Source organism: Somniosus microcephalus, chromosome 13 (genome assembly GCF_052327205.1).
Source record: "Somniosus microcephalus isolate GS21.2 chromosome 13, FLI_Smic_1.0, whole genome shotgun sequence".
NCBI lineage: Eukaryota > Metazoa > Chordata > Chondrichthyes > Squaliformes > Somniosidae > Somniosus > Somniosus microcephalus.
The window spans coordinates 166,848,471-166,992,649 of NC_140999.1; the positions used below are offsets into that span (position 1 = coordinate 166,848,471).

A 144,179-nucleotide genomic window follows, 5' to 3' on the forward strand; every position below is an offset into this window, starting at 1 on the left:
AATTCTTGTCCATCGGTTTGGCTGGAGTGATTAAGTTTCGTAACAGCCCGTATCACAGAATCACAGAAACCCCACAGTGCAGATAGAGGCCATTTTGGCCCATCGAGCCTGCACCGACACATATCCCACCCGATCCCCGTAACCCCTACACCAACACATATCCCACCCTATCCCCGTAACCCCACGTATTTAATCCCCCTAACACTAAGGGTCAATTTATCATAGCCAATCAACCTTGCGCCTATCAGATTTAGAAGTACCGATGCCTTTTTATCATCCTCTACTTCATTCGCTGTGCAATATACCTCCACTCTTTCCACATATGTGGTCCAATTCTCTATATCACTATCGAAAGCAGTAATATTGCCAGTCTTAGGCATCCTGAAAATCAAAAATGGCGCCTCCCGCGCTTTCCTTTCTTCCCTGCCGAGAAAAAATGGCGCCTCCCGCGCTTTCCCGCCGCTGCCGCTGCTGACAACGCTGTTCTCCGCGGTTTTTATTTACACAGATATTTTTAATAGTTGGAGACTCGTTGCCGGACTCTCTGGGACTTTTCCCTCCCTCTGCTTGGTCCGAACGCCGACCTGCTTTGCAGCGCTGGCTGTCTCCCGAGTGCTCCACCCTCCGTCTCTGTTTGCCTCTGCCTTCCGACTCGCTGCTCGGCCCCGCTGCAGAGCCACCCGATCGAGCCCCAGCCCGATGCCCAGGAAGGATTAGTGCAGTACCTGCCACCAGCCCGGCTAGCTGGTGAACTCACAGTTTGTTTTTTCTTCGACCTTCGTCTGAGGAATCGATCTCCTTGAGGTGCTGCCGAATTGCAGGTAAGTCTGTTTCCAATTCGTCGCCACTGTTGTATCCGTGTGTTAATGGAGACACGGAATGCAGGAGTTGGTTTAACAGGTGTTTACTGAACAAAGTCTGGAGGTGAACTAAAAGATACAAGACGCTATACAGGCTTATATACCCGAGTGGTCACTACCGGTATTACAGTATACAGGGGTTCTTAAAGGTACATACACTACACTTGCAACAATCCCCACTCTAATTAATTAATAGATCAGACTTAATGTAATTATTCTATTAAGAAATCAGGCCAACATATTGCTTAACTATGGAATACAAAGAAGAACAGTGGAATACTCGGTCTGTTCGACTTGTGGCAAGGGTCTTCATAATCTTAAGTGTCACTTGTGAATTATCAGGGTTTTCTCACTTGTTGAATAATCTGTGTATTTAACTATTCCCAACTATATGTTAGTGCATGTATTTATTTTCACCCTGTGCATTTGTGAATAACATGGATGTAATACTTATTTTTGAAATGTTTATAACATGTTTTATGCCACTGTAATCTCTATATGTTATCATTAAGTGTTATAGAATTGGATCAAAATTATACCCCTTGTTTCACAATGTGATGCAAGACCTCCTATTGCGCCACCAAGTGCAGTGTTCTGTTATAATAGTATTTGAAATATAAATTGCTATGTTTTGAAGATAATTGTTGTAAATTAGGTACAGTGTATCACCATTATTGAAAATAGCATGGATTTTGCAATGGGTTGTATTGTGTAGAATTATACAAGATTTTAAATATAAGTTGGCATGAGATGGTTGAGCAGCATAAGATACGTCTCAAGATTTCAGTCATGTTGATGTTTGTTGAGAGGCAGGTTTGAATCCCACCGCTACCAGATGGTGTAATGATTCACATAACTCGGGTTTGGGCGGTTCTCAAAATAAAAAGAAATGTAGAAATCCTTTTTATAGTCAAAAAAAAAGGTAACCAGAATGGTATTGAATATCCAAAAGGTTATGTGGTTGACACAAGGAGCAACATCTTTTTCGTAACAACACAAGAATCAGCATAGGGACTGCACAAACTGATCTTCCATTAAGCTTTTGTTGTCTACTGGCCAAAAACAGGAACAGCTGGCTTGAGTACAATGTTTCTGCTTGATCTGGATTACCAGGCAGTGAATTGCCCCACATTGCATTTCATTTGACCCCAGAGCAATAAAAAGGAGGTTGACTGGTACATATATATTAATAATATACAGTATGAGCTTTAAAAAAAACCTTTAAATATCCCCAAATCAATACATCAACAGATGTTAAACTGAGGGTGAGTCAAGGTGATTCAGATGGATTTATAAGCTCCCATGTTGCTATTCAAAGATCAGGGAGTTTTCTAGTGTCCTGGACAACATTCCTCTTTTAACCACTGCCACCAAAAAAGGTTAACTGTAGTCTTCATCTCAGCGAAGTTCGTGGAATGTTGCTGCCACATTTGCTGATGTAATAACAGTCACTGCACTTTGTAAGAATTAATTGTGTGAGGCACATTGGGATAGTTTGACATCATTCGGTGCTGTTTAAATGCAAGCAATAGAGTATTATTCAGAATGAAGAACAGGGCGAAGAAATTTTGCTCCATTCCGCTTTGTTATCTGCAGTGATTTTCTACTGGAATTAGATCGTGTTATCACCCTCTAATCAACAGCATTTCAGATGGAGAATCAGTGCTTTCCTATTGGCAATACAGAATGACCCTTTCTCCAAAAGAAAAAAAGATCACCTCTGTAAGGTAACTGATTAATATCTAGATTATCAGTACAGTACATCACCTTTCCTCAAATTTAGACCGTTCTTGTTACACCTTGCTGAAATAAACAAGGTGTAGGTGGATCATTAAACACAGCACATGCTGCTTCTAGTCAATGGAGAGCAGTAGATTGGAGAAGCAACGTGGGATTGATTTTTATGTGGGTAGTAAAAGCAGCATATTATTTGCATTTTTTATTATCTCAAGTATTAAACTTGATGCATGTTGTTAAAAGATGTTTCCATTCTGCATCTTGTAGATAAGACACCAACGTTGCTATAAATGGGCTTGAAGTGCCAGTGAAAAAATGATTGGGTTGTAATATATTCATTAGTTTAGAACTGAAAAGATAACAAAGAAGTGTTTTCCAGTCAAGCTGAACACTGGAATCATCGGGGAACAAACACTACAGACAATTGTATGACATTCCTGCTATTTTAATAATGTTGTTTATCCATCTATTTTAGATAGGTTGATCCCACTGTTAAAATAGCTGATAGCGAATGGTATACAACCATATTAAGCAATCTCCATTATTATAACCATATTTTTCTATTAACAGAAGCTCCTCAGCTTGTATTCTTAAACAGAAGTTAAGATTTTAAAACACATTGACCACACTTTAAAAAGGCCAGTAGCAGTATGCTGTTATCTCAGGCCCATGGATAAATAAAGGAAGTGGTGAATTATAGAGAATATAAGCCATTTAAGTGGTGCGCTACTGCAGAAACCACCAGGACCATTGGCACAAGTAAGTTACATCAGCTCCATCACAAGTTAGATTTTTACCAGTTTAGTGCTTTTTAAGTATCCTCCTTACATCTCATCTCCATTTTGAGTAATTGATTTACTAATATAATCCTGCACTTTCATTTTCTAGAACTGAAAAATTGCAGTTGTCGGTATTAGCAGATGAACATTTAATGTATAGTTTATTTTTATAGTGGCGTCAGCCATTTAAGATAAATAGGTTAACATCTGTGTTCCAATAGTGGACAGAGGAATGACATAGGAAAGCACAGTAATGGAAAATACTCTGTCGTCCATCTGGCTGGTCCCACAAAGTAATACCCTCAGTGACTCCCTCCCTCAAATATCCATCCAATTCTCCTGTAACTTTTTCCACACTATCAGTTTTCACTGCCTCATTGCGCAGCCTGTTCCACAGATTCATCTTCCTCTGCATAAAGTAGTGATACTGCCAGTACACTTAGCTTGAGCCTGTGTCTCCTAGTTCTAGAGTTTGTGGCAATCTCAAACATAGTTCCTGGGTTCAATTTATGTACTGTATTCCCTTAAGGATCTTGAAAACTTCCCCGAGCCTACTCTGCTCCAGAGTAATGTCAGGTTTCAGCGTTTGTTTGCCAATATTGCCAACAGTAATATTAGGCTGATAATGTTAAGACCGTAGCAAATCAAAGAGTGACCCAGAGAAAACGGCCTCCTAGTAAGCATGCTGTGGAGAAAGGGTATTAATGATAACAACAGCTGGCACTCATATAGCACCTTTAACATCGTAAAACATCCCAAGATGCTTAAAGGAGGTACTGTTGAGATACCGCGGCAAACGTGGGAGTTGAGACCAGAGTTGGTGAAACACAACTGCTTTAATCTACATCATGGCAAAGAGGAAGCTTGAAAAGCCCGCACAACCACTTAAATACTCCCCAGACAGGAAGTGCTCCCGGCAGCCTGTCCCTGTGGGAAACAAGTTGCCGGAGGAAAGGGCCCCCGGCTGGGGGCGGCTGCTGCCGGCAGTGCGCCTGCGTAAACTGTCCGTGCCGCCGTGAGCGGATTATGTCCAATGGTGGCGTGTCGCCACAGAGCTCCCCCCAGAATCCGCTTAGGAGGAGTGGACGAGTCGTGACGGTGGTCTAATGGTTCTGCCGGAGCGGCTCTGAGTGGTCGCCGGTCTAGTTGGTGGGGCCGGGCGGTTCGCTGCCGGCTGTGCTGGCTTGCTGGCGGGACGGCCTCTAGTTGGAGGCCGGGCCATGGGGACCTGTTCCCCTGGTTCTGTGTGTGCTGGTTTGAGCTGGTCGATGGAGACTGTTTCGACCCTGTCGCCGAGTCGCAGCTTGAAGACCTTGTCCCCGGTTTGTAGTACCTCGTACGGTCCATCGTACGGAGGTCGCAGGGGTCCGCGGTGCGCATCGTGTCGCACGAAGACGAAGCGTGCCTGCTGTAAGTTTGGCGGGACGTGAGGTGCGAGTTCGCCGTGTCGGTTGACCGGAAGTGGGGCGAACTGTTGAGCGGAAGAGAAAGAGTTGAGCCGCTGCTGTTCGGCTGACCAAGGCGTGGTAGCCTCCGGGAGGAATTCGCCTGGTACGCGCAGCGGTTGTCCGTAGACTAACTCCGCTGCTGAGGACTGGAGGTCTTCCTTGACCGCGGTGCGTAGGCCTAGTAGCACCCATGGTAGGCGGTCAGTCCAGGTGCTGTCCTGCAGGCCGGTGCGGAGTGAGGCCTTGAGTGACCTGTGGAAACGTTCACAAAGCCCGTTGGCCTACGGGTGGTACGCCGTGGTTCGGTGGAGCGTCACCCCGAGGTTGCGTGCTGTGGCCGTCCAGAGTTCGGAGATGAACTGGGCGCCTCTGTCGGAGGTTATGTCGGCCGGTACGCCGAACCTCGCGACCCAGGTGTTAACGAACGCCCTGGCGATGTCGGCTATGGTGGTGGAGGTCAGCGGCACTGCCTCAGGCCAGCGTGTGTAGCGGTCGACCATTGTGAGGAGATAAGTTTGGCCTTGCGATGGCGGCAGAGGACCGACGATGTCGACGTGTACATGGTCGAAGCGGCGGCTGGGTACCTCGAAGTCTCCCAGGGGTGCTTTTGTGTGCAGCTGTACCTTAGCCCGTTGGCAGGCGAGGCAGGAGGTGGCCCAAGTCCGAACACCTTTGCTGAGGCCGCGCCAGACGAAGCGCTGGGAGAGGAGTTTGACGGATGCGCGGGAACCCGGATGGGAGAGCCCGTGGAGTGCGTCGAAGATGCGGCGGCGACAGGTTGCAGGGACAACCGGCCTGGGTTGGCCGAGTGAGACGTCGCAAGTGACTGCCGTGGCTTCGGGCCCGTGCGCGACCTTGTCTAGGCGTAGCCCTGGCAGGCTGGTAGCCGCCGAGAGAAGGTCTGGGTCCGTGAGCTGGGCCGCTGCTAGCTGCGCGTAGTCGACCGCGAGGTGATTCGCGCAGATGGCGGGACGGGAAAGGCAGTCGGCGACAACGTTGTCTCTACCGGAGACGTGCTGGACGTCCGTGGTAAACTCGGACACGGCCGCGAGCTGGCGTTGCTGCCTAGCGGACCAGGGTTCGGTGTGCTTGGCCATCGCATATGTGAGCGGCTTGTGGTCCACGTACGCGGTAAAGGGACGGCCCTCCAGGAGGAACCTGAAATGGCGGACCGACAGGTGGAGCGCGAGGAGTTCGCGGTCGAAAGTAGAGTATTTGACCTCAAGGGGGTGCAGTTGGCGGCTGTAGAAGGCAAGTGGCTGCCACGCGCCATTGACCCACTGCTCGAACACGGCTCCGACCGCGTGGTCGGAGGCATCGGTGGTGAGCACGACCTGGGCATCGGCCCTCGGGTGCGCGAGCAGGGTGGCATCGGCGAGCGTGTTTTTGGTGGCGTCGAAGGCGGCTGACGTGTCAGTGGTCCAGGCTACGGCCATCTTGCCGGATTTACCTCAGAGGGAGTCGTATAGGGGCTTCATGAGGGCTGCTGCTCTGGGGATGAACCTGTTGTAGAAGTTCACCAGCCCGAGGAACTCCTGGAGGCCCTTGATGGTTTTGGGGCGGGGGAATTGCTGGACGGCCTGCACCTTGTTGGGCAGGGGGACGGCCCCAGCAGGGGTGATGTGGTGGCCGAGAAAATCGATCTCGGCTAGGCCGAATTGGCACTTCGCCAGGCTGAGGATGAGCCCGTGTTGGGCTAGGCGCCCGAACAGGATGCGAAGGTGTTCGAGGTGTTCCTGTTGGGAGGAGCTGGCCATGAGAATGTTGCCTAGATAGACGAATAGGAAGTTCAGGTCCCGGAGGACTGAGTCCATAAGGCGCTGGAAAGCCTGGGCTGCATTCTTGAGGCCGAAGGGCATTCTCAGGAACTCGAACAGGCCGAATGGGGTGATGACGGCCGTTTTGGGGATGTCCGCGGGGTGTACGGGGGCTTGGTGGTAACCGCGCACCAGGTCGACCTTGGAAAAGACGGTTCGTCCGGCCAGTCGGGCCGGGAAGTCCTGGATGTGCAGCACCGGGTATCGGTCGGGGGTGGTGGCGTCATTCAGGCGGCGGTAGTCCCCGCAGGGGTGCCAGCCTCCGCCGGGCTTGGGGGCGATGTGGAGGGGCGAGGCCCAAGGGCTGCTGGAGCGGCGGATGATGCCGAGTTGCTCCATGGTGGTGAACTCGGCCCGCGCGATTTCCAGCTTGGCCGGATTGAGTCTGCGGGCGTGGGCAGAGACCGGGGGGCCGGTGGTGGGGATATAGTGCTCCACACCGTGTTTGGCGGCTTTGGCCGAAAAGGTCGGGTTGGTGAGGGCGGGAAACTCAGCTAAAAGTGCCGAGTAGTCGTCTGTGGCTCTGGCGAGGCAGTAGGTCGTCAGGCCAGCCGAATGGGCCAGGGTGAATGCGCCAGGCATGGGGGCCATAGTGTTGATGTCGACGAGGCGGTGCCTCGGAATGTCGACAAGGAGGCCGTGGGCGCGTAGGAAGTCGGCGTCGAGGAGTGGGCAGAGGACCTTGGCTGTGAGGAACTCCCAGCGGTAGCGGCGGCCTGCGAGGTCAAGCGTGACCATGCGGGTGTCGTATGTGCGGATGTCAGAGCCATTGGCTGCGGCCAGCGTGATGCCTCGTGCGCCGCGTTGGGTTTCGAGGGCGGAGGCGGGGGTGATGCTGTGCTGGGCTCCTGTGTCGCACAGAAATCGGCGGTTGGTGCTGTCGTCGGTGACGTACAGTAGGGGCCCCTTTTGCCCCGCGGCCATCGTGGGGGCCGGTGCGGGGGGGGGGGGGGGGTTTGAATGTGCACGGTGGCATGCAGCGTTGGGCCCTAGTGCCAAAACGGGTGTGGTAGTAGCAGTGACCCGGAGTGGAAGGGCGGTCGGGCCTAGTGGGCCGGGGAGACCACGTGGTCGTTGCCGTGAGGTCAGGCGCGACGTCGCGGGCGGTCTGCGCGGAGAGCAGCCGGTCGGCCTTTTCGGCTATCTCATTCAGGTCCGTGGAGCCAGACTCCACAATGAGCGGGCGGATGCTGGCGGGGAGCTGCCGAATGAAAAGCGTGCGAAAGAGGGCGCCGGGGTTTTTGTCGTCCGAGAGGGACAGCATGTGGGAAAGCAGGTCCGACGGTGAAGCGTCACCAAGGCCTGGGAGGTCGAGGAGTTGGCAGTTGCGCTGGTAAGAGGGCGCCTGAAATTTTTTAAGAAGCGCGGCCTTCAGATGTTCGTACTTGCCTTCCACTGGTGGATCCTGCAGCGCTGCCCAAACCTTGGGAACTGTGGCGTAGGTGAGAGAGGCGACGAGGTAGTCTTACTTCGTGGCGTAGACTGTAATGCTACTCAGCTTGAACGAATCAGGCCTCGGCCAGGTTCTCCCAAAAGTCCGGTAGTTTAACCGTGACTGCGTTTGTATCCGCCATGCTAGCTTAGGATTCGTCCTGAGCGTCGGGGTCACCAGTGTTGAGATACCGCGGCAAACGTGGGAGTCGAGACCAGAGTTGGTGAAACACAACTGCTTTAATCTACATCGTGGCAAAGAGGAAGCTTGAAAAGCCCGCGCAACCACTTAAATACTCCCCAGACAGGAAGTGCTCCCGGCAGCCTGTCCCTGTGGGAAACAAGTTGCCGGAGGAAAGGGCCCCCGGCTGGGGGCGGCTGCTGCCGGCAGTGCACCTGCGTAAACTGTCTGTGCCGCCGTGAGCGGATTATGTCCAATGGTGGCGTGTCGCCACAGTATGAACAAATCTCCTGAAATAGCTGAGACTCATAGACCATTGCTTATAAACCACATGAATGGGAACATTGCTGATTATTTCCTTTTGCTGAACACAGGTGTTTCACCGATAATGGAATGTTCCAGTCATGAAACAAATCAGAATTTCAAATGAAAGCTGCTCCATAAATTTGTGTGTGAAAATGTGATCCATTAACCACTTTGATCTCTTATTTCAGCACCGTTATAAATCACTGTCAGAATGACAGCTATTTTTCTTACATGTGGACATTCCAATAACCTGACCGGCCAGCTTGCTGTCTTTTCTTAAAATGATCCCATTAGCACAGATGGGAAGCTGCAGGATATTAATGCTTTCTGAGATTGTAAAATAAGAACATAACTTTGAATCTTTAGAGTTTTGTCATCAGAGATCCTACCCAACAGAAGGCAACAGATGACAGAATTATAATTCACAAAACCAGAATTAAAAAAAAATTAGTTAGATACAAGACCACACATAACTGATTCATGGTCACAGGCTTGAGGTCATGTGACTTCTTTCAGTGTCTGTACACTTCCTATATGTTTCATGCAGTCCTTTTTTCTCCCAATCTCCCCAAGAGCTTTCTCAGTGCTGCTCTGCTCCAGAATATAGCTCATTAATGGGAGCTGATTCCACAGGGGCTGCTACCTCTCTCTAGAGAGCATCAGAGAACTCATGCGTGACAAAGTCACAAGTGAGCTTTGTCAGTTCCCTTCACAGTTTGCTAAAGGTTGTCAGTTGAATTTTGTCAAAAAGCAAATGGATATTGTTCTCGTTTTCCTTTGACTACTAGCAGTTTTGTGGCAGATGATCAGCTGTGCCAGAAATTCCGATCAGAGAATTTTATGTGTGAGCATTTGTGTCAGCTGTGGCTCAGTGGGTAGCACTCTCGCCTCTGAGTCAGAAGGTTGTGGGTTCAAGTCCCACTTCAGCACAAAAATCTAGGCTGACACTCCAGTGCACTACTGAGGGAGTGCTGCACTGTCAGAGGTGCCATCTTTCGGATGAGAAGTTAAACCGAGGCCCTGTTTACTCTCTCAGGTAGACATAAAAGATCCCATGACTATTTTTTGAAGAAGTGCAGGGGAGTTATCCCCGGTGTCCTGGCCAATATTTATTCCTCAATCAACATCACTAAAAAACAGATTAGCTGGTCATTATCACATTGCTGTTTGTGGGAGCTTGTTGTGTGCAAATTGGCTGCCACATTTCCTACATTACAACAATGATTACACTTCAAAAAGTGCTTAATTGGCTGTAAAGCGCTTTGGGACGTCCGGTGGTCATGAATATATAAATGCAAGTCTTTTTTAATGTGCCTGTACTATGTTCTTGTGTGTGCTCATTTTGTGCAGGTGTTAACAGGGATGTAAGACAAACACATTAATGGTCATACATGAACTTTTGTCAATTAGAATTTCTACTCGGATACCAATTAGGATGCAATATGCTAATGATAAATTGTGGCATACTTTACTATTCATCAGATTAAAAAAAAAAATTCATACGCAATATAAAACTTTTTTGTTTGTTTTCAAGTACAAGTATATGAAGGTAATGCTAGGAATTTGCACACTCGTGTAGAGCTTTGACTGCTGGAAACACATGTTGCGAATTCATGCAAGTAAGTACACCCCACAATCTTCCATCAATTAAAATTAATAGACAAAAATAGTTTATGTCCGCATGTGTAGTGTGCATACATATTTACAGATATGCATTACTGCACTGGAGTGTCGGCTTAGATTTTATGCTCAAGTCTCTGGAGTAGGACTATGAACCCACGACCTTCTGACTCCGAGGCGAGAGTGCTACCACTGAGCTAACACCCTATTTACAATTCATTTTACCAAATGATTTTCTAATTGCAGCAGTTGACTATAACTCCCATTTCCTTTCCTGTATTTTACTTCTGTTTTTGACCATATACACGTGTTCACCTTGACGGTGAATTTTGATATGCTATATGCCATTGGGTCAACACTGTCAAGCCTGACCCAGTTCTCACTCCACATCCACACATAGCAGTTCAAGTGATCAGGAGCAGAAAATGCTGGCTCAATTTTCCCTTCCATAGCCCAGGGCCACTGAGCCTAATTGTACTGCATTAATGGAAGAGGGAAAATTAAACTAGATTACAGGCAGTATCTCAGAACACATGCAAAGGAAGTCACACAATGCCTTTAGCTTCTCAATTAAATAAGACTCAGATTTTGTCAGTGAATCTGTGTGACGTGGTGCTCGTTATTATATTCTAAATAATAACTATAAATGTTTATTAGATAATAAATGATCACACACACAGCAACTGGGAGGTATGATGAATTAACACTTTGATTTCTGGGACCTGGCTTTGAACCAGCCCGGATCGAGTGGACAATAGTTCTTTCTCTTGGCTGGGGGACATGTTGGCCTAGAAACGAGTCTGTGCAGCGCACGTTTATAAGGCAGGCAGGAAGTATATGCACAATTCTTTCTGGAAGTACGCCGCCCGCCTTAGTGGGCAAGGATAAAAAAATATGAAAATGCCTGAAATGGGTGTTAAGCTTTTTATTTGCATACACAACGATCCCAGCTCCCATTTGAGGCCCCTTAAAGATTGCACTCAGGGACACCAGGCCTAGGGATTGCCTGCTAGACCCAACCAAGAAGGTAAGTAATTTAGCTCCTCCTAACCGCACATTAGAACCATTTGCTACAGCTCCCAGCCCTGAACCCCAATCTTAACCACGCCAGCTATGATCTACCCACGATCCCCAGCCCCCACATTTCCCGGAACCTTGATCCTGGGCCCCATTAACTTGAGGGCTGCTGTGACACTTGCAGCACCCCCCATCTTGTACTCTTCACTGGCGAGCTCTCATTAACATGCTGGCTCCATTATAATGAGGTCTGAGGCCCAATATCTGGGGAGCTGTGGGCCTTACCATTCAGACGCACCCAAAGTTCTGGGCCCTTGAGAATTAAGGAACTATGTAAATGCAAGTTTTTTCTCCTGTACTGGACCAGCAACTGCTATCGCTACCCCTCGGCTTTAAGCTCACTAATAAAACTACTTTTCCATCAATCTGTGCTGCCAATTTCCAATGCTTGGGTCTTACACATTTGAGGGCAACTCCAAAGTAAACTCTCAGATTCACTAAGGCCAGTTGCTGGTAAAAACATGTCTTCCTGGCTGCCAGCCTTAAAAAATCTGGTTGGTTTATTTGGATGTGACCGCTGGGTGCATCCAGGAGCCAGTCATGGAAGACCCAACATAAAGGCAGCTTATATATATTGAGATGTCTTTTTCCCAGCAGACACAGTATCTTGTTCTTCTCTAGCGTGTGTTTATAGCAGCTTAACTGAATTACAAATGAAAAGAATTTCAATGTCTATTTCTATATTGAGGCACAAGTTTAAGATACTATTTAACTAAAATGGTCTAAATGGATGGGTTTCACCCTGCTGTATTTATAATTACATTACTTTGATTAAACAATTCAGTTGATAAAACACAACTGTTTATTTCTTAATTTAGTGCTTATACTACAAGGCATTGTCAAATGGGTATCTTTACAGCTGACATTAAAAAATGCACGTAAAATGTCAGCAAAATAAAAATGTATTTTAGGAAACTTTGCTACGCTGCCTGCTGATTAACAGGCCTCTGTGCCAGAGACAGGCTTAACACAAACAATTTATTCGAACTCCTTAAAAGAAATGATTCTCTGTTATTAAGAGGTTAATGTGTTTTAAAAACACTACTTGGAGTCCCAACCGTTACCAAAATAACAGGAACACCAAACTATTTAGAAGAGGCAGCTTGCGGGTTGCTATGGCGACATCATCTGGATGAGTTCATTTCCTAAGGAAAGACTCAGCTGTATCTTTGTGCCTTTATTTCTGTTTTTTCAGTTGAACAACACTTTGGATCGTGTTCAGAAATGTGCTGAAGCCCTGCGCTTGTTGATTGAGGCACATGAAACAATCCCTTTGTTGTGAAGCCCCATTTCTAACGGCAGCAGTAATTGCATCATACACAACACACAAGCTGCCTTCATTAAAAAAATAAGTGCTTTATTCGGAGATTTCTGAAAGCATTTCAGTTTACGTGGCAATTTCCATTTCAAATCACAAGATCCATTTCCAGGGCCACCATTTTAGTGAAGCCCGAGTAAAATTCTGTTTTTATTACACAGAATTGCCTGGTTTTCACTGGTTACATGTAGGCCCATTGGTTTGTGTTGACAAAACAAGTCATCACGTTTTTATTACTTAGAATTAGGGGATTGTTTTTATGAGCGATTTGCCTAACTGGTATATAAATAGCAAGCAAATAAAAGAATCTGGGGGCTGGGTAGTAGTGGCTTACCATCCAAATGGGTGAAAAGGCACTTCTGGGGGACTCTCCATTAGTTTTGGTGTAACAGAGGGAAGCGCAAAGAGCAATCTTGTGTTATAAAACAAGCCAGTGCTCAATCAGTTAAATTTCCTGGCTCTACTTTTAGCCTGCTGACTAAGTGAGCTGTGGTGACAGAGAACCATTTGGTGTTAGACAGGGCATTGCTCAGACCCCAGTTGATTTTTGACTTCCAAGAGCCACAATTCATTTAGATCAGAAAATAATGGTGACTAAAAATCAGCCTGCCACTGCACTGAGAAACATCTAAATATATATTTTAGGAGGGGAATGGTAAATGATGCAATAGTAATTAAAATGAGTACAGCATATTTACAGTATCCAAGATTTTAAAAGGATAGTAACACATTAGGGGTGAGCAAAAGGTTTGTATTTTGGAAATCCCCCTTTAAAAAGGACATTTCCTGTCTACAGATTCACTGAGACCATTCATTTCTGGAAGAGAAACTGCAGCAAGAAACATCCGAATCCCGCTGACAGAACACAGGCTTCATAAATGTGTGGAGAAAAAATTCCAGCATTCCTAATAATAAAATCATTTAATAAAAACAAAATACTTGATTTTCAACAGGAATATTTTATTAAGAAAACACATTACATCGGTATAAGTTCTTGCACTGTGAACTCCTTGAACTGAGCAACTTTTTCTTTATGTAACCAGAAATATCTATGGTTATAAAGCAGCTGCCTTCAAATTCTGCTCCAAAATACCCGGATTTAAAGGTTTCTATCCTTTTTAAAGAATGCGTCTTCGATGTTTTCCCAAGACATCAAAATAACATTAACCACAAATTTCACAGAGAACACAACAATTAATACATAATAAACAAATTGTAAACACTTCATTGTTATGTTGCACGGTTTTCTTGAAATTACAGCAAAATGTTAAATTAATTTTAACTTGTTTCTGCAAACAAGCCTCATTCTGTTTGAAATTTACAGGCAGTTTAAATAATTTACCACAAATTGACATGTCTTGGAAATCACTTTTAACAACAGCTTCGAATTAACCATATTGCTTGGTTCAATGTTGTTTCAAGGAGATGACAGGGTTCAAGTACTGTGGACATGGCGCAAGCAAAAACATGCAGGTGAAGTATTATGCCATCGTACAAAGACTGTTAAACTCTGGCATAGCCAGAATGACCTTTGGGTGGGCCTTTAAATCATTTTCAGGTACAGTTCATTGTAATTGGTTCTAAAGAAATGCCAAAAAGAATTCAATGACTCCTCCACAATTATAACATATTAATTCGTTATCCTTTTGGGGTAAACGCTGCTACAAACAAGAGGTCCATACAAACCTTTACTCCGTTTTTTTCTTTCAACATATACAGAAATATTAAGCTCTGGAAACGGTTCCTACTGCAGATTAAAAGTCAGTTTGTACTATACAGTTTCAAAAAATACAGAATTTTGTGCATAGAATGTAAACTCAGAAAAAGGTATAGAAAAGAGCATTTCATATTCCCCAGCAAATGCTAAATAAAACAAAAATAATCAGTACATATTTCTATAATGATTTCCAATAATTTAGAGTTTGAAAACCGTCCACCCAAAAGCCAGTGTGTCTATGCCAACACTCGGTCCTTTATCTCCCCTGCATTCTCGAACGCATAAACTAAGTACAAAGACCTAGATATAGGTTTTTCTTCAGTTATTATACACAATTTATTTTTCTATGAACAGTATAAATAATTAAAAGGCATTTTTACAAACATATGCTGAACTTTTTATATTAAAAGGTCACCTAAAAACAAACATTTAAAAATCTAGTCTTACATTACAAAAATTAAAAAATACTAATGTTAAAAAACTTAAATATATCAAGGATTGAAAATGACCATCAGATATTTGGGAGTTTAAATAGTTTTCATATATACACACGACAAAGACATAGAAAACGATGAAGCTTATAAAACTGATATACATTAATAACTTTTTATCAAGTAAAGCATGGAAAGAGCAGGTAACTCAATGTTGTCTCACTGCTTTGAGAAGAGCATTTGTAACTACACCCTTCTCACCTTAGTCACTTAAATCACAGCTCTATAAATCCAACAATATTCTTGACTACGTGCAGTCACGGGACAATTAAAGTATAATCTAAAACAGATACATAGTATATGCAAAATGCGTCCGATTGATTGGTAAAGGCTGATTTAATCGGGTGAAATTGTCTTAAAATGCAGTGGTTGTCAGAATTAACTGCCCTTTTATTTCCCTAAACTTTGAACTAAAACTCTTAAAATAAAGTTTGAACATAATGAGAGCCTTCCCTGTGTGACTGTGTAGAAATACAATTTTACATGGATGCAGCATCCAACTGAAACGATGGCCTTTGATTTATTAGCGAACATCTGGTGAACAGTGGTAAAGTCCATGTTCTACTCCTGTTTGATATTTTTAATATCTAATGTATCGACTGTAACTAGACTAGACAATGCCGAGTCTCTCAAATTATATGACATTACACATAATTAAATCACTTCTCTCAGAAGATGGTGCAGAAAGCAAACCGTGAAGAGTATGTTCACCACCAGTTGCATTAAAAAAGATATCAAAAGGAAAAAGTAAAGTGACTAACCTTAACCATAACACTATCTGGGCATTAATTACTTACACTGGCAGCTAGAAAGTAGACAATGGACACAGATATATTGGGGTGGGTGAATGACCGAGAAGGAGACAGATTAGGGTAGGAAGCGTAATAGGAGCCAGACAGATTGAGTTGGAAAAGGGAAGAGAAGCCAGATAAGGGGAGTAATGAAAAAAGGAATCAGATTGACATGGATAAGGGAAAGTGCAGCCAAACTGAAGGACAAAGGGAATAAAGAGAAGAAATGGAAAGGGAACCAAGAAAGGGCCAGATGGGGAGGGATAGTGTTGAGGATAGTCAAATTAGAAGGGAGAGTGGGGAGCAGTGTTTGAATAGGAGGGGTAATGGGAAGATGGGGAAGGGGGAGACAGAAGCCCCAATAGTAACTCGGGGCAGGAATCGAGCAGGAAGGGGCCGAGGCAGGTGGCAAACCGTCCTACCTCGGCAGCGTGAGGCCTGGGAGATTTTACCTCCCGGGTCTCATCTACATAGCCTCAGTCAATCACCTGCCTACAACTGGCAGGAGGCGGTAGCACAATGTTGGGTGGCAGGAGGCCACCGCTGGAGACCAAAGAACAGTCCCCGGCACTCCGGTAAGTCACGGGGAGGCTGTTTGGGAGGGCCTCGCATTCGGGGTGGGGTGGGGGAGGGGGGAGAAGCTTGGGGCAGGGGAGGCTTAAACTTTCCATGTTGGGCCTGAAGAAGCAATCCTGCTCCTCTGGCCCCACAAGGAATCATAAAAAGCAAAATGACTTACTTTTTTGGGCCTCTCTGGCCCCGACTGGTCCTCCCGCTAGGTTATCCTGGTGGGAAAGCCATAATGACTTCCTCCCACAGGCGTCTGGTTAAAATAGCAGTCGGCCCCGATGATGTCATTAGAGCCCAAGCAGCATATTTAAAGAAGGACCCTCTGCCTGCGCAGAAGAGCGGGTTAAAATCAGAACCTGCGGGATCAGTGTGGGATGTCAGTGGGCGAGTCCCATAGGCAATTTTAACTACCTGCTCGGTTTCATCTAAGTGGGTAAAGTTAAAATCGCCCCTAGATTGGGAGAGGTAAGCATCTAAGGAAGCCAGTTTGAGAATGTTAAAGGAAAGGGGAGAAGACAAACTGGGAGAAGAAAGCAGAAAGGGAGCCTCTGAAGTGTAGTCATTGTTGCAATGTATGGAAAGATGGCAGCCAACTTACACACAGCAAGGTCCCACAAACAGCAATGAGATAAATGACTGTTGTTAGTGGTTTTGGTTGAGGGACAGATGTTGGCAAGAACAGCGAGAGAACTCCCTTGCTCTGCTTCAAAAATGTGCTACGAGATCTTTTACGTCCACCCAAGAGGGAAGTTGGGGCCTCAGTTTAACACCTTATCTGAAAGATGGCACGTCACGTAGTGCAGTACTCCTTTGATACTGTACTGAACTGTCAGCCAAGCTCATGTATTGAAGTCTCTGGAATGGAGCTTGAACACATGGCCTTCTGACTCAGAGGTGCGAGTGCTACTACTGTGCCAAGTCTGAAGAAAATAGATTGGAAAGGGAAATAAAGCAGAGCAAGACAGACTGGTAGAAGCATCGTGGAAAGCTAGGGGAAAGCCAGATTGGGAAGGAAACCAATTGAGGAGGTGTAATGGCAAGGGAAGCCAAAAATCGGAATGAGAACCTGGAAAAACAGCCAGATTGAGAGGGGTGAGCATAATGGAAAACCCGACAATGGCAAGGTAGAGTGGGAGGGGTGACAGCAAGGGAAGACAGGATTAGAGGGGTAATGCAAAGGGAAGCCAGAGGAAGGTGGATTGGTGGGAGTAAGCATCATGGAAAGCCAAGGGAAATAGACTGGTAGGGATGAACATCATGGAAAGCCAGAAAAGGTCACACTGAAAGGGGTAATGGTAAAGGGAGCCAGATTAAAAGAGAAGGATCACGAGAAGCCAGACTGAGTGGAGTAAGCATCATGGAAAGGCAGAGGGAGAGAGGCAACGACAAGGAGTGCCAGAGGGAGTTAGAATGGGAGGGCAGATTGGGTGGGGCAACAGGAAGGACAGCCAGTAGAAAACAGATTGGGAAGGGCAACGGCAAAGGAAACCAGCAGAAATCAGATAGGGAGGGGAAAGAGTCAGGAAAACCAGATTTGATGGGTTAATAGGAAGGAAGCCAGTGGAAGTAGTAGTGGAAAGGGAACACGAAAAAGAGAAATGGTTAGCATCATCAGAATCAGAGTGTGTCAGACTGGAAGGGGCAATGACAAGGGGAGCTAAAATGGGAGAGGTAATAGGGATGGGAACAGAGCTGATTGGTAGGGATTAACATGATGGGAAGCCAGAAACAATCAAATGGGTAGAGGTAATAGAAAGGGGAGCCAGATTGGTAGAGTAAGCATTATTGGAAGCCAGAGGGAGTCAGATTACAATGGGGACTAGTAAGGGAAGTCAGAGGTAAATAGAGTGGGAGGGCAAGTATCAATGGGAGCCAGGGCAAGAGAGATTGGCAGGGTAATCATTATGGGAAGCCACACAGAGTCAGACACAGAGGGGAAATAACAAGGGAAGCTAGAAACAGTTTGAGGGAGAATGGGAAGGAGGCCAGACTACAAGGGGGAATGGCCACCAGAGGAAGACAGACTGTTCTGTTAAGTATCAAAGGAACACTGGGTAGAGTAATGATGAGGGGAGCCAGATGGGGAGGTGTAATGAGAAGGAAAGTCATATTGGGATGGGCACTAAATTGAAGTGGCCAAGGGATGGAGAAAGAGAGTGAATAGAGGCAACAGACTAGGAACCAGAGCTCCATTGCAAGAGTTAAGGGGAAGGAGTGCTAGGTTGAAAAGGGACATGGGAAAGATAGCTAGACTGGGAGGGTAATAACAAGGAGAAACATATTGGAGGGATGCACGAGCATAAAACTCCCGCTGTTAGGAACTCTAGTTGGGGGGGCGGGGTTGCAATTTGGTTCCATCAGGTTTCCACCACTCTTAGGTTTCCTCCTGATGTAGAAAGGGTGGGTATTTCGGCCTGCCCCAGTTACATCAGTTTAGGAACGTTTCTGGAGGTGTTCCAGGGCTACCCCAGGAATTCTGCCTGAAGTGCCTCCGATAGGCCCAGCAGAACCTATGTCTGCTGAGAGCAGGTGTAGGTCCCATTCTGGGCCTACAGTGGAGAAGGTAAATGGCAATCAATCCCAGCAGGAAGCCACTCCTAGTTTCCTGTGGCAAAGTGGAGCAGACACCTCTGCTGGTGCAGAGTAAACATCCCAAATACTTCAATGATCCAATTCCTGGTATTTGGGATGGGATCATGAGGAAGCCTAAGTGGTGGGTGGAAGTGCTGCTCTGCTGCATTGTCGCCAGGGTCCACGGAAGTTTTAGGCTGAGATGTGGTGCCAGATTGGGATGAACAATAGGAATGAAGCCAATGGAAAGAGTATGTAATGAGGACTGTGGAAGGAGAGACAAAGTAATAGGAGAAATGGGCAGCCAGATTGGGATGGAGAATGGAAAATATGCCAGATTGGGAGTAGCGAGAAGGGAGGCCAAATAGGGCAAGGATAACAGAAGCTAGATTGGGTGGGGAAGTGGGAAAAGGCGCCAACTCAGTACATGAACCACATTGGGAGAAGTAAGTGAAGAAAGACAAGTGAGAGACAGATTGAGAAGGAACATTGGCAGGGGAACCAAAACAGAAGGAACATTGGCAGGGGAACCAAAACAGAAGGGCCATGATAGGGGAAACAAACAGAAGGGCCATGATAGGGGAACCAAAACAGAAGGGCCATGATAGGGGAACCAAAACAGAAGGGCCATGATAGGGGAACCAAAACAGAAGGGCCATGATAGGGGAACCAAAACAGAAGGGCCATGATAGGGGAACCAAAACAGAAGGGCCATGATAGGGGAACCAAAACAGAAGGGCCATGATAGGGGAAACAAACAGAAGGGCCATGATAGGGGAAACAAACAGAAGGGCAATGTGATGGAGCCAGAGGATGACGATGTGGGGAGGGGGAGGGAATGGGGCAGACAATTTGGTAAGGGCAATAACAAAGGGTGTAAGAGGGATAGGGGGATGAGACATACACATTCAAACAAGGATTACGAAGGGAACCAGACTGGGGAGGGTAAATGGGAATGGAAGGGGAAGACATATTGGGAGGGGCAGCCAGAACACAGGATAGACTGAAAATGGGAAATAGACTGGGGAGGGAACGACAACAAAGCAGAGCTAGACTAGGAAAAATTTAAAGGAAAGCCAAAAGCGCTATATTGAAAGGGACAATGGATATGCAAACCAGTCTGGGAAGGGTAATGGGGGGCGAGGGGGGGGGGGGGCAAGATTGAAAGGGGTGATGAGAAAGAAAGCCAGGAAAAGACAGAGGTAGAGGGAAGACAGACAGGAAATGGGAGACAGATCAAAAGGGGCAATGGAAAAGGGAACCAGGGAGAAACAGACTGGCAGGGAAAGTAGGTAGAAAGATTGATCAGGATAATGGGAAAGGGAGGTTGGAAGGCAAAATGGCAACTGGAAATAGGAAGGAAAGCCAGTTTGGGAAGGAAGCCAGACAGAAAAGGAAGAGCAATTGAAAAGTGAACTAGAATGGGAGAGGTAATGACAAGATGAGCCAGATTGGGAGGGCCAATGCGAAAGTCAGACATGGGTAGCTAGATATGGAAGGGGCTAGATTGGGAAGGGTAGTGGGAATGGGAGCCAGATTAGGAGGCATTATGGGAAGGAAGGACAAATCAGGAAAAGGTGTTGAAAAGGGGAAACAAACTGGGAAAGATGAGAAGGAAACTTAAACTGCGCCAATCAGAAGGGGAACCAGCTGGGAGGGGTAATAGGAAAGGGAGCCAGATTGGGGCAGGTAATGTGAAGAGGAGCCAAAGGATGCAGAGGAGGTGGAGTAATAAGCAAGGCTGGCAGATTGGAAGGGGAAATGTTAAGGAAAGTCACATTGGAAGGGCAAATGAGAAGAAAATACAGATTGGGAGGTAAATGGAAAAGGAATACCAGAGGGGCACAGGTTGGGAAGAAAAGTGAGAGGTACACAAAGTGGGATGAAGAATGAAAGGAAAATAGATTGGGAGAGGATGGAAGGCAGACAGTTTGGGAGAGGAGAATGGAACAGGCAGCCTGAGGAAGCTAGGAGTGGATGGGATTATGAAAGGCAGACAGGTTGAGATGAGCAACAGGAACAGGGAATACAGAAGACAGAAAGGAATGGGGTCAGAAGGGAGACTAAGAGGCAGACACAGTGATGTGACAGGAAAGGCAAGGCAAGGCAAACTGGGGGAAGTGAAGGACAGACAAGACTATGAGAGGGAACAGGAGAAGAAATACAGAGGAAGATAGGCAGATAAATTAGGAAAGGAAATTGGAAGCAGAGATGTTGGGAAAGGGAATGAGAGGCTGTTAGAATGAGAAACAGATACACACGTGGAAGGGGCTCGGCCTCATTCTCAGTTGGTGATACTGTGAATCAAGTAGATACCAAGCAGGGGAGGAGCAAGGAGAAATATAATCAACAAAATAGAATGGGGGCAACTTTCAACTTCGTTGTTTGGGCAGTAATCTGGTGGGGCAGATCTGCAACCGATCATAGAACTTGAACAAATTTCATTCCATTGAAATCAAAAGGGACAAAAAAATTGTGCGGGTTCTATGACAGGTGTGCGATTCGCTCCCCCAGGCTACTGTTCAAAATGACGCCCGATATAGTACTTTTATAAAGATAGACAGTAGGATTGGGCCTCTTCTAACAGTTGGTACAAAACCAGTGGTCGGGGGTATGGGGGGGGGGGGGGGGGGGGAGGGGAGGGGACCAGAGTGCATCTGCTGGCAGCCCGTTGTTGCTGCTGTGAGGCCAGAGCCATTTTGCGTCCGGGGGCTCATGTGCATGGACCGGCGAGCTGCATGCACCAAATCGGGAGTCCAATGGAGCTCGCTGGTTGTGGAGTTAGCCAGCAGTCCAATCTGGGGGGAGGGGGGGGGGGCCACACATGGCCTGGCGGCAGGCTGGAGTATTTTTAATGAGGACAAGAGGAGCATTCCTGATTCTCCTGACCCCACAAAAAGAAGCGATATAAAGGGCTTTGGGCTGTTTTATGAATGAACACCAGTGGCCCCTATAAAGCCCACTGGTTAGGCCGCTCACTGCATCAGGTGAGTGCTGGACATCTAACGGGAGGTAAAGATGACACCCCCACCCCCACCCAGATATTCAAATGCCGACAGCTGGTTTTTCAGGTGAGAAACTAGCTGGCAGCAGATGAAAATCGCCTGCCTGGTTTCTCTGGGCATCCCTGTGCTGTGGCACCCAACGGTTGGACAATCAGGAAAATGAAGGCCCCTCCTGCCTCACTCGGATGGTTATGCTGGGCCTAGGCCTACTTCAGGCACAGGCCCATCTGGGATGCTGAGGGAATCCTGGTGTTGCGTAGTGTGGGAGGTCATCATCTGATGTAACAGGTCCCTACTCCTTTTCTTTCGTTCTGAGCATTCCTCAGGTACAGGGAAAAGTAACATTTCCCTCCTAATTCAACAATGCTGAAATGCAGCATTCTGTACAATCTATTTATAAGCATTGTGCAATAATCTCCCTTAGAATTTGTTTTTTTAAGACTACATCCAGGGTAATACAAAACTAGAGGAAAAAAACAGCAACAATGGCCTAGAAATTCTAGCGTGCCCATAAACGGGGCGGGGACAATACCTGCTCCTTAACAGAGCGGCCTGAGGCGCAGGCGATAGTGGGCCGCAGACCTCAAGATCATTGAGCTGTGGACAGCTAATGAGGGTTCTCAGGCAGCTCACCAGCGGAAAGAACTCAGAGCGGTGGCCAACAGGCGCCCGCGTGGTTTTAATGTGGGCTATGGGGGAGCACTCCTGCTTATATCTAAATATGTAGAGTCCAGCACCCGTTTCAGGCGTGGGCCCTTGATGTCAATTTCTTTTGTCTACACCAATATGATGGGTGGCGCGGTTCCGGCTGACAATGAGCGTTCGCTTCCTGCCTGCTATATTGTAGGCTTAGGAGGTGGTTTAGCGCCTGAAAAGCGGACGCTGTGCGGTCGAATTTCTAGGCCATAGTCTTCACTGGTCATTTTTCCTCCCCAAGTACCTTTATGCCAGTAATCTCGGATTATTGCACAGCCTACAATGCAATTCATTTGGAACATATACAGAATACACAGCATGCAGTGTGTCACAAAGCAATAACATGTGAAATAGCTCTGACGTGTAAATTATGAAAGTGAAGCTCAAGTGGATTCTTTACACTATTTCAACTACAAGAGGCGTTCCTGCTTTGTAACACACAGCTGACTGTTTCATTCTTTATAATATAGAAAATATTGATTTATTCTTTTCCAGTTTAATCATTTCCATTTAAAAATATTTTTTACTGATGGAGTGCATCATCAGGGACAGCAATGAACGACTGGTCCTACTTGTGTACCAAGCTCTTAGGCCAGAAGTAATGTGGGGATTTATTTAAGTACTGCAATCAATTTATCACCCACCAGACAAAATACTTTGTTACAGATGCAAAATAATTCTGAAAATGAGAGAGAAAGCTAATCAATGACCTGGAGCCTGCAAGTACTTTCCCATCTGCCAAGCTCCCTATTGAACTAAGATTGCACCCATGTTTAGTTAACACTTACAAGTCTGTTTCCTTAAAGTCAGTATTTATTCCTTCTTAGTTAAATATATTTGTGGAGCGGGGCAATATAGCGATTGAAGTCCTAACCAGCTCTCTTGCCCCAGACACATCTATAGCTTATAAAACAGAATGGGGTAGAAATTTGCCTTGAGCAATAGTGCAAAACAGGCGATATCGACTCGGCCGCCTGTTATACTGACTTCACTAGAACTGACCATCAAGTGGGGCGTATAACCCTCTATCACTCTCTCCTAACCTACTCAGAGGACATATATTCCCTGCCCAAGTCAAATTTCTTCCTCCATATTCTCTGACTCACTGACAGCAATGCCACAGGAGATCTGCTAGTTTATATTAATCTTTATACATATTAACATGTTGCACCTAAATTGAAGATGATCAGTGAATGGAATCTCTCCAGGTTTCCAAATGTACAATTTGAAACGTGTGTTGTCAGTATTTATTCCTTCTTAGTTAAATATATTTGTGGAGCGGGGCAATATAGCGATTGAAGTCCTAACCAGCTCTCTTGCCCCAGACACATCTATAGATCACAAATGAGAGTTGGAAGAAAGCAGCACAGAGATGGGAGGATATGTTTGCCAAAAGAAGTAGAGACTGTCATTTGTCATAATCTAGCTAAACAGTCTTGCTGTTGTATGAATATCTATGCACTGCCATTACAGCAATGACTCAACCGCCTAAGCATTGTAACCTAGAACTCTCAGATTTTCTTGATAAAAATCAATCACTAGGTTGCTTTCCCTCTACAGTTTGTATTTTTGCAATCTACAGTGACCACGACAATAAAACCTGAATACCTTTTCTAAACATCTCCTAGAATTTCACTTATGCTGTCAGATAAAGCGAAAGTTGCAGAGATTATTTTAGCACATAGAGCTGTCTCCTTGCCCTGGAACGTGGCACAGTTCACTATTCAGCCTGATTTTTCATCCGACACGTTGGGATCTGAAGGCAAAGAGCGTGATTTACACTGTGATAATGAATGGCGAGCTGACGATCTGGACGGAAAGCAGGAGGTGAGTGACTGAGATGTACAATCACATGATGCTTCCTGCACAAGAACATGAATGAAATTCAACGTCAGTATTTACATGCTGAGCAAAAGGTAAATCTTGCCTAATAAACATTTTTGCAATCAGGGTAGAAATTTCTTAAATGTTAATTCAAAATCTATGCCTAGAAACGATTGTTAGTGATAGCAGACTAAGTGCTTTAACAAGCTGACATGATGTTTCTACAGCTGCTATTTTTGCAGAGGTATTAACCCATTTAAAATAAATGTGTTCATGCTTGTATTAAACTAGCAGACAGAGAAACACCGTACAAGTAATGCTAATATCACCAACAGCAATTTCATTAGCAGACAAAAATGTAGTGCTCATTAAGATGAGGGATGTTTGTGCTGGGGAAAGGAATGCCCCCCATTTCAGGCACTCATTGGCAGCATCATAGATCCCTAGGTGAGAAACAGCACCGCCAGGGGCAGAATAAAGGTCCCTCCACTCTACTCCATAACATGCCTCAACCTCGGAAGAATACGCCCCCAAAAATGAAACTTTCTTCATTTCCCACACTAGCCATCCCATGTCCTCTCAGTGATATTGCCAATTAGTGCTGAAGTAGGGACAGTTTCTGTGTTATAGGCTCATATCCATTTGGAATGGGATTGAGACTGCCTAAACTCATTGCCCATAGGACTCTTACGATCACCAGACAGAGGAGTCTTTCATCGCATCAGTCTGGGCTTAATTTCTACCCAAGTTCCAGAGAGGAAAGGCCACCAACCTACAGCAATTTAAAAGTAAATTCTGTGAGACGAGGCTCCCAGTGCGGAGCACCACTTGCTGGGAGCACAGAGGTCAGCGTGTCCGAATCACAGAGCTCCTGATTTTCCCCACCAAATCTATGCTCATGAGCAAGGTTCCACATCGGGAGCCTTGACTCACTCTTCAATATTTTTACACCCAATTGATTTTCATTAATTCAATTTAATCTGTATAGTAACAAACAACATGCAGTTTGTTTACAACAAGCAAGTATGAAAAGGTATATTCTGCTAGCTTATTTTATTTGTAGGCAATAGTACATTAATAGATGACTTTTGACTTTTATAAATCTATAAAAAGTACTAATTGGAAAGCTCTTTCAAAGAGCCGGCACAGACACAGTGGGCCGAATGGCCGCCTTCTGTGCTAGTCCAGAAATCTCATATTAATTTAGAAAAACAGGAAGACTCCTGTTTAATATTAGCGTTTGTAGAGTAGAGAGTTTTAAAAATAATTTAAGGACATATTTTAATGAGATGGAACTCCTACTAAAGCGGTTACCTCAAACAGACCAGAAGCTCCACAAGCATCCCGTGTGTCTGGATCTTTGGCTCCCTGGGCTGGAGAGGGTGTTGGTGGTTTTTGGTCCTCCTTGTTCGGCTGCTTGGGAAGCCTTTTGTTTACAATTCGGGAAACACCGTCTACCTGTGCATGGCCCAGTGGAGCAGACAAATCTGTCTTTTTGACACTTTCTTCAGAGACTGGATCTTTTGATGGTTTGTCAGCTCCATTTGTTGGACTCTGGGATCTGCCACACACATTCCTGAAAAACTCCTGAACAATCCCATATCTTGATGTATCGCTTTTTGCTTTTGTTTCATGTTGGCTTGATTTCCAAACTGAGTCGACACTTCCAGATGTGTGCTCAACAACATTAAACAAACTGGACAGTCCATCATTGATTGAACTAAGCACTGGACTATCCCTCGTAGTAGTTGACCTAGCCCAAGCGGACTCATTCTGTCCTCTATGAGACATGGCCCATGGACTTCGCTCCCTTGTATGATCTATTTTTGATGAGCTTCTTCTCTGCAGCTTTGGCGAGCCATATTTGGGTGAACAGCAAGGACGCTCAAACTTAGTCGGCACCTTTTCCAAAGATGAAGAGAGTTGTTTGCTACGGGAACTCTGGGTTGGCATCAGCAAGGAGCCTCTTGATGCCCACGACCGGTGCAGACTACTGGAGATCGATCTCGGACTGTCAGTCTGCAGCCCAACACTAATACTCCGGGTGGTCTGGGTACCCACACTGATAACTCCAATAGTCTGGCTTGCAGTATCATTAACCTTCCTTTCCAATGAGCTTGTACAAATAACATTTCTGACACAATTGGCTACCTCCTTCATGTCGTCACTCATGTTACCTGATATTTGCAGATCACGCAGAGCAGATGGAAACCCAGTACCAGCAGCAGTAGCAGAAACGGAAACAGGATGTTCTCCAGTGCCACTTTCCAGCAGATCCCGGTGCTTGGAAAAGTTATTAAACCACCCATTGCACATGTTCTCTGAATGGAGCTCTGAATCCTCAGTTTGTTTGGGTTTTGCCATGGTGAACAGGAAACCTGGTTCAATCATAATCTTTCCTTCATTGTTTTGAACCAAAGAACCATCCATCCTACGCACTACTGGTGGACTGTAGTAAATCCGAATGCCGGTCCTGTCTGGTGCTGTGTAACTCCTCTGCATTTGTTTTGTGTTGAGATGTGGGTTAACCAGATTTGCTGCCATGGTGAAGTCCCAAGATGAAATTACAGGCATTTCCACATTTGACTGCTCGATTAATGATCTTTCTGATTTCTCGTGTAAGAATTCACCATCGTTATTCATGTGCTTCCAATTTTTGTTGTTCAGCTCCTCAAGATCCTTTAAACTTTTTGGCAAGGGTGCAGTGGTGGGAGGTAAATATGGAGATGCGTCCAACAAGCTCTCAAACTCGGACATGGAAGAAACGGATTTGGCCCTAAAAATAATGCATTTGAAAATATGAGTTATTTTTCCCTTTGTGAAATAAAGGGCTAAGGCCACATCACCCACTGGAACAAGCCAGAGTACCAACCCTACTTATTTTCTAGTTAGGGTGGTAAAGCTTTCGCTGTAATATTTTAATATACCACGAGAGTGCAGACATTTACAGCTTTGGAAAATGCAAATTCACTGGCTCAATCATGGAGGGGCTTCTCTTGGCCAATGATCAATAATGGATGACAAATTGTTCCGTTCTTATAAAAGGGAACGAGTCATAAAAAGTCCCATCAACTGCGAATCCCAAACAAGGCTAAACTCCTGTGCCAGTGAAAACCAGGTGTAAATTAACTGAGGCGGGTGCAGTACGTATGAGGGGAATAGAGAACAAATTCATCTATAAGTGTGTGGGGTTGGTGGTGATGGAGGGAATGAACTACAGGGAAATGTATTGTGTTTGGGTCAATGTTAAGGGTTGCTTCAACCTCGTTAGCATCACTCCTCAATCCAGGGCAATTAATACCTCATTGCCTTTAATTAACACAAAGGGGACCACTATTGTTCCTGTAAAAGGTTGAGGGGTGATCTAATTGAGCTGGTTAAAATGATAAAAGGATTTGATAAGGTAGATACAGAGAAACAAATTCCTCTGATGGAATCCAGAACAAGGGGGCATAATCTTAAAATGAGAACTAGGCCATTTAGGAGTGAAATCAGGAACCTCTTTTTCCTCACAAAAAGTAGTAGAAATCTAGAACTTTCTCCCCCAAAAGGCTGTGGATGCTGTGTGAACTGAATTTTTCAAGACAAAGATTAATAGATTTTGGTTAGGTAAAGGTATTAAGGAATATGGAGCAAAGATGGGTAAATGACCTACTCCTGATCCCATGCACCAGAAATGTAAATTTTTTGTCCAAGAACCAGTTCAACGGAAACAAAATGTGGCTATAAAGTAGCTAACTTGTACTGTGATCAAACTTCAAAACTTATTATATAGGAAAACTGGAAAAGTAGTAAAGAAACTGCCAACTGGAGCTTATTTTAGGCTAAATTTTACTGCAATTACAATTTAATTCCTTGCTTGGCAACAGATACTTCAGAAAAATACAGATAAGCCCATTTTTACCGTTGCAAATTAGTTCCCTTAGCCTCTAATTCATCAGAAGTTTCCTTTTCATTTTTCCTGTGTTGCAGCAGCTGAAAAATACAAAGAATGTGACTTGTAAACAATTATGTGGGAATTTGCAGGGTCTGCTGAATCCATTTTAATTTCCTCAAATACACGGACTGTCTCTGCAAGTCACTCTAGCTTAATGTCCGAGAAAAACCACCTCCTCCCTGTGCTAGCTTGACAATAGCACCCTTCTTTGTACCAACGTCCCCAGGACACTGCAGGTCTTTGATCTTCTGCTTGATGTAGTTGCTGCGACAATTACATGCAGCAGAGGGGGGTTGGGGGGGGTGTAAGACTTCCCTCATATGCTATGTGTAACTAAATTGTGAACCCATTTAGAAAGTGCACAGAGGACATTTTCCACCATGGTTTCATTATTTAAAAAAAATCCGGTTTAAGAAGGAAAAAAGATGCAAATCATGGTACGAACTGAAAACACACCAAGCTTCTGCGAGAATTCAATTTATCCAAAATCATGTGACTTGGGGGAATTTAATGTCTCTGTTAATGATAAACAAGACAATGTCTATTTTTCTCCATAATTAACGAGCTACTAACAAAACTGCATCCTCAGAAATCTCAGTTCAAAACAAGTCGTTAATGAGAAAAAGTCTCATTTTTTATTACAAGAAAAAAATTCTCAAATATGTGCTGAATCTAGCAGAAACACATTTACATTCTCGCCATCTACATTGTAAGCTTGTGTGTCTTAAATTCAAAATTTCCATTCTCCAAATCAACTTGCATTTACATGACGCCTTTAATGTAGTAAAAGGCGTGTCACAATTTTACTCCTTTTCCCACACACAATTTCAACATATCCTTCAGGTAGGAGAGGAGATTTTCCTTTTTGCAGCACCGAGGTAAAGCTCAGTTCCCAGGCACAGTGATGAGGAAAAAAGAGAGGCAGGGGCCCATTATACCAGGTCTCTGCCCCCACTAATCTACGTTGGGATTCCCTTTGCATTCCCAGAGATACGACAAGTGAGTATGTGTCAGCATAATCATGGATACGAGGCGGGAGGGATATGCCCAGCTTCCCGTCTGACTGCTGGGTGCCCCAAGAAGAAAGGCCGGCCCCAAAAGAAACAAGGCATTGGGGCAGCTCGATTGAAAATCAGACTCGGTTTATTTGATAGTTAAGAGTTTCTACCCTTGCCTTCATGACAATCTTTAGATTTCAGGGCCTTCTAATTGCTACTTTCTGACTGGAAGGACCCGATTCTAATGGCCAGGAGCACAGCCGCATTCCTGCTTTTAGTCTCAACTCCACTGCAGGTCTGTCTGTAGTCTATCTAGCAAGTATTTCCTGTTCAGGGCAGGAAAGTTGTTGCCCAGGCTGTCAGGTGGCACGCAAAGTATACCATCAGGCCTCACTGCTACACTATAGGTCTACTGTACCATGCACAGCTATCTGGGAAGGACAGTAGAATGTGCCTAAGGAGGCTGCGACACCTATGCCATCTCTTTCAGGAAGATCTCCAGACAACAGCCAAATGACCGTGAGATTCACCTTGGCCCTTATTATTCAAAATAATTATAAATAAATATGCTGCACAATGTTCAAATTAAGTGCAATGCAATTAGTTCATCCATTATGTGGCGTGTGAATGCTGTCAGTTTGATATAACACGGTGCTGCCCCTTTGTGATTTATTTCCGACATGTGAAATCTAACCCATCACTTGTAATTAATTCCTTGCGGAAGGGTAAGTGTGCTGCTTGGCTGCTGGATCTCGCTGAGTCTTTTGGGATTTTGGTGGCCCTAGACCACCTTGGGCTGTGCAATGTGAAAGCTCTGCATCTGAATCAGCTACATCTGCTGCTGTGGTGGCTGAGTGGTCCCTCCTTGCATCTCCACCTCCTCCCACACCTGCTGTGCCAGGCACTTCTAGGGAGGTGGCAATCAGTCTCAGTGTGTCCTCCAGCAACCAGACTTAGTGCCTGGACAGTAAACCTGCCTTTTCTTAAGCTAGAACACTCCATTCTTCAGTAAATTTGCTCAACCAGCATTTGGCCCGGCCTTCACAGTGCTAGTTCAGCTATTGAAGTGCCTCCTAATTGCAGTTAAATATTAGGACTATTGCCAAAAAACTGTGCCCGATGTGGTGCGACTCACAGTTTAGCAGTTCTCATCCTATCCAAACTGCCATCTCTCCACAAAATAGTGAGCATGGCGAACAGAGGGAGTTTTCAATGATGCTAAAAGTGTGGAGCATGCTGAATAAGTTTATGGACAGACTTTATAAACTAAGTGCTCTCCACACAGAGCTTCACACAATGGCAGTGCCTTTCAGAAGCAAGTGCATCCCACATGATTTTCGATCCATTAATTGTAATGGACAGAAAATTGCACGGCCCACACTGACCTTCACACTGATTTCGGATACGTGCTCAGCGTCGGGAGCACTCATTTGGAAAGTCTACACCCATAATAATTGTTATAATGAATTAGAAACTGATTTGCTTCAAAAAAAATATTTTCTTACAAGCAATGCAACTAAATCTACAAAGAATTGGCAGACTCAGAAACGTCAATTACTGGTCCATCACACCAGAAGAGCAGTGAATACTCAATTAATTAGCTCTTGCTTGAGATGGAATTAAGATTATATGAGGATAACTATATGCATAGCAGAGCAAGTGACATATGGAACACAACATAAATGAATTCTGTGGATATAGCTGGCCACGGTCACATTAATATCCCAGCTATTTCACCACGGGGGACATTTCACAAAGCTTTATTTTCTTGGCAGTCTCATCTCTCTCAGGAGAGTAAACAATTAAGGACAGGTCCGTGATACACTATACATGGTGGTTGAAGAAATTAGCTTGGGGGACTGAATGGCCTTTTATTCAGTCCAATTTAAAAATGTTCCTTCAATAAATGTGGATAATGCTGAATATATTCCATTTGTGACAAAGTAAGGGAAACCACCAATGTTTCTGTTTATACAATTAAAAACTAGGCGTTGGAGTAGGTCGGCACGACAGGCATTTTTCCCCACAGAAGAGACAGATTTTACTTTCAGCCAACAGATTTCTTATTTCGGTAGTTTGATGCTGTGAAAAAGATGCACTCTGGTAAGTGCCTGGTGCTGGATTGTGATGATGTTCTCACAAACTGTATTATGAAGTTGTAGGGCACAGCTTTACACTCACAATTGCACAGCAGTTAGCCCATGCAGCCGGGGAGCAGAGAAAAGGCATTCCTCCATGGGAGGCAAAACTTGGGAGTTAAGGGATGCTCTTGGCCAAAACTTTTTTTTTCCTTTATCACTGCCTCATGAATAGCCCTGGCATAGGCATGGCAACCGGTCATCTGCCTGCCCCCTCAGCAAAGAAGAAATAAAGGGGATCAAAATAAAACACTAGATTTTTTTTGGAAGAAGTTAGGGAGACATAAACAAAATTTAAAAATTGCAGAATTCCATGTAATTAAAAGCAGGTTAAAAAAGTGGGGTTCTTTGAATAGTGACAATAAAAAGCGCTGAGCATATCTGATATTATTGTCATCATCAGTTATCTCCATATAGTAATACTGGGACAAATAGGATAGGTGGCTGAATACATAGACGCAAGAATCCTTGGGCCGTGATCCTGCTGGAGTTCGCGGGGCCAGCGAAAGGGCACCTAATGTATATGGGGCAGGAGGGCACATCACCATTACTCATCTGCTCCATGCAGCCAGGAAATCTGACACCTGTCCTCCATTGAGGTCCTGGCCAATTGCCCCGTGGCCACCTGTGTAAGGGGGATGATCAAGATTTAAAATAAAAAATCTCCTTTCATTGAAGATCCTGGCTGCTGGCTCAGTGGGTAGCACTCTCGCCTCTAGTCAGAAGGTTGTGGGTTCAAGTCCCACTCCAGAGACTTGAGCACAAAATCCAGGCTGACACTCCAGTGCAGTGTTGAGGGAACGCTGCACTGTCGGAGGTGCTGTCTTTCGGATGAGACGTTAAACTGGGGCCCTGTCTGCTCTCTCAGGTGGATGTAAAAGATCCCATGGCACTATTTCGAAGAAGAGCAGAGGAGTTCTCCCCAGTGTCCTGGCCAATATTTATCCCTCAATCAACATAACAAAAGCAGATTATCTGGTCATTATCACATTGCTGTTTGTGGAAGCTTGTTGTGCGCAAATTGGCTGCCTCGTTTCCTACATTATAACAGTGACTACACTTCAAAAGTACTTCATTGGCTGTAAAGCACTTTGGGACATCCGGTGGTCGTGAAAGGCGCTATATAAATGCACATGCAAGTCTTTCTTTAAATGCCCTACACCCACCCTGCCGTCCTGAGGTGGGTGCATCTTATCGCACTCGGTATACCGGCCACCAGCCCTACACTAGAAGTGGAACTCCTGGTGTAGAGAATTCCTGTCCCTTGCTCCGCCCTCCCCCACAACAACATTTGTCTTTTAAGGGGTGGGTAGAGGTTCTTGCTAGGCACACGTGCCAGAAAATCCCAGAAACATGGTGCAATCGGGTACCTTCTGGTTTCTGGCGAGTTCTGCTGTCAAAGCTAGCGAACCCCCTTATATTTTTTTGGGGCCTAACATTTGCACAGGATTAGAAGCTCCTTAAAAACGTTAAGATTTTTAGGGCACATTAAGAAGCAGTGCTGCACGTACCTGATTGATCTTGTGCTGCATTTCCTTCAGACGCTGCTCGCTGCGGCTCTGCTCATTGTTAAATCGGTCCAGTAACTCTAACTTCTCTTGACTCCAGTTCTTTTCACTGATTTGAAGCTGCTGTGTTAGATCCATAACTGCGCTGTAGGACTCTGCCAGGAGCTGCTGATGTTCTTCCCTCTCCCATTTCAAGGCAGTCTTGAGATCACCGGGAGCTTTCTCAGAGGCCAGTTTGCCAGCCCTACCTTCCAGCTGTTGTGGGGCAGTTACACATTCAGAATCATAGACTGAATTTCCAGCAATTTTCACAACAGTTTTCTAGCCCCTGATTTTGAGGCTTAATAATACAATGACATTTGAAAAGCTAGGTCTATGTAATTTGACGGAAAATAGTTCATCTCCAGCTCAAGTTCCAGCGCTTCTTTTCCTGTATTTCTTGCATTTATGGAAAATGTATAATAAAAACATTCTTCACTGTTTACATTTCTGAAATGACTTCAACCCAACCTCTTTTTTTAAACATTTAACTGCAGCTCCTATAAAAATATACTTCAAGTTGTCTACTTCAAAAATCTTCTAGAATGTTGTCGATTTCCACAAGTCCGATTTGCACATGCTAGATAAGAACGGGGGTTAATTCTGGGATTCCGTGCTCCCAGTCAGGAAGCGGCAACATAGCGGAGATAGCACTATGACAATGTAGCTCCGATTCTCTGTCCTAGGCTCCCCAAAGGGAATAAATTGCTTTCACAATGATGCAGTCAAATATCACTTGGTTGTCAAGGTAGCTGAAACTGAGAAATCCGAGAATATTTTACCCTCTGATAATTGTATTCCACCTCCAGCTGCCAGTAAAGCGCACTGCGGATAATGGGGCCAGATTTTGCTGTCAAAATAACGGGGAGGCTAATAGCACTCAACGTTATTTATGTGCAAATGGGACAGGAATTTCAGGCGAAGGCAGATGCGCGGTTAAATGTGGATATCCAAATGTAGCAGTCCGAGATGCGCCGCTCCACTATTAGCTTCGCAAAAACAACATCTTGCTGTCTGCCTCACCATTGAATGGCGTGAAGTTGCTGTATTGGTGCGGTATATACGAACTAAACGCGCCACAGAACGTTAAGCCTTGTCCATTCCAGTCTAAGGGATCAGGGATGGGCAATAAATGCTGGCCTTATCGGCGACGCTCACATCCCAGGAACAAAAAAAAAAAATCTCCCTGGCACTAAAAATTAACTATTGCATGTGCGGAGTCCCATTCCTTAAGGTTTTAATTGTTGGTGGAGATTTTTTAAATGTCAAATTTAAAATATAAACATTGTCTCTTTTTTCCTCTCTCTTAATGCAATCTTTCTTTCCCTATTTTTATTTCTCTCCCTGTACTTGATTTGACTTTGAATTCACTCATTCTAACTTACACTTCCTTCTCAGTCCTCACGCTGTTAATTTCACAATCCTTCAATCTGATTGGTTATGGTGATACACCGTTGCTTGCCCTGATCACTCCGGTCCCAGATGTCCGTTTCCCTTGCTCCGCCGTTATCAACTCTCACTTTCAGCAACTTGCTACACAAAAAATGCCATGAAGATGCCCTGCTACAGCAAATTATGGCCCATTGTGGAGTAGATTTTTTGTATTAGCACTCCCAGCACAGAGCTTTGCTGGATGGGCATAGCTATTGGAAAGAGAGGTGATAAGGCACTATATAAATGCAAGGTTTTTTTCTATTTTTATTTCTACCCAATACTAGCTGAAAATTCCAAAATAGTAATGCATTTCTGTAAAATGAACGCAATCTGTCTCGAGGGGTTCATTTCTCACAAGAAGGTTCACCAGACAGTACACAGCGTACAAATTTCCATCTGAATCACATTCCCAGGGTTGATACATGCAGCTGTGTCTATAGGTCAGCCTAATGAAGGAAGCTGTGGTCTGCTGAGCTGAACACTTGTAATACTACGGTTTAGTTACATCAGCCAACATCTGTATGCCACTTTGTAAATCAGTACAGCTGTTAGTATGGTAATTTGATAAAATCAAATTGCTACATAGAAGGCTGCAGCAAAATTGTGACTGTCTGAGAAACATGGGGCCAGATTTTGCTCTCAAAATAATGAGGCTAATGGCACTCGCCGTTATTTATGCGTAAACAGTACAGCAACTTCAGGCAAGGGGCAGACCCCGCGGTTAAATGCCAATATTCAAACGTTGCTGTCCAAGTGGCGCTGTTCCGTCGTTAGCTTCACGAAAATGGCAGCTCGCCGCCTGCCTCACCATTGAATTGCAAGGAATGGCGGGAAGTTGCTGCATTTGCGTGGTAGATACAAACTAAACTTGCCACAGAAAGTTAAGTCTTAGCATTTCAAGTCTAAGCACCCTTTTAACAACATAAGAAGTGTTAATTACAGCCAAACCTTGGCCTCTAGCCAAGCTGTTCCAGTACAGCTACAATGCTGGCATCTACCTGACAATGTGGAAAACTGCCCGGGTATGTCCTGGCCACAAAAAGCAGGACAAATTCAATCCAGCCGACTACCGCCCCATCAGTCTACTCTCAATCATTAGCAAAGTGATGGAAGGTGTCATCGACAGTGCTATCAAGCGACACTTAATCACCAATAACCTGCTCACTGATGCCCAGTTTGGGTTCCGCCAAGACCACTCGGCTCCCGACCTCATTACAGCCTTGGTCCAAACGTGGACAAAAGAGCTGAATTCCACAGGTGAGGTGAGAGTGACTGCCCTTGAAATCAAGGCAGCATTTGATCGAGTGTGTCATCCATGAGCCCAAGTAAAATTGAAGCCAATGGGAATCAGGGGAAAAACTCTCCATTGGCTGGAGTCATACCTAGCACAAAGGAAGATGGTTGTGATTGTTGGAGACAAATCATCTCAGCCCCAGGACATCTCTGCAGGAGTTCCTCAGGACAGTGTCCTTGGCCCAACCGTCTTCAGCTGTTTCATCAATGACCTTCCCTCCATCATAAGGTTAGAAGTGGGGATGTTCGCTGATGATTGCACAGTGTTCCGTTCCATTCGTAACTCCTCATATAATGAATCAGTCTATGCCCGCATGCAGCAAGACCTGGACGACATTCAGGCTTGGGCTGATAAGTGGCAAGCAACATTCGGGCCACACAAGTGCCAGGCAATGACTATCTCCAACAAGAAAGCGTCTAACCATCGCCCCTTGACATTCAATGCATTACCATCGCCAAATCCCGCAACATCAACATCCTGCGGGTCACCTTTGACCAGAAACTTAACTGAATCAGCCACATAACTACTGTGGCTACAAGAGCAGGTCAGAGGCTGGGTACGCTGCAGCGAGTGTCTCACCTCCTGACTCCCCAAAGCCTTTCTGTAGTGTATGTACCTTTAAGAGAGAACTACTTTTACAGCTCCTGTATACTGTAGTACCGGCAGTGACCACACCTGTATATAAGCCTTGAGCATGCCTCTGTACCCCAGTCTTGAGATTACCCTACTCCAGTAAATAGCTGTTGATTGTTCAGTTACAGCATTCGTGTGGTTATTGAAAAACATCATACTCTCAGAATCACGGATCTAACAGTGGCGACGAGTGTCGATTCAAATCTACCTGCAACTCTGCATTTCCCTTCGAGGATTCGCTACGGGAGGGCGGTGGAAGAAAGTCGAGGCAAGAAGCACGGGCGTCGACCACGAGCAACCGCCCAGCAGAGAGTGAACATCGCAGGGGAGGCTGTGGAGAGCCGGGCTTGGTTCCCCAGCCACGACGATCAGCAATAGACTGACAGGTGCAACGCAGACCCTTCCCGGACAGCGGCGGCTGGAGCCGACCGATGGCGGAGAGGAAGCCGAGCAACGTCGACGGGGTAAGACAGAGGGTGAAGCGCACAGGGCGCAGCCGGGGGTTGAAAACCGAGCGGCGTCGAGGAAAACCAAAACGGAGAGAGGGTAAAGCAACAGCCGGGTTCAGGACCGAGCGGCGGAAACGGGAAAGGCACACACAAAACAAAAACGCGCAGAGCACAGCCAGGGCTCAAGGGCTGAACAGTGTCCGCGGGGAGAAGAAGGGAGAGCGCGGGAGACGCCATTGAGCCGCGGAGAAGAAGGAAGAGCACGGGAGACGCCATTTTTAGAAGCCGCAGCGGAGAAGAAGGGCGAGCGCGGGAAGGAAGGAAAGCGCGGGAGATGCCATTTTGTGCCAGCGGAGAAGAAGGGGAAGCGCGGGAGACGCCATTTTTGACAGTTAAATCACACCCAGGGATGCCGAAGAGTGGCAGTATCTCTACGTTCGACAATGAAGTCGAAGATTGGGCGACATATGTGGAACGTATTGAGGTGTACTGCAGGGCGAATGAAGTGCCAGATGCTAGGAAAGCACTGGTTTTGTTAAATTCCATGGGTGCAAAAACTTATGGGTTACTGCGAAACCTAATAAACCCAGAGAAGCCTGTGAACAAGAATTTCGAAAGCATAGTAGAAATCCTACAGGACCACTTAAACCCCACACCGCTGCTGATAGCAGAACGATTTAAGTTCCATAAAAGGAACCAACACAAAGACGAAAACAATGCTGAGTACCTAACGGAACTGCGCAAGCTATCGAAACACTGCCAGTTTGGAGCGGGACTAGCAGATACGTTAAGGGACAAGTTTGTGTGTGGGCTGCAAAGCGAAGGAACCCAGAAACGGCTTCTATCAGAAAAGGATCTTACGCTGGACAAGGCTTTCAGTATGGCAGTATCACACAAGCAGCCGCAAGGGGCGCTGCAGAGATACAACGGAGACCGCAAGAATATGGCACCAATGAAATGTCCTATGGAACAGGGAAGTGCTATCGCTGTGGCAGAACAACACATGACCAGAAGGATTGTTGTTCAATGACCAAGTGTGCAGACAGTGTGGAAAAGCAGGACACATAGCAAGAGTCTGCAGGTCTGGGAAGAAAACCAACAGTAAGAAATCTCCACAGGAGAAGTACAAAAAGGTATACAAGGTGATGGACAGTAGTTCAGATGAACAGAAAAGTGACACAGACTCCGGAAGCAAGGAGCTGGGTTGTCTGAAACTACATAAGGTAACGAAAATGGAGGATCACCAGACTATCTGGGTTACACTCAAGATAGACGGAGACCAAGTGATAATGGAATTGGACACAGGATCAGCCCTAACAGTCATAAACCAAAGGGACTACAAGCGGCTATTTTCACATATACCCTTGAAAGCTACAGAAATTGTCTTGAAGACGTACACGGGGCAATAAGTCTACCCCAAAGGAAAAATAAGGGTGAAAGTGATATATAAAGGCCAGGAAATACCTAAAATGGATATATATGTATTGTCAGATGGAGGACCACCACTGCTAGGACGTGAATGGATCTGGAAGATACAATTAGATTGGCATTCCATACAGGCACTGAAGGTTGAGGCCAAAAAGGATGACGACGTCACACCTGGACGACTGTCAAAAATGCTAACTGACACAAAAGAAGTGTTCCAGGAGGGACTCGGAACACTAAAAGGCATAACAGCAACGATTAAAATAGAGGAAAATGCAAGCCCAAAGTTTCTTAAGGCTAGACCAGTGCCTTATGCGATCAGACCAGCTGTCGAAGCAGAGCTGGAAGGGTTGGAACGTTCAGGAGTACTGTCCAAAGTAGACTGGAGCGAGTGGGATACACACATCGTTCCTGTAATGAAGAGGTCGTTGAGTAATACGCCTGGGGAACCAAAGAAGGTCCGCATCTGTGGGGATTTTAAGGTGACAGTGAACCCAGTCCTTCGGATGGTACAATATCCGCTTCCACGAATTGAGGATATTTTCGCCTCGTTATCTGGAGGTAAACGCTTCACCAAAATTGATCTAGCCCAGGCGTACTTGCAAATGGAGATAGAAGAAGCCTCGAAACAATACCTTACGATTAACACTCAAAGGTCTTTATCAATACAACCGGCTGGTGTTCGGGGTAGCATCGGCTCCGGCTATTTGGCAAAGGGCGATGGATCAAGTCCTGCAAGGGATTCCAGGGACCCAGTGTTACTTGGACGACATCCTGGTCATGGGCGAAAATGACAGTGATCACCTCGCCAACTTGGAGAAGGTGCTCACCAGATTAAAGGAATATGGGCTACAAGCTAATTGCCACAAGTGCGAGTTTTTCCAGAAGCAGATCTCGTATTGTGGCCACGTCATCGATGAAGAGGGGTTACATAAGTCCCCTGAAAAGATTGAGGCAGTAGTCAAGGCTCCAGTACCGGAAAATGTGTCACAACTGAGGTCGTTTCTCGGGCTGGTAAACTACTACCATAAGTTCTTACCAAATTTGTCCATGGTATTACACCCACTGAACACCCTACTGCAAACAGGGGTACCGTGGAAGTGGATGACGAACGTAGACGAGCTTTCCAGAAGTGTAAAGAATTGATCACATCAAAAGAGGTGTTGGCCCATTTCAACCCAGCACTACCAATTCGTTTGGCATGTGATGCATCACCCTATGGTATTGGAGCGGTGCTGTCGCACAAATTCCCAGACGGGTTGGAGAGGCCAGTAGCCTTTGCGTCTCGGTCACTAACCTCAGCCGAGCGCAACTACGCCCAGATTGACAGGGAGGCCCTCAGCCTAGTATGGGGAGTAAAAAAATTCAACCACTATCTGCATGGGCAGAAGTTCACCTTGCTGACTGACCACCAACCACTTGTCTCCATCTTTAATCCTAAGAAGGGCGTTCCAGTGATGACGGCACAACGGTTACAAAGATGGTCCCTGTTTCTAGGGGCGAATCAGTATGAAATAGAATATAAAGGCACGAAACAGCATGGAAACGCTGATGGGCTATCGCGCCTGCCACTGCCTACTGTGGAGGAAGCACCAGCAGTGGACCCTATCGAGATATTTTATTCGTCAATAATTGAACGATTGCCAGTGACAAACGCGGATATAGAGAAGGAGACCCGCAATGATCCGACGCTGTCTCGGGTATATGATTTGACGGTGAGGGGATGGCCAACACATGGCGACTCACTGTTGCCAGCATTCTCATCCAGAAGAGAACAGCTGTCAGTATGCCAGGGGACAGTGATGTGTGGATCCCGAGTGGTGATTCCACCCAAGTTAAGGGAGAGAGTGCTCAATGAGCTACATGAAGATCATCTGGGGGGAGTGAAAATGAAAAGCCTTGCTAGGGCTTATGTGTGGTGGCCGGGAATCGATCAACAAATCGAAGACCTAACCAAGAGCTGCTGAGGATGCCAGAAGGTCCAAAATGCACCACCACATGCCCCTCTACACCCATGGGAGTGGCCCTCCTCTCCATGGCAACAGGTGCATATTGATTTTGCTGGTCCATTCATGGACTCAATGTTCTTAATAGCAGTGGATGCTCATTCGAAGTGGCCTGAGATGATAAAAATGTCCTCAACCACTACAGAGAAAACGATTGCAGTCCTACGGACCATATTTGCCAGAAACGGCTTGCCAGAGCAGATTTGCTTTGATAATGGACCACAGTTTATGTCCGAAGAGTTTCGAAAATTTATGAGAAGGAATGGGGTAAGGCATTACACATCCGCCCCGTATCATCCAGCCACAAATGGATTGGTTGAGAGGTTCGTACAAACCTTTAAGAAGGCGATAAAGGCCATGTGCGACGATGAAATTCCACTACAGCATAAGGTGGACAATTTCTTATTAGCCTACCGAAACGCGACACATGCAGTTACCAACCAGACCCCGGCCATGATGTTCTTTAACCGAAGGTTGCGATCTCGTCTGGACTTGCTTAGACCAAATGTGCGAAGAAATGTTGAGGATAAACAATTCCAGCACATCAATGAGAAGCCGACAAAGAGCTTCAATGTAGGACAACCAGTCTTGGCCCGTGACTACCGAACAGAGAAATGGCAACCCGGAACGATATGCACACGGCAGGGGCCATTAATGTACACAGTGGATGTCGGGGAGAACATTGTGAGACGCCACGTTGATCAGATCTTAGCGTCACAGGAACGAGTCAACCCCATGTCTTGCATACCTGGGGATGAACCCGACACACCGGTAGCATCTACCTCCGAACCAGTAGCAGTGGAACCCGATGAAATAACCGATGAAAAGGGGCCAGAATCGCCTCCGCACCAAGAACAAGAACCTCAGGAAAGGCGCTATCCCGAAAGGATCAGGAAGCCGCCCCAAAGGCTGAATCTATAAATGGACTATTGTTGTTTAATGTACATGTTAAAGTGTTAATTGTTATTTGAATATTATGGGTACTACTAATCTAAAAGGGGAGGAATTGTAGTGTATGTACCTTTAGCTCCTGTATACTGTAGTACCGGCAGTGACCACACCTGTATACAAGCCTTGAGCATGCCTCTGTACCCCAGTCTTGGGACTACCCTACTCCAGTAAATACCTGTTGATTGTTAAGTTACAGCATCCGTGTAGTTATTGAAAAACATCATACTCTCAGAATCACGGATCTAACAGTTACCAACCTCACAGCATTTTGATCTATGTTATAAAATGGGATGTGTCAAAAGGATACAATTGCCTCTATATCTCTAGAGAACTATCCTCTACATTGAAGCCTCAAGATTCAAACATCCATCATCAGTAATAGTCTCTGCCAGGGCTGTGTAGTGTTATTCCCAAGTTTGAGTTTAATGTCTTTTCCAATTATAATTACAACTGTCCAAATGTGAATACTGCATAGGAATGACTATTTCAACTTCTAGGGGGTAATTTTCCAAATTCACACTAAAGCCGGGTAGCCTCGCCTGTTGGCTACGAAGCAAGTTTACTGCTTCTTCTGTGTTGAAGGGCACAGAAAGAAGCACTTTAATCACCAACAAAGCTGAGATCCGACACAGGTGCCACAAACCTTGTGACAATCGATTAAACTGACAATCCAGCATCACAAATGAAGCTGTGAATCAACAATCGATGCATGAAAATGTGGCTAGGCCACCCATGTTAAGACACTAACAAGCTATTCAAGATGAAGAAACTTTCTGGTCCTGACACCACACCAGCTCAGAAAAATGGGTAATGTGTTCTACCTAAGCAGCTTCATTCACTCTCTGTTAATCTGGCAAGAATCTATCATACAGTTGTGATCGACTCACCTTTACATGAAACCCGGCTTTGCCAAGTTTCACCTGCACCAACTCAGATCCATCAAACGTGTAAATGGAAGGACCATGTTACTAATTACTAGGTGCTTAAATATGTGGAAAGTCAAACAATGTTGTGACAATGCTAATGAAAGCATAGCTCTGCTGAACAGGAGATGATGCTTGGATGGGTAATGGCACACTTCCCAAGTGCATTCGGGGCACTCACATCAATGAAGCTGTAATTTTTATTTTTCTTTAAGTTAAGCTCGATTCACTTGTTAGCATCCATAACAACTCATTTGATTTTAAAGGTCTCCTTTAGAAATAGTTGCGGCAACCATCAATAGTATGTATACTTGATATTCAAAATTATGTTCAGAAATATGGGGGGGAAAATTGGGTCACGCCCCCTCTGGGGCGCTAACTTTGCCGGGGCGCTACTTTTAGCGCCCCGAAAAAATTAGCAACCTCGCGTCAGAAATTCACTGGTAGCGCCCCAAGAGGGAGGCGGGGCGCTACTGGAAGCGTCGCGCCGCGGTACTGCAGGCCTTCCTCCCCTTATTAAAGGGGAGGGGCCTTGCGCAGCGCAGCTCGGGGCCCAGTTGGGCCACCAGAGATCGGAGTGCCGGCAAAAGAGCCCGGCAATCAAGAGAAGCGCCGGGCTCACGGAGTGCAGCCGGCACCCCATGGCGGGGGGGGGTGCACAGGCCGGGGACAGCAACGGGTGCTGGCAGGCGGCCAGCAACCAAAATGGCCGCCCAGCACCTCCCCTTTAATTTGCGCCGCCTCAGCTGATGGTAGCCCCCCCGACCCTGTCGGACATGGCGCCCGGCGGTAAGTCAGGGGGTGCTACCGAGATCGCAGCCGGGGTGCTGCGCACGGCGATGAAGTCATCACCGGAGGCGCAGCGCCATGGGGCACTAACGGTTATCGCCGCCGCTAACCTCCCACTGAATTTCATGGGAGGCTTTGGCGGCGCCACGCCCAGGCGCTAGTTGCTTTGTGCCCCGTTAGCACCCTCTTAGGGAGGCACAAATCAACCGAATTTTTCCCCCATGAACCCTTTGAATGAGCTCTTGCTCATAGTGAAACAAGGAACATGTTATATTTCTGTGTTCAACCTTGCTCATTTCCTATTATCATAGTAAAGCCTCTAATGGGCCAAGCAAGAGACTGACGTGCTTAAATAAAAGCAAATAGAAGAGCAAATGTACTTTAATGCCCCTTCCATAGTAAAAAAAAAAAAAAAGTACACTAGCCTTGGGACTGTTGGCATTGAATGCAATAAGAGTGACCGTGGATTACTGCCAACAGCATAACTATCTCAAATGTTGTTGTCGACTTCTGCTTACCTGTGCAGTATGACTTTTGAGTTCCACCTTTTCTATCTCCCAGGCTGATTTGGCATTTGCAAACTGTAGTTGAAGCTCATTTGTTCGCCTCCTTTCCTCTTTTAACTCTGTGCAAAGGTCCTTTAAAATCATTTTAATGTCTCCCACAACTCTACTGTATTCATTTGACTGGAAAATATAAAACAAGCTTAAAATATTATTTCTGTTAAAAATCACAATAAACATCTTTGTTATAATGGACATGATCTTGACAAAACTGACAATCGATTCTGTGCCCTACATACACCAACTGACTGAATAAAACAGAAATATCAGTAATATAGCTACATTTTAGTTTAACAAATGTTAACAGATTGGTTGCCTTTATCAAGCTTAATGGTGCTAAGATTGCTGTAAATTGGCCTGTTTCACAGATACTCGACATTACAATAACTTAATAAGCAACAGTCAGCATGGGTTCATGAGTGGCTCCTTCCTGCTTCTTTTGAAAATCTTACAGATAAATTAGTGACAGTCCCTAGTTTATTTGGATTTCTGGAAAGCTGTTGACAAAGTTCCACATACAAGACTTCCAATTTGCCTAAAAAACAGGAATCCAGGGTAGAACAGGGGACAGGATAAAGAAGTCTGCTAAAAAAAATAGAAAAAAACTTCCTACAAGTCTATTGCTACAGAAACTGAATTTAACAGCATAAATGTCAGAGAATGGTCATAGAATCCAAATGAAAATAGTAATGTAAAAATGGCCACTGTGTACTTGTGAAAGGTGCAACATCAGACTGGGCGAATGGACTGACTCCCCCCCAGGAATCAGTGACTAGATCCCGCAGTTTCTAATCTGTATAAGTAATCTGGATTCTAAAATTAAATGCAATTTTGTCAAATTTGCTGATAACATTAAAAGAGAAAGAGGAAGCAGCAAAAGACATGCACAACAATTCAGACTGATTAAGCGAATGATAAATGAAATTTATCATCCCACCAGATCAGTAATCCACCACACAGATGATGCAATGATCCAGTGCTCTGTAGCTAAGAATGTTAGAGCTCCGGTGTGCCCTTGCAGAACTTTCTTCAACACAGCTATAACGCTCTTAAAAATGAGCCTATTATCACAATGATAGACTATGCTTTACTACACTGTATAAAAATTGGATTGGTAATAATGAACTATTGTTACTTAATTCACAAAACCCATGGGTCAAACCCTCTCGAGCAGAGGCTATAATTGAAATGAGCCCTGTAGTTTTAATAGAAAGAAGCTCTAGTATTTAATTTTGGAAAGTGTGGCACAGATAGTGAACATCCCTTTGCATTGCTGTAATTGGTTATTTAAACATCGGTGTACCTGCTTTGGGCGTGATGAAAGAACTGATTTCTCCACTGGAAGAGTCAAAGCCTCCTCTAAGGTTTTCTGAGATTGATCATCTGTTGTCACGGTCTTATTGTCCACTTGGCGAGGGGTCAGCTCCTCTTCTTCAATCAGCAAATATAAATCTTTCACACTGTTAACCTGCCAAGTGCATCGGAGCACAGGGATTGTTTGACTGAACGGCATCAATGGACATGAACCATATAGCATAGTGCATTGTGACACACTGACAATAGCAGTTAATCTTTTGTTATGGTACACAAATATGTTAATAATCGATTTTAAACGAATGGAGGACACAGCTTAAAAAAGGGGTAACTTTCTGACTTTATGCTCCTCGGTGGCTAGACTCTCTTGCCAAAAGTGCACATCAGAAATTTCAATGCACATAATTATTCACCCATTTTGGTCAGAACATTGTGCACACAGGACTTTCCGCAGCGTGCTCTCGGTGAGCAAGACTTCCCACTGGGAGCATGATTAGAAAAGTATCACAGAAGCACCTTGGTTTTTGCTTGTTCAATTTGCTATATGTAGACTATAAGCCCAATAGACACGTTCTACACATTGTTCCTCTAATTTACTCTAAGATTTACTTAGTATACACATATCCTTACTAATTGGATGAATTGATCCGAAGTTATATTAATATATAAAATTACATCTGTGTTTATTGCATGTATTTTATAGGTTTAACATTGCACTGTTGTAATGGCATGAGACTTTACAAAAATATAGGCCTAGAAATTCGGTGGGCTGCGCCACCAGTTAGCGCCTAAAGAGGGCGCTCAGTGGCTTTAGCGCCACTGGCCACGCCTCCCGCGATATTTAGCAGGGCGCTAATGGCGGCGTTAGCCTGTAGCGCTGCACCGCCACCGATGACATCATCGCCCCGCTCCTGCCCCGATTGCGATATTTGGTTGCGCCCCCCCCCCGGTCGCAAATCGCGACCGGTTTACGGGGCCTACCTATGGCAGTAGTGGCGCAAATTAAGGTGGAGGTGCGGGGCGGCCATTTTTTTCGGTGGCCGCCTGCCAGCACCTCCTCACGCCACCGTCCCTGGCCTCCTGATCCGCCCCCCCCGGGCAGTACCGGTTGTGTCCCGAGAGCCCGGCACTTCTCCTCGGTGGCGGGTTCTTTTGCCGGCACTCGCGATTGGTCATCGTGCTGGTGCAGGCCCCTCCCCCTTAAGAAGGGGAGGAAGGCCTGCAGTACCGCAGCGTGCCGTGCCACAGTGTGTGGCGCTGCGGCACGTTGCGCTGCGATATTCAGTTTCAGCGCCCCAAGTCCCTCTTGGGGCGCGCCAACTGAATTTCCGGCGGGCGCAAGCGGCTCCGTTCGCAGCGTTAATTCCGGCGCCCAGGTGAGGGGCGCCACCAAATTTCTAGGCCATAATCTCTGGAAGAGGAGCAGATTATTCGTTTTTTAAATTTCAAATACTGCACCTCTAGTAAATCATCCCCATCATTATCCATCTTCTTGCCACATTTCCAGTGTTTCAGGAACCATTTCAGCTTCATGTAGAGCAGGAAGAGGTTTTGTTTGAACTGATCAGCTTCCTTCACAAACAGGTTTTTCTCCTGGCTCCAGAATTTCTGCTCAAGTCTGGTCTGCAAATTCAGGCTCTGCAGCTCAAAATCTCTTCGTACAAGTGCCTTTTGTTGCTCCTCTTTAAGCTATGGAAAGCAATTAAAGAACCAGTGAAAGCATAAAGACTTCAACAGTGAACCAGACCGTGTACGTCTCCTATCAGCAACCCTTATGTTTATGTCACGGTTCATTGTGCACTCACCCACAGCATACAAAACAGCTGTTAAAGCTGATGTGCCCCATTAGTCTTATTAAATTCCCTTTAAGTAGCTCAAAAAAACAAAGAATTTTTTTAAAACACAAGCCTTTCCAACTCCTCCTTTTGATGCCCAGATACGGTGTTGAATTTGCCGGTTTCGAGCTGTGAATGTGACATGTGCCCCAAGGCTCTGTCAATGGCTCTGCGTAACTGGCGATTCGGAAAGTCAGCAAGACTGGTCCAAGGTGACTCATCCTCTAATTTCCCTAGCTTCTCCCTGAAGACCTGACTGCATAAAACCTACACACCGTGCAGCTGCATAAATATGGTAATTTTTCTATGATTTTCTTTCTCACTCTCCTAACTCATTGTTCAATGGGTGCTACCAGCTCTGTGGTACCCGAACCAAATGTCCATTCTTCTTAGGTGATCTTCGACTGCGGGTGACGGACATTCAAGCGGGGTCACTGGATAACAATTGGGAGTGGTATCCCTAGTCTAGGCTTGCTTTATTCAACTACAGCGCCCTTACTGCTATCTTAACAGAGACTTGTTAATTCAGCAGAGGCCAGATATTGAACTTTCCTGTTCTGTACCATACCAGTCAGCGCAAAATTGTTTCTATCTCTTTTGTATGCAGTAGAATCATAGAAAGATACAGCACAGGAGGCCTTTTGGCCCATCGTGCCTGTGCCGGCTCTTTGAAAGAGCTATCCAATTAGCCTCACACCCCTGCCATTTCCCCACAGACCTGCAAATGTTCCCCCTTCAAAGGTTTATCCAATTCCCTTTATGAAAAGGGGTTAGAAAAGCTCAGGTTCTTTAGCCTTAAAAGGCAAATGTGAGGGGATCTTATAAGAGGTATACAAGATACTAAGTGGAATAGAAATGACTAGGCACTGTTTTAAAGCATGATGGCAGGAGAAAGGTAAATAGGTACAAACTGGTAGACTGATTTCTAAGGAAATATGAGCTAAATGGCATTACTTATCCTTATTTATATCTGCGATCTTTGCTTCTAAATAGTGCTGGATGGTCCAAACTACGATTGCTGAATTCCAGATCCTACAGGAACTACAGTCCATCAATAAAAAAAGTCAAGATTTCTTGTATTGAAGTCCAATTCACCAAGCAAAAAGTTTCATATAAACAGAATTGAATTCAAGCAGAAGACCCCTGAATCGTCCAATATTTTGTTCCAAACCCTTGAGGGTTCTCAGCATTCCTCAGCTGACCATCTGTGTCTCTGCTCCATTTGCTGGAAAATATTGTTGCCGGCGACAGGGTTCAGTAATGCTCCTTCCCCTCACTATCTAGCAAAAGAAACCAAGTTGCTTGGAACTGGCAGTTTCCCTGCCTTCATCAAATTTTAATCTGCCTCTATAGTGACAAGGTTCCAGTGACACCCTAGTAGTAAGTGAACCGTTTCGCTCTGACACTGGAGGCTAGGACAGCATTTCCTCCTACCAGCATTCTCCAGCTTTCTCTCACAGGAGGAAGAGAAAGAGACAGAGACAGGCAGATAGAGACCGGAGACACACAAACAGTGGCAACTGATATTGGTAGCCAGTAGTGTAAGGGAATGACGTAGAGGCAGAAATAATTGCGTATCCTGAATACAAAATGGGAGGCAAATGCACTTTACCTGCGTATGATTATAGGTCTTATCAGTGCATTTATTTAGCCCACAGCTGGCAACAGACATTTAACATGGACAATCAAAGTGGTTGATATGTATGTTTTTAATGTAGAACTGTCCAACAAAATTCCCTGCAGTGTGGGGTTTTGAACTGGGAAATGAGGAAAACAGGAAAGTGTTCAATTTGTGACGGTGCACATTCCACAAGTGAATACCTTTGAAAATAGCACTGTGTTGAATATTGTGTTACAATAATTAACAACTGTGTGATGAGAATTTCTCTGAACGTGACCGTTCCTCTTGGTTGCATGTTGTATATACGAGAAAATTAATTAAATGAATTACTAAGCAACTCTAGAATTTTCAAATGGTGACATTTTATTTCCTTCCGCACTTTTTCTAATTTCACTTTAAAGCTCATAAATTCCATTGTGTGAAATTCATAATTGTTCTTTTTAAACTGACCTGTGACATTTTCTGCTGGAATCTCTCCGCATCTTCATTCCGAAGCTCCCTCTCCTGAACAAGCTGCTCCTGCAGTCCTCGGATAGTCTCCTTGGCTTCAGATAAATCAAGCTGGAGCTCCTTGACCTGCTTAACCAAAGAATCATAGAACTGAGTTACAGTAGGGCTAAGAGGAAATTTTTAGAATGTCTTTCCCTTCTCCCCCCCCCCCCTCCACCCCCAGTTTTCTCACACCACCACATAACCTCCCTCAGCAAAGAGGACACGGGAGCGTCGGCTACAAGAATCGCCACAGCCGCTGCAACGAGGTTCTAGGGTTATACAAATGAGTGATGATGCATGTGCTGAGACAAACCTTCCCCACTTAATGACCAGCTGAGAACTAATGACAGCTCCCCCAGCAGAGATAGAGATGGGAGTTGGAATGAGAACCTGTGAACATCTGGTGCAATACACGGAGGTATAGAGAACAAAATACAGCCAAACTATTGCCTCCAATATCATGGAAATAGAATTTGGATCCTTTTGAACGATGCAAGTCTCGACACAAAGGATAGAAGCTAAAATCAGCAAGATTATCATTCAAACGCCGAGGGGACGACTTGCTGAGTATGCACGGAGAACCTCATCCACCAGCTGCGCACATCAGACAAGCGCACATGATTTTTCAATCTAAGCTGCCAGATAGTACTTCCCTCTTTATATGCTCATATTGAGTTCTTCCCTCCATTATTTTAACGGAGACATTTACCCATTTATATTAAATGTGTTAGCGCCTCTGTTGAAATAGAGGGGAGCAATTTGAACAACTGCATTAAGTGTTTGTACACGAACAACAAAGGCAGTGAATTGTATCCTTTTAATGTTTCCATAATAAACCTGAATACACACCATGGATCCCTGCAATAATGTGAGTTCCCCCCCGCCCCCTGATATTTTAAACTCTTTTACAAATGTGCTTGGACACATTTTTGTTTCTCCAGAAATTAGACCATTTCCCTAAAATCATTGCTCTAGTCTCAACAAATTCAGGAATATTCAAAACAATGGAAAATATGCATTATTTTATTTTAAAATTTGATGGAAAGGTTTTAGATAGCAAAATTTAAAATTAATTTTACCGTGCAAAACAGAATGAAATCTACATGCTGCCCCTTGGTGACATTATCCGAAAACACAGCGTCAGTTTCCACATTTACGCTGATGACACCCTGCTGTAACTCACCACTACTTCTCTCAACCCCTCCACGGTCTCTAAATTGTCAGACTGCTTGTCCAACATCCAGTTCTGGATGAGCAGAAATTTCCTCCAACTAAATATTGGGAAGACCGAAGTCATTGTCTTCGGTCCGGACCCGCCACAAACTCCGTTCCTCAGCCACTGACTCCATCCCTCTCCCAGGCAACTGTCTGAGGCTGAACCAGACTGTTCACAACCTTGGGGTCATATTTGACCCCGAAATGAGCTTCCGACCACATAGCCGTTCCATTACTAAGACCACCTATTTCCATCTCCAGAACATCGCTCAACTCCTCCTCTGCTGCAGCTCATCTGCTGCTGAAACCCCCATCCATGCCTTTACCTCTAGACTTGACCATTCCAACGCACTCCTGGCTGGCCTCCCACATTCTACCATCCGTAAACTTGGGGTCATCCAAAACTCTGCTGCCTGTATACTAACTCGCACAAGGTCCCCTTCACCCATCACCCCTGTGCTCGCTGACCTACATTGGCTCCCGGTTAAGCAATGCCTGGATTTAAAAATTCTCATCCTTGTTTTCAAATCCCTCCATGGCCTTGCCCCATCCCAACTCTGTAATCTCCTCCAGCCCCACAACCCTCCGAGCTATCTGTGCTCCTCTAATTCTGGCTAATGAGAATCCCCGATTTTAATCGCTCCACCATTGGTTGCCGTGCCTTCAGCTGCCCAGGCCCTAAGTTCTGGAATTCCCTCCCTAAACCTCTCCGCCTCTCTATCTCTTTTTAAGATGCTCCTTAAAACCAAGCTTTTGGTCATCTGCCCTAATATCTCCTTATGTGGCTTCTGTTTCAATTTTTTTTTATAATGCTCTTGTAAAGTGCCGTCAGACGTTTTACTAAATTAAAGGCGCTATATAAATACAAGTTATTGTTGTTGAAATATAAATATAAAAAACTATAGGCCTAATTTTCTGCTCTGCAACACTGCTGATAACAGCACGGAATGGGCAAGTGGGAGCCTGCAAATTGGTTAAGGAGGCCTTCTGTCCATTCCTTGACGTGGTGTGGCAAGTGCAATTTCCTGACTGGACCATATCTCATCGCAGCAATACTCTGGCACAAAATAGGCAAGGTCTTCAATAAGAACCTCAAAGTTATTATAATGTATTCAAACTACCTTAACGTGTGATTTTCTGGGTTTTCCATTGTGAAAGTAGAGTGCAATGACCGAGCCCATGTAAAATGGCTAATGCTGGGAAGGCTTGTTCTTGGACTTCAAAAACTTGTGATCTTAAAGACGGGTTAGACTATTTCTTGCTGTACTTTCAATTCTTAGATTTGTGCTTTCTGCATTAATCTTCGTGCAATTTTTGATTCTGCCTTTGCTTCTTGGTTTTTTTTGCTAATATTTTTCATTTCTGGGAGTTGCAATTTTACCTGCTCACTACCCAAATTCAGACCATGTGAATTCCTCTGGGTTTTCCTCTCTCTCAGCTTGTTCTGAAGGAGGGAGGGGAGGATTTGAGGACAGACGAGAGGCAGGTCTGGTTACATCAGAAGTGTAGTGGAGGAATACTCACCACCTGCCTGGAGCGCAGTGGCAACAACGCTCAGAAGCTTGACACCATCCAGGACATAGCAGTCCACTTGACCAGTGCCCCTGCTCCTGGACTCGACTCCCTGCACCACCAGTGTAATGTGGCTGCGGCACGTACTATCTACAGGTGAAGTGCAGCATCTTGCCAAGCTTACTTTGACAGCACATCTCTTCCAAGAGCTCTACTACCGAGAAAAGACGAGAGCAGCAATGTCATGGGAAAACCATTACATCCAAATTGCCCTCCAAGTCACAGACAATCCTGGCTGGACTTATACCACCATTCCTTCATTGTTAATGGGTCAATATCCAGGAATTTCCTTCCCAACACCATTGTGGGAGCGCCAACACCACAAAGACTGCAACAGTTCAAGGAGAAGGCTCACCACCACCACCTCAGGAGAATTAGGACTAGACAATAAACCTGGGTACACCCGAGAAGATCGTGTTTTGGTTGCTCCACTTCAGCAGGGAGGCAGTCATTGAGTTATGCCATATCCTCCAGCCTGACATTCAGAAAGGGACATCTCTGCTGGCAGCCGTGAAGACCCCAAAGGCCTGGATCGATCCAAGCCATCTCAGATATATGCCAAAAATCGTTCAATCAATATTGCATCAATGCACATAATGGGTAACAGATGTCATAGAGTCAGCAGAGAAAGAAGCCCTTCGGCCCATCGTGTCCGCGCTGGCCATCAAGCCCTGTCTATTCTAATCCCATTTTCCAGCACTTGGTCCGTAGCCTTGTATGCTATGGCGTGTCAAGTGCTCATCCAAATGCTTCTTGAATGTTGTGAGGGTTCCTGCCTCTACCACCCTTTCAGGCAGTGAGTTCCAGATTCCAACCACCCTCTGGGTGAAAAAGTTTTCCTCAAATCCCCTCTAAACCTCCTGCCCCTTACCTTGAAACTATGCCCCCTGGTTATTGACCCCTCTACTAAGGGGAAAAGTTCCTTTCTATCTACCCTATCTATGCCCCTCATAATTTTGTACACTTCAATCAGGTCCCCCCTCAGCCTTCTCTGCTCTAAGAAAAACAACCCCAGCCTGTCCAGTCTCTCTTCATAGCTGTGTTGTCACTCACAAATTTCTCCATGGAAAGATAGAGTCCTGCACTTTATCCATATGGCAGATTTCTCCAAAGTGCAGGATATTATAGATAGCATGCATTTGGCTATCCAGGGTCCCAATGGCTTTCATGAACAGAAAGGGGAACCATGGCATTAATGTGCAGGTGATCTGCGGAACCTATACACAAAATTAAACAGTGAATATCTGTTACCCTGGTAGCAGTCACAATGCCTTAATTTTAAGACAATCTACTGTGTTACCATTATTTGAAGGGGACTCCTGGGTGATCATGGACACCCAGGAGTAGTGAATTTATTGAGATGGTCATAAACCTGAGTTGAACAGTAATACAGTAATATAATGAAATACATGCAGCCACCAGAATCATTATGGAACAAATGCTTGATCAGGGAATGTTTGTACTACAGGGTCGCCAAGGTGTCAAAAATCATGTTGTACAACTTCATTATATAGAGAGGAGATCCCGTGGAACAAGTAGACAAGCGCCTCGGCTGCAACCAGTGGCAAAACAGGCCACCTAGCCCAAGTCCAAAGATCAGCTGCAGCCAGGAAGAATCATAAGAGAGGCGCCATCAGACGGCATATTCGATAAGTGAATGATCCCAGTGGGAGGAGTAAATGAGCTGGCTTGCTGCTGGGTTTCAGCCCATTTGCAAAATTAGTTGATGTGCTAAACGGATGGAATTCTGGTCTAATGTATCTCCACCCAGTTTTCCAACACTTGCATCCACTTCACATCTGTTAATTGGGCATAACCAACAAGAATGACTACCTTGTGTGTTGTGTTGCGGAATGTGACTGCGTGGCAGCGGGTAACTAAGGGGAGAAAGAACAGGAACAGGAATATGCCAGCTCTGAGCTTGGGGGAGGCCACCCTCATATTGTCTATGGCTTCTGGTCCCGGGATTTGTAGAATGGCCTTCGCAAATCTGTTCAAGGGTGTGAAGTTGTGGGCCTTCCTCCTGTATAAATTTATTCCCTCTCGTTAATGTGAAGCCTTGTCCTGTAAGTAGATAAATAGTGTTGAGATTTAGAGGTTTGAAGAAGACAGACATTGAATACCCGCCACCCAATCTTCCATTCCCACTCGTATGCGAGTCAACAAATATGCATTAAGCACCTAATTTTTGATGGAAGCTTGCTTTGGGCTAGAACTTTACAGATACAAGATTAACAATACTGTAGTTCCAGTTTTCACAATAGTGGTTACAAAATTTGCCTTACAGCATTATGAGCATGCATATGAATCTGTGAAAGAACTTTAGGATTGTTGGAATGGTTTGCGTGCAGTCTTAGTCAAGCGGGGACACGCTGAGAGGAAGCTCTTGGTAGCATACATACTTTGCCTGTTTACTTTGTCTAAATATATGCTGGGTAGTCTTACCTTGGTGCTTTTCCCCGAGGCTGCCAAACTTATTCCTCATCTGTTCCCCGCTCTTGTGGATGTTTGAAGACCACATTCACCCTTTCGGCCAGCTCCTCTCATGCAATGGACGATGGGCAAACATGGCAAAACTCCTTTCCTTCCCTTGCTCCAGCAGCACCTCCAGTGCCGCATCCAAGAACGGGACAGTCCTTTTCCTTTCTTTCCTCCGTGAAACTGAATAAAATACCAAGATTTGCTGCAACAGATTTTGTGGCTGCCCAGAAGAAAATAATCTGCCCTTTAAACAGCAGCAGCAGCCCTTTAAGAACTACTGTTGGGCAGGAAATCCTGCTGCCTGAGCTTCCAACACCAGGCTCAATCCGCACTGGGTACTCATTATAAGTATTTAATTAGGACAGCCTCAGAAGATTGCGTGAGGTCCGCCTTTGCACAAACTGGTGAGTGCAAGCTTGCTGCAATCTGGTCCTGCTGCCTCAGGACCAGCACTGGGAAATCTCCCCTCAGCCATGACATGCAATCACCATACATCACATATATGATTTAATCCTAATTTTCACTTCTCTTCTGAAGGTGACTCATGATGGGTATAGTTCAATAGTCACTGACAGCCCTCCAGATCCTTGCCCAAGTGGCTATTTTTCATACAAGAGACTATTCAACTATGAGTGGCATCACGTTAGCACGATCCTACCATGCCCACTGTGAGTCACTGTATAGTAATCCTTTAACTCCACTCATTTCCTCCAAATCAAAGGTGTTGCTATGGGTGCCCGCATGGGTCCTAGCTATGCCTGCCTTTTCGTGGGATATGTGGAACACTCCAGTCCTACTCAGGTCCCCTCCCTCACCTCTTTTTCCGATACATTGATGACTGTATCGGTGCCGTTTTCTGCTCTCGCCTCGAACTAGACAATTTCATTCACTTTGCCTCCAATTTCCACCCTTCCCTCACCTTCACATGGTCCATCTCTGACTCTTCCCTTCCTCGACTTCTCCGTCTCCATCTCTGGGGATAGGTTATTGACCAATATTCACTACAAGCCCACTGACTCCCACAGCTACCTGGACTACACTTCCTCCCACCCCACCTCCTGTAAGGATTCTATTCCATTCTCCCAGTTTCTCCGTCTCCGCCGCATCTGCTCCAACGATGCCACCTTCCACACCAGTGCTTCCGACATGTCTTCCTTTTTCCTCAACCGAGGATTCCCCTCTACCGTGGTTGACACGGCCCTCGACCGTGTCCGTTCTATCTCCCGCACTTCTGCCCTCACCCCTGCCCCTCCCTCCCGGAACCACGATAGGGTTCCCCTTGTCCTCACCTTTCACCCCACCAGCCTCCACATTCAACGGATCATGCTCCGCCATTTCCGCTACCTCCAAAGTGATCCCACCACCAAACGCATCTTCCCCATCCCTTTCAGCATTCCGTAGGGACCACTCCCTCCGAGACACCCTAGTCCACTCCTCTATCACCCCCAGCACCCCTTCCCCTGGCACCTTCCTGTGCAAGCACAGGAGATGTAACACCTGCCCCTATACCTCCCCCCTTCCCACTGTCCAGGGCCCCAAACACCCCTTCCAGGTGAAACAGCGATTTACTTGTACTTCTTGCAATCTAGTGTACTGTATTCGCTGCTCACGATGCGGTCTCCTCTACATTGGTGAGACCAAACGCAGATTGGGTGACCGCTTTGCGGAACACCTCCGTTCAGTCCGTAAGGGTGACCCCGAGCTTCCGGTCGCCTGTCATTTTAATTCACCGCTCCATTCCCACTCGGACCTCACCGTCCTTGGCCTCTTGCATTGTTCCACGGAAGCTCAACGTAAACTCGAGGAACAGCACCTCATCTTCCGATTAGGCACTTTGCAGCCTTCCGGACTCAATATCGAGTTCAACAATTTCAGATCATAACCTCGGCCCCCATTACATTTTACTTATATATTTTTTTTCCCCCACCCCTTTGTTTTGGGTTTTCCCCCCCCCCCCCACTTTCCTCTTTTTTTTTTACATGGCAGCTGTCTCTCATTCTGCCCGTACATTTCACACCTAATCTGAGCCGTCTTTTGTCTCTTTACTAGTCCTATTACCATCTCATCTCGTTTTGAATACCTCTTAATGTCTATTCACTTCTTTTGTTCCCTCCCCAGCCCTCCTTTCGATCTATTTCATTTCCTTTCCAGTTTTGAAGAAGGGTTTCCACCCGAAACGTCGACTCTAATTTCTCTCCACGGATGTTGCCTGGCCTGCTGAGTTTTTCCAGCATTTTCTGTTGTTATTTCAGATTTCCAGCATCTGCAGTATTTTGCTATCGTATAATAATCAGGACTGGCTAGTTTTATTTCTTCCCTTTTCCTGGGACAGTGAGGCTAACTGTAACATTGCCAGTGCTTTTCTACATGAGATTCAGCACAACCAGAGCATGAAACTGAGATCTAACAAGTCTGAATGGCGCAGGCACTGTGACATTCCTAAAAGGTGAGGATCCTTCTATACACTTCCAGTTTAACAAAAAGTTTTATTCAACAGCATAGGAAACTGATAATTGCTGAATGTTACAGCAATCACCTGAAATTTCAAAACTCTGCAATGCTTACAATTCCCTATTCCAGGAATATAATATACTAGCTGATCTCCCATGACAGTGCTCGTGAATGGTGTGGAAACTGGTGGATGATTGTGACATTTAGTGCTAACCTAACCGGTCCCTTTAAGACCATCTTCTTAAGTGAATTAGAGGGTAATTCTGCTTACATGGTCAACCAGAGGATGATTATTTCTCTGGAAATTGACAGCTGATTATAAATTCTTGGTTCATGCTCAGTGTCAGAAAGAACAGCAAAAATAACTGGCTTTACTTCTCTTATAAAAACAGATTGCTTTGCATCTGTAACAAAGTGTGGACTCTTCAAACCTTACATCCATGTCTATGTAATACATTAAAAGTCTTGCCTATAATGCACGCTATTGCATATAGTCACTTTTAATCACAGGAAAATGTATTCTAACCTTGGCAAATTTACTGTACCACAACTGTTTTGCGTCACGGTGATTGACCCCCCCAACCCTCACTCCCAGTTTCCCAGAGAACAGCAGTCGACCTTGGGAGAAGTTAAGTTAAAACATGTTCAAAACCACAAGCTCCCCCAAATTAGGTGTAAATGCAGGAAAGTTTAAACTTATTTTAAAACAACGGTTCTTGCAATTAGGATCATTTACAGTTTCTGCCTCTTGAACTTTGCTTTCTTTCTCACTGTTGCAAAGCAATGTGAAAATGCTATTTGTGTCAGCTTCCTTTCATTACAGAACATACTATTTCCACACTGTCTCAATTTATTAATTAACCCGTCAATCAAGCAAACCTCGGTTTCTCATCTGTAACCAGAGCTCGAATGTGAACCTACCATTCATTTCAAGAGCAATGACACCTTTTAGTCTTAAAATGACACGCACCTTAATTCTATTTTACATGGTAAATTACTCTGTCCTCATAAAACAGTAAATCTCCGACTTACTTTGAGATGTGCCACAATAGATTTACTCGTACTATTACAAAAGTGATCCATTACGCTTCCGTCACATTTCAATTGTTACTCAAATTTCTGTGCTTCGCTTCAATATAACTTATCAGGAACGAAAAATGCCAGAACCAGAATGTCTGCAGTCTCGCAATCTCGCAATTAATCACTGTAGAAATTCACCTAGTTTTACTTACCAGCAATTACACTTTTTAACCTTAAAACACACACACTTACACTTTGAGAAGAATATATTGTGTGTTGTATGGTATACTATTCCTTATAAAATAATGCATCCTCTCACTTACCATGAGTAGCTCCATGGGAGGTTTTCTTCTCATATATTTGCACTACTGATGATGGATGCTGAGAAAAGTTATTCCATATTTTCCATTATTAATTAGCAATGTTATTACAGACATAAATGATGTTATAAATTTACCTCTGTAGCATAGGAGTTACTTTCCTCACGGCTGTAGACGTTATACTCCTTGGCGTTTTCCCGGTACTCCTCGGTGTCAGCAGTGGTTGCACAGATCTCCGGCGTATGGCGCCCATCTTGCTGCCAGTCCACTTGATCCCTAAATTCAGGCTGCTGCATGCATGGGCAAGTTAATGAAAACAAAACAAAGGATAGGGAAGGAACAAAGAAACAAAAACTGGGTATAGTAAACATTGAAAAAACTACAAGACAAAGAAAAGTATGAAAAGGAAAAACATCTTTATTACAGTGGCATATGAGAGTGTTGTAAACAAAATTAAAAAGACAATGAGCAAAATTATGGGCTGATTTGTTTGAAAAAAAAGAGAAGAGAAGAAAAAAAGTGTGCAAACACCAGTTACGGTGCACATGCAGTGAATGATGCAGGGATTAAACTAGCAACATGCAGGCAATAGAGCTCTGATTCAATCAAGGGTGTGCATGCACTTCTAGGAAACATTCTCGGAAGCAATAAAAAGTCGCGAACCCAAATCGACTAAACTACAAAAGCATCAGACAGTAATAAGCAAATAGCCAATATCCAGCTTACACTACTTGTGTGACAGTCAAATCATGAGATAACAAACCCAATTAACACAAATATCCCATTGCAAGAAGTGTTCCATTTGCTCTTAATGAAGTCTCATTGTAGAGTACAGAAATCTTGGTAAGATGCAGTCAAGCGTTTTGTGCTAAAAATTTGAATTATCCAAACATTTGAATTAAGCAACATAAATAACAGCGGGAATTTAATGTTAAAAAACTGAATGATCAGATTTGAATAAAGTGACTTTGAATTAAAAGAAGTTGACTGCAAATCCCATTAAAAGCATGTTTTTTAATTTTTAATGGTTAAAATCTAAATGACCATAAAAGAGAGCTGTAATGATTAAAACAGCTGTAACCTCAGCTCTTTTGATTGACTGATTTTTGGAAGCCAATGTACATTTTGGTCACGCAATGATTGCAGGAGGAATACATTGATGCATTAAGATATTTTGTGCCCAAGTTTTGTACATTAGTTGATTTTAGCATGTCTTCAATAAAATCAAAAATGTTATTTAAAACTCCCTGTATCTTGTATTCTTCTGTGCTCCCCTGAAGGTGCTGACTCTTTGCTGTGATACAATTACATGGGTGCCATTCACCCTCAACTACCTTGTTCAAATGACTATTATTCAAGTGTGGGTCTTGACCGTCAATGTTAAGTCAGGCTATTTGAGCATGGGGGTAACCACAGCCCAGCCCGATTTTGTCCTCACCCAACATCTGTACGTGTGGACTTCCAGCACAGGCCACTAGATAGTGATCAAGAGCACAAACCATAGGTGATTTACCATCCTTAACCAATCATGGTGCCTCACCATAGTGCTAGCTAAATTCAGCTAACTCACACAGACCATGGACTGAAACTTGGACCTTTCTACTCTGTCTCACTCAGAGTAAACCTGCTGCTACACTGTGGAGCCACTAAACTTTTCTGTAATGTTCCTAAATTTCACTTTAGGACACTTCCAAAATTTGAGGTTTTGAAGAGAAAGGAGGTCTTTGTTAGATATATTTCTTAAGGCTAAAGGGATCAAGGGATATGGGGAGAAGGCAGGGACAGGGTACTGAGTTTAGATGATCAGCCATGATCTCACTGAATGGCGGAGCAGGCTCGAGGGGCCGAATGGCCTACTCCTGCTCCTATCTTCTATGTTTCAAAGAGCAAGGTTGAGCCAGAATAAGTGTACAATATGTGTACAGAGGTAATTTTAATGCCATTAATGTGCAGTTTAGGTTTTGAGTACCATGGCTCTTAGGAAAACACATCAAATAAAGTGCATCTTTAAAAAAAAGTAGGACCCCTGGTCTGTGCGGAGTTAATGAATCTCAATGGTGGAGATTACTACACTTCCACGTGAGCTGGATACTGCCTTTTTATGTATAGTGACATATGCATGTCTTAACTGGTTATTCTGTACAACTTAACCATTTCATTTCTATGGAGTACAATTTAAAATGTTGCCTAGTTTCCCTTACTGTCCTAGTTTGTCAATTATGAAATATGAGTAATGTTCTGGGACTTTCCATTCCACTCTACTGACCAGTGCAAAAGAATCAGATCAGGGGTCCCCAAAATTAATTCTCTGCTTCCATTGGGTCTGTTTATATTTCAGCTAATTGTAACTAATATGCTTTTTATTGTGCCAGGACTTGGCTGGGTAGAACCTGAGAATTCTAGTTCCAGCCTTTGATAGGGCAAGAAAGAAAAAAAACACAAAGAATGCGTGTACTTATTTTCAATAACCAAGAATGTCTTGGTTCGTTAAACAAAAATTACATTATCAATTTGGCCAAAAAATTTAAATGTTAAGAAAAATCATCTTTATTTGCACAAGAAACACATGATTTTCTAAAAAATACATTTAAAGAGTCAAATTTGGCCTCTGAGCTTAAAAAAAATCAAGTGCTGACTGAAACACAATTCCTAATCCCATGTCAGGTATTATGCACTGGTCAGCGCTCCCACTTCCTATTTTCATGGTTGACAGGGAAGCTTCAGGACCCAATTTATGAAAACACAAACTTAAATGCAGGATGTGCATAGGTATGAAATAAACGTGATGTACATCAAGGGAATTCAGGTTCTGATGTACAAACACAGGCGGTCATTTACAAGTCTGCAGTCCTGTTTCCAAGCTTTGCCTGGTGGGAGCGTGCATCAGGAATTTGGACACGGAGGACAATGCGCCCAAATTCCTGATCTGCACTCCCGTTGTGCGGAACTCTGCAACATGAGCAGAAACTTGTAAAACGACCCTAGCACATTCTACAAGCAAGAAACTTGCATTGAACTTTACAGCAACAAGGTTCAGAGCACCGAGAACAATCCATTTGATATCAAGCTGCTGGTAACTCAAAGAAATAACCATCTAAAGCAATAGCTCTAATCCTTAAAACAATCTTTAATTCAACAACAGTAACATTAGACCTCAAATTTAATTTTACTAACTACAATTATTACATCTGTCAAAATGTTACTGACAATTCCTGGCAGGCCACTAGAAATGTATGTCTTTCCCGTTCGTACACATGCATCATTTTCTTGTACCATGCACACTTCATTGGTACAAAGCTCTATGCTGATATAAGGTGTTTGTTGCATGCAATGAGTTGTTAGCTTTTCTGTTGTTAATGTTACTAAAATTTAAATTGAGGATTTAGTTTTAGAAGACTTTTATGATTATTTTGTTACTACAACTGTGTAGCATGACAAACCAGGATGTTGTCACAGGGAGTAAGAAGGATAACGGCAAGGAAAAAAGATTCTCTTACCTTTAAATCAGCTGCAAATTCTTTTCCTACAGAATCCATGGGCAAGTCCTGAGACATTGATGTCATAGTGGACAAGAAGCTCGCTGACTCTGTTAGGTGGGGTAAAGGGGACAAGCTCCTGCTTTCTTCTCTGATGCTTTCACCTAGGAGATCAATTTTCTCAGTAACAGAAGCTAGCTCGGTCTTTAAGCTAAGAAGCTTTGAATTAATGGCGCTCATTAAATTAGGATCATTGACATTTGCAGCTTCATCATTACTTTCACTGAGGGACTGCTTTGGCAAATCGATGGTTGAACAAAGCTTGGCATCAGAAATTAAGCCACTTGTGTCTGAAATTAAGAGGTCAATGACTTCACTAACAAGTTCGGCTTGATCTTTAATGCTGAGCAGAATTTCAAGGTCTTTTGTTCCCAACAACCTAGCAGTATCATCGTTATCAGCGGTTCTGCTGCTCCCACTTCCAGAGGTTCTCTCTTGGCTTTCCTTCGCATCATTTTCACCTCCAACTGGTACTTCTCTCCTGGGCTGTGGTGAAGAGATATCTGCAGAGTCGTTAACCTCAGTATCAAGCTCTCTGCAGCATTTTTGGCACTGGTAGGATGCCAAGTCATAACGCTGAAGGTTTGAAACGAGCACACGGTTCTCATATTCCAGCTTCTTGACTTTCCCATTGAGGTCACTGATTTGGAGTCTTGCTGCCATGAGCTCTTCCTGGGAAGGCTCGTTTAATGATGGACAACTGTCTGACCATGTTGACTCCTGATTGGACTCCGATTTGTATCGATTTAGTTCATTCATGAGGTGCTTATTTTGGTCCTCTAACTCAATTAAGGATCGCCTTAGAAGCTCTGCCTCCTCTTCCACAAACTGAAGGTGACGCCGGAGTTCCCCAACATTCTCCCCAAACTCGCCATAGCTTGTGCTGGTAATTCCCAGTCTAATATCCTGGCTTGAGGGTTCTTTCTCACAGTGACCTTTTAGATCATCCATTTCAGCTTTTAGGCCACGGTTTTCAACCTCCAGTTCCACTGTCCTTCTGCTTAGAATGTTGGCTTCCTCCTCTACCAGCTTTAGGTGCAATTTTAGCTCAGCTTCTCTTACATGAGGAGACTCTCCAATTTCACCAATAGACACTGCATTGTCCAAATCACCATAGAGAGAGCTGTATTTCACCAGCTCCTCTCTCATGGTTTCATTCTCCTTTACTAACTTGGTCAGCTTTTTGCACATCACAGCGGCTTCCTCTTTAGCAAAATGGAGCTGGCATTTCAGATCGGCACTATCCTCCTATTTTGAATTAAAAAGAATGAATATAAATGTACATATCCACGAAGGACGCTAAAGAACAGTAGTTCAGAATATGTTGTCACACTCTACTATTTAAATTGCAAAACAAGTTTGATGGCACATAAGAGCAGCAACATGCTACGTCGAGCAAGGTTGCAACACAAACTGCACCGCGGCCATTCTTATTTTGCAGTTTCCTGCTATTATCAAAGAAGTGCAGGCCAGGTGCTTTCTGGTCAACTGGCAGGGAGGAGGGGAATGAATCAGAGGGTGAATCATTCCCTGGACACTGTCCTGCACGTTCTACTGGCTGGTTTCAAACCAGCAATGGCAGGAGAAATAGAACTGGGGAAAGGAGGAAAATAACAGAGGGAGTGTCACCCTCATAAATGAAAACACAAAAGGAGCATTGTGCAAAACATTAGCTGCAGTATTCTTAAAAGGATAAAAAATGAATCTGTGTAATCATGTATCCAAGGAACGCTGAGCTGTAATCCAAGGATCATGGGCTTGTTTTAACATGCTAAATCTAACGGAGGAGGCTGCAAACACTGCCAGCTAGTATAAGGTCTGACGTTCTAATGCGAGAAATTACTCCTTTTTAAATTTGAAGGCATGATTTCTTTTCCAAAAGACCCCTGGCACTTTCTTGGGTCTCCCTACAGCAATCATCATCTCCCACTAATAGGATGGACAGTTTACCTACAGTTGCCACCAATGCGGTTCTGTAACTAGATGATTTGGAAATCTTAATGAGGTGCAGACTGTTGTCAAAGGGCCATGGTTGTATTTGAAGGACGTTTTCAAGCAGCTTGCTAGTCCAGAAACCGCTCCTTTGGAGCTGTCTGACTGGCCACCAGCAAGCTTTGAACTGCAGCAACAGCTGCAATACTTGTAGTGAAAATCTTTGTAATGCAGTATTCATAAGAAGAATATTTCCAAATATGGACAAGACTGCTACGCCTAATCATGTCCGTGCATTTCAGTTTGAAAACAGTCACTTTACCAGGATGACAATGACACTTAAAGCTCCATGAAATAGCAACCTGCCACTGAAGAAAATACCTCAGATAACCGTTCCAATTACACTTCTATTACATTGGCCTGAATTTCAACAGGGAGGCAGGTTGGGAGCAGGGGGGCTCGGAAGTGGTCGGGAAACCCGGGAGAATGGGTTTCCCGCAGGCCGTGCCGAATTTAAATGGCAGAGTCTGATTTGTATGGGAAACCTCGATTTCCCACCCACAGTCAGCCAGATTGAGAGGCCGCAGAGAGGAAGGAGGGAGGAATCGCATGGGGGCCCCGGGGGCTGGCCAGAGAAGTGAGGGGGGCGGGGGCGCGTCGGGAACAATTGTGGGGCTGATGCGGGACAACCAGGGGCCGGAGCAGTGGGGGGTGGAGGGGGGGTGTTCTGGAACGATCAGGGGCCAGAGCAGAATGATTGGAGGGGCTGGAGGAGTAGGGGCAGCAACAATCGGGGACCGGAGCGGAACGATCAGGGTTTCCACGAGGCCTGCAAAACCCGGCTAGCCAGAGTCAAATTTAAAATGGAGGTTAAATTTGAGGTATGCCAGCCTAATTATAATATTTAAATGGCAGACCCGCCTCCTGGGAGTGGGTAGGCTGCCCGCCCCTTGTCCTGCCTCCGTTAAAACTGGAGATGGGCGGGTTGGAGGCAGGTTCTGGTCGGGATTCAGACTTTTAACACTTTAACTTCCCACCCGACCCAAAGCCACCTGTTTTTTGGGGTTAAAATTCCCCCCATTACTTTATTCCGCAGGGGTTTTCGCTGCTGTTTTACTTCCATTTGAATTTAAAACAGATAAACTTACTAGCTATCCTAATGAGCTTGTACACATCCACAAACAAAAACGAGGACACTCAAAGCATTGTTGATGTCTCTTGTCTACTGAGCGGTTAAACATTTCCACATTGATTTTATATAACTGCAACAACTTGTAAAAAGCCACGGATATCAAAACACAGAACTCCCTCTGTACCTGTGGCATGGGCTTCTTTTCTGGTTTTGTAGCAACACGACTAGTTCTCTTCTTCAGGGAGCTCTGAAACAACAATAAAGGAGGTGTTTTTAATATATTTGTAACCATTTGGGTGTAGGTTCATTTCACAATATGCAATCTGTTCCAACACCATAGAACCAGTGGGCCATGCTGGCTTTCCACAGCACCCATTTTAGAAAATAGCTGGCAACCACATGCTGAGTAATTAATTGAGTCACCCATCCTATTCCCTTCTTTCATTAAATCCTAACTTTTTAATATCATGTGCATGCAATTACCTGCGACACACAAAACCACTTAGAGAATACCAGCCAGTTGTAAACTACACTGTTTATGCTTATTGAACACAGAGGAGATGGAAAGACTGATGGGCTGAGAACTTTATTTATAAAGCATTCATTCACTCATCACACTCCTGAAAGAAAGAAAAAATCAACTTTTGTAACTGTTGTTTATTTGGTTTTCTGGTTTAAGGAACCCCTACTATGGTGCGTTAGTCATGTTGGATACAAGGGCACAAGTGTGCATGGGAGCTGGCAATCCAGACCCATTTAACCCTAGAAAAACCACACTCGTCTGTCTTGGCCTCCAAACTGGTCTGAATTGCTAGCTCCCACTGAAATCCATAGAGCCGTGCTGGGAAGCACCAGGTTGCTCCTGTCAGAGTACTTCAGAAAAGAGTCAGTGACTAAAACATAAGTCTCCTAGAACCTAAAAATATATTACAATACAGCTACATATCCAAAAAGGTAAGATAGTGTGGTTATTTAAAAAAATGGAGGAGTACTTTGCGCTGATAGCATACCCCAGCCTTCCCCTTCCAGTTTATTGATTAATATTTCACCTACTGGGGATTTTACTGATTTATAATAGAAGGAAAAGTCATTTCAAATGTGTTGCAGACAGCATCTGTTCATGCATTTGATGCCTGACTGTAAAGTGATTCATTATCTATATAGTACTGAATAGATTTATGCCCAGTACTGCAACAAGACCATCAATCATAGTTTTCTGATCAATGGATCAAGGTGTTTATGAAGAATGCTCTTTTCAGTTATCAGTGGGCAAATTAAAGTCTTTTATTGTTATTCAAAAAAAAATGTTCCACATATAACTGCAAGTTTTCTCACGACCACCAATCACCCCTGTGCTTGATGACCTACAGTGGCTCTTGGTCCACCAACGCCTCAATTTTAAAATCCTCATCTTCATGTTCAAATCCCTCCATGGCCTCACCCCTCTGCATCGGTGTAACCTCCTCCAGCCCTACAACCCTCCAAGAACTCTGCGTGCCTTCAATTCTGGCCTCTTGTGCCTCTCCCACTACATTCACCACACCATTGATGTCCGTGCCTTCAGCCATATAGACCCTAAGCTCCGGAATTCCCTTCCCAATCCTCTCCACCTCTCTCTCTCCTCTAAGATGCTGCTTCAAACCTACCTATTACCTGTCCTAATGTCTTCTTCTTTGGCTCAGTGTCAAACTTTCTCTGATTACACTCCTGCGAAGCACCTTGGGATGCTTTACTACGTTAAACGTGCTATATAAATGCGAGTCGTTGTTAAGTCAGAGGATTGTTAATAGGCAACGTACTGTTAACTAAAGTAGTTTGGAAATAGTAATACTAACCAAGAAAGGAAACCATAGCCATTCATCTGTTTTATTTTGAAGCTTCACTGACAACTAAAAGAAGCAAATTAACCAATAGAACATATGGTATTACAAAAGCCATAAAAATCGCCACACCCTGAGAAATACATGATGAAAATCTAGGTCAATTCACAATGGACACAATGTTGATGCATTTTGCCATATGAGTATCTCATCTCTCTGGTTACATGGCAACATTTTTAAGATGTCAGCCTGGCTCAGGTCCCAGTAAATTGCTCGGCTTTCCCCACGCATTTTTATGCAATGATGTTAAAGTGATGCAGGCAAAAATTTAAATCTGAAATCTATTTGCTTGGTCTCTGTTTAACATCGAGTTGCACTCATAGGAACTAGTCATGCAGCAGCAAATATGATACAACCAGATTAGGACGTCTAATTCAGCAAATAGAAAAATTGTACCGCACGTCATTTTACATTATACTTCCAGAATTTTTAAGGTGCACAACCTAAATTTTTTAGTGGCTTTAAAACATTAAAGATTTGAAAGAATAATGCTCCTTGACTTCACTTGAGGATGTTACAGATAAATTAGGTAGTGGCACCCCCTATAATTTATTTAGATATTCTGAACGTTTGTGACAAAGTTCCTTATGAAAGACTTCCAATTTAAACTAAAAGCTACAAAACTCCTCCCTACTGCCTTCCCCCTAGGGTTGCTAACCCATCGGATTACTAAGAGTCTGCTGGAAAGCAGCATGGATATCCTGGGTGCTTTTGCTAGCAGTTTGGGCGATCTTTGCACTTTAAATTCCCTGCTGCAACAGCGCCCCCATCCCGCTCTGTGACATCACTGGCTGCCACCGCAGAGACAGCTCCAGCTCGGTGATGTCACCGCACCCCCCCCCCCCCCCCCCCCCACAGAGTTGGCACCAGTTGGCGTGCCGGGAACAATCGGGAGTCAGGCGGTGGGGGAGCAGGGAGTGCTCGGGAGTCAGTGGTCTGGAATTAAGGGTAAAGAGAGAGAGATGGGGGATTGGAAGAGAGGGGGAGACGGGGGATAGGGGTGGGGAAGAGAGGGAGACTGGGGAATAAGGGTCAGAGGATGGAGAAGAAAGGCAGAATGGAGGCTGGGGAGAGAGGGAGAATGGGGATGGGGGCTGGGGAGAAGGATATTGACACCCATATCAGGCACGAGCCAATTTCTAGACCAGTGTCAAAGAAAAGATCTGAAGCAATACGTGTTGCAAAGAGGCAGGTGTGGGGATTGAGGGGGGGGGGGGGGGGAAATTGCAGCTAAACATATACAGCATGGAATGGTGGGCTTATTCTCAAAACATCAACTATTGCCAACCACTGATGTAACACATAATACAAAATAAAAACATTTTTGCACAGCTTAATTGCCATGACAAAGATGAATGAAATGAGTAATCCAGTTACAGATGTTTCCACTGCTAAACAGTTAGTTGTAGTCCTCCCAGCATGTTCTATTCTCTCAGAAGATAGTAATGTAACATGCTCCATCATTCAAAGATCCATTTATTTTGTGGTCTCCAATACTAGAGAATTTTATCTAACTAATTAAGGGCAAGTCCACTGGCCCACAACAATCAAATGTGTCATTTATAGATGCAGATTTGAGAAGAAGCAACAATACTTGTGCTTCACATTAACCATCTGGCTCTTGCAGTGCAGGCAACTCAGCTTCATCGGAACATAATCAAATTTCAATCATTAAAATACTACAAGATTACCAGACCCCAGAGAGACAGATATGAAAGATCTCTGCACAGTCACCAGTACTAATGGACAGATCAGCTGCATATCCTAATAAGGAGGATGCTGAAATTTTGCTGGAACATATGCCCTATTAGTATAACATTAATACCCAGAGCTGAACAACAAAATGGCACAGTATCAGTTCCCAGCTGTAAGGCCTAGTTGAAGTCTACAAAATCTGTATGAGTCAACTTGAAGTTCAGTCTGCAATTTCTACGTAAATTCGTCATCAAGTCTTTCTGGCTGAATTTATCTTGCCACTTTTGCACTGATGCAAAGTGGTTTTGGGGTCCATTGCGACATGAATGTGGCAGTGTAACTCAATAGTCTGTCAAATGTCCTTAAACTGTGGGGTGATTTTAAACCAGGTGGGTAGACTGTTAAAAATCACCCAATGGGGTCCCTTTTTTTTTTTTAAAACATACGATGTCATCGGGACCTGACTGCAATTTTAACTCTGCGGCCTAAATGGGAAGCAACAGCGAGTTTCCTACCAGACCCACTCAGATTATGGCAAGAGGCCCAAAAAGGCAAAAAAAAGTTTAAAATTTTTTCCTTGTGAGCCCAGGAGGAGCAGAAGTGCTTAGCTGGTCTCGGTGGGCAGCCTCCGGGCCACACGACTTTCTGCAGCTTCCAGACGACTTCCCCTGGAACGGGTGGGAAGTTGGCCAGTGGAATTTAAACAAACCCTGGGGGGGTTAAATACCCCAGGTCTCATTTCTGAAACAGCGGGTGAGTTTGTAACTCACACTGGTGCTCACCTGCCAAAAACTGAGCTGGAGTTAAAAAATCGGTGCCTTTGAGATGCGATATTCCCTCTGCAGAGCCATATTGTTTTCAGTTCTCAGTGAGCAGTATAACTCCAGTTTTCCTGTCTTTCATTGTTTTTGTAAAATAAGAAAAGGCTGGAGAACTGTAAAACATTATGAATTAAAGCACCATTACTTTTTTACATTCTTCTTCTCCCTCTTAGGCGGTCCCTCGGAACCGAGGATGACTTGCTTCCACATTAAAAATGAGTTCTCAGGTGACTGATGAGTCCAATGTGGAACCTACAGTCTCTGTCACAGGTAGGACAGACGGTGGTTGAAGGGGCAGGTGGGTGGGGTGCTTGGATTGACGTGCGCTCCTTGCGCTGGGCTACTGCTTGCTCCCGGCGAAGAGACTCGAGGTGTTCGGCGCTTTCCCGGATGCTTCTCCTCCACTTTGTGCGGTCTTGGGCCAGGGATTCCCAGGTGTCGGTGGGGATGTTACACTTTTTCAAGGAGGCTTTGAGGGTGTCCTTGAAGCGTTTCCTCTGCCCACCTGGGGCTCTCTTGCCGTGTCGGAGCTCCGTGTAGCGCGCTTGTTTTGGGAGTCTCGTATCGGGCATGCGGACCGATGTGACCCGTCCATCGGAGCTGATCGAGCATGGTCAAAGCTTCGATGCTGGGGATGTTGGCCTGAGCAAGAACACGGACGTTGGAGCGCCTACCCTGCCAATGGATTTGCAGGATCTTGCGGAGGCAGCGTTGGTGGTACCTCTCCAGTGCTTTGAGGTGCCTGCTGTATATGGTCCATGTCTCTGAGGCATACAGCAGGGTGGGTATCACTGCTGCTCTGTAGACCATGAGCTTAATGCTGGGTTTGAGGTCCTGGTCTTCAAACACTCTCTTCCTCAGGCGACCGAAGGCTGCACTGGCACACTGAAGGCTGTGTTGAACTTCGTCGTCGACGTCTGCCCTTGTTGCCAGTAGGCTCCAGAGGTACAGAAAGTGGTCCACGTTGTCCAAGGCCTTGTCGTGTATTTTGATAATCGGGGGGCAGTACTGTGTGGCGGGGGCAGGTTGGTAGAGGACCTTTGTCTTACGGATGTTTAGTGTAAGGCCCATGCTCTCGTATGCTTCGGTGAAGGTGTTGACGATGGTTTGGAGTTCGACCTCCGAGTGAGCGCAGACGCAAGTGTCGTCTGCATACTGTAATTCGACGACAGAGGATGGGACGACCTTGGGTCTGGACTGGAGGCGACGGAGGTTGAACAGTTTCCCATTTGTTCTGTAAATTAGCACCACTCCAGCGGTCTCCATTACAGTAACATCCAACAGTAAGAATATAAAGTAATGGATTGTCATATGCAGTTAAGAGAGGACATTGCATAAAAATACTTCGCTGTGTAAAACTTCACTACATAGCAGTTACCTTCGCTTCAAGCATAATTCATTGTGTGCTTTGGGCTGTCCTGATGACGTGACGTAGTGCTATACAGATGCAAGTTCTTTTTTTTCTTATCCTCACAATACACCTATGCAGCACAAAGCTTTAGCTTTAATACAACATTGACATCTACTCCCTCGAATAAAGCACTTCAAAAGGCTTCATCTTGAATTTTGGATCCTCGCTTCACTTAAGTAGATCGACACCACTGACACTGGGGGGGGGGGGGGGGGGGGGGGGGAAGGCGGGTTATGCCCCTGCGGAGAGGATGTGTGAACGAACATCAAGCACTGCCGCGATCATATAAACTTGATGGAAACTAGATTCAAATTCAAATTACAGCTTCTAGGGTGTGCACAGAATAACCGTGTGACACTCAATGAGAGCTGTCAGACATGTCATATATGCCTTCTCACCTAACGTTCGTGCACACATCCACTTTAATTAAATGTCAGGCAGTTGGACACTATGCTGGGCGCAGGATGTTTTATACTATGGCTATGAGACACACTGGGGAATACGCATAATATACAATGTACCTCTTCTGACCAGTTCCCTTTTTTAATTCAAGTTTTTACTGAAAGGTGTAAAATTTACCTGCTTTTTCGATACCGCCTTTTTCTTTTCAAAGAGAGGAAGCCTCCCATTGGGACTTGGTGAGATTTTGTAAATATAAATGGCAAGGGATGCGAGCACTGAGGAATGCGACACTCTCCTAATTCAGGAAACCAATACCAGCATTTCCTACTTTCATGTCAGGATTCAAACTCAGGCCCAAAAATGTAAAAGCTAAACTACCGAGGATTAAATTAAACATTCTTTTTTCCCCCCCAAGCCACTTGTTCTATTTTAGGAACAGAATCAGCCATTTGGCCCATCAACTCTTCGATGTATTTTTCACTGTATAAACCATTGAGTGGTAATGACATTTTGGGAACTGGCTGGAATAGAATAATGAGCTCAACGGCGTGAGGCAGATAGATTAACATCCGCAGATAGTCACTATCCTAGGGCGTTTCGCGGATCTTGTTATTTCCATTGTGCTCGTCGGTTGAGCTTCTGCCCACCTCAGGAATCAGACACTTCTCCAAGCCAATTCCCTGATGAAATCATCAAGACTTATTGTAAAAACAAAACTATTCCGAAGGCATTATTCTTGTGGTGCTTGGTACCAGTCTTAGCTGAAGGCTGCACGCCATTCACTCTGACTGCCATATGTTCCACAGGCTTGTGGCAGAGAAAAGGGGCTTCACCACAGCTGAGAAACATACCTTCCTGGTGCTAATAACAAACTATGTGCCAGTATGCCTACTGAAGAGGAACCATGAGCCCTTGGGGGCAACCCCAGGAGCCAGAAGAGTACGTCCGAGGGGACATCAATACTGGTCATGGCCAATGTTCCACCGATCGGGAGGTCCTGCGCAGGCTGCTCACCTGCTGCTGCTGGCAGATACCTCGCATGCACGGCCGCGCAGCAAATTTAAAGGGACCGCACACTTAGACCGTAAATTAGAAGGAACTTTGGTCATGGCCCTTGTAAACAGCTACCCAGACGATGTAAGACAGGCCCCTGTTAGTCACCCTTATGTGCAACACTACTATACCAATATGTACCTCTATGCTGACAGACTTACTATAGCGATGTATGCTCCTGCAGTTACCTTGTAAACAAAACATGTGATAAGTCCACTAATATACAAAGCAGCGTTTCAATTAAAAGAGACAAAGCAGCGTTTCAATTAAAAGAGACAGCTAACAATTCCAAAGGGTATTAAAGTTTAAAGTCGTTTAAATATTCAAATCTTTTGAGTGATGCTTTAACAGTGAATCTCCCTATTTAAAAAAGGTATGGTACAATACTGAACTTACAGGAATTTCAAATATTTTATCAGCCAATGGGTTGAAATCCTAAGTATTTTTTGAGGAAGCATCATGCTCTGGTTTTCTCTCCTGGTCCCCTTCACCTCCTACAGCCAACAGAATGGGCTGAAGACCTTCTTCTACATTTCCACCAATGCCTGTTCTGAGGCAACTGGCAGGAGGAACACAATGACCCAGTGAGCATTTCAGCTTCTAACCATCTCTCTCTCTCCCTGTGGGGAAGTCCCTGGCTTCTGCTGAATCATTCATTTAGTAAGCTAACAAGGTGGCTGTTTAAAAAAGAGTATAGTCAGCTGTGTTTTTTTTTTTAATTCTCTCCATTCAAATAGCAAGACTTTGCCAAGCCTCAGTGTTATCACTGAAACAGGAAAAAAAATCTCAAAAAGAAAACATCACTCAGAAAGATGTAAATGAGATAAAGTATGTGAAAGTTCTCAGAGAACAACCCCTCACGGGGTTAGTTAAGATTATCAAAATTGTTCTGAATTGAGCCAGGAAACGGTGTTAATCAAGCATGTTTTGTTAGAATAGTGCACCGAGCCAGAATGGGTGTTGGACTGGAAAGTTCGAGGAAGTTCCATTGATTTGCAGCCTGTATATTAAACGCAGGAGATTTCCTTTAAACTGAAATGGCCATTTCCTGCCTCAGAAACAATTCAGTGTTGCTACCAACTTGATCACTGTTGCTTGAGGCGACAGTTACATAACTTGTTTAAAAAGAGGGGAATATTATAAACATCTTCTTGTATAGTTTTCTTATTTTCTACTCCAATGACAGTATTGTCTATCCCATGATTGCTACTTTAAACAATGTTGTGTGGAGAAAGTATTTCCACTAGTAAATACAAGTCTGTGCACAGAAATTAAATCACACTCATTACAATGAGCTGAATATTCTAGTTACATATATTATAGGCTGGTGACAATAGTTGATGGACACCTAATGTGTTCTTATGACAATTTTCCTTTCACTACGTTAACGGGGATGTTACCCCAATATTGTTAAATGGGTTAACCTCGCAATTAAAATGTTGCATACATGAGGGAGAAGTGACTAGAGGGATAAGGGGGTAGGGCAGGAAGAGCTCATTAGAGTTGGGGGGGGGGGGAGGGGGAGAAACTCTTGTGGAGTATAAACACTGGCATACACTAGCTGAATAGCCTGTTTCTATGCTGCCCAGTCATTAAAATCGAGCGGCAGGAGGCCACCACCAGGGACATGATGCCCAGCACAAGCTAAGTGGTGGGGAAGAAGTGGGGAAGTCCCCCACTCCATTTTAACTGCCCCCTTGCCTAGTTTCCACCATAGTATAACAGTCACAACCCTGGATACAATGTCTGATTTTCTTTTAAAGTGAAATTACTTTTATAAAGTCACAGATATTCTGACTCCAGTGTTGTTAAGGTATTTTCTGTTGGTGGGGGAAGGTTCTCTGTACATTACAAAATGACCAGCCTTTTTCAGTTAAAAAAAAAATTGCTGGAAGAAATTTACATATAAGCCAATCGGCTGGAACAGATTTGCGTAGATGTATCTACAACAGGAAGTGCATTCACAAGTACAATTTTTATATTAAAAGTAATAGATAATATAGATTAATCAAGAAACACTTATGTTCGTACAGTAGCACAGGATACTGCAGTACTAATGCACGGCACCAGAGTGGCAGGATGTAGGTTTAACACTTCCTAACCCTTCTCACACTCTCTTGATCTCCCAGTGGCACCTGCATGGCTGCACTGCTACAAGTACCCCTGAACAGGCATCAGGCATTGTTGTAAAAGGGAAGGGATAGAAAAAAAAAGCAGACGGAGTTTTTTCTGGATTGCACTCATAAATCCACTGACAGGTTGCCAAAAGCAACACTGGCGGAGGGTGGAGAGTTGGCTCCCAGCCTTGCCCAATTGGACATGGGAGGTACGTGCCTAAGGGACCTGCAAAGGGAAAAAAATTGGAGGGGTTGGGGAGGGGGAGGTTAGACGAGATGGTAGAGTGCAGCTGCTCAAAAATGAAGAAATGCCTATGTTATGCAGCATACAAATTAGGCTTTACGGTGCATATGTGATATCCAAGAATTTCAACTAAAAGGGAAAAAAAAAAAGTATGAAACATATGCCAATTGGATCTCACTCAGTCGAGGACAAGGCTCATTGATATTTGTCTAACAACAGGTTATAAAAACAAGAGCTGTATTGTAACAGGGCTCATCGCCATACAAGGTGGCATTAAATGTACAACCAGCTCGTGGTCCTGGTGCCACCAGGTGAGGGTGCAATATTCTATTTGGTAATGCGCAACGTACTTCATTAACTGGGATTTTCCTCTTTTTTTCGCTCTGTTGCAACCCAGGAAATCCTGCATTACTGGTAATGCAAGGGAAATTTAAACATGGCTCTTTGTTTTACTCCTGCTAAATAACAATCAATTTGCACATCATGCCACTAATGTTACTTCGTTTCAATAAACGTTAATAAAATGTTGTATTTCTATTGCATGGATGAATTGATGGAAAGCATATTCGTAAACTGTATATGACAGAAAAGAAATTCATTGCAAGATTGTTTAAGGGAGCGGGGGGGGGAAGCGGGATATTTTACAAGGTAACAAATAACCCGAGAAATCAATTTAAAGAAAGGCTTGCATTTATATAGCGCCTTTCATGACCACCGGACGTCTCAAAGTGCTTTACAGCCAATGAAGTACTTTTGAAGTTGAGTCACTGTTGTAATGTGGGAAATGTGACAGCCAATTTGCACACAGCAAGGTCCCACAAACAGGGATAAATATTGGCCAGGACGCCAGGGATAACGCCCCTGCTCTTCTTCAAAATAGTGCCATGGGATCTTTTACGTCCACCTGAGAGAGCAGATGGGGCCTCGGTTTACCGTCTCTTCCGAAGGACTGGAACCCACAAGCTTCTGACTCGCAGGAGAGTGTGCTATCAACGGAGGCACAGCTGACACTTAGTTAATTCTGGATTAATGCATGCCTGATCCAAGCATCACATTTCAATTCACCAAATTGCCTTCCATTTACTCTTATAACAATAAATTTCTGACCAAGGACGAAGTTTTTTTTCCAAACATCAGTTTCTGACGTTCAACATAACAAATTACTGTTGACAGTGTTATCCCACAAATGCTTAAAGCGTTTGGACTTAATTCCTCTGTTTACTATTTTAATTCATTAATTTTAATTAGGATTGCATCTCTGCTTAAATAGCAGGGACAGAAATTTGGTACAAGCATGTTAAGGATACATCTGATAACATTGCCAGCAGGACACTTCTACACTTATACTGTCATATTATAGCTCAGTTGATAGCACCCTCGCCTCGAAGTCAGAAGGTTGTGGGTTCAAGTCACACTCCAGAAACTTGAGCACAAAAATCTAGGCTGACACGCCAGTGCAGTGCTGAGGGAGTGCTGCACTGTCGGAGGTGCCGTCTTTCGGATGAGACGTTAAACCAAGGCCCCATCTGCCCTCTCAGGCGGATCTAAAAGATCCCATGGCACTATTTCGAAGAAGAGCAGGGGAGTTATCCCCGGTGTCCTGGCCAATATTTATCCCTCAATCAAAATCACAAACAGATTATCTGGTCATATTGCAGTTTGTGGGAGCTTGCTGTGCGCAAATTGGTTGCCGCGTTTCCTACATTACAACAGTACTTCATTGGCTGTGAAGTGCTTTGGGGTGATCGTGAAAGGCGCTATATAAATGCAAGTCTTTCTTTCTACAGTATATTGAAACTCTAGGCAGTAGCACACATTTTCTAAACCTTATCACTTGGCATCCTAGAATTTTCGGTCATTGCTGAATGACTATTTATAAAGACTGCGGTACAAGGGTTTGCAATTGGCTATTTTTATCTGCTGTTTACAGAATCCCTAGTTGAACCATACCATTATGTGGAAAACTAATCATGTGTTTATCAAGATTTGACTGCACTGCCAGTCCTGTGACTTAGATCACAAAGCTTGTATTCTGTACTCAATTTGCAGATGTAAAGATGAATGGAAGATAAGTATACCAGGTACCCACCAAATATTTACAAATTACAAAAGTCCTGTTAAATAAACAATATATACACCAAAGGATTAAGCTGGAGATCCAGAAGAGAAGGTTCTGAGGGGGCGCAGAAGCGATAGAAAGGCACAGACAGGAGACAGGTAGGCAGAGTGGATTGAGGAGATAGAGAAAAGAGGAGAAAGAAGGAATGGAGAGGAGGAAGAGAAGAGAGGGAGGGAGGAAAAAGAGAAGATAAGGGAGGGATGTGAGAAAGAGAAGACATGGGTGAGAAAGAGCGAACAGAAAGAGAATGAGAGAAAGCAATGAGGAGGAAGGGAAGCAAGGAAGGGAGAGGAGACAGAGAGAGGATCACAGAGGGCAAGAGAGACAAACATAAAGGGTCATGATAGAGAAAGGCACACACCAAAGGGAAGGAGTGGGGAGAATTGAAGGGAAGGGACAGTAACACACATGGGGAAAAGGAGTGAGAAACACACAGAAGGGAAGGAGAGAGTTGTTTTTCAGACTTACTAGTATCAGTGCCTTTTGTCACGGGGGCATGAGAGGCTAAGAGTATTTTGGTGGAATTGGTTGGGAAAAATGAATATTTTTATTTACTTTGATTGTTAAAGATGACATGTTGCATGAATGATCTGCAAGAAAACAGCTTATAAACATAAGAGTAAAATCCATTTTTGCTTCAGGATTTTGCTCCAACAAAATTAGATGTACAAAACCCTGTGTAATCTCCAATGGAACAGGCAGATGGAGCCTTGGTTTAATTTCTCGTCTTGAGGAATGGCACCGCCAAGAATACAGCAGTGCTACAATATTGCAGTGGAGTATCAACCTAAAATATTTACTCAACAAGTTCCAATTCTCTGTGCAGCAGACACCAAGATCGCAGCTTGTTATAATGAAACTGCTACCCGCTGATCATGAAAATCTGACCCGTGTTATTCAGCTCATGAAAAGAGGATCGCAGCACAGTCATGTTCAGTTGCAATAAACAGTCAATCTCAACCTTTAGGCGAAGTGCATACTTTCATACAGGGCTCTAGAGAGTGTAACTCCAGCTCCAGCCAACAGCAGCTATGGCCCTTGTTATGCCCATATGGTTGACTGATTGTTATATTATTTTACCTTTTTTCAAACTAAGATTCATTGCTAAAATTCATAACAAGAGAGAATTGGAGGTTTTAAAAAAAAAATTAAGATCTTTTGGTAAGTGCTATGGAATTAAATGCTAAGACGGTGCCCAGTGTGATTGGCACTGGCATCATGAGCCATGCAGTGGCAGGACAACGGTGGCCCACTGTAATCCCCATCATCATCAGCTGGTAATTTCAGCTTCAGAACATCTAGATGAAGCTCTGCTCGGAGAAGGGGGAGGACAAATAAAAGGGAAAGTTAAGGTAATCTGCCTAGAATAGGGTAAACATTGGGGGTGATTTTCAACCGCCGCCCACCTGTTTGTTGCTGAAAAACAGGCGAGCGCCAATGGAAAATCAGGGCGGGTACACCTTGGATGCCCAAGGCCCGCCTGATTTTGTTTTCAAAATAGGAACAGGCAGGCCTGTAAATGGGCTCACAGCATGCCTGCTGGGGAGAATTCGGAGGAGCTAAAGGAGTGTTCTTCCTGCAAAAATACTGCAACTCACTGGCGGCCACTGTGTGGAGTCTCGTTGGTCATCAGCACACATCGAAAATTCACCCGCGCACTGCACATGACTTTCTGACCCATCATTTTAATGGGTCAGAAAATCGTGGGCAACACACTCGAATTTCCGCTACGTGCTTTTTGCCCAATGAAATTCCCTGCTGGGAGCATGGTCTTGTAATTATTTACATAGAATAGTTGTAAATGTGCTGTTTGCAAAGATAGGATGCAAAGCTGTAGCCAGAATCCAATTCTTACCAAGGCAACCATGGCTACATTCTTTTGATATATTTCTATTACATTGCAACATAATATGCAGATTTTAATAAATTGCTTTTATAATTTTTATTTTTATTGTATATATGCAACATGATTTTACATCCATTCATCCTTCAATAGACTATAATTCGGGACAACAAATGTTACAGGTAGCTGCCTGTGCTGCCTCAATGATGGGTACGCTCCTCCTAAGATACTGTTAGTCAAAAGACTAGCGGTCACAGTGGAAAAATTGCAACACTTTTTTATTCATTCATGGGATGTGGGCGTCACTGGCAAGGCCAGCACTTATTGCCCATCCCTAATTGCCCTCGAGAAGGTGGTGGTGAGCCGCTTTCTTGAACCTCTGCAGTCCGTGTGGTGAAGGTACTCCCACAGTGCTGTTAGGGAGGGAGTTCCAGGATTTTGACCCAGCGACGATGAAAGATCGGCGATATTTCCAAGTCAGGATAGGAGAGTAGTTTTACAAAAGACAGGAGTAAAATCTGTGGCTGGTAATCACTCTGCAAGGGCTTATACTTACCGTGGTACATTATGCATGTTGTGTGAACATAAATGAAAGAGGAACCTGCTGCTAAATGTCATCAGCATCAAATTCATTAGAGATAAAAACCAACGGTCAGGTATCCAGGAGGGAAAAAAAACACTTGCCACTAAAGGATTAAAGATGTCATATTTTAGAGCTATAATCCTCCAACTTTTTGATTTTATGGCTCAGGTTTCTTGTTTAAATTAAAAGCTCCTGGAAGAAAAATTATGCAGCCTATTTAAGATAAAGATTTTCTAAAATAAATAATGGGGGCAGAGTCCCCAGAATAAGATGCAAAACTGCTTAGGTCATTCTAAATCCTTGTTAGTCACTGGAACCACAAACTGTTCAAATTTTATTCAGCGCCACGACCATCTCCATTCTGAATTCAGCTGAAAGGGCTCGACACAATGCATTCAAGGGACAGTCAGAGGGAACTTTCACCATCCTTCTTCTTCGGCAGTCCCTCGGAACCGAGGATGACTTGCTTCCACATTAAAAATATGAGTTCTCAGGTGACTGAGGAGTCCAATGTGGGACCTACAGTCTCTGTCACAGGTGGGGCAGATGGTGGTTGAAGGGGCGGGTGGGTGAGGTGTTTGGGTTGACGTGCGCTCCTTGTGCTTGCTCCCGGCGAAGAGACTCGAGGTGTTCGGCACCTTCTCCAAAGGCTTCTCCTCCACATCAAAGATTAGTTGACAACATTTTTTTTATTTGGTGGGTTTCATCAAGGGCTCAAAATATTGTGGGGGGGGGGGGGGGAAACAGGGCAAGCTGAATTATTGACTTTAGTTGCATATTTAATATAGTAAATTAGATGCATTTAAGGGGCGGTTAGATAAGCATATGAGGGAGAAGGGAATAGAGGGTCATGCTGATAGTTAGATGAGGAAGGATGGGAGGAGGCTGGAGTGCAGCAGTTGGGCCGAACGTGCTGTATATTCTGTGTAATTCTATATTTAAAAAGTACCGACTCTCTCTTTAAATACAGCAAGAGTTGATGCTTCCCATGGCATATGATACTTGAGTAAGTTTGTTATTGTAGTATTTGTTTTAGCATTATAGCACAAGAGCGGAAAACTGATAAAACCAGCCGGTCGTTCATCTTGCCAGCAGTTAAAAAGGATAATAATATTTACGTTAATGTTACATGTATAATTACAGCCGCTAGATCATAAATGATAATCAGCCCAAGTTGTAAACTCCTCTTTCCTTCTGGTTTCTCAAGCCTAACCAGCAGTACTAACAAAAATGCTATCAGTGGATGGCATGAAATGAGGAGGATGTGTGGACTTGAAGCTTCTTTTTTTATTTTTAGTTGGATCATGATGTAGCAGAAATCTTATCCGTCAACAAGAGAGGAAATGCCGTGGGAAGCATCAACTCTTGCTGTATTTTTAAAAAGTCGGTACTTTTTAAATATAAAATTACACAGAATATACAGCACAGAAACAGGCCATTCGGCCCAACTGCTCCACTCCAGCCTCCTCCTATCCTTCCTCATCTAACTATCAGTATGACCCTCTATTCCCTTCTCCCTAATATGCTTATCTACCCACCCCTTAAATACATCTAATTCCAATAGTCAGGCTCCATTATATGTAAAATGGACTTTGTCAGGCTGATTCTACAAAACCACACTCCTAGTGGGAGGTCTCGCATTTTGGAGTGCACATCAGGATCGAAAATATTGGATTAAAGATCATGGGGAATGCGCCTGTGATTTCCCAATACACGCTCCCAGAGGGCAAATCAGCAGTGGGATTTTGAAAAACCAGGCCGTACAGGCCTATATGATCATGTACAGCATTTCAAAATGTCATGTGTCAACAAAGAGCAGCGTTACCTCTTTCATTTTGTCCACTTCACTCTGCAACACCTGCTTGGAGACGTCCATTTCAATTAGTTTCTGCCGAAGATCTTCATTTTCTCCTTCTAACTTTATTCTTTTCTTCTCAATAGCTTCCAGTTCATTGTGAAGCCTGACAGACACGTCTTTTGAAACCTGTATAGAAAGTCAATACACAGTATTCAGAACATGCACTGGCATCCTGCCTTTTTAAAAAAAATAGTGCCTCATAAAGCCACACTTGTTTATTGCACAGCAATTAGTCATAAACCCTTCGAGCCCCCTAATTGAATTTCATGAGGCATGCTGTCAGTGCAGGCATTTTTGAATTTCTCATACACATACTGAAATTATTTGTTCCAAAAGGTTCACTCAAAAGAATTTTTATCCGATTGCCAAAAACTGGTAAGCAATGCCCTATCTATTGTTGTAGTTGCATTAAAATAGCATTACAAAGACATGCATCTAAAAAAAATATTTCAGGGAGATGTTGAGATCTTCATGACATCTGCGTAGGTTCAAAAATCAGGCTAACTACACGAGTTGGCCAAGCTGAGTGACATCTTTGACGTGTAAAGTATCAGACCCATGCCATACTGATCTTTCACATGTACCAGCCTAAGATACGATGGACCAGCAGTCCTACCTGCAGGACCATCCAGCGGTCATCAGCTAAACCCTTATGCTACCCGAACACTATTTTTTTTTAATGTTATGCTGGTCAGTTCTTACTCTCTCTGATCAGTGAAACATTTTGTAAAAGAAATGTGCTCCGTGTCAGTGGAGACAGAAGGCATTGCTCATTTCCTCTCAACCACTTGTGGAGCGTAAATGCAGCTGTCAGGGAGAAATCCAGGCTGAATCACCGTAACCTTCCAGCTGAAATGGGGGCGGGGAAATTAGGAAGCTCGGAAAAGTCACTGCAATTAGAATAGGATGATAAAACGTGGCAAGAAATCAGGCACATGTACAGAAGTTAAAGTAAACAATACCAGTAAAGTATAGCAATTATAGCGAATTTCAAAAGGATTTGGGTGGTCATATTGAAAATCTCTTCTGAAAATTAGGATCAAATTCAAACTCAGTTGGAAACAAAAACAGAAAATGCTGGAAACACTCAGCAGGCCGGGCAGCATCCGTGGAGAGAGAAACAGTCAACATTTCAGGTCGAAGAACCTTCTTCAGAACTGGAAAAAGTTAGAGATGTAACAGATTTTAACCAGGGTGTGGAGATGCCGGAGTTGGACTGGGGTGGACAAATGTAAGAAGTCACACAACACCAGGTTATAGTCCAACAGCTTTATTTGAAATCACAAGCTTTCGGAGCGCTGCTCCTTCTTCAGGTGAAGTGGAGAAATGCATAAAGACACAGCTTATATAGTCAGAGAATCATGTCAGATGTTTACAGGTAACCTTTCCAACTGCCATTTATCACACCTCGGCAGAGAGATAATCACAGCAGTCAAAGGTGTCCAAACAGGTAAACATCTGACATGATTCTCTGACTATATAAGCTGTGTCTTTATGCATTTCTCCAGTTCACCTGAAGAAGGAGCAGCGCTCCGAAAGCTTGTGATTTCAAATAAAGCTGTTGGACTATAACCTGGTGTGTGACTTCTTAGATTTTAACCAGGGGCAGGACAGGGAAAGGGGGGGTGGGGGGGAGAGGAAAGAACAAAAGGGACGGTCCGTGATAGGGTGGAAGGCACGAGTGGTTAAATGTTGCAACTGGGGATGGCCGAATCATCAACAGCTGCCATGTGAAAAAATAGGGGCAGAGGTGATCATCCAAAATTGTTGAACTCAATGTTGAGTCCAGAAGGCTGTAAAATGCCTAATCGAAAGATGAGGTGCTGTTCCTCGAGCTTATGTTGGGCTTCGTTGGAACAGTGCAAGAGGCCGAGGACAGAGAGCTCAGAGTAGGAGTGGAGCGGAGAATTAAAGTGACAGGCAACCGGAAGCTCGGGGTCACCCTTATGGACTGAACGGAGGTGTTCTGCAAAGCGGTCGCTCAATCTGCATTTGGGCTCCCCATTGTAGAGGAGACCGCATCGTGAGCAGCGAATACAGTATACTAGATTGCAAGAAGTACAAGTAAATCGCTGTTTCACCTGGAAGGAGTGTTTGGGGGCCCTTGACAGTGGGAAGGGAGGAGGTAAAAGAGCAGGTGTTGCATCTCCTGCGCTTTCATGGGAATGTTCTGTGGGGAGGGGAGGTTGGGGGTGATTGAGGAGTGGACCAGGGTGTCGCGATTAGCAGTCCCTTCGGAATGCTGAAAGGGGAGGGGAAGATGTATTTAATGGTGGGATCGCACTGGAGGTAGCGGAAATGGCGGAGGATGATCCGTTGAATGTGGAGGCTGGTGGGGTGAAAGGTGAGGACAAGGGGAACCCTATCGTGGTTCTGGGAGGGAGGGAAAGGGGTGAGAGCAGAAGTGCGGGAATTGGAACGGACACGGTCGAGGATAATCCTCGGTTGAGGAAAATGGAAGACATATCGAAGCACTAGCATGGAAGGTGGCATCGTCAGAGCAGATGCGGTGGAGACTGAGAAACTGGGAGAATGGAATAGAGTCCTTACTGGAAGCGGGGTGGGCGGAAGTGTAGTCCAGGTAGTTGTGGGAGTCAGTGGGCTTATAGTGAATGTTTGTCAATAGCCTATCCCCAGAAATGGAGACAGAGAAGTCAGGGAAGGGAAGGGAAGAGTCAGAGATGGACCATGTGAAGATAAGGGAAGGGTGAAAATTGGAAGCAAAGTGAATGAAATTTTCTAGTTCAGGGCGAGGGCAGGAAATGGCACCAATACAGTCATCAATGTACTGGAAAAAGAGGTCAGGGAGGGGACCGGAGTAGGGCTAGAACAAAGAATGTTCCACATATCCCATGAAAAGGCAGGCATAGCTGGGTACCCATAGCAATACGTTTAATTTGGAGGAAGTGAGTGGAGTCAAAGGAGAAGTTGTTCAATGTGAGAACAAGTTCAGCCAGGCGGAGGAGGGTGGTGGTGGATGGGGACTGGTTGGGTCTCTGTTCAAGAAAGAAGCGGAGCGCCCTCAGCCCATCCTGGTGGGGATGGAGGTGCAGAGGGATTGGATGTCCATAGTGAAAAGGAGACGGTTGGGGCCAGGAAACTGGAAACTGTTAAAGTGGCGGAGGGAGTCGGAAGAGTCACGAATGTAGGTGGGAAGAGACTGGACAAGGGGAGAAAAAATTGTGTGGAGATAGGAAGAGATAAGTTCTGTGGGGCAAGAACAGGCTGAAACGATGGGTCTACCAGGGCAGCTCCGTTTGTGGATCTTGGGAAGAAGGTAGAAGCGGGCTGTGCGGGGTTGGGGATCTATGAGGTTGACAGCCGTGGAGGGAAGATCTCGAGAGATGAGGTCAGTGACAGTCTTGGAAACAACGGCTTGATATTTGGTAGTGGGGTCATGGTCCAGGGGGAGGTAGGAGTAGGCGTCGGAGAGTTGGCGTTCAGCCTCCGCATGGTAGAGGTCGGTTCGCCAAACAACAACACCACCCTTGTCAGCAGGTTTAATGATAATGTTGGGGTTGGATTGGAGACAATGGAGTGCTGCAAGTTCAGAGGGAGGTAGGTTGGAGTGTGTGAGGGGAGCAGAGAAATTGAGACGGCCGACGTCACGTTGGCAGTTAGCAATGAAAAGATCTAGAGAGGGTAAGAGGCCAGAGGGAGGGGCCCAGGTAGAACGAGAATTCTGAAAACAGGAGAAAGGGTCCCCTTTAATTCCCCACTCCACTCCCAACCTGACCTCTCCGTTCTCAGCCTCTTACACTCGTAAGCTCGAGGAACAGCGCCTTATCTTTCGATTAGGCATTTCACAGCCTTCTGGACTCAACATCGAGTTCAACAATTTCAGACCATAAACTCTGCCCCTATTTTTTCAAGACGGCAGCTGTTGATGATTCTGCCATCTCCATTTGCAACATTTAATCACTCTTGCCTTCCACCCTATCACAGACTGTCCCTTTTGTTCTTTCCTCCCCTCCCCACCCCTGCACCTGGTTAAAATCTGTTACATCTCTTAACTTTTTCCAGTTCGGATGAAGGGTCACAGACCTGAAACATTGACTCTGTTTCTCTCTCCACAGATGCTGCCTGGCCTGCTGAGTGTTTCCAGCATTTTCTGTTTTTGTTTCCAGCATCCGCAGTATTTTGCTATCAAACTCAGTTGGGCTCTGTTCCTGGAAAATGCAATATACGAGACTTCTGCAAAGCTCTGTACACGGACACCCTATTAAGAGCTAAATGGAGCAATAAACTGTACAGGTGCTGTGTCAGACCATTGTAAAAGCAGATGTACATGGTGATTTGATGCTGTTAATATTTCAGATATCCAGTTTTGGTGTCAACTTGACAACATTAAGTTATGTGTAATAGAAAATCATCCAGATCATACCATCCTTGAGCTGTAGTAATGTATTGGGAGTTGCATCTTCAAATAATGGAAGTTCGATGCGGAGTTGGCCAAACATAAAAAAACCTTCTATGACTAATCAGTAAATGATGCATCGCATGGCCAATGGCCTAATGGTAACATGCACTCAAGTTGAAACATAATGAGGCAGAAATTTCATTCTCTACGCGTGTGTACGCGCTGTGTACTCACCCATAGGGCCAACGGAAATGCCGGTTTTAGGCATGCATTGCGCATGCGCTGGAAACCGCCATTTCCAATCTGTCAAGAAAGCTCTCGACAGATCCTCTGCCTGCTCGGGAGAAGGGCCTCTGTGGGCAGATAGTTCCGTTTTTTGGAGACCCTCCGCCCGCAGAAAACACTTACAATTCTCGCGCCTGGTAAAAGCAGGATAAGAGTTGAAAAAAGTTTTTAAAAATGTTTCCACTGCTTTATCATTTAAAAATACTTTAAAGGTAAGTTTATTTTTAGCCCCGTTAAAAACTTTAATTATTTTTTTCAAAAAATAAAAATGTGTGTTTAAAATACTTCATTTAAGTCATTTGCTGGAATGGACACCCAGTCTCTCGCGTCAAACCCGACAGAGTGGCAATTGGCTCCACTTGAAAGTTTGTGAATGTCTTAAAGCTCAGTGACATTGGCCCAGAACTTGGTGTCGGGGGCTTGCCGCGCGTGCAAGCCCCCGATCTGCACTCACCCTGCGCGCTGACATCTGAAGCCCGGGCCTGCTTGCATTTCCTGTCACAGGCCCGGTTCAGATGTCAGCGCGCAGTGCTTACCTGATCCAGCGGCGTAGTTAGTGCGATGTGCCGGCTGGGATCAGGTGAGCACTGTACAACCAATCAGGGGAGGGGAAGGTTCATTCATGAGTTTGAGTGTAAGAACTGTCAAACTCATGAAAACTACGGGGGCCCAAAACACTATTTAAACTTTAAATAAAAATTAAAAAAAACATCCCAATCATTAAATTAAGTATAAATAAGTTAAAAAAAATAATTTAAACAATAATTTTTTTTTGTTGAAAAAAATAAATTTTTAATAAAAAGGGTCTAAAACTAAACTTACCTTATTGTAGATTGTTTAAAATAAACCTGTGGAAAAAAAAATTCTAAATTACACTAAAACACCACTTACCTGTAAAAATAAATACTTACGTGTGCTTTTTACAAGCATAAAGACCGGAGGCCTTTAGACATGCGCAAATCCCCCAAAACAGAGGAAATCCAAGACGCACGCGCTGCCCCCTACAGCGCACGCGCTAGCCTCTTCAAGTCTTGGGTTAGAGGAGAGGAAATGCCGGTTTTCAGTGCATGCGCTGTGCATGCTGAAAACCAGCATTTCCTCCGGCCAGACGCGTGAGTACCCCTTCCGTACTCATGCGTTTGGGGAGGAATTTCTGCCCCATTGTGTGTTAGAAAGCTAACCCTTCACCTCTATTAAATCAAGATGTTTGCAGGTCTGGTGCTATGTTGCAAAAAGAAACGCAGATATTACATTTTGGGTTCTCTCCCAACACATTCGGTGCTCGTGGAAAAAAGGCAGTTTCCATGAGCAGACCCATCAACCAGAGAAATTGGATAGGTCTTTTTCAAGGTCTGATAATCCGCATATGTTAACATTTAAAACACCATTCCTAGCCTCAAACTACTTTGGACTTAATTTACACCCCACCCTGCCTCACAGGAGCAGACTTCAAAGTTTTGGCTGAAACTTGAAAAGATTCCATGGCATACAATTTAAATTCGGTCTAGGGATTGAAACACCATAGAGTGGAAATTTGTATCATCCATGTCCAAACCACATAATAAAGATTTGATAAAGAAGTCAGAATAGTTCTTAATACAGTTTGATAATCTGCAGGACTGGATTGTTTCATCCAAAGGTCCTGCAGATTATCAAACTGTATTAAGAACTATTATTACTTCTTGGTAGAGTGGTCTGATTTCTGTTTTCTAAGTAATGTACTCCATATATTTTGCTCTGTATCATTGCTTCTGTGTGAATAAACCTATTGATTTTAGTCTGGGTATTTAGGTCTAACAGTGTGGTATTTACCGCCTTTCAAAGGGAACATAAGAAATAGGAGCAGGAGTAGTCCATTTGGCCCTTCGAGCCTGCTCCGCCATTCAATGAGATCATGGCTGATCTTCTACCTCAAATCCACTTTCCTGCACTAGCCCCATATCCCTTGATTCCCTTAATATTCAAAAATCTATCGATCTCGGTCTTGAATATGCTCAACGACTGAGCCTCCACAGCCCTCTGGGGTAGAGAATTCCAAAGATTCACCACCCTGAGTGAAGAAGTTTCTCCTCATCGCAGTCGTGAATGGTCAACTCCCTATTCTGAGTCTATGTCCCCTGGTTCTAGACTCCCCAGCCTGGGGAAACATCCTCCCAGCATCTACCCTGTCAAGCCCTGTAAGAATTTTGTATGTTTCAATGAGATCACCTCTCATTCTTCTAAACTCTAGAGAATATAGGCCTAGTCTACTCAATCTCTCCTCATAGGAGACGGGAGGAAATGCTGGGCACCCAATGTGATCTCCAGTATAACTAGGGAATAACTGTTAACCCACGGCATGCTATCCCACTTATAGCATGGGTAATGGTGCAGATTTTAGTTCATAGGAAACTTGTTCTACTTTAAGTCATAGGTTCCCAAATGCAGTAACTGGGTTTTAACATGACTTAAACACAGGGAGTGTGACTCCACTACGCAAACTGCCCATCATTGGATGCTAATCACGGCCTCAGAAGGGCCAAAAGTTGTCGGAAACAGACCTCAGGTTGTGTGTATTTGCAACATTAAGGCTTCCTCAGCTCAATCAATCAGTCAGATCAGTTTAAACACAGATTAATATATTGTGTAATAACAACAGAAAATGCTGGAAGAACTCAGCAGGTCAGGCAACATCTGTGGAGAGAAATTTGAGTTGACGTTTCGGGTCGAACCCTTCTTCAAAACTGGAAAGAAAAGAAAATAGATCGAAGGCAGGGCTGCGATCGGACAAAAGAAGTGAAAGCAGCAAAAGAAGTAAAAGAGACAATAAAAGGTATTCGAAGCTGGACGAGATGGTAATAGGCTGAGATTAAGTGTAAAGTGTACTGGCAGGGCAAGAGATAGCTGCCAGGTGTGAGAGAGAAACAAAGGGAAGGAGTGGAAAGATTACAAGAAAAAATGTAATAGGGGCCGAGGTTATGATCTGAAATTGTTGAACTCGATATTGAGTCCGGAAGGCTGCAGAGTGCCTAATCGGAAGATGAGGAACAGCACCTCATCTTCCGATTAGGCACTCTGCAGACTTCCGGACTCAATATCGAGTTCAACAATTTCAGATCATAACCTCGGCCCCTATTACATTTTTTCTTGTAATCTTTCCACTCCTTTCTCCCCCCACCCTTTCCTTTTGTTTCTCTCTCACACCTGGCAGCTATCTCTTGCCCTGCCAGTACACTTTACACCTAATCTCAGCCTATTACCATCTCGTCCAGCTTCGAATACCTTTTATGGTCTCTTCTACTTCTTTTGTTGCTTTCACTTCTTTTGTCCGATCGCAGCCCTGCCTTCGATCTATTTTCTTTTCTTTCCAGTTTTGAAGAAGGGTTCGACCCGAAACGTCAACTCAAATTTCTCTCCACGGATGTTGCCTGACCTGCTGAGTTTTTCCAGCATTTTCTGTTGTTATTTCGGATTTCCAACATCTGCAGTATTTTGCTACCCCTTAATATATTGTCCTGAAATTAGGATCGGGAGCTTGCCGCGCGTGCAAGCCCCCGATGTTCACTTACCCAGCGCGCTGACATTTTAATTCTGGCCCGCATTGCATTTCCTCTGACTGGCCCGCTTGAGGTGCTGCCGCGCTGTGCGTGCGTGACCCAGCGGCGTACTTAGTGCGATGAGCCGGCTGGGATCACATGAGCACAGAGCAACCAATGGGAGGTTGCAAAAGTTCATTCATGAGTTTGACAGTAAGAGCTGTCAAACTCATGAAAACTCCTGACCCCAAAACACTACTTAAACCTGAAAGAACATTAAAAAAAACATTGCACTACTTAAATGAACCATAAAGAACTCTGAAAAACTATTTTAAACAATAATTTTAAAATTTGAAAAAAAAATTTATATAAAAAAATCGGGGCTAAAACTAAACTTACCTTACTGTAAATTCTTTAAAAATAACAAACCTCTGGAAAAAAAAATTCTCAATTGCATTAATAGACCACTTACCTGAAAAACTAAGTACTTACGTGTGGTTTTTCAATGCGTAAAGACCGGAGGCCTTTACACACGCGCAACTCTGGGAAAAAAAAAAGGAATTTCACTGCGCACGCGCTGCCTGTGCAGTCGCGCGCGTTCTGCCTCTTAACCCCTTGGGTCAGAGGACAGGAAATGCCGGTTTTCAGCGCATGCGCTGTGCATGCTGAAAACCGGCAATTCCTCCGGGCACACGCGTGAGTACCCCGTCCGTACTCACGCGTTGGGCCCGGAATTACTGGGCCATTGTGTGTTAGATACCAATAACGTTTGTCACTATAAAGCAGGGTGTAATCCAAATTACTCTGAGCAACACCATGGGAGATTCATTAGTTTTAATAAAACATGATGACATCAGCTGAGTTCGTAACCAAACTTCCTGGGGACTAAGGTTTAGTTTTTTTACCCAAAAAAACTTCGCCTGATTTATCAAAGATAGTAACCACACAAAAGGGAACTGTTTTGGTCTGAAGTTTACTTAACTAACACACAGACACACACGCATGTGTTTTATGTTTGGATCTGCCACTATTCAAAGTAAAACCCTTTAACTAATTTTTACCCCAATTACAGTTACCTAACCTAAACTCAACTTTTCCCAGCAAGGGAATCATTGGGATGAAAAGCGTGTGATCATTAAGAAGCTGTTTAATTCAGTTAGGCAAATTCCAGAGAAATTTGAAGCAGCAGGAACGATACAATGACTGGCTGCAACATGCAAAATGATTTTTATTATTCATGGTGCTAACATTAACACACATGAAATTGGTATAAAGCACCCTTGATAATTATCCCCTGGAGAGTTGCCACCCACATGGTATAGCTTTACATGTACAAAGCCAAATTAAAGCTGGCAAGATTCAGTGAACACTACAGAGCGGACGGTAATGAAATTCATATACCTGTCACTCCATGTTCAATCTTAAATATTTTTTTGGCTCTTCAAATCTCACTTCCACTCTTCGCAGTGTGAATGTGCAAACAAGAAGCACCAGATGTACAATAACATATGAATAAACTTTAGAGTGGAACCATTTTCTTCCCCCATTGGCTTTTTCACATTTAAGGTCAAATTTCATGGTACTTATTGTTATGGTACAATTCAAAGTATCTGGGTGCCTACTGATCATCCATTGAGAGCTCAAACCCGCAGCTGTCTAATGACCAACTAGTGGCTACCCTCCTTGGATATCAGCATTTTCAATTGTGAACTAAAATATTAAAGAACTGGGCATGCATAATTGCTTGCAATGCTTTTTATGCTGTTGTACCATCTTGGTGGCTGGAGAAAGTACTTCGATGCCAGTGAGCACAAAACATCACAGGCTTGAACAAGTGGGCTGAGACGTTAAGACAGCCTGTGGTCACTGCCTTCCAAGGTGCCCATAAAAAGCTGGTTTTTTGACCTGGGTCTTAGACCCTCTGGGGCAACAGTTCCACTTTTATGTGACAGAGCTGCTACTAAAGTGGAGGCCACCATCAGCAACAGTGCTACAGAATAAACATGATGCCGATTTTTCATTTTAATTTCAATTCATGTCAAAGTTTGGTTTCCAGGCAACTGGTTTCCAAGAGGAAAGCACACCGGACAGCTGCTAAAAAAAAGTGAAACCTATTCTCATTGAGTTAATCATATCAACATTTTTGAAAGGTTTAAACACTTCATTGCACAATGTTATCATTCACACCCAGTAAATAGTCCTGTGAACTTACTTATCACAATGCAACTTCCTGACCAAACTCATTCAACCATTTTTCTGTCAACAAACATTGGACAGGAAGACATTAGATAGATGCATTACTACACGATAAGATATGACACTTAAAACACGCAAATAAAACTTACAGAAAGTTGTAGTAAGGTACTGTAGAGTTGCCAGTCCCTTTAATATAGTCCAAGAATATTCAGGGAAAAATGTTTACCAAAACTATATATATATACCTTCACATCTTGCTCTAAACTTCGGATTAGTTCTCCATCAACGTGGCCTGTCTGAGCTACTCTTAGGCTTCTTCGTTCAGTCTTTCGCAGTCGGTACTGAAGGATCCGGCAAGTTTTGTTTGCTCTGTCTAGCTCTTGACGAAGATCCTGCAGCTGGTAAACATCTTCTTCCAAATAGATGTCCCTCATTTCCAGCATTTCAGCTCGAAGCTCCTCAATTTCATCCTAACATCAGGAAATATTAGCAAATGTCATTCATTTTTCGCACCAGTTTTTTTAAATTTTTTTAAAAGCAGCAGGGCAGCAAATGAAAAGTAAGTAAATAAATTCCGAGACACTCCACATAACGACGAGTCTCCCCTGAATGCTATTGCAGTATAATATTATTTTTACATCTGTTGTGAATTTCATTGTTCAAGTGAGGTATAATCAGTATTTCTGATGAATGAAACAAAACAAATCTTACAAATAAAACATTCAGTGTATGGAATTATGAATGGAAATGAAACATCCAAACAACATTAAATGTACTAGCACTTAAATAAATGATCCTTCTTAATTGCTTACATTGTTATTATAGTGTTTTAACAGTTGAATTTGCATAGTACAATTGTAAAGAAAGGGATACCCCAATACATTCAGAAGTAATTACAGCATTTTGTAATTATCATTTGAGATTTTAAGTGCAAGCTTTAATAAAGTTTTACTCATTTTGACATTAAAAAAATTAACTTCAGAACTCAAGGCCCCGTCACTTATTTGCAAGATTCACAGTTGGGTAAACAGCTATGAGGAGGATAGATCAGGAGCTTATGAGGTATCATTCATCATGCATCAAGCTCCCTTCCCCATCATTCCATAGTTTTCTCCTCCGTGATAGATCACTCAATAAACAAGCACACACACCGCTAACAGTGCAAACAAAAAGCACGGGCAGATAATCTACAGTGTGCTGGAGCTGGTGTAATACCTGTTTCAGAATGGACTAACTGAATATGTGTCATTCTGGAAATGCAACAATACATAAAATGAACGTTTGCTTTTGGCAAGCATTTAGAACAGTTAAACCACTGATTGCACTTGCCAATTTTCTCTGTGCTGGATGGAAAGATAAATAGCAATGATAACCAGTTTTAATAAAGCAGGTGAATAACCATGATAAGGTTGTAGCTGCCTGAATCTCAATTAAATGATTTTGCAGGGTGTGTCTTTTATGAAGTGTTATTAATGCACTGATTAACAAGCATCACGCAAGTGTGAGCATTACATGCACAAAGTCCCACTGAGAAATGCGCCTGCATGAGAATGGACGTCACTGCCTCCTGTGATTGTCCCAGCTGTAGTCAGAAAGCAATTCAGCATGCTTTTTATTTTATAACGACGAAATAGAATTTATTAGAAAACATTATTTTCAGCCAAATCAGTAATTATTTTAAAAGCTGTAATCATAATCTAACTACAGCTGCAACACAAGGGTGTTTGTGAGTTTTACTGTTTTTGAAATGAATTCTGAAGAGAACAGTGAAGTGTTATGCACTGAATTCCTCCAAATGACAGGAATTCAGTGTTACGCATTATGCAAACAGTCCTGAAGTGTAGATTTTCCAGCTGCTTGGTGATGCCAGCTGTACATACATTTAGGCGTTGTGTTGGAGCAGACGGGATATAAATGACCACGGGGGAAGGATCAAATGACTCGTCCATGTCACTTTCTGTGGGTGCAAGGTGGGATTTCAATGATGAGTGCGGGGTTAATTGAGGAGGGCTGTCCCACACTAAGCTGTAAGTTTGGCAAAGATAGATTTCATATGATTAGTAGGTGAAGGCTGCATTTAGGTTTTATCCTTCAGTTTTAGACAAATTAAACAGCCCTGCGCCTTTAAATTGTGCATGAATGCTAGAATTAAATTTCAGATGAGAAAAAAAGTCTACTTCACAAACATGCTTTAAAATAGTCATTTGCATCTTTTTTTGAAGTATTGCACCCTTCTGAGTTGTACATTAAATTGACATAAGCTCATCATCCTGGATTTTATTTTGTTCTCAGGATGTGGGAAATGCTGACAAACTGCATTTATTGCTCATCCCTAATTCCCCCGAGAAGGTGGTAGTGGGCCTTCGCCTTGACAGCGAGTGTCAGCCAGTGGCTCAGTTGGGAGCACCCTCATCACGGAGTCAGAAGGTTGTGGGTTCAAGTCCCACTCCAGAGACTTGAGCACATAAAGCTAGGCTGATACTCCAGGGCAGTACTGAGGGAGCGCTGCACTGTCGGAGGTGCTGTCTTTCAGATGGGACCTTAAACCGAGGTCCCGTCTGCCCTCTCAGGTGGACGTAAAAGATCCCGTGGCACTATTTCGAAGGGGGGCAGGGGAGTTATCCCCGGTGCCCGGCCAATATTTATCCCTCAAGCAACGTAACAAAAACAGATTATCTGATTACTGTTTGTGGGAGCTTGCTGTGTACAATTGGCTGCCGCGTTTCCTATATTGCAACAGTGACTACACCTCAAAAAGTACTTCATTGACTGTAAAGCTCTTTGGGACGTCCGGTGGTCATGAAAGACGCTATACAAATGCAAGTCTTTCTTTTCTTTCTTTGACCACTGCAGCCCTTGCAGTAATGGAGTTCCCACAATGGTGACAATGAAGGAACAGCAATACATGTCTTAAGTCAGGATGTTGTGTGACTTCGACATAATCGGCCGGATTGTTGGAAGTGTGAGCTGATAACGCGCAGTGAGGGCAACAGGGCATCTGGGACCCCGGTGAACAATGGGACAAACAGTCTATGGGGGTGAAATTGGGTGCCTTTGTGCCCGGGGGTGCTAACGGGCCTCAAATGGCTTTGCGACCGGGCGTGGTGCTGACATCGACTCCCGCCATATTTCGGTAGGAGCTTTGCGGCGGCGCTCTGGCGTTGCGTCCCGATCTCCTTCGCCCGGAGATCGTGACGTCATCGCCGTGCGCATTGTCCCAGTAGCGTCCAGGACCCGAAATGGACTTCCGCCCCCTGCAGCAGCGCCAGTCAAAAACACCGCCAGCTGCTGGAGGCAAGCATCGGGCGGCCGGCCGCTTCGGGGCGATGATTAAAGGCGAGGTGGCCGAGGCAAGTGGAAAAAAACTTACCTTTCTTGTTCTAGTTTTTTTCACGGGTTCCTGCCCGCGATCAATCAGCCCGGCACTCTGCGCAGGCGTCATTCAGATGCCATTAATTTTCAGCAAAATCTGGCCCAATGTGATCTAGCCCAACGAGTGGAAAATCTAGCCCAATGTTTCCACTAATTTGCATGTATCTCATGCTATGGATAATAAATAATTTTACTGTTTTGATTTAGGATTTAACCCCCAATGAGTCAACAATGCTAAAGATAGTCCCACCAAATTTAAACAGGACAAACCAGCAAGCAAGAAATATAAACACAAATAGAATGGAGAAGCCTAAATTTTGTGGGCTGGAATGCCAGCACCTAAGGACCATATCATCTTGGATAGAGAACTGGTTGGCAGACTGGAAGCAAAGAGTTGGAATAAACGGGTCTTTTTCCGAGTGGCAGGCGGTGACTAGTGGGGTACCACAGGGATCGGTGCTAGGACCCCAGCTATTCACAATATATATAAATGATCTAGACGAGGGAACTACAGTAGATGTAATATCTCCAAGTTTGCAGATGACACAAAGCTGGGTGGGCGTGTGTGCTGTGAGGAGGATGCAGAGAAACTCCAGTATGATTTGGACAGGTCGGATGTGGGTAAATGCAAGGTTAGCCACTTCGGTGGCAAAAACAGGAAGACAGATTATTATCTGAACAGCAATAGATTGGGAAAAGGGGAAGTGCAACGAGACCTGGGTGTCCTTGAGCACCAGTCGCTGAAGGTAAGCATGCAGGTGCAGCAGGCGGTTAAGGCGGCAAATGGTATGTTGGCCTTCACAACGAGAGGATTCGAGTACAGGAACAAGGATGTCTTGCTGCAGTTGTACAGGGCCTTGGTGAGACCACACCTGGAGTACTGTGTGCAGTTTTGGTCACCTTATCTGAGGAAGGATGTTCTTGCCAGGGAGAGAGTGCAGTGAAGATTCACCAGACTGATACCTGGGATGGCAGGGATGACGTATGAGGAGAGATTGGGTCGATTAGGCTTATATTCGCTAGAGTTTAGAAGAATGAAAGGGGATCTCATTGAAACTTATAAAATTCTAACAGGACTGGACAGACTAGATGCAGGAAGGATGTTCCCGATGGCGGGGGAGTCCAGAACCAGGGGTCACAGTCCAAGGATAAGGGGTAAGCCATTTAGGACTGAGATGAGGAGGAATTTCTTCACCCAGAGAGTGGTGAACCTGTGGAATTCTCTGCCACACAAGGCAGTTGAGGCCAATTCATTAAATATATTCAAGAAGGAGTTAGATATATTTCTTAAGGCTAAAGGGATCAAGGGATATGGGGAGAAAGCAGGGACAGGGTACTGAATTTGGAAGATCAGCCATGATCTCATTAAATGGCGGAACAGGCTCGAGGGGCCAAATGGCCTACTCCTGCTCCTATCTTCTGTGTTTGGCAATAGATTGGGAGAAGGGGAAGTGCAAAGAGACCTGGGGGTCCTTGTGCACCAGTCGCTGAAGGTAAGCATGCAGGTGCAGCAGGCGGTTAAATGGTATGTTGGCCTTCGTAGCAAGAGGGTTCGAGTACAGGAACAAGGATGTCTTGCTACAGTTGTACAGGGCCTTGGTGAGACCGCACCTTGAGTATTGTGTGCAGTTTTGGTCGCCTTACCTGAGGAAGGACGTTCTTGCCATGGAGGGAGTGCAGCGAAGATTCACCAGGCTGATACCTGGGATGGCAGGAATGACGTATGAGGAGAGATTGTGTCAATTGGGCTTATAATCACTGGAGTTTAGAAGATTGAGAGGGGATCTCATCGAAACCTATAAAATTCTGTCAGGTCTGGACAGACTAGATGCAGGAAGGATGTTTCTGATGGCCGGGGAGTCCAGAACCAGGGGTCATAGTCTAAGGATAAGGGGTAAGCCATTTAGGACTGAAATGAGGAGGAATTTCTTCACCCAGAGAGTGGTGAACCTGTGGAATTCTCTGCCACAGAGGGCGGTGGAGGCCAGTTCATTAAATATATTCAAGAAAGAGTTGGATATATTTCTTGAGGCTAAAGGGATCAAGGGATATGGGGAAAAGGCAGGGACAGGGTATTGAATTGGATGATCAGCCATGATCACATTGAATGGCGGAGCAGGCTCGAAGGGCCGAATGGCCTACTCCTGCTCCTATCTTCTATGTTTCTATGTTTCTATATAACACCTCAAGACCTTTGAGGTACTAATTTGGGGAGCTGGAACTACTTTCTTACCAGTCCCATAGCTAAACAGCTCACCTTGATTCCCCCCAGCTCCTTAACTATAATAGATGGATCTACCTTTGCCTCAAATTCAATACTGAAATAAGCTATGTCATATAACTGCTTCAAATTTTAGCTCCATAACTTGATTAAAAAAAAGTTAATTTGAAAAAATACCATCAGTTGCTATATAGAAATAAAAAATGCTTGCTTATCACTCCAAATTTTGTGCAGCAAGCCTTAAGGGCAGTACTGCAGATTTACGATGTGTTAAATGAAGTTCAAGTGGTAATCTCAAATATCTTTTCTGTGCAGCAGACAACTGGGAATGTTAATAGATGTTGTATATGCTTACATATAAAAGAAAGAAATATGCATATAGATTCTCTGTTCTATTTTGGCTAAAAAAGGTGTAATATATACATTCAGCACTTAATCCTTATTATGGCAGGCAGTTAGCTGTGGAGACACGTGCAAGGCAGCTCGTACGAAATGAAAATGATTTACTCCATTAAAAATATGAAGCATCAAAAAGTAATATTTTTCTCAAACAGGATAAAATAGAATGCAACAGCCAACAGTGAAAACTGGTTTGTATTGATGGAGCTGATCACAGCAAATCAGACTCAGTTCTGTAAAACAGAAATCATATTTTGAGGCTGTACGTTTTTTAATCTCGCCAATCGCCTCTTGAAGTCACTGATTCCTCTCTCTAACCTTAGGACAGAGACACCAATTGTACAGGCTCAACTGAGATCAACTAATTAAGCAAATGAGAGATCAGAAATTGAATCTAGGATGCGCTGGTCTATATCGATCAGCTGCTCATTGGATAATACCACTCAGCCGTCACTGAAGCTGCTAACGCTGGGCTTCTATATTCCTCAGTTTCTTTCTGTAGAATTAACTTTTTTGTCTTGAGTAAAAATGTTTTTCAATTTAAAAGTTGCGCCGTGTGATATTAGTAACAAACACAATTAATTTTGTTAAAATGTCAAATGAATTTTATCTGACTGCGCTGATATATTCGTTACTAATGTTGCATATTATCATTTCAATCTCACATCCGTGGCTTTCTGAACACTTTGCCCATGTTGATCTATCATGCTGGTGTTTTCTGATTTTGTGGTAACAGTTAATATTAAAAACTTAGATTTAAAGTTGTAGGGCCTATATGGTCCTTCCTTCCACTGAAAACAAAGTCATTCATCCTGATGTTATATTATTTGTGATACATCTATCCTATTTTTGGCACTGTTACATTATTTTATTATTATTTTCTGACAGTGACATGTAGTTCTTGTGCTTGGGCACTTTGAAGGAAAGTAGATTGTTCAGATTGGCAAATAGCTCGGTTAAACTCTTTAAAACAGCTAAATGGTGCATACAAGACAAGATCTGCTGCACCACCTAATATTTTTTGAGCAGGGAGCAAATAATCAGGGAAGGATTCTTGTCCATAATATGAAAGAGGTTGTTAAAGGAATTTTAACATTTTTAAACAAGCAATGCTGTTTTAAGAATACTGCCTCTCCCATTGTGTTGTTTGCAATAGGTTGTATGACCAAGCTTTTGGTCACCTGCCCTAATTTATCCTTATGTGGCTCGGTGTCAAATTTTTTTGTCTTAAAATACTCCTGTGCAGCGCCTTGGGATGTTTTACTACATTAAAAGGTGCTATATAAATACAAGTTGTTGCTGTTGTTGATATATAGTTGTAAAAAAGAACAGGACTGTTACACAAAGTAACATGTACAGTGTATTATTCTGCTTAGGTAGAGCGCTGTCCCTTTAATTGTTAAGTAAACATAAGGCAGCCAATCTGGGGATTATTGTTGTTGGGTCAGGGAATTTTTAGATTAGAATCTACTTGCCGGTTTCCGACTGTAGCTCAAAAATATAACATTTCCCGATTGTATTGTATCTGTAACAAGGTGCAACATTGGACTGTGTTGTACTTTTTAAAGATATTTTGCACTGTTAAAGGAGGACCAGTACGTATAATGCATATTTTGCTGCTTAATTGTAGGTGTGTCCCCCTTTAAGGCAACAAAGTTCAATCAATGTAAAATAAAAACTGGGCGAGTCAATTAAGTGGCTGTAGGCATTGTGCCTTTGGTATTTTGTTTCTGGTAAGTCATTCCAAAAGACTACCTTTCGTTTTGTTATACTCCCCAAATGTGACACAAAAATTCTCACTGCACAATGTGTGACATCTGAAGTGTGACAACAACTTGCACTTAACGTAGTAAAATGTCCCAAGGCTCTTCACAGGAGCGTAATCAAACAAAATGTTGACATTGAGCCACATAAGGAGATATTAGGACAGGAGACCAAAAGCTTGGTCAAAGAGGTAGGTTTTAGGAGCATCTTAAAAGGAGGAATGAGAAGGTAGGCAGGTGGAGAGGTTTAGGGAGGGAATTCCAGAACTTGGAGCCTAGACAGCTGAAGGCACGGCCACCAATGGTGGGGCGAAGTAAATCGGGGATGCACAAGAGGCCAGAATGGGAGGAATACAGAGTTCTCAGAGGGTTGCAGGGCTGAAGGAAGTTACAGAGCTAGGGAGGGGCGAGCTCATGAGAGATTTGAACTCAATGATAAGAATTTTAAATTTGAGGTGTTGCTGGATCGGGCGGCAATGTAGTGTCAGTGAGCACAGGGGTGATGGGTGAATGGGACTTGGTGCGAGTTAGGATACGGGCAGCAGAGTTTTGGATGAGCTCACGTTTACGGCGGGTGGAAGATGGGAGAGCATTGGAATAGTCGAGTCTGGGAGGTAACAAAAGCATGAATAAGGATTTCAGCAGCAAACCAAAGAGGAAGTGTGCACATAAAGTTTTGTATTATATGTACATCAATGGAATACCAATAGAAATTTCTCTCAGCTTACATAGCGCCCATGGGTAGTCACTTCGCTTTGCCACTATGATGATTACATTGCAAGGATGTCAATACATATCGCTCAAATATTAATATTGTCAGAAAATGTATTGTACTAAAATTTGCTATTCATGACATATACAGAATTGAGCCCATTTTCCCATCTCCTGAAAGAAACTGCAGAATTAAGACAAGCATCTGCAAAAATCTAGAAAGTATATAACCAAGTATTGCGTAACTCAAATCCTTCAGGCTCTATTGAGAAATATGGAGTGCTTATTCAGCATCCACTAAAGCACTCCATATTTCTCAATAGTGTCTGAAGGATTTGAGTTACGCAATACTTGGTTATATTCTTTTTGGATTTTTGCAGATGCTGGTCTTAAGTTAGATATATTATAATTCAAGAATATTAAGAGATAACAACATCCACAACTCTTAATATTCTTGAAGCATAATCTATCTTATTGGCTTCCACCAACGAAAACATCTCTACAGCTGCAATAAGACCATATACACTATTATGGCAGCTTGCAGTGCCAGTTTATGTCGCTCTGCCAACAGCAAAATCCACTGATCGCATGTTTGGATCTGGACAATCCTGAGGTTCTAACTGCACTTCTGTCTGTACAAGTAGGATTAAACCCCGAATGGGGGAGACAGCTGGTAACACAAGCCATACCTCAACCATACGGTGCACCTGAAAGGTAGCTAAAGCACCCAGTAAAACCAATACAGTGCATTCGATAGGCTGCAATTCCGTTCATTTCTGAATTCCCACCCAATTGAGCCAGATTCACAAAAATGTGGATGGAAGCAACAGAAACAAAGCTGATCACATCCCCCTGCCACCCCCACCCAAATAAAAAGAATGAATGAAAGTGGCCTCGCCTACCTTCAGATAATCGTTCTCTGACCGAAGCTCATCGATTTCTTTTAAGAATTCCTCCTGGATGCTGTCAACGAATTCTTCGCTGAAATCGGAAAAGGCCAGCGAGTTGCTGACGTGAAGCCGGCTATCCAGCGACGGTGACTTGGCGCCGAAGGGCCCGGCGTCCGACTGGCCACTGGCCGAAGCCAGCGAGCCGTCTTCCGCCGGCCAGGTCGGGTCGTCCAGGGTGTCGGCGGGCGGGAGCTGAGGCCCGTCCTGGGGCTGAGGCGAGCGGCCGGCCTCGCCGTCCCGGGGCTCCGACTCGCTGTCGCTGGTGTCGGCGGACAGCAGCCGGTTGTCCTCGGAGAGCGGCTCGGACGGGCAGTCGGACAGCTCGGAGCTGCTGTCGGTGGCGGGCGAGAGTTTGCCCGGGGCGCACCGGCCTCCTTCGCCTCGCTGGCTCTTCCTTTTCCCGGGACCGTTGCCTCCTCCTCCTCCTCCACCGCCGTGGTTGAGCTTCTTGGACCGGGAGTCCCCTTTGGTCGCCCGGGGAGAAGAAGCCGAGGCGGCCGTTGATTTGCCGGCCGGCATTTTACTCAGCTTGAGGTCCTTGAGAGCCGGGCTGTGCCGGGAGAGCCGGCACGGAGCGAGCCCCTGCTTGGAGCCCGGGTTACATTTGGATTTCGCCACCGACCAGCCCCGGGTCGCCTTGGGTCTGGCTGGAGACGGGGCTCGGTGGAGCTTCTTCTTCTCCACTTGCTGCTGCTGCTGGTGTTGGTGGAGAATCTCCGGAGCTCCGTTTACCGCCTCCATCCCTCACCCATCTACTCCTCGATGACACGGATTTTTTTTTTGTTCGCAAAAATCCTTGTGTGGTGTGTGTGTGAGTGAGAGAGAGAGAGAGTCCCGGGATTCATCCCATCGCCGCCGAGTCCCGGGCTGGACGCTCATCCATTCGAGACAATTGCAATGATCGAGCAGAATACAAACACGCCTGGTCCCTGACGCCTCGGTTTTATGATGTATTTAATACGTGTATATATATTTTGTTGTTGTTGAATAATCTCTCTCTCTCTGTTTTCACTTGAGACACGCTGCCTGTTTAATGCGCCACTCTGCTCCAGGGAAATAGCACAAGCCTCCTCCGCCCAAGCTCCTGATCCAGTGACGCATGATAGCCACCCGGAGCCAACTTGCTCCCCCCTTGCATCAAACGTCCTTCGGTGGAATTGCTGCTGAAAAGCCTCAGTTCAAAACACACAACAACCCACTGTGGTGGACTGCTGGGTTTCACAATAATCTTCGTTTTATCTTCATTTATTCCATACAGTCATCTCTTTGTATCTCTTAATATTATATATGCAACAGTACACTATAAAAAAAACAAATTATTGCAAATCTGGAATAACAACAGAAAATGTGGCGGAAAAGAGAAAAACAGGTTAAGGTTGGAGGATGTTTCGTCAGAACCTTTGCACATTAATCCGTTGCTTTTGTTTTCCCAAATTCGTGGGCTGTGAATTCTCAACCTTTTCTGTTTTTAGTTTCTCGCCCAATAGTGCTTTTAAAATCAGAATTAAAGCCAGTCAGACAGACACCTATATTACAATAAATAAACGTCTTTTAATTTTTTTTAGAATGAAACGAGATGCACACCTAAACAAGTTGCATCCTTACTTCACAATCCTTATTTCACAATAAATGAGTATTTCTGAAAATAAAAGAAATTCAATGGATTTGGTCCCCAGTTTTCCCCCCTCCCATAAACAGTGTCTTATGCTGCACTATGGTTCCAGAGGCAACAGCAGCTCCCTGACACCTTGGCCATTTTTTATGTGCCTCTTTTGTCTTGGCCAATAGAGAGGCAACTTACGGGGCCCCAATGCCACCAGACCAAAAAAATCACTATCATATTAGTAAGTACCTCCCTCAAGAGGACAGCACCACTAATGCAGGCGGCCCAGTCAAACTAAAATGAATACATAAGTGTTAAAACAAGATCTGGTTATCTATGTTGACAAAGCATGGTAGGTCCAGCGATTCCCACTGGTTGTGGAAAGCTTCAAGTGAACCAACGGACACCCTGTGATTCTGTTCCAAGCTCAACCGTGCATGCACAGGCCTCGGACGAGTGGCAAGCAGTAAGAGCAATTTTAATAAATTAAAAACAGAAATAGACAGTTTCCTAGAAGTAAAGGGAATTAAGGGTTACGGGGAGCGGGCAGGAATTTGGACATGAGTCTAGGTTCGGATCGGTCATGGCCCTGTGGGTAGCGGAGCGGGCCCAGGGGCCGTGTAGCCTGATCCTGCTCCTATTTCGTGTGTCTAATTCTGTTAGATTCAGGAGATGGTTCTGTGATAGTAGATTGGTGGTTAGGATCAGATCAGCCATGATCTTATTGAATGGCGGAGCAGGCTCGAGGAGCCGATTGGCCTACTCCTGCTCCTATTTCTTATGTTCTTATGTTCTTATCCCGCGGATTCTACGCATCCTGGACCTGTGGCTATTTTTTGATGTGTAAGCCTAGATAATATGAACAAGTGACTTAACCGAGAGGAGGGTGACACATTACAGTCAAAGCTCATCCTGTGTTCACCCAAGGTTCAAGCATTCTGATTTTCAGTGCTTAACTGACAGGTCGGTTCTTGTTTTTTTTTACATTTTATAGGTTATTTATTTTATTGTAGCGGTTCGTGTGGATTGCCACTAAATAAGAGAGTTTGACTTCGACGAACTATTAACAAGTTGTTTATTTACAGGAACAGACTAATTACATCAGGTAAGATGGCAGGTAAGATGGCTGACTAGGAGCACCGTGGTATAGGTCTTGTCCCAGCGGTGACTCCACGAGGACTAACTAGAAGTTTCCCAGCTCAACTGCCAGCAGGTTCCGGGCTCAACTGCCAGCAGGTTCCGAGCTCTACTGTTGGAAGGTTCCGAGCTCTGATGTCATGACGTCCGAGTACAGGAGAGAAGCCTGAGTATAGTAACAGACACATACAGTAAGGTAAGTTAAAGGGAATTATGTATCTCAATGTAAGGGACAACCGGTGGTACCGCCACATAATAACATTTATAACAGACATTGTTCCAACTTTAAAATGTGACCACCAGATATTTTCCAAATTGCCTGGTAGTTAGTGTAATGATGTGCTGCTGTTACATAGAATTATAGGATATGGGTTCATACCAGAGATTTTCCACACATGGAGATCCTGATCTAGTATACCATTAGGGAAGAATGTAAAGAAAACAGAGCTGAATCTATTTTTGCATACCTTCTGATGACAGTGTTTCTCAAGCATCTCCCAGTAAGTGTTTGAGGTGACTTTAGATTGATTTAGTCATTGATCATCTTTCCTTGTCTGTGGAAAAGCATCTCTTGAAAGATTTACCCCACCTCTAAAGTGAGATCAGTAATTCATTGTGCGCTGAAGATACGTTATATCACTGGGTGATCTACCACATTTTCGCCAAAGGCTTCCATTTAAAGAAATTACCCTTTGCCATAACAGTTAATGTAGGTGCAACATATTTACATTGAGGAATATGTCTACCTTTTGTCATAGTTTAATTGAATAATGTTACGTGCTTAATAAAGTGAATGGTGTACAGTTATTTTGTCCTTTTCAACATTGGACAGTACTGTATATCGCTCTGTGGTAAACTGAATCTAATGCCTTACAGTGAAGGGATAATTACTAGTCCTAGCCGGGCTACCCCAGATCAGGCGTGTTCACCTTCAACTAAAGTTAGAGTTAGCCGAATCCTAGAAGACGCTTAATTGGGTCTAAAGGTCCAGACTATCTCTCCCTAAAGGAAAGGAATGACCTGAAGATGTTACCGTCCTCCAGATAGCACTTTTAGTAAGTTTAACTAGACTGTAACCTCTGGATATTATGAGGGTCCGGAAAACTCCCCCAGAATTCTGCAACTCCTCACCAAAGAGTGTACAGAGATTGAGTTCACGAGTTTGATACAGAAGTACTATGTGAGACAATTCTAAAAAAATATAGATTTATTAAAGAACCAACATGAAGTTAACAGCTGGTGATTCAACATTAACAGTTCAAAATACAAATCTTTACAATTCTTATCATCAGAGATCCTTATTCTCAAATCTTAACTTCATTACATTTTTACATTTCTTATTTAGTCTTAATCCAGGATATCCACCAAAATCAAATACCTTTGATTACCTGAGACTCAAAGAGTTGTAGGCTTACAGGGCCTCTCTCTGAAGCTGAGAATCGTTTTGCCCCTTCCAGCGAATTCTGTCTTCCTATTTGAAAGTTCTATATTTTATACTCTTTTTTTCAGTGGTATATCCTTTGACGTTTTCTGCTGATGTAAGCTAATTATCTCTAGTCATTTTTTTGTTGACTTCTTTCTATTCTTACTGTCAGTTCAGCTGTTAGCTTGCAGAATTATGTCTGCTGTGTAGGTGTCTCAAGCTTATCATAAAAACAATGTGACAGCAGTGGTTCTATTTGATGTCATTTTTACGAAGGTCTCCTGTTCAGTTCTTAAAGTCACCTCAGCTGGTTGTAAGCAGACTTTGTGTCTCCTAGGTGTTCCAAGTTCAATACAAAAACAATGTGATTGCTTGGTGCATCTATTGATGTCATATTTATGAAAGTCTTCTGTTTGTATCTTTTTACAACATGTAAATTAAAAACACTTCAACCGGATGCACCTTTGTCCCCCTAGCCACCTCAGTTGGTTGTATTAAGAATTATGTCTCCTGTCTTTCATTTGATGTCATATGACATTCTTTAATGTTGTGTTTCTGTTTCCCAAAGTGTTGGTTTATGACACCTTAACATTATACCATTGTGCTCTTTCATGTGCCTGTTTACAAAGTGTTGGTTTAAAACAATTTAACTGGGTATGGTATTGTGTTCTTCCCAAAGCTCAGACTTTCTGGAAGCTCCAACCTTCTAGCTTCAATAGGGCTATAGTTTCAGTGTCAACAACTGATCTTACCTCAAAAGCCTATATGCTGTTTACAGCTTTGTGTTGTTGAGGCTTTTAGATTTTTAAACCCAGTTTGTCATGTTTTAATAAAGTCAGAATTCTGTTCATAGGATGGTGTATTTTTCTGGATAGGTATGGCTCACAACAGCAAATGCTGATATGAAATTACTCATGCAAAATTATGTACCAGACATTAAACAATTGTTTGTAATCAATAATGTATGGAGCCTTCAGAACAATTAATTACTGCCATCTTAATTATGAACTATTCATGAGTTGAATGCCATTACAAACGTGATTTTTTTGTGCCCAAGAGCAAATATAGTGAGATGATACAAACTTCATGTTAAATAAAGTTTCTGTGTTTATTTTTTTCATTTTCAAGGAATGTTCACTGTATTGCCAATTTCAGATGCTTATGCTTGGAACCAGTTATTTTAAGAGATGGGGCACTAGTGCTAATGCCCCGATGATCGTATATAAACTCTGCTTTGCTCCTTTCTTATAACTGTTAGCATGATCTAGGCAGACACTCCGGTATGCTACTACATTGTTGGAGCTGTTGTCCTTGTAGGGGGTTTGCACAGGCGTGTTTGGTCAGTCAACTTTGCCTCTGACTACCTTCTTTGAGCGGTTCGAATCGCTCGCCCACTGTGTTCTGGACACCGGACTTAGACACAGGCAGCGATACAGAAAATCGAGTAGACAAGTGGTTTGGTGTAAAAGAACCAAGATTTTATTGAACTGAAAAATTATAACGCTCTTACACGAGAAAATTACTGGTACAGCACACTACAGACATAAAATGCTTATACTTAAAGGGAATGGGGAACACATGGCACAATCGAGGGAAAACAACGATATTAGCAATCCCCTTAATTCCCACCCCCTATACCTAACTAGATTAGACTATGAGGGGCCAGAACTTCATGCTCACCAATCCAAGAACCTGTCACATTTAAAGAAACAGTTGAAGGTTTTGGGTTCACTCCTTGTGCACTCTGTGGCCTGCCGACATCACGTGGTTCCAGCGCGCGGCAAGGGTGCCGTCCAGGTAAAATACCCCAATATTAAAGTCTCTGCCTGGGTATTTTACCTCGCAGGACGGGCTCTTCTTCAGTTGATGTTCTTCCTTGGTTGATCCTGTTGGGTTGAATGAGCTGGACTGAGGGCCCGTTTATTCGAAGCCCCATGCAGTCTTCTTCATACAACCCATCCTGGTTGTAATCTGGCAGCGAGTTGCGAGGCAGGAGGGAAGAGGCAAGAGAGAGAGTGGCTTCCCGATGGGCCCATAGTTATACCCCTCGGGAGCCCTTATCTGCGCGCCAAATCAGTTCAGTCCTTTGTCCGATTTGGGTGAGCTCATTTAAATGTTTAAAAACGTTTATAAAAATGACCTGTAGCATGATAGTCGTTGTGCCTCAAGTTGCCTCGAAACCCTGGCCATTGTTAAAGACAAGTTGTGAATTGCTCCCATTCAGGCTTAATGTCTCTGGTGAGCGGTTCCCGATTTAAAATGCAGAAAGCCTAATGGCTTGATGGAGCCCATTCCAACTTAATGACTAGAATGTACAGTCTTTTGTTCATTTTATCAGTCCTTACAAAGTCTTTGATTAGTTTAAAACTTGAACTCCTTGACCTGCTTGTTTTGCAGAACCTTTGTTTTAAAATCCCATTTGGCCTGGTCACGAGGTTTACCGCAGCCATTTTGGGTACCCTGGTTTTAAAATCAAGTCCATCCAGGGTCCCTTTTGATTAATAACTTCGGGGGATGTTGGAATTTTGAGAACCTTACAGTCCCCCCTGTGATAATAAAACTTGCTTGAAGTATCATACTAGGTGAGCAAAATTTCTGAACCTCCATAATCAACCTTCCCCTGTATTTACCTATCTACGATCCCACGACACATGCATTTCCCATTCTAGAAAAAAACGTAGTGTACATTAAGCATCCATAGATAGAATACAGTCAGTTACACACATCCAAGTGTGGAGGGGTCCAACACCCCTGCACCACTTGGTACACACATATCTTTATTTAAAACACCATACTTCAAACAACTTTATTAACATTAATAAAAGGAACATGCAAAAACAACATTACAACACGGCAAAACAACAATGATGCTTTAATGATACAAAACAGAACTTAAACGGGTGTATCTCCTTCCACCCGAACGTAATGTTCCTTCCAAGTCTTTTGGTTTCTAAACTCCCGTATGTGACCCTTTCTCTTACACTGGATACATACTAGGTACAGCACTATCCCTAACTGACAAACCACAAGAATGTGGGAGGCCAGTCTGATCCACGACGGGACCTCTATATTATTGAAAATGTCCCACCAAGGTGGGATCACAATATCTAATATGTTAGCCCCTATTTCTACCCTTTTCTGCTCTAGAGTGTAAAAATGCTTTTGAGAAACGATAACGGCTTTTAGTATTTTGATGAGGTGTTCTGGGAGAGGGGGAATTTCGTAACCGAAATGTGCAACGTACTTTTGTAAATTGGTAAAATTCTCCTTCACCGTGAGGTGAACAGTGGAGGGTTCAGGAATGGGGACAATTCGTACTTGGGCCACTTGAACTTCCGCCTCGGGTTTGAAACAGAAACTGCTGTCACTCACCGGACACCAACTATGCTGTCCATGCTGGTAGTGGGGCTCTCCCGTGGTGACACAATATGTCCCACCTCCTATATATGCTACCTGCGGGGGAACATGGCCTTGTGCCATTGCTTCCATGGTACAATTTATAGGTTTCGCGTCAGCAGCTCTGAACCCACACTGTGGTTTTGAATAGGCATTCAAGTGCTGGGGACACAGGATTATGTGTGCTCCCCGACTACGGCACCCCGAGAGGTCGGTACCAGTCATAGCATGCTCCCATTTTATGACGTATGGTGGGACCGCTGTATAACGAATGTGTGCACCCCCTTGAATGACTCCAGTGTTCTCCACCCTGTATACCGGGGCGGGTCGGGCTGTCCTACCCATAACCGGCATTCTGACTACTATTCCCATAATGGTGTGGTTGGACCACCCACAATCCACTGGGACTGGGTAGGCCTCAGAAGCTAGCCGGAGTTGGCACAGGCTTAATGCATTCTCAAAAGGGTGGAGGGCTGCGAGGTGTTTGTTACTGATCCAGGAGGGGACTAAACCCTGTTTTAAATCCTCCAAATTACTGCGGCCCTCACCCAGCAACCATGCCCCATACAGCACGCACACCTCATTTTGTGTAGCCTGGTCAGAAGCATTTCTGTCCTCCCTTATGAGAGCATTAACTGTCCTTGCATGCTTCTCCAGCTCTGCTATAATTTCTTTTAAGTGGAGTGTCATGGCCTGGTCCTCATGTAACTCAGAGCCCACTACCTTGTTTTCATCGGTTAATATTTTCTTTAACTGTGTTTTTAAACAGTTTATCTGGGTCTGCAACTCCATGTCATCTAAACTGTTGATGACAGAGGACCCAGTATTAAATGCAGTAAAAACATCATTGAATGCACCCCTTCTTTGTCTCCCTATACTATCCAAAAACTCGTGGGGTGTGGTGTACAGCCTGGCCTTGTCGACATCGGCAAAGTCGAACTCGTAAAACTTTTGGAACATGTCTTTTAATAGGGCCTGGTACATAAGAACATAAGAAATAGGAGCAGGAGTAGGCCAATCGGCCCCTCGAGCCTGCTCCACCATTCAATAAGATCATGGCTGATCTGATCCTAACCTCAAATCTACTATCGCTCTCCATCCCACCCGAACCCATGTGATCTCCCGGGAGAGGCGAAAAACCAGATAAAAAACCCAATGGCTAATTTGGGAGAAAAAATCTGGGAAATTCCTCTCCGACCCATCTAGGCGATCGAAACTCGTCCAGGAGATCACTTTGTCCCTATATTTTCTACAGTACTTACCTTCTGTAAAGGCGATCTCCACCCCAGCCAGGAACAGGAATAAAACCATCTCCTGAAATCTAACAGAATTAGAACATAAGAAGTAGGAGCAGAACCAGGCTACATGGCCCCTGGGCCCGCTCCACTACCCATAGGGCCACGACCATTCCGAACCTAGACTCATGTCCAATTTCCTGCCCGCTCCCCGTAACCCTTAATTCCCTTTACTTCTAGGAAACTATCTATTTCTGTTTTAAATATATTTAATGATGTAGCTTCCACAGCTTTCTGGGGCAGCAAATTCCACAAACCTACCACTCTCTGAGTGAAGAAGTTTCTCCTCATCTCAGTTTTGAAGGAGCAGCCCCTTATTCTAAGATTATGCCCCCTAGTTCTAGTTTCACCCATCATTGGGAACATCCTCACCGCATCCACCCGATCAAGCTCCTTCACAATCTTAGATGTTTCAATAAGATCGCCTCTCATTCTTCTGAACTCCAATGAGTAGAGTCCCAATCTACTCAACCTCTCATCATATGTCCACCCCCTCATCCCCGGAATTAACCGAGTGAACCTTCTTTGTACTGACTCGAGCGCAAGTATGTCTTTTCTTAAGTATGGACACCAAAACTGTATGCAGTATTCCAGGTGTGGTCTCACCAATACCTTATACAACTGCAGCAATACCTCCCTGTTTTTATATTCTATCCCCCTAGCAATAAAAGCCAACATTCCATTGGCCTTCTTGATCACTTGCTGCACCTGCATACTAACTTTTTGAGTTTCATGCACCAGGACCCCCAGATCCCTTTGTACTACAGTACTTTCCAGTTTCTTGCCATTAAGATAATAACTTGCTCTATGATTTTTCCTGCCAAAGTGCATAACCTCACACTTTTCAGTATTGTATTCCATCTGCCAAATCTCTGCCCACTTACTTAGCCTGTCTATGTCCCTTTGCAGGTTTTTTATGTCCTCCTCACTCACTACTTTCCCTCCCATCTTTGTATCATCTGCAAACTTTGATATGTTACACTCGGTCCCCTCCTCCAAATCATTAATATAGATTGTAAAGAGTTGGGGACCCAGCAGTGACCCCTGTGGAACACCACTAGTTACTGATTGCCAGTCTGAGAATGAACCATTTATCCCAACTCTCTGTTTTCTGTTAGATAGCCAATCCTCCACCCACGCCAGAATATTACCCCCAATCCCGTGATTTTTTATCTTGAGCAATAATCTTGTGTGGCACCTTGTCAAATGCCTTTTGGAAGTCTAAATACACTACGTCCATTGGTTCCCCTTTATCCACCCTGTATGTTACTTCCTGAAAGAACTCAAGCAAATTTGTCAAACATGACTTCCCCTTCATGAAACCATGCTGAGTTTGTCCTATTAAATTATATTTATCCAAATGTCCCGTTACTGTCTCCTTAATAATGGACTCTAAAATTTTACCAACCACAGATGTTAGGCTAACAGGTCTATAGTTTCCAGCCTTCTGCCTACTACCCTTTTTAAATAAGGGTGTTACATTAGCAGTTTTCCAATCTGCCGGGACCTTTGCTGAGTCCAGGGAGTTTTGGAAAATTATTACCAATGCATCCACAATCCCTACCGCCACTTCCCTCAAGACCCTAGGATGTAAGCCATCAGGTCCAGGGGATTTATCCGCCTTGAGTCCCATTATGTTACCGAGTACCACTTCTTTAGTGATTTTAATCGTATTTAGCTCCTCCCCCCCCAGAGTCCCCTGTTTGTCCAGTGTTGGGATATTCTTAGTATCCTCTACCGTAAAGACTGATACAAAATATTTGTTCAGCGTTTTTGCCATCTCCATGTTTCCCACCATTAATTTCCTGGTCTCATCCTCTAAGGGACCAACATTTACTTTAGCCACCCTATTTCTTTTTAACTACCTGTATAAAAACTCTTACTATCTGTTTTTATATTTTTTGCTAATTTACTTTCATAATCTATCTTCCCTTTGTTAATCAATCTTTTAGTTATTTTTTGCTGTCTTTTAAAGACTTCCCAATCTTCTATCCTCCCATTAGATTTGGCTACCGTATATGCCCTTGTTTTTAGTCGGATACTATCCTTAATTACTTTACTTAGCCACGGATGGCTATCTTTTCTTTTACACCCTTTTTTCCTCAGTGGAATATATATTTTTTGGAAGTTGTAAAATAACTCCTTAAATGTACACCACTGATCATGTACCGTCTTACCCTTTAATCTATTTTCCCAGTCCACTCTAATCAATTCCGCTCTCATACCTTCATAGCCTCCTTTATTCAAGCTCAGCACGCTTGTTTGAGATCCAATCTTCTCACCCTCTAATTGAATATGGAATTCAACCATGTTATGGTCACTCATTCCAAGGGGATCCTTTACTAGGACATTTTTAATTAATCCTGTCTCATTACACAGGACCAAATCTAAGGTTGCTTGTCCCCTGATCGGTTTAGTTACGTACTGCTCAAGAAACCCATCCCTAATACACTCAATGAACTCATCCTCAAGGCTGCCCTGCCCAATTTGATTTGTCCAGTTAATATGATAGTTAAAATCCCCCATAATTATAGCTGTTCCATTATTACAAGCCTCAACTATTTCCTGATTAATACTCCATCCAACAGAGTTGCAACTGTTCGGAGGCCTATAGACTACGCGCACTAGTGTTTTTTTCCCCTTATTATTCCTTATCTCCACCCAAACTGTTTCACTATCCTGCTCCTTTGACCCAATATCATTTCTCTGTATTATAGTGATTCCTTCCTTTATTAACATAGCCACCCCACCTCCCCTTCCTTCCTGCCTGTCCTTCCTGATTGTTAAATAACCTGGTATGTTTAATTCCCAGTCATGGTCACCCTGCAGCCATGTTTCTGTAATAGCCACAAGATCATACCCATAATAGTTATTTGTGCCGTTAACTCATCCATTTTGTTACGAATGCTACGTGCATTCAGATAAAGAACTTTCAAATATGTTTTGTGACACTTAGTTCCTGTTTTTTCCCTTTTACTACTTTACCTTTTACTCCATACCTTCTGTCCCTTCCTGACATGTTCTGTTTTTTAATTCCCCCACTGCTACCTAAGTTTATGACCTTCTCCGTTGTCATTTTTATTATTTGCTCTCTAGAAACCTCCCCCCCACTAATTAGTTCAAAGCCCTCTCTACAGCCCTAGTTATATGATTCGCCAGGACTCTAGTCCCAGCACTGCCCAAGTGAAGTCCGTCCCAACAGAACAGTTCACTCCTGTCCCAGTACTGGTGCCAGTGTCCCAAGAAGCAAAACCCATTTTTCCCACACCCGTCTTTGAGCCACGCATTTAACTCTTTAATTTTATTTATCTTAGCCAAATTTGCTCGTGGCTCAGGTAATAATCCAGAGATTATTACCCTTGAGGTTCTGTTTTTTAATTTGACCCCTAGCTGCTCATACTCTTTTAACAGAACCTTCTTCCTTGTCCTATCTACGTCGTTTGTACCAACATGGACCACGACAACTGGATCCTCCCCCTCCCACTCCAAGTTTCTTTCCAGCCCAGAAGAGATGTCCTTAACCCTGGCACCGGGCAGGCAACACAGCCTTCGGGACTCCCGCTCTTGACTGCAGAGAACCCTATCTATCCCCCTAATACTATCCCCTACCACTACAACATTTCTTTTTACTCCCTCCACTTGAATGGCCCCCTGTTCCACAGTGCTGTGGCCAGGTTGCTCATCCTCCCTGCAGTCCCCGCTCCCACCCTCACAGGGAGTAAGAACCTCAAACCTGCTTGACAAGAGCAAGGGCTGCGTCTCCTTCAACACTACCTCCTGGATCCCTGTACCTGCTTCACTCGTAGTCACACTGTCCTGTCCCTGACCACGGACTACATCTGCATTAATTAATTTCATAGTGTGACTACCTCCTGAAACATAGAGTCCAGGAACTTCTCTCCCTCCCTGATGTGTCGCAGTGTCTGAAGCTCGGTCTCAAGCCCTTTAACACGGAGCCTGAGTTCCTCTAGCAGCAAACACTTATCGCAAATATAATCACCGTGAGCCTCAATGGGGTCCACCAGCTCCAACATTTCGCAACAGTAACACATCACCTGTTCACCCATATCTATGTAATTAATTAAATTTCTTATTATTAGTTATGAAGGCCCTCTGCCCCGATATAGGTGATAATATTACACCACTATTTAGTAGGACTTACCAACTTAAAGGTATAGAAGAGTAGGAAAAGGACCTACCAACCAGCTGATTACCAACCTCCCTTTTGAATGCTGTCTGTGGGGCCTGTCTGGTTGAATTGTCTCGCTGCTCCACTTCTGCAGTGCTGGATTAGCCTGAGAGTGGGAAGCAGAACAGAGCAAAAACACCCCCTCACCTCCCACTTGCCCAAACTCTCCCACTTACCAAACTCTGCTTACACTCAATGCACCGCACTCAGCGCTGCCGCACTAAACCCGCCCCTTTTTATACCCGGATTCTACTTCCGGTTTAAACTCCAACAGCTTAATTTACTCTAAAAAATTAAACTTACTTCAAATAATTAACTTTTTCACTCACTAAAATTCAGTAAATACACTTAAATGACTTTTTCTCCCACTTACCAAACTCTGCTTACACTCAATGCACCGCACTCAGCGCTGCCGCACTAAGCCCGCCCCTTTTTATACCCGGATTCTACTTCCGGTTTAAACTCCCCAACAGCCTAATTTACTCTAAAAAATTAAACTTACTTCAAATAATTAACTTTTTCACTCACTAAAATTCAGTAAATACACTTAAATGGCTTTTTCTCCCACTTACCAAACTCTGCTTACAGTCAATGCACCGCACTGGTATAACTGCTCCGTTTCCTTGGGGCACCATGCCGACAAATGTACCTCGGTGAGATTTAAAATCATGGAGGCTACTGCGTAGTGCACCCCTTGGTACAGTACCTGATCTGTAGGCACTAGCACCAGCCCGTTCCCTGGTCCCTTGGTGGTGGCGGGGCACCCCCCTTTGTGTGTCCTTGCTGCCAGAGTTGTGGGCAGGGGCTTTCGGGGGCGGGTGACAAGTTCAGTGGCATTCACGGGGATTGAGGAAAATGGGACCACACACGCCTGTGTGCTGGCACCCCACCTCACCCCTTTCCTGGCATCCTGCCACAGCCGGTGGAAAAAGATGGAAATGCCTGTGGGGCAGACCCTTTCTGACCCCCACATGCAGACATAGATCCCCTGATCTGGTTCCCACCACTTGTCCCAGCACACACTTAATCCCCCATGAGTCCCTTTAATAGTCTGGTGGGTATTGTTCCCCAACCGTTCCCACTCAACCGCGGGGTTTCTTATATCTTTACTTAGCTTCCTGAGCCACCACCATCTATCCGGAGGAACGTGTCCCTTACATGACAAACATATGCATTTACCGACGGTGACGCTAACCCTTGTGGTAACGACCTGTACCCTGGGGCACAGGAGGGAGGCCTCCCCGTACGTGAACCCGGTCTGGCTGGAGTACTGAGATGAATTGGACCCCAGCCACCCTGGCCACCTTCCCTCGTGGAAGTAAATGGTGATCTCCTCTGCATCCCATTCGCCACTCCCATCGATCGCTATCGGTGCTGTGTCTCCGGAGTACCCATAGATGTGGGAATCCTCCACGTCACCTCTCCTTCCAAAGCTCAGCCCTATCAGGGCAAGTAGGATTACGCCCCCCTTCATTCCGTAAATTTTCCTGTAACAGATATAGAAGCATACAGCCAGGTTCCCTAGAGATTCGCTGGCTTGGGTGAAGCATGGTCGGGTCTTGTGACCTCGACTCAAATGTACACACTCTGAGCAGATTACTTAAAACTAACCATCACCTTAATTAGAATTAAATTAAACACCCTAAACTTAACACTATATAAACTTAAAACTTAAACTACCTAAACTATATACATCTGCTGCCCATCTCCGGGCGGCCAGCCTAATCCCTGTTTGGGCTGCGGCACACCGCTTCCTGTGGTGTGGTCGCACTGACCTGCACTTCCGGCCCCTTGCAGCCTGTGGCTGCTGGCTGGGGACCTCTATCCTTTGACCTATCCCTAACTCGGGAGGCTGCCCCTTTAAACTGGGGAGCCGGTGACCATGGTTTCCTAGGCTGGGGTGTCCGAGGAGACCTTCTAGGAGGTGCTACGGGTGGGGTTTTCTTGGTGGGTGGACCTTTGGCTCGGACCGCAGCCTTTGCTAGCGCGGTCCGTGGGTTTTCCACGACCGCTGGCTGGGGGTCCTCTCCCTCAGATTTCACCTCTCCCAAACTTGGGTCGATGGCAGGTAACCTTTCGCCGCCTGCCGCTGCAGGCTGAGAGTCTCCGCCCCCAGGTTCCAAACCTGGGTCGGGGGCGAGATTCTCATTCTCGGGCTCCTCCCCATCTGAATCCCAAAAAATAGGGGGAGTGTCCTGAATGGTGGGCGGAATGGCTCCTCCCCTAACACAAGCCACAGCACCTGCCTGTGCAGCCTGTGAGCTTGTTCCTGCTGTGGGCTGAGGATCTCTATCCTCAGACCTTGTCCCAACTGGCTGCTCTTTCTTTTCGGATTTAAACAACTTACATTGTTTAATATAACTAGCAGACTGCCAGTAACCCTGTTCTAAATTCTTTCTCCTTACCGGGGCGACCTCAGGGATCGGTGCTGGGTCCCTTGCTGTTTGTGATCTACATAAATGATTTGGATGAGAATGTAAAAGGTATGATCAGTAAGTTCGCAGATGACACGAAAATTGGTGGGGTGGTAAATTGCGAGGAGGAAAGCCTCAGGCTACAGGACGATATAAACGGGTTGGTCAGATGGGTGGAAAAGTGGCAAATGGAATTTAACCCTGAAAAGTGCGAGGTGATGCATTTTGGACAGACAAATAAGGCAAGGGAATACACAATGAGTGGTAGGACCCTAGGAAGAACAGAGGGTCAGAGGGACCTTGGTGTACATGTACATAGATCCCTGAAGGCAGCGGAACAGGTAGATAAGGTGGTTAAAAAGGCATATGGGATACTTGCCTTCATTAGCCGAGGCATAGAATATAAGAGCAGGGAGGTTATGATGGAGCTGTACAAAACGCTGGTAAGGCCACAGCTGCAGTACTGTGTGCAGGAAGGATGTGATTGCTTTGGAGAGGGTGCAGAGAAGATTCACCTGGATGTTACCTGGGATGGAGCGCCTCAGCTATGAAGACTAAACAGGCTGGGGTTGTTTTCCTTGGAGCAAAGAAGGCTGAGGGGGACCTGATTGAGGTGTACAAAATGATGAGGGGCATAGATAGGGTAGATAAAGGGGAACATTTCCCCTTAGTAGGGGGGTCAATAACAAGGGGGCATAGATTCAAGGTAAGGGGCAGGAGGTTTAGAGGGGATTTGAGGAGGAACTTTTTCACCCAGAGGGTGGTTGGAGTTTGGAACTCACTGCCTGAAAGGGTGGTAGAGGCAGGAACCCTCACAACATTCAAGAAGCATTTGGATGAGCACTTGAAATGCCATTGCATACAAGGCTATGGACCAAATGCTGGAAAATGGGATTAGATTGGACAGGGCTTGATGGACGGCGCAGACACGATGGGCCGAAGGGCCTCTTTCTGTGCTGTATAACTCTATGACTCTAAAGGCGGGATCTTGGGCTTGGACCTGCTTTTGGTCCGGGGCCAAAGCTACCCCTTGTGTGCCTCCCTTGTCCCGGACTGCGGCTACCGGACCTGCTCTACAGGGATCCCAGAACTCTCTTTCCCTGCCTCCTTGCTTGGCCACCTCGTCGGTCTTTTGGTTACCCTCCCACGTGGTATGGAGAGATCCTAAATCTATGGCCAAAGGTTTTGACCTTTCCCCAGCCTGCTCGTTCCCTGTGGGTCCCATTAAGCTAAATGGGACCTTGTTAGACCGGGGTGAATTGGTCGGGTCTTCCGAATGGACCACCGTGCTGGAAGCTCCAGTGTCCACCGAATATCTTCCCTGCACCGTCTTCACCCCCATCCTAACATAGGGCCTGCTCCCCTCAGCATTTTCGCGGGGACACAGGTCGACAGGCTGCGCTGGCTCTAGTCATTGCTGGGAGTGGGATGGGGCAGACGGGGTCAAAGCACCGGTGATGGCTGCTACTCTCCCCTGGCCAGTCAGAAGACACCGCATTGCCTCCAATAGTGACTCGACCGAGGGGGGAGGAATTCCTGTCTCTACCTTTTGGACTGGGGCTGTGGGATTCTTTCCTGTTAAATCCGTGAATTTTGATGTATGGTGTCCTTCAATAAATCGACAGAGGCTGCAGAGGAACAATCAACAGGTGTTTACTGGATGAAGGTTACTCTAAAACTAAAGTACAGATCCCTACTCAGGGTTTATATACAGGTGTGGTCACTGCCGGTACTACAGTATGCAGGAGCTGTAAAAGGTAGTTCTCCCCTTAAAGGTACATACACTACAATTCCTCCCCTTTTAGATTAACAGTACCATAACATTCATTTAACAATTAACACTTTTAACATGCAACATTAGCTGCAAATAGTCCATTTATAAATTCAGTCTTTGGGGCGGCTTCCTGATCCTTTCTGGATAGCGCCTTTCCTGAGTGTCTTGCTCTTGGTGCGGAGGCGATTCTGGCCCCCTGTCGTCGGTTGGTTCATCAGCCCCCGATGCTACTGTTTCTGGGGTAGATGCTACCTGTATGTCGGGTTCATCACCAGGTACGCGAGACCTGGGGTTGACTCGTTCCTGTGACTCTAGGATCTGGTCGACATGGCGTCTCACAATGTTCTCCCCAACATCCACTGTGTACATTAGTGGCCCCTGCCATGTGCATATCGTTCCTGGTTGCCATTTCTCTGTTTGGTAGTCGCGGGCCAAGACTGGTTGCCCTACATTGAAGCTCCTTGTTGGTTTCTCATTGATGTGCTGGAATTGCTTATTCTCAACATCTCTTCGTACATTTGGTCTGAGCAAATCCAGACGAGATCTCAACCTTCGGTTAAAGAACATCATGGCCGGGGCCTGGTTGGTGACTGCATGTGTCGCATTTCTGTAGGCTAACAGGAAATTGTCCACCTTATGCTGCAGTGGAATGTCGTCATCGCACATGGCCTTTACTGCTTTTTTAAAGGTTTGTACGAACCTCTCAGCCAATCCATTTGTGGCTGGATGATACGGGGCGGATGTGTAATGCCTTACCCCATTCCTTTTCATAAATCTTCGAAACACTTCGGACACAAACTGTGGTCCGTTATCAGAGCAAATATGCTCTGGCAAGCCGTTCCTGCCAAATATGGTCCGTAGGACTGCAATCGTTTTCTCCGTGGTGGTGGAGGACATTTTGATCACCTCAGGCCATTTCGAGTGCGCATCCACGGCTATTAAAAACATTGAGTCCATGAATGGACCAGCAAAATCAATATGCACCCGTTGCCATGGAGATGAGGGCCACTCCCATGGGTGTAGAGGGGCATGTGGTGGTGCATTTTGGACCTTCTGGCATCCTGAGCAGCTCTTTGTCAGGTCCTCGATTTGCTGATCAATCCCCGGCCACCACACATAAGCCCTAGTAAGCCTTTTCATTTTCACCCCTCCCAGATGGCCTTCGTGAAGCTCATTGAGCACTCTCTCCCTTAACTTGGGTGGAATTACCACTCGGGATCCACACATCAAGGTCCCCTGGCATACTGACAGCTGTTCTCTTCTGGATGAGAATGCTGGCAAAAGTGAGTCGCCATGTGCTGGCCATCCCTTCACCGTCAAATCATATACCCGAGACAGTGTCGGGTCATTTCGGGTCTCCTTCTCTATACCAGCGTTAGTTGCTGGCAAGCATTCAATTATAGTCGAATGAAATATTTCGACAGGATCCACTGCTGGTGCTTTCTCCGCAGTAGGCAGTGGCAGGCGTGATAGTCCATCAGCGTTTCCATGCTGTTTCGTGCCCTTATACTCGATAACATATTGGTGCGCCCCTAGAAAAAGGGACCACCTTTGTAGCCATTGCGCAGTCATCACTGGAACGCCCTTCTTTGGATTAAAGATGGAGACAAGTGGTTGGTGGTCAGTCAGCAAGGTGAACTTCTGCCCGTGCAGATAGTGGTTGAACTTTTTCACTCCCCACACTAGGCTGAGGGCCTCCCTGTCAATCTGGGCATAGTTACGCTCGGCTGAGGTTAGTGACCGAGACGCAAAGGCTACTGGCCTCTCCGAGCTGTCCGGGAATTTGTGCGACAGCACCGCTCCAATGCCATAGGGTGATGCATCACATGCCAGCCGAATTGGTAGTGCTGGGTTGAAATGAGCCAACACCTCTTTTGATGTGATCAATTCTTTGCACTTCTGGAAAGCTTGTTTACATTCGTCATTCCACTTCCATGGTTCCCCCGTTTGCAGTAGGGTGTTCAGTGGGTGTAGTACTGTAGACAAATTCGGCAAGAACTTATGGTAGTAGTTCACCAACCCGAGGAACGACCTCAGTTGTGACACATTTTCCGGTGCTGGAGCCTTGACTACTGCTTCAATATTTTCAGGGGACTTATGTAACCCCTCTTCATCAATAATGTGGCCACAATACGAGATCTGCTTCTGGAAAAACTCGCATTTGTGGCGATTAGCTCGGAGCCCATAATCCTTCAATCTAGTGAGCACCTGCTCCAGGTTGGTGAGGTGATCACTGTCATTTTCGCCCGTGACCAGGATGTCGTCCAAATAACACTGGGTCCCTGGAATCCCTTGCAGGACTTGATCCATTGCCCTTTGCCAAATAGCCGGAGCTGATGCTACCCCGAACACCAGCCGATTGTATTGGTAGAGACCTTTATGAGTGTTGATCGTGAAGTACTGTTTCAAGGCTTCTTCTACCTCCATTTGCAGGTACGCCTGGGCCAGATCAATCTTAGTGATGCGTTTCCCTCCCGATAGCGAGGCAAAAATATCTTCAATCCGCGGAAGCGGATATTGTACAGTGTGAAGGACTGGGTTCACTGTCACCTTAAAGTCACCACAGATGCGCACCTTCTTTGGTTCCCCAGGCGTATTACTCAATGACCTCTTCATTACAGGAACGATGGGTGTAGCCCACTCGCTCCAGTCCACTTTGGATAGTACTCCTGAACGTTCCAAACCTTGCAGCTCTGCTTCGACGGCTGGGCAGATCGCATAAGGTACCGGTCTGCCCTTAAAAAACTTTGGGCTTGCATTTTCCTCTATTTTGATCATTGCTGTTATGCCTTTTAGTGTTCCGAGTCCCTCCTGGAACACTTCTTGTGTGTCAGTTAGCATTTTTGACAGTCGTCCAGGTGTGACGTCATCATCCTTTTTGGCATCTACAGTCAGTGCTTGTATGGAATGTCAATCTAGCTGTATCTTCCGGATCCATTCACGCCCTAGTAGTGGTGGTCCTCCATCTGGCAATACATATAGATCCATTTTTGGTGTTTCCTTGCCATTATATATAACGTTCACCCTTATTTTTCCTTTGGGGTAGACTTTTTGCCCCGTGTACGCCTTCAAGACAATCTCTGTATCTCTCAAGGGTATATGTGAGAATAGCCGCTTGTAGTCCCTTCGGTTTATGACTGTTAGGGCTGATTCTGTGTCCAATTCCATTTTCACTTGGACTCCCTCTATCTTGAGCGTGACCCAGATAGTTTGGTGATCCTCCATTTTGATTACATGATCTAGTTTCAGACAACCCAGCTCCTTGCTTCCGGAGTCTGTATCAGTTTTCTGTTCGTCTGAACTACTCTCCGTCACCTTATGTACCTTTTTGTACTTTTCCTGTGGAGATTTCTTGCTGCTGGTTTTCTTTCCCGACCTGCAGACACTTGCTATGTGTCCTACTTTTCCACACTGTCTGTACACTTGGTCCTTGGTCGTGTGTTGTTCTGCCGCAGCGATAACACTTCACTGCTCCATATGACATTTCATTTGTGCCATATTCTTGCGATCTCCGTTGTATCTCTGCAGCGCTCCGTGCGGCTGCTTCGTGTGATACTGCCATGCTGAAAGCCTTGTCCAGCGTAAGATCCTTTTCTGATAGAAGCCGTTTCTGGGCTCCTTCACTTTGAAGTCCACACACAAACTTGTCCCTTAAAGTATCTGCTAGTCCCGTTCCAAACTGGCAGTGTTTCGATAGTTTGCGCAGTTCCGTTAAATACTCAGCATTACTTTCGTCTTTATGCTGGTTCCTTTTGTGAAACTTAAATCTTTCTGCTATCAGCAGCAGTGTGGGGTTTATGTGGTCCTGTAGGATTGCCACTATGCTTTCAAAATCCTTTTCCACTGGCTTCTCTGGGGTTACTAGGTTTCACAGTAAGCCGTACGTTTTTGCACCCATGGAATTCAACAATACCAGTGCTTTCCTGGCATCTGGCACTTCATTCGCCTTGCAGTACACTTCTACGCATTCTATATATGTTGCCCAATCTTCGACTTCATTGTCGAACGCTGTGACACTGCCACTCTTCTGCATCCCTGGGTGTGGTTAGACTGGCTAAAAATGGCGTCTCCCGCGCTCTCCCTTCTTCTCCGCTGGCTCAAAATGGCGTCTCCCGCGCTTCCTTTCTTCCCCCGCGGACGCTGCTCAGCCCTTGAAACCCCGGCCGCGCTCTGCGCGTTTTCCCCTCTCTCGTTGACGCCGCTCGGTCTTCAACCCCGGCTGCGCCCTGTGCGCTTTACCCTCTCTCTTACCCCGTCGACGCTGCTTGGCCTTTTTGTGTGCCGTCGGTCGTCTCCAGCTGCCGCCGTCCGGGAAGGGTCTGCGCCGTACCTGCTGCCAGCCCGCTGCGCTGGATCGTCGCGACTGGGGAACCAAGCCCAGCTCTCCACAGCCTCCTCTGCGATGTTCAAGTCCTCTCCGGATGGTCGACGCCCGCACTGGTTGAATCGGCCTTCTTCTACAGAGTTGCTGGTAGGTTCGAATCGACTCGTCGCCACTGTTAAATCCGTGAATTTTGATGTATGGTGTCCTTCAATAAATCGACAGAGACTGCAGAGGAACAATCAGCAGGTGTTTACTGGATGAAGGTTACTCTAAAACTAAAGTACAGATCCCTACTCAGGGTTTATATACAGGTGCGGTCACTGCCGATACTACAGTATACAGGAGCTGTAAAAAGTAGTTCTCCCCTTAAAGGTACATACACTTCATTTCCCTTGTTGTCTTTCCAGGGATTCTTACAGTCTTTTCTCCAGTGACCGTCTTTCCCGTACCCATAGCAATTGAGTTTGGCATTGGAAGGGTGACTCCCTTCCTGATGCCATTCCTTTCTACTCTGCACTCCGGGTTTTACCTCATGCACCTTCCCTTTAAGTGGGTGTGCATCGGTTCCCCTGCCATTTTTGTAAGCTTGGTTTAGCTGCCTGATCACCGTAAGTTCGGTGGTCTGGGGATTTCTGGTGTCGAGCCAGACCTCTGCCTTGGCCCGGACCTGTGGCAAGCTGTTCGCCACCAGGCAACGGAGCCAGTGGGTCAGCTGATCCTGGTTCAGGAATGCCCGGTCAGGCATTCCAGGACAGGCGCTCCTATAAACTGGCCACAGCCTGTCCGCAAAAGCCTGCGGGGTTTCCCCTGCGAGCTGCACAGTCCTCTCCATACGGGAGAAAGGACTGCCCTCATTCATCCCCATGGCCTCCAGAACTTCGTCTCTGAGCTCCTCATACCCACTCTGCCCCCTCTTACACTCTACAGAGAGGGATTGGAGGAGCCTACTGTCCAGGGAAAATAGCAACATTTTGGCCTGCTCGGCATCATCGCACTCGTTGATGCTGGCCGCCTGTTCTATTTCCCTGAAGAGGACCAAGGGGTCCCCTGTCTCGGTGAGCTTTGGAATATGGCCCACCATGGCCCTAAGCTGTTGGGCGCTATGTGGTAACATGAACTGGTTTTGGAGGGGTCCGTCACCGTCACCATCAACGGGCGGGCCGAACCTCCGATGCCGGGCGGGGCACATTGGTCCCGGCTCTGACCTTTCTAACAGGGGTTGCTCTATCCCCGCTTCTACTTCTGTTTCCACCCCCCTTTGCTGCCAGGCCTCGCTAAAGCTCGGCGCTATGGGTGGTGGCTGTGAAACCTCCGTTTCCCCAACTGGTTCTTGTGGAACTGTTCTCTCCTGGTTCCCCATGAAATCTGCCTGACCTGCCTTTGAGCTTATGAGGCACACCATGCCTTTTGCCCTTACTAGGGCCATATTTAGACTTTCAATTTCCTCTCTGCAGGGGCCATGATCCGCTTCCTCAAAACCCTAATCACATGCTAACTTGTAAGCTGCTTTAACTTCCCTAACTTTCTCCTCCTGCTCTCTCACTTGCTGTGCGAGGCGGGCATTTTTCTCCCGCAACCTCACTTCGTTACTTTTGGCCTCGGTGACCTGGCACTCCAGGTACTCTAACTTGGCCTGGTGCTTCCCCATTAATTGTACCCTTTCCTGATTTAAAGCCTGGAGCGCTACCAATAATTTCTCCCCCGCTAGGGCCTTATCCTGAATCTCCAGGGCTGACTCTTTGATCTTGGCTGCCTGTGCTGCAACAACTCCGTCCAAAAGCTGGACCTGCTTTTTGTAGCACATCAGCCAAACTGCCTTTTCTATAGACTTCTTATGCTCTTTACCCTCTGTCCACTTGGCTGCGGCATCTACCGGACGCCCAGCCCTTAACAGAGTGGTGATCCACCTTTTGGTGATATTCACCTTCTTAAACACATAATCTGAAATCCTTTCCTCCATCACGGTTCGCTCATCCAAACCATTGTCTACTGTATCGCAACCCTGTTGCCGATGTCCTGCCACGGTCACCATTTCTGTAGGGGGTTTGCACAGGCGTGTTTGGTCAGTCAGCTTTGCCTCTGACTACCTTCTTTGAGCAGTTCGAATCGCTCGCCCCCTGGGTTCTGGACACCGGACTTAGATACAGGCAGCGATACAGAAAATCGAGTAGACAAGTGGTTTGGTGTAAAAGAACCAAGATTTTATTGAACTGAAAAATTATAACGATCTTACACGAGAAAATTACTGCACACTACAGACATAAAATGCTTATACTTAAAGGGAATGGGGAACACACGGCACAATCGAGGGAAAACAACTATATTAGCAATCCCCTTAATTCCCACCCCCTATACCTAACTAGATTAGACTATGAGGGGCCAGAACTTCATGCTCACCAATCCAAGAACCTGTTACATTTAAAGAAACAGTTGAAGGTTTTGGGTTCACTCCTTGTGCACTCTGTGGCCTGCCGACGTCACGTGGTTCCAGCGCGCGGCAAGGGTGCCGTCCAGGTAAAATACCCCAATATTAAAATCTCTGCCTGGGTATTTTACCTCGCAGGACGGGCTCTTCTTCAGTTGATGTTCTTCCTTGGTTGATCCTGTTGGGTTGAATGAGCTGGACTGAGGGCCCGTTTATTCAAAGCCCCACGCAGTCTTCTTCATACAACCCGTCCTGGTTGTAATCTGGCAGCAAGTTGAGAGGCAGGAGGCAGGAGGGAAGAGGCAAGAGAGAGAGTGGCTTCCTGATGGGCCCATAGTTATATCCCCATCGGGAGACCTTATCTGCGCGCCAAATCAGTTCAGTCCTTTGTCCGATTTGGGTGAGCTCATTTAAATGTTTAAAAATGTTTATAAAAATGACCTGTAGCATGATAGTCGTTATGTCTAAAGTAGCCTCGAAACCCTGGCCGTTGTTAAAGACAAGTTGTGAATTGCTCCCATTCAGGCTTAATGTCTCTGGTGAGCGGTTCCCGATTTAAAATGCAGAAAGCCTAATGGCTTGATGGAGCCCATTCCAACTTAATGACTGGAATGTACAGTCTTTTGTTCATTTTATCAGTCCTTACAAAGTCTTTGATTAGTTTTAAACTTGAACTCCTTGACCTGCTTGTTTTGCAGAACCTTTGTTTTAAAATCCCATTTGGCCTGGTCACGAGGTTTACCGCAGCCATTTTGGGTACCCTGGTTTTAAAATCAAGTCCATCCAGGGTCCCTTTTGATTAATAACTTCGGGGAATGTTGGAATTTTGAGAACCTTACACCTTTAAATGAAATGTTAAACCAAAGCACAATCTGCCTGTTTTTGTAGATCAGATAGCCATGAAAAATACCATGGCACAATTTAAAGAAGATCCAGGGAATTCTCACAGATACTTGGCTAATATTTTTCCGTCAACTAACACCAAAAAAAATGAACTAGTTGTGACAACAATCAAGGTTGTGCCCCATTTTCCACCCTCTATAAACTTAAGATCATCTAAAGCTCTGCTTTAATCTAATCCGCACCAAGTCCCATTCACCCATCACTATATACACAGTATGGCTCCGATTTTCGGCTTGTGTGGGGAATGGTCGGATTTCCCCGAATGTGGGGTTTCTGACACACATAAAAAAGTGTCAGCCAGCCCCACGCTATTTTCCCTCAAGTGGCCAATTAATTCCCAGCATGTGGGAAGCCTTGCTAATTGCCTAAATCGAGTCAGAAATCCCCACAGTATGATGTCATCATTTGTGGTGCTTTCAAGGTCCATAGCAAGCACTGTATCATCTGAAGGCTTCCAAATGAACCATACAGGATGGCAGAGGAGCCTGCAGCAGCTGTGGCCAGTGCCAGACCCCGAGCTGCCTTCAAATTGAACGAGGCTTCACTGCAGGCATTATTGGATGGGGTTAGGGCCCACAAGGAGGTCCTCTTCCCTAGGTCAGGGAGGAAGAGGCCTCCCACTGAGACCAATGCTGCATGGATGCAGGTGTCAGCAGATGCCAACTCGCTGGGAGTCACCAGAGGAACCTTGGCATTACATCTGTAACTCCTTCCTTTACTCCCCTACAGTACCATCCAGAGTCCCCGTCCTCACTGTGGAGGAGGAAGAGGCTGTGCAGCCAGACTCCTCAGAGGAAGCTCTGTTGTAGGAAAAATGATTCCTCGAAAACTAGACTTTGAGTAAGAGAGACAACTTTATTAAATGACAGAGCTCTGGGAGAAGCGTCTGCAACCACGCGGCCTGCGAGAGCACCTTCTCCTCGATTGTAGTACGTGCCGAGCTTATATACAATTCCAAGAAGTTGGTTTTAGATCATTTACATTCAGCCAATCAATTCGTTTATTAGCGCATATCGTTATTTTCCTCCAGTCAGGAGTTTACACACTCGTGTTGCCAATTCTGCCTCTTCAGTGATGTGATTAGTTCGATAATAGGATACCAGCGAACCTTGTTAGTCCTCAGTGATTGCGAAAGGTCTTCGTTCCATCTTGTTCCGTCCGCGAATTTGTTGTTTGTGTCTTTTCCAGCAAAATTTTATTCTAACAGTCCCTCCTCTTGGTCCTGGAGCACGATTCATTTGCTCCCAGATGACCATCCTCGGTCCCCCTTTCGTCGGTGCTTACAGCCACTGGCTTATGTCCGGGGGTTCGGTTGCTCCTTCGACAGTGTCGTATTGGTGTTCTTCGTCCCTTGGTAGCAGGTTGGTGTGTTCCTCCTCGATAGAGGCGATCGGCATCACGGTTTTCATAGCAGTTTGGCAACACAACTTTATAAGGCACAGCGCACAACACATCAACATACAAATTACAACTATTATTATTATCCCTTGCATCATCCACGCTCCCCACCCGGTTTTCCCTAGCAACCAATCAAGCCACCCTGTGCTTGTGGGTTGATGGAGCTTCTTTATTTCTTCTTGGATATGATTTGCTCGGCTCATGATATTCTCAGAGCTATCTGGGACATATGTACAGCAGTCTGTCCCGATCAGGGCACAGGTGCATCCTTGCGCCGCCAACAGATAATCTAGGGCCATCCTATTCTGTAAGGCGGTGGTCCGGATCGCCACCATTTCGGCACTCATTTCTCTCAGGGACTCAGCCGTATCATTGGCTATTTGTTTGAGCACTGCTGCCATGTTTATGGATTCCCTTGCTATTTTTCCTGTTCCGTAGCAGGGGAATGCTATAGCCCAGAATCTTTCGGTTTCCGTAATAGCTCTCTTAACACGCTTGGCTGATTGCCATAACGACTGGTACCCGTAGTGGTGGGTTAGGGAGGATAAATGATGGATGTATGGTACTACGTATCCTATAGCATGACCCAGTCCAGGTTCGTGGAAGCCATGGATACGCCTTATAGCCGCAAATGAAATAGGTATTATTATAGGCCTCAAATTTGTTCCAAAGTTGGTACATGATCCCAGGTATTCCCCTCCAGGGTAGATTGCTAGTCCGGTTTAGCACTTCGGATAAATTAAACGTTCCCACGTGGGGCCATTCTAGGGCACCTGGTGGTTTAGTACTGGTTTTGGTTAAAGTGTAATTATACTTGCACTTACTCCATCCAACCACTAACCCTGTCTCGTCATAGTTTACCAAGCAGACTTCCCCCTCTGCATTGTTTAGTTTTCCCCCTGTGCTGACTAATAGCTCTTCTGGATACCTTCGATTATCGTACTGGGGATGAAACCATCCTTTAAAGTTCGTGGGGTTATACCCTGCCTGTTTCCACTCATGTTCCAGCTGATCTGGATTCAAGCTATTTTAGGTTTGTATGGTATCCTCCTTATTCCAGGTGGTATTAGAGTATAATAACCACCCTACCATCTCTTCTACCTTAAAGGGGATAGGCCTTAATGGGATTCCTCCCCCCGTATGGGTGGGCACATGGGCGCACACCCAGCAGGAGCTTTGGCCCATTTTTTTCGCATAGACATATGACATATACAGAAAGGTATTTACATGCAATCCTCTCTCTTTACGTAAATGGGGTACCGCGCTTCCCGTGACAATATAAAATAACGCCATTACCCATAATACTCTAAACATGATTAATATATCACTACAGTCCAGTCTTTACAGGAATTTTATGACAAAGGGTATGCAGATCACCTGTAAAACAGATTCAGAAAGTAGCCAGTCAGTCGTCTTTATATACTTTCAATTGTGTCCAATGCTTCCACACTCCTTTACCCCTTATGTCTAGACAGGCACAGGTATCCCCACTGATTATGATTTCATATGGCCCACTCCATTTTGGGGCGAACCCTGGTTTGCTGGGCAGAGTTTTCACCATGACTTTACTACCCACTGAGGGAACATAAGCCGTCATTGTGAGCTCTTGTGCCCGATCCTTGTCCTCCTGATTATCACGGACATTCTTTCGCATCTCCTTTAATTGAGTGCTAAGTTCCAGAACGTATCGTTTTAGTCTATCTTTTAAAGGGCCTACATCAGCCCCACCTGTTATGATGCCTTCTGGTAATTGCATCGCCCTTCCTGTCATCAATTCATAAGGGGTCAAGCCTGTCATTCGGTTTTCAGTGGCTCGCAGCTTCATTAGGATAATGGGCAATACTTCAGCCCAGGTTTCCCCCGACGTCTGCATTGCCTTTGCCAATGCATTTTTAAGGGTTCGGTTCATTCGTTCCACCATGCCCGAGCTCTGAGGGTGGTATGGGATGTGGAATTTTTGTTTAATTCCCATTAATTGGCATACCGTTTTTATGACACTCCCGGTAAAGTGGGTACCTTGATCAGAGTCCATTTGAATTGGTATTCCCCACCTGGGGATTACTTCTTCAGCTAAGACTCTGGCAACCGTCAAAGCAGTGCAATTTCGCATGGGGAAAGCCTCTACCCAGCGGGTGAATTGGTCTATGACCACGAGGCAGTATGTTTTGCCGTGTGACGGTGGAAGGGGACCTGTGAAGTCTATTTGTATATGCTCCCAGGGCCCTCACGGCCTTGGTTGATGTCCCATTTTGACCTTTATGGGTCGCCCGGGGTTATACTGCGCACAGGTGATACATCGATGGCAGTATCTCGCGATATCTCTTCCCATCCCCTTCCACCACCATTCTTTGCTGAGGCTTCCCACCATCGCTTCTCTCCCTGAGTGTACAAGCCCATGGTGGAGTTCTAATAGCGTATTTTGAATGCACTTGGGGGCCATTACCCTGTTATCCTTTCGCCAGACATTATCGCTTCCCCGCTTTGCGCCTTGTTCTTCCCACGTACCTTTTTCGACGTCGGGGGTGTCCTCATGGAGTTTGTCAATACTTATCTCATCCTCGGAGCTGCTCACAGCGGCTATTGGTACTTCTTCGATCCTTTCTTGCTCTAGCGCCCTTTGTGCTGCTTGGTCCGCAGCCTGGTTCCCCTGGTGATTTAACCAGTCCGGGCTAGTCCGGTCCGGTTCCCTCTGATGTGCCTTAACCTTAATTACTGCTACCTGTTGGGGTTTGTCGCTAGCTTCTAGGAGGGCTTCTATCCTCAGCTGGTGTTTTATGGGATTGCCTCCCGTAGTAATGAATCCCCTCCTACCCCATGCAGTCATATAATTGTGAACCACCCCAAAGGCATACCTACTATCTGTGTAAATGTTCACGATTTTATTCTCCGACAACTCTAGTGCCCTGGTGAGAGCCACTAGCTCTGCCACTTGGGCCGATAGGCCTCCATCAATCCGTCCTGACTCTACGGTTTTTAATTCACCATTAACCACCGCCCACCCCGTTCGGGGCAGCCCATCTATATACTTGCGTGAACCATCTACGTACAACGTCTCTTCCGCTGTCGCTAAAGGGGTGTCTTTTATCCTATCTTCTTCTAGGTTCATATCTACGTCCCCACAGTTGTGGGGCTCCCCAGTTCCCAGTATTCCTTCTGCCGGGTTCTCCCCCATGTCTCTAACAATGGTTACTGCTTTACTCGGAGGGAGGAGGACGGCCTCCCACTTGGCACATCTCATGTTCGAGATGGATCTTAATTTCCCGGTACTCAGCATCTCTACCAGAGTGTGTTTAGTGTGCAATATAATGTTTCCTGTCATTACTATTGGCTCACTAACCTTTACTGCCCAAGCCGCACAATCCAATGCAGCTATGCACCGGGAGAGCCCTGTGACTACCGGTCCCTCCGCTGTGGAATAGTAGGCGACGGGCCTTCTTTTATCCCCATGATCCTGTGTAACTACTGCTGTGTAAAACCCTTCTTCATTGTTGCAATGTATGTGGAAGTCCTTACTCATATCTGGCAGTCCTAGCCCTGGGGCTGATACTAGCTCAGACTTTAGTTGAGTATAAGCTTCCTCTTGTTCCGGTCCCCAATCTATCGGTTCCAACGTGGGTTTACCCCCTTTCACTAATCTTTGTATAGGTTCTGCTAATTTAGCGAACCCCGGGATAAAATTTCTACTGTAATTAAAGAGCCCCAGTACCTTCCTGACCCCGCGTACTGTTACGGGTCTCGGCATGCCCTGGACAGCGTGTTTCCTGTCCTGTGGCATTTCTTTAAGTCCTTGGGAGATTAGATGTCCCAGGTATAGGACCTGAGTTTTTCCTATCTGTGCTTTTTTAGGGCTTACCTTGAGGCCAGCCGTCTCTAGGGCCCTTAGTACTAAATATAGGGTTGCCAGATGGTCTGCCTTCGTTTCCGAGGCTATTAGTATGTCGTCGACGTACTGCAAAATAGTGCTTCCTTTAGGTACTTCTATCTGTCTTAGGATATCACTCATGACGCGGTGAAAAATAGCTGGGCTATTATGGAATCCCTGTGGCAATCGGGTCCACGTATATTGTTTATCCCCTACTGTGAATGCAAATTTCTCTTGTGATTCCGGATCTAATGGGAGTGCCCAGAATCCGTTAGCTATGTCTAAAACGGTGAATATCTTCTGTTCAGGGGATAGCCCATTCAAAATTGTTGAGGGGCTGGCAACGATGGGGTGTAATTTAGGAGTGACCTTGTTGAGGGCCGTATAGTCTATAGTCAACCTATAGCTCCCATCAGGTTTCTCTACTGGCCATGTGGGGGAATTAGTAGTGCTCGTGGTTTCCCTCAGGATACCCCTTTCTACTAGCCCCTTCACTATGTCCACAACTGCCTTCCTGGCCTCCGCCTTTATTGGGTACTGGCGGTGGGATTAGCCAATGTCCCGCCCCGACTCACAGGAGCCATCTCGACTATTTCAACGTCCCCCTCGCCTGCAGGGGCTGTTGGTTCTGCACTGTAATATGGGGGAAGGGAGGTGGTGTCTGGACAGGTCCCCATTCGCTCCCCCTCGTATACCTTACACTCTAATTCCTTTATAATCTTTGCTTGACATTTCGCCTTTGTCTCTAGTTCCGTAACCATCTGTACTTTGTCTTGTGCAACTTTCTTTATTACGTTTACTTGTTCAATGAGCCCTGCTAGTTGGTGTACTAATAACACTCCTGCCTTCTTGGCTTTATCCTTTGTCTGTTTAGTCAACCAGCTTCTCTGGAGTTCTAATGTCTGTGACACATCCCAACCGTCTTTCTGCATCTTCTTAATTAGCGACTGTCGGTTTGTCATATAAGAATATGTGAGGGAGCCCGAAGGTCCCCTCTTAACTTCCTCACCTGACATCGCCGCTGCTTCACCGATCGTTCCTTCGTGTCTGGAGATCTGTTCCTTAGAGAGCCCCCCTATTCTTCCCTTCCGAGAATACCCGAGCTTCTTGTCGCACTCTATGCCAGCATTCTCAGAGGTCCGGGTTTGTCTTTCTCTCAAAACTGCCCGGACGTGTAACGCTTGCTTGTTGGACGGAGTTTCTACCCCTCCCCGGTGTCTGTTTACCTGATCAGGGTCCTACAACACCGACACTAATAATCTCCTAGTTCACATGATATAATGCAGAAAAATGTTAACCATACTTGACTAGTATCACGACTTTAGAACACCTTGGAGTCTCGGCACCTATTTCATGGTCCTGGCCTTCGCGTGGGGCATTTGCCCTCTTAACAACCGGCCTGAGGCTAGGTGTCTGAGACAAGTGTCCTCCTGGTCCGAGGTTTTTCTTAGTTACTATTACACAAATACAAATACACAAATACAAATACACAAATACAAATACATAAATACAAATCAAGTAGTGTCTCTTACCCACTCAGTCTGTGTCCCAGATTTGTTTTGGTGCCGCTTCGCCGTCCAGTCGCCTTGTCGAGTGTCTCTGATTTATGGGCGGTCAAAAATCTGACTACTCACCCTGGTCACTGATTCGAACGACTGTTCAGCTCTGTGGCACCCTGCTCGCAGCGCCAATTTGTTGTAGGAAAAATGATTCCTCGGAAACTAGACTTTGAGTAAGAGAGACAACTTTATTAAATGACAGAGCTCTGGGAGAAGCGTCTGCAACCACGCGGTCTGCGAGAGCACCTTCTCCTCGATTGTAGTACGTGCCGAGCTTATATACAATTCCAAGAAGTTGGTTTTAGATCATTTACATTCATCCAATCAATTCGTTTATTAGCGCATATCGTTATTTTCCTCCAATCAGGAGTTTACACACTCGCGTTGCCAATTCTGCCTCTTCAGTGATGTGATTAGTTCGATAATAGGATACCAGCGAACCTTGTTAGTCCTCAGTGATTGCGAAAGGTCTTCGTTCCGTCTTGTTCCGTCCGCGAATTTGTTGTTTGTGTCTTTTCCAGCAAAATTTTATTCTAACAGCTCCAACCTCTGAGGGTGCAGCGTCAGCAGAAGTAAGCGCACCTAGCACCAGCGCAGACACTCACACCTCGGGGGGACCTTCGGGACATAGAGTAGTGTTGTCACCTGGTGTTTCACAGCTGACAAGTGAGCCTCAGCAGATACTGGAGACAGGGACAGCAGTGGAGAGTCCTCGTCAGAGGGCGCAGGGCTCTGCAAGCTCAGCTCAGCTGCGCTGCATGTCGACCCTCTGCCTCTGGGTCCATCCGCAAGAGAAGAGGTGATGGATCTCCATGCACAGATGCAGGAGTCTCTGGCAGGTTTTGTCTCCAGGGTCGCTGCGAGTGTGGAGCGAATGGAGGAGTCCATAGCGACCATGAGCAGAGCCTTTGTGGAGTCATTGGTGCATGAACGCAGCACCATGGAAAGGTTGGCAACCTCCATGGAGGAGATAACTCGCCAGCATACGGAAAACATGGTGAGTGCTCATAAGAGAATGACATCTCTTGAGGAGCGTTGGCCATCTGTTGAACAGAGAAACCAGATCTTCATGGAAGTCCTTCTGAGTAGGACTGCCAGTGCAGAAACGGGTCCCACTGGCCCCCTAAAGCGCAGCAAGGTGCTCTCAAGCCACTTCCAAGTGCTGGCCCCTTCTGGCTTGTGCAGCTTCAGGTGAGTGAGCAGCAGCCTGGTGCTCCTGGTAATCATCCTGCTGTTCCTGGTTCTGCTGCTGCCACCTCTGCTGTTGGAGATCCTCTAATGCCAGGAAGGGAAGGTGCCAAAGGCCTCCCATGCTTCTAGCAGATGCCTCGTTTGAGGAGGTCCTGAGTTAGGGTGGTGAGAGGGGCTTCCCAGGAGCTCACACTGAAGAAGTGTATGAGGCTCCAACTTTCTGCAGCTGCTCCTAAGGCTTCAAATAGTTCCCCCAAGCCTTGATCAACAAGGTCCTGCAGCCTGCAAATGCTGCCTCTTTAAATCTCTTCAGCCCTCAGCGACCTGCTGCTGCAAGCAAGCAAGCCAGCTGTTTTCACGCCAGCTCTCATCGGCGGGGTTCCCCGCAGGCGGGTTTCAGGTGGGGAAAGCCCCAAAGTCGCAACGGCACGGGAAAATCGTCCTTAACAAGGTGATCATTGGTGATTAGTGCTCCGACCAGCAGTCCCGCCAGCGGCGGACGGGACTGAAGCGGGGCGCGTGAAAACGGCGGTCCGAAAGTCGGACGGGGCGGGGAATCAGGCGGGGGGGTTCCCGACCCGCTTTTTCCACGATTTTCGGACCACGGCCGCATGAAAAGCCGCCCGACAGCTGCCCGAAAATCGGGGCTTTGTTATTTGCTTGTTCGTCTTTTGTAAAATAAACTCACTTCACAGTTTAAATTTAAAACAAGGTCTGAAATTGTCATGCTGTATTGCTCTGGAGAGAGATCCTAAGGAGGCATAGGATAATTCCAGTAGCTACAAATAATCAATGGAATGGTTGTTTTGTTTGTTATCGTGGGTACAATACCAAATGCTTACCTGGAGTGAAGATCTTTTGAGGGCTTAGGGCGTTGGGACACACCTATGAGAGTGATCTAAAGTAAAGAAAAAAAGTAGAGAACAAGAAGGGTAGAAAAACCCTGCTGTGCACAAAATGGTTGCTGTGTTTTCCTACATAGAAACAGTCACTACATTTTCAAAAGTAATTTACTATCTTTGAAGTGCTTTGAAATGTTTCTGAGAGACATGATAGTGCACTATGTAAATACAAGTCTTTTTTCTTTTAACTGCATACAGAATCCTACATGGTGTTCTACTGAGTAAATAATAAGCTTCCATATAGAATGTTTTATTTTACTCATGGCACATACTGTCCCAAATATGTATGCAGTCACTGTTTGGATGTCAACATTTGACAAAGGTTTGGGAAATGAATTGTGAATAGAATATCCCAACATCCATGAAAAACTTAATAGCCTTTGAGTACATGAAGTAACAAAAGTCTCTTTACAAACAGCTCACTTATTCAGGACAGTGAGATTCTAGTTTTTGGACACGTTGATAAACTGTCTATTTACCATAAACCGCTTATATGTTCTGTTTTGTCTTCAATTTTGGCAACAGAAAGACATAATTAATAAAATTACATAATTATTTTTCATACAGTATTTAGGAAGCTGGTCTATAATGGAGAACTTTATTGACAGAGTGCTTTGAGACATTGTTAAGTAATCTGTGCTCTCACCAACTGTTGTTTTATCACCATCTTGGAAACTCCTGAAGAAGTCATTGTGCTGATTGGTCTTTTCTCATCTTATTTTCTTATACAGTGTACAAAATGGAGAATTAAAAAAATTATTTTCAATAGTGCTAATATACATTTGAAACTGCAGCTGGTGCAAAAGAGGCTCCACTTTACTGGGTTCACTTATTTCTCCTTTAAGATGGTGCAAAGATTTGCTGCAAATAAGACTTCATGCTAATACTTGTAAAGCTTACGTTTAACTAGCATAGATGCATTTAAGGGGAAGCTAGATAAACACATGAGGGAGAAAGGAATAGAAGGATATACTGACGAAGAAGGGTGGGAGGAGGCTCGTGTGGAGAATAAACACTGGCACAGACCTGTTGGTCTGATTGGTCTGTTTCTGTGCTGTAAACACTATGTAATACCACGTAATTGAAAAATAATAGACTCCTGTATTTTCTGTTGCATTTTCCTGGTTTGATTGTAGGTATACCCTTTGGATTTGCTCAACATTTTGTTTTGGTCTGTTCTTCAGTTGTGTATTGGAAGTAGTGGTATACATTTTTTGTAGCTAAAGCTATGCTTTCTGAGACACTTTTTACATTATCAAAGTATAACCCTTGGCTGTGCTAGGAAATATTAAACGCCAAGTTATCTTGCGGCAATTAAGACCCACTTTTTCATGGGACATTTGGACTGCCACTACCTTTGCCAGCTCATCTTCTTTCCAGCACTTGAAGGAGAAGAGCATGGGTGGAAATGTAAACAAGAAAGAGTCATATTGGGTATTTGGTATAGTTTCACTGTCCTGAAATGTGATCTGCAAAGTAAAACTTCCTGTTACATCTTGCACTGTGTAGTTTAATGTGAGAGTTAGCCACACTGCATTAATTAATGTTTGTGGACTGCAATGACTCAACTGTTCTATTTCCTAGAGCCTGTTAATTATTTTATTTGTAACACTGTCTGCCTACTAGTACACACTCATACTTGTGAAGTCAGAGGTGTCTACTGATACTTGTAAATTTAAATACCAATGAGGAATCTTCAGATTTAGTTACACCATTTTTGACTATCAAGCATTTGTCAAAACTCTATTCAGTTGGTCGGCAGTTGTTTTCTGTTTGTTACAAGCAAAACAAAACACAGCCATAGAAACATAGAAGATAGGAGCAGGAGTAGGCCATTCGGCCCCTCGAGCCTGCTCCGCCATTTAATGAGATCATGGCTGATCATCCAAATTCAGTACCCTGTCCCTGCCTTCTCCCCATATCCCTTGATTCCTTTAGCCTTAAGAAATATATCTAACTCCTTCTTGAATATATTTAATGAATTGGCCTCAACTTCCTTCTGTGGTAGAGAATTCCACAGGTTCACCACTCTCTGGGTGAAGAAATTCCTCCTCATCTCTGTCCTAAATGGCTTACCCCTTATCCTTAGACTGTGACCCCTGGTTCTGGACTCCCCCGCCATCAGGAACATCCTTCCTACATCTAGTCTGTCTAGTCCTGTTAGAATTTTATAAGTTTCAATGAAATCCCCTCTCATTCTTCTAAACTCCAGCGAGTATAAGCCCAATCGACCCAATCATATGTCATTCCTGCCATCCCAGGTATCAGCCTGGTGAATCTTCGCTGCAGTCCCTCCAGCCAAAAGCAACTGTAATGAAGACAGAAAAGATTTTATCCTGGTGGTTGTTCAGAGCATAGGGAGGTATGAACAATATGATCTGGAGTATAAACAGGCAAATCAGAGTTGTTCTCGGGCCTAGTGTATGTTCCATCAACCCTAGTTCAGTATATGATAGTTAATTCTACATTTCAACTTTCACAATCAAGGGGCAGAGTTCTAGGAGACAGTTCTACAGGCGAGAGAAGCAGTGATTAAAGCTTTGCTATTCCCTGCAAGGTTTTTAATTTGCTAAAAAAAATGTTGAGGTGCAATTGTCAATATTCTTGTTTCCCGAGCAACATTGGAGTTTTGAGTTAACCACCAGCAACTCTTGTGGAACAGTTGCGATTATAATCTTGTGGAGGACTGGCAGTTCAGGCCACATAGTTCTAATGTTATGGAAAATGATCACTAGCAAAAGGATTTTGGGCTGTTCTAAAGAGCTTTTTATTTTGAATTCCAAGGGCCCAGTGCTTGTGAGCTAGTTCCTGGCCTTTGCACTGTTAAATCTGTTTTTGCTAGACTGACAGCAGACGAGTAGGCCCAGGTAAAAGTGGACCTATAAGTCTGACCATGGACTGAGGAAAAACATAAAGGGCTAAAAATTCGGTGGCGCTGCGTTTGGCGCGCCAAGCTCGCCTGGGCGCCGGAATTTGCGCTCCGGGCGGAGCCGCTTGCGCCCTCCCGATATTCAGTTGGAGCGCCCAAGGACTTGGGGCGCTGCTCGAGGTTCCCCGCGTCCCGCTTGGGGCGCTCAAACTGAATATCGCAGCGCTAAGTGCCGCAGCGCCACATGCTGCGGCACGGCGCGCTGCGGTACTGCAGGCCTTCCTCCCCTTCTTAAGGGGGAGGGGCCTGCACCAGCGCGACCACCGATCGCAAGTGCCGGCAAAAGAGCCCGGCACCGAGGAGAAGTGCCGGGCTCTTGGGACACAGCCGGCACTGCCCGGGGGGGGGATCAGGAGGCCGGGGAGGGCGGTGCGAGGAGGTGCTGGCAGGTGGCCACCGAAAAAATGGCCACCCCGCACCTGCACCTTAATTTGCGCCACTACCGCCACAGGTAGGCCCCGTGAACCAGTCGCGATTTGCGACCGGCGCTACGGAGGGGGGGCGCAACCCAATATTGCGCTCGGGGTGGTAGCGGGGCGCTGCACACACTGATGACGTCATCGGTGGTGGCGCAGCGCTACAGGCTAACGCCACCATTAGCGCCCCACTAAATATTGCGGGAGGTGTGGCCAGTGGTGCTAAAGCCACTGAGTGCCCTCTTTAGGCGCTAACTGGTGGCGCAGCCCACTGAATTTCTAGGCCAAAGACTGGAAGCGGGCTCATGGAGGCTGGGCTCCAAGAATCCAAATTAGGAAAAGACCAAACAGAACAAAGGCTAAGGTCCAGAAAGACAAGATCGGCTTTCTCTACGGTCTACAAAAGAGGACTACTGTATTCTATCACTGTGTGGTTAATAAAAAAAATTGAAGTTTGCTACACGGCAGTAGCATCAAACTTTCTTGAGCATTCTCACTCTTCTACCATCTTTTTTAGCCACCTTCATAACCTGATTATCCCAGCATAGCTCAATTGTGATACCCAAGCTAAGGAGCTGAATACTGAACAGAGCTTAATATCCTCACAAAGGAGAGGAAGTTGCACAAAATCAAGGTTAAGATTTATTGTCAGGTATCCAACATTCTCAATACTGAAGATATCATACTATGGGCCACATTTTTTTTGTTTGCTCATGTTAACAAACAGTTGGTCTGAGTATGAAGCAAACAGTGAAAAATATACTCTATGGCTGTGATCTTCCACCCTTCTTTGATTGAGGTGCAACTACAAGGTGAAAGTGGGCAGGACTTTCACCCGCCACAGATGAATGCCTCTGACCCTAGTTGATCTTTGGCCTCAGGATCATTAGCATTTTGGAGGTAGATCTTTGCTGGGAAGTTGCACCAGACTGGGGTGGAATTTTGCTGGAGTAGGCTTTCACAGGAATGGGAAATGGGGCAGCTTAGAAAGAGAAAGGGGTGCAGTGGAATGATTCGCCATGCAATTTTCTGGCTCCAGCCTCCCTAAATCTGCTGTAAAATTGATGGAGGCAGGCAGGACATTTGAGGGTACAAGGCCATCTACTATTTCATTCAATCTATATTTGCCATCAATGATTCAATCACCGCTTTCCTAAGAACATAAGAAATAAGAGCAGAAGTAGGGCATTTGGCCTTTCAAGCCTGCTCCGCCATTCAGTAAGATCACGCTAATCTTCTACCTCAACTCCACCTTTCCGCACTGTCCCCATATCCCTTGATTCCCTTAGTATCCAAACATCTATCGATCTCTGCCTTGAATATACTCAATAACTGAGTATCTACAGCCCTCTGGGGTAGAGAATTCCAAAGATTCACAACCCTTTGAGTGAAGAAATTTCTCCTCATCTCAGTCCTAAATGGCAGATCTGTACAGAATGATGTTATCAGTAAACAACACCATTTTTGATGGCATCCACAGATCTGTTTTTGACTGCAAATAAAAGAAATAGCGTTAATTCAGTTTTGCTCTTTGGAGTGTTTAAGTTGCAATAAATATTGGCCCAGAATTTGCGGTCGGCAGCGAAGTGAATGCGTTCACCGCTGGCCCCGAAGTATGCATCGCACAAAGATTTCGCAATCTCAGCGTCAAGAAGTTCGGGTTTTCTGACATTCAATTCAAATCAACGGAGTTTAGTGGGGATTCCCTTGTGCGAGCTGCTGTGATGGCAACAGGCTGTCCAAGCAGCCAATCAAAACACAGAATTCTCACAGCCAGCGAACAAGGAAGTGGGTAAACTCTTAAAATTCTAACTTTTTAAAAATGTTAGCAAGAACAAAACAAAGATTGGGGCTCTCACATGGGGAAAAGGCAAACCTGAAATAAAGATGAACAAACTTTAAAAAAATCTTACCACTTTTTTTTAAAAGTTTCTTAAAAATTTAAATTTTTATTCAAATGGATAAATTTGACACTAAACAAAATTAAAATTAGTTTTTCAGGATCATAACCTTTGTTTAGCAGTCAATACGCTGTTAAAACCCCAGTTACATCTAATCTCTTTGGGTCTAACTTTTAGTGGGGAATTTAACAGCGTACTTACTGCAGAAGAGCCGAAGTTTTCATCAGTTTCCCTGATTTGAGAGATTTCACTGATTGCCGGCTCTGTGGGGGTGGGCACAGGCGTCAGAGCAGTGAATGACAGACCGCAACTTCGGGATTTCCGAATGCACCTGGCCCCAACGTTCCCTATAAGCTGTGTGGCCGCTCACCTCTCTGCCGGTCCTGTGCAGCCCGGGACTGGCTTTTGCAATAGTAAAGTTCGCGCATGGTGAATGGGCCACGCAGCCCCTTAAAAGGGCCGCGCACCCCCAAAAAATTACGGGGAGCACTGGTGCCTACGCATGCGCCAAATCCCAAAGTTGCGGTCAGTTTCAAAGGCGGAATGACGGTGAACGCTGCCAGTTCACCATCATCCAGACAGCAAATTCTGGGCCATTAATACAATTTACATATAGTGCCATATGGCAAAACATCTCTAATAACTCATTCACAATTAATTGCTTTTTGGTGGTCATATTGTTCATATTAATAGTTTGAATAAAACAAGGTGATTATAATACCTTGTGCGGTGGTGATTGTCCTGGTTTTAGGTCTTAAGTAGCTTGCAGTTCATATATTATGCCATGTTCTATTTTTGAGTAACAACAGAAAATGCTGGAAACACTCAGCAGGCCAGGCAGCATCCGTGGAGAGAGAAACAGAGTTAACGTTTCAGGTCTGGGACCGTTCGTCAGAACTGGAAAAAGTTAGAGATGTAACCGGTTTTAAGCAGGTGCAGAGGCAGGGAAAGGGGGGGGGGGGAGGAAGGAACAAAAGGGAGGGTCTGTGATAGGGTGGAAGGCAGGAGAGATTAAATGTTGCAAATGGGGATGGCAGAATAATCAACAGCTGCCGCCTGAAAAAATAGGGGCAGGGGTTATAGTCTGAAATTGTTGAGCTCAATGTTGAGTCCAGAAGGCTGTAAAGTGCCTAATCGAAAGATGAGGTGCTGTTCCTTGAGCTTACGTTGAGCTTCATTGGAACAGTGTAAGAGGCCGAGGACAGAGAGGTCAGAGTGGGAGTGGAGCGGAGAATTAAAGTGACAGGCGACCGGAAGCTCTGGGTCACCCTTATGGACACTTTTTGAGTAGTTGTGTGCCACTGTTGATATTTGTAGGTTTCTGTTCTTTGTCAGTGGTTGTGGTATTTTACAGTCTGTGCACAGTTTTGTTTCATTTGCAGCACTGCCTGCAGTAGTTATGGAATCAGTACGAAATGTTGCTGTGCAATCCATTTTTGAAGTTTTGGGGTGTGAGACTGTGAAAGGCAATGTTTGTGGCATGGTTTGTGGAGGGCTCAAGACATGGATGGCTTTTAAAGATAACTGTTCTGAATAATTTTAAAGCTTTCCTTGCTGCCAAATGTACAAGCACTATACCATTATTATTGCGTGCAGTATTTCAGTTGCTGTCGACCCATGAGATAGTAACAAGATTTCTGATGATGTTAGCAATCTTATAATATCAAAGGAATTGCATGGTGGCTCAGTGGAGACAAAAACCATTGAGCACCGTTGAGCATGCAAAATGTAATTACTTTGCTTGAAGACGATGGGGTCAGGAATCTGTCTACCATAACCATAAGTGAGGATTTTTTTTGTGGGGGAGGTGCGAACTAAAACCATTGGCCTTGAAGTTCCGCAGCCATTTTGGAGAACTTCTGCTATAACTTCAGTGGGAGCATGCCGTAACAGCTGGAAACTAGGTTGGGACCTGGCTATGTGCCATGTTCCCTTGATGGCCTGTTGGGGGGAAGAACCTCTGTCTGCTGCAATCATGGCCATCCATGTAGGAGGGGGGAAGGGGATTCCAAACGTCAGTGTTTTGATGTCCCAAAACATTCACTGGGACTTAGTATACAGCCAGTGGAGGGGTGCCTGGTCAAGCCAGGAGTACCTACCCAACAGCCAGCAGTTGTGGGGCCCACTCTCTGCAGGGAGTTCTGTTGGAAGAACCAAAGCCCCATTCGTTTCTTATAAAAGAAACTTGTTAAAAACCAAGATAAGCCTTTGCCGAGTCATACGGTAGCAGCTTTACGCCAAACAGGGGAAAGGCTGTGTATTTCAACATTCTTCTACTCAGTTCCTCTTTCATCAGTTCTTATTAACATTAAGGAAGACAGAGAAACACGACAGGTTTATGTAAATATGCACTTATTTGTCATGTATTGGGTTTTACAAATATTCCAAAATCATTGAAGAACTTCTTAGAACTAAATAAGTTTAAAACCTAATAAAACAAATCAAAATACGGCAGACACTGGAAATCTGAAAATCAAAACTGAAAAAGCTGGAAATACTTGGCAGGTCAGACAACATCTGTGGAAAAACAGAAGTTGATTTTTCAGGTCTTAAGACCCTTCCTTAGGACTGGAAGATATTACAGATGAACAAATTTGAATGGGCCAAGCGCCCACCCCCCCTGAAAAATAGAGGGAACATTACATGGAGGGATTTGAAAACAGGGATGAGAATTTTAAAATCGAGGCGTTTGGATGAGCTCAAGGATGTATGTAGATTTATGTAGGGTGGAAGATGGGAAGCCGGCCAGGAGTGCGTTGGAATAGTCAAGTCTAGCAGTAACAAAGGCTTGGATGAGGGTTTTAGCAGCAGATGAGCTTAGACGGGGCGGAGTCAGGCGATGTTACGGAGGTGGAAGTAGGTGATCTTAGTGATGGAGTGGATATATGGTCGGAAGCACAGGAGGAGGCCATTTGACCCATCACACCTGTGCAGGTGCTCATTCCATGTTAAAGCCCTGTATATATGGTAAAATCATACCATTTGTAAATGTAAACTAACTTTTCTAACACTACTACGATAGCAAAATACTGCAGATGCTGGAAATCCGAAATAACAACAGAAAATGCTGGAAAAACTCAGCAGGCCAGGCAACATCCGTGGAGAGAAAATAGAGTCAACGTTTCGGGTCAAACCCTTTGTCAAGACTGGAAAAGCACAGGAAATGAAATAGATTAAGAGGCCAGGCTGGGAGAAAACAAAAGAGAAGTGAAGAGACATTAAGAGGTATTCAAAACGAGACGAGATGGTGATAGGACTAGTGGAGACAAAAGACGGCTCTAGATTAGGTGTGAAACGCGCTGGCAGAATGGGAGACAGCTGCCATGTGGGAGAGAAAAAAGGCAGGGGGGGGGGAAAGGGCCAAAACAAAGGTGTGGATAAAGAAAAAGTAAAAATGTAATGGGGGCCGAGGTTATGATCTGAAATTGTTGAACTCGATATTGAGTCTGGAAGGCTGTAAAGTGCCTAATCGGAAGATGAGGTGCTGTTCCTCGAGTTTACGCTGAGCTTCTGTGGAACAATGCAAGAGCCCGAGTACAGTGAGGTCTGAGTAGGAATGGGGTGGTGAATTAAAATGACAGGCGACCGGAAGCTCGGGGTCATCCTTACGGACTGAATGGAGGTGTTCCGCAAAGCGGTCACCCAATCTGCGTTTGGTCTCCCCAATGTAGAGGAGACCACATCGTGAGCAGCGAATACAGTATACTAGATTGCAAGAAGTACAAGTAAATCGCTGTTTCACCTGGAAGGGGTGTTTGGGGGCCTGTACAGTGAGAAGGGGGGAGGTATAAGGGCAGGTGTTGCATCTCCTGCGCTTGCACGGGAAGGTGCCGGGCGAAGGGGAAGGGGTGTTGGGGGTGATAGAGGAGTGGACTAGGGTGTCTTGGAGGGAGCGGTCCCTACGGAATGCTGAAAGGGGAGGGGAGGGGAAGATGCATTTGGTGGTGGGATCACTTTGGAGGTGGCGGAAATGGCGGAGGATGATCCGTTGAATGTGGAGGCTGGTGGGGTGAAAGGTGAGGACAAGGGGGTCTAACCTTGTGTTTTAAATGCAATAGACAGAAGAACAACTGCAAGTCATTTATGTTTAAATGGTTGCCTTTGAAACTCCATGCTTAGGTCAGTTACTCGTAAAACAGTAATATATATATATCATCACTAAAAATATAGAAAGCAGACTTCAGGAGAGAGTATGGGCAGGATTTTCATTCAGGAGTCGGGACTACAACTTTCGGGGTTGTAGTCCCGCTTCCATCGAGATGCGGCCAATCCACGCAATTTTAACTTGATTGACCTTGTTGAGCCCGCCCAGTGGGCTCAGCAGGCCAATTAAGGGCCGCCCGGCAACAGGTGACGTCACAGACTGAAATTTCATCTGTCAAGATGTTTTGACAGATGAAATATCAGCATTTCACAGCTGTTTGAAGCTGTCAAACACTGACAGTCTTACTTCTAACACGAGTCCTTCTCCACAGACTCAGTTAGAAATCTCTCCTGCACAGAAAGCTGCAGGCTGTCACTTTTGACAGTTCGCAACCATTCTGCTTTCTGTGCCGGTGAGATGAGGGACTCCCGAGACCTAAAGGAAGGAAGGCTGAAAAGGTAAGAAAAGGTATGTAAAACTTCTTTAATCATTTTAGACACACCAAACACACTTACCTTTGCACTCATGCACACATCATTCACCTGAACACCGACATCTCGACCCCTCCAAGTCACTTCAACCCAACGGCCCGCCTGCTCTAACTTGGCGTGGTTTGGAGCCATCGGGAATCCCATACTTCAACCTTAAAAATAGGGATTAGGCTATAAACTACTTGTTAACTACCTGTTAACAGGCAGTTAATTGGCACTAATCCCTTCCCGCCTCGGGTAGGCGGATCCCAGTGCAGGGCGGGTATCCGTCTCCTTTGAAACTGGCATGGAGGCGGGTTTGGGTGCGGGATGGGGTTGGGACCCCTGATTTTAGGATTTTAACCCCCTGCACGCCTCCAATCCCGACTCCACGGCCCAATGAAAATCCTGCCCTATGTGTCCCATTTCTTGCTGCCCTGCCTGTAAAGTAATTCTGACAGGAAACCTTTGTTACTAAC

The 144,179-nt window shown here is 44.9% G+C and overlaps 1 protein-coding gene across 1 annotated transcript; it reads right to left on the reverse strand.

Moving 5' to 3' along the window:
- Positions 1–13,513: 13,513 nt before the first annotated feature.
- On the reverse strand, positions 13,514–101,213 carry mtcl2 (microtubule crosslinking factor 2). Its single transcript, XM_086005545.1, has 14 exons — positions 99,998–101,213; positions 90,875–91,099; positions 80,241–80,399; positions 64,432–64,494; positions 61,145–62,431; positions 57,785–57,937; positions 48,547–48,672; positions 46,099–46,329; positions 44,630–44,794; positions 43,282–43,449; positions 32,824–33,075; positions 28,144–28,214; positions 25,554–27,015; positions 13,514–24,277 (listed from the first exon to the last, which is right to left on the reverse strand). The coding sequence occupies exons 1-14, from the start codon at positions 100,784–100,786 to the stop codon at positions 24,140–24,142; spliced, it is 5,289 nt and encodes a 1,762-aa protein (XP_085861671.1). The 5' UTR covers positions 100,787–101,213; the 3' UTR covers positions 13,514–24,139.
- Positions 101,214–144,179: the final 42,966 nt, after the last annotated feature.

Excerpts from the sequence above, each read along its gene's own strand:
- mtcl2 (XM_086005545.1), bottom strand. The coding sequence starts at position 100,786 with ATGGAGGCGGTAAACGGAGCTCCGGAGATTCTCCACCAACACCAGCAG. Across the intron at positions 64,495-80,240 it reads AAGTGGACAAAATGAAAGAG|AGCTCCCTGAAGAAGAGAAC; the intron begins GTAACGCTGCTC and ends TTGTTGTTTCAG. Across the intron at positions 57,938-61,144 it reads AATTTGCAGCTGATTTAAAG|CAGCCTGAATTTAGGGATCA; the intron begins GTAAGAGAATCT and ends CCATGCATGCAG.